The 144,179-nt window shown below is 38.0% G+C and overlaps 2 protein-coding genes and 1 long non-coding RNA gene across 6 annotated transcripts in view; 2 read left to right on the plus strand and 1 right to left on the minus strand.

Annotated features, from left to right (window-relative positions):
• Positions 1–10,425: 10,425 nt before the first annotated feature.
• On the plus strand, positions 10,426–79,000 carry LOC101398413 (guanylate-binding protein 1). Of its 4 annotated transcripts, none has more exons than XM_087447894.1 (11): positions 10,426–10,513; positions 69,154–69,362; positions 69,883–70,010; positions 71,212–71,321; positions 71,585–71,781; positions 72,148–72,390; positions 73,464–73,744; positions 74,759–74,971; positions 75,738–75,840; positions 76,132–76,313; positions 77,764–79,000. In XM_087447894.1, the coding sequence occupies exons 2-11, from the start codon at positions 69,173–69,175 to the stop codon at positions 77,881–77,883; spliced, it is 1,767 nt and encodes a 588-aa protein (XP_087304020.1). In that variant the 5' UTR covers positions 10,426–10,513; positions 69,154–69,172; the 3' UTR covers positions 77,884–79,000. The 4 variants fall into 4 exon arrangements, with proteins under 4 accessions (XP_087304020.1, XP_087304009.1, XP_004443859.1 ...); XM_087447883.1 differs by lacking the exon at positions 10,426–10,513 and adding an exon at positions 23,226–23,367 and having other exon boundaries at positions 77,764–78,999; XM_004443802.3 differs by lacking the exon at positions 10,426–10,513 and adding an exon at positions 65,714–65,868.
• On the minus strand, positions 63,994–72,384 carry LOC147918056 (uncharacterized). The gene is made up of 4 exons (XR_015556111.1): positions 72,246–72,384; positions 71,629–71,791; positions 71,318–71,393; positions 63,994–65,705 (listed from the first exon to the last, which is right to left on the minus strand). It is a non-coding gene; the product is annotated as an uncharacterized LOC147918056 (long non-coding RNA).
• Positions 79,001–127,874: 48,874 nt separating the features above from the next.
• Positions 127,875–144,179, plus strand: part of LOC101398663 (guanylate-binding protein 2-like) — a 17,511-nt gene continuing 1,206 nt past the window's right edge. Inside the window, exons 1-10 of the mRNA XM_087447941.1 lie at positions 127,875–127,964; positions 131,909–132,117; positions 132,640–132,767; positions 133,725–133,834; positions 136,288–136,484; positions 136,825–137,067; positions 139,469–139,749; positions 141,077–141,289; positions 143,376–143,478; positions 143,780–143,973. Coding sequence (XP_087304067.1) covers positions 131,928–132,117; positions 132,640–132,767; positions 133,725–133,834; positions 136,288–136,484; positions 136,825–137,067; positions 139,469–139,749; positions 141,077–141,289; positions 143,376–143,478; positions 143,780–143,973 — 1,659 coding nt within the window. The 5' untranslated portion in view covers positions 127,875–127,964; positions 131,909–131,927. The remainder of the gene's footprint in view (positions 127,965–131,908; positions 132,118–132,639; positions 132,768–133,724; positions 133,835–136,287; positions 136,485–136,824; positions 137,068–139,468; positions 139,750–141,076; positions 141,290–143,375; positions 143,479–143,779; positions 143,974–144,179) is intronic.

Genomic DNA, 144,179 nt, shown 5'->3' on the forward strand with positions numbered 1-144,179 from the left:
TTTGTGTACCTTGTGTCTTTGTAGTTTAAAAAATGCATTTAAATACATTAGCTAATTTACATTAAACAATTTGCTCATTGTGTTTGTTATAGATTAATCTTCATCCAATTCAACAGATATTTACCGCAAGGCTATTTTGTGCTGCACACTCAGCTAAGATAAAAACTGATAGTATCTCATTTACTTCTCAAAACAACCCACCAAAGAGGATCTATTAATTTACTGATAATACTATACACTTGTCATGAGAAAATTGTGATTTAGCGAGGTTATTCCCTTGCTCAGGTCATGTAAGTAGTTAATTATAGAGCTGGAAAATTTTGCCCTGAAAAATTTTGAACCACAAATATTTAACATATATTATAAAATTTAATTTTGATACTTTTGAACTTAATGTTCTGTTTACATATTCTTACAAAAATATAATGATATTATAGAAAACTATTTTAATAAAGCCAATCAAATGTCATGTGGGGGCAAAATCATCATCATTAGTAACTACTGAGCTAGAATAACTAAAACCATCTCTATTCAATCACATCTCAGTCTCAGGATAGGTGTTCCAGGGTCTAAGCTGCCATCAGGGCTAGAGAAAAGCATGGAAGGAGGGGCCTCTTAATAATGTCTAAGGAAGATGTTTTCTTTGCCTCAAAATATGTTTAAATTGCATGGCTCTTTGTGGAGAAGATGAAAGAAACATGATCTAATCCATCAGCTCATTCTTTAAATCCTGCTGGTCCTTGGTTTTTGTTGCTTTAACATTGGGTAAGAATATTTACCCAATTTTATTAAATTTTTTGAATAGTTCGAGGTGAGATATGTTGACTAATTTGAAGTTCTAAATATCTAGTTCAAAATATTTCCAAATCTAGAAGTTTCTTGTAATTCTCATTTTTATTTTTTTTTACTCAGGGTAATATTAAGAACTCAGAATGAAATCCAAAACTTGTACTAGAAATACAAAACAAATCCAAGTAAAGTGTCTAAACTTACTGCCTCTTGAACAACATGTCTATCTCATAAGGAAAGGAGTTTCTTTGGATTAATGATCATCAAAGCCAAAGATTACATGATAAGGTGATGATGATGATAATGATAAGGATGACGAGGGTGTCAGCAACAAAGAGATTAGTGACACAAACACATTCATGCTGTGATTTATGAGCATGGTAGGATGGATTTTCCCTGGTTTGACTTATAAGGTTAAAACGCCAGGATGCTGTGAACCAAACTCATGTGTAATCCTGAGTAACACCAAAACAAGCACTTTTAAACATGATTGCATTTAGCCGTTCGATAAATATGTATTGACCAGTGAACATGTCCTAGACACTGTGGAAGGCATCGAGGATTCTGTGCACATGCGTTTTTTCATTCAAAAATAAGATATTAACTAAATTGTCACACAAACAAAAGTAATATTGAATTTCTGATAAGCACTGAAAAAGAATAGTACAGGGTGCCAAGAGTAAGTGTGGAAAGGAGACCCAATTTAGCTTAATCAGTCAGGGACCCTCCCCTGAGGAAATGAGAGTAAGATGAATTTATAATAAGAGCACAATTAGGAAAGAAATAGAGAAGTGAGTTCCATGCAGATGATTTTGAGCGAAATTTCTTGTCGGGGAAGAGATTGCTGTTTGGTACCTGAATGATGGACCACGTAGTGAAGCAGGGATAGCTGAGGTTTAGAGAGGGGCAGGCAGGAGCCAGATGGTGTAGATCTTACAGAACACACATGGAGACTAGATGTTACACTAACTGCAATAAGAAGGTTTTAAGACATTGTGCAAAAAAATGACAGGACTTAATTTGTGGTTTTAAAATATTCACTGGGACTACTGCATGGAGAATGAACTGGAGATAGCCAAAAAGGATGATTCCTGGTCATGTCATCAGCTCTCACAATAGATCAACCTGAAGCTTCCTAAAATGACCAGTCTATTTGTAGAGAGATTTAAAATGCTAAGTGCTTATATACTTACTCCAGACAAACAACAAAGGAAGGTACTATAACTCTCAGATATAATGTTTCTCCTCTTACTCTTCAGATTGCATACATTTCCATTCATGATGCTTTTTTTGTCTTTTTCTTGTCATTCTAAACATTTTTAAGTTTCAGTTCAGTAGTGTTAAGAATAGTCACATTGTAAACAGATCTCCAGAACTTTTCTCATCTTGACACATTGAAACGCTATACCCGTTCAACAACGCCCCATTTCCGCCTCTCCCCAACCTCTGGTAACCACCATTCTACTTCCTTTTTCTATGACTTTGACTAGTCACTAGGTTTTAAAATGACCTCCTATAACGGTTTTCAGGCCAGAAAAACAATTTCTTAGGCCATCCAAATTCACTTGAAATGGTGATTCCCGTAGTCTAATTCAAATTGAAACTAAAAACAATGAACAACCATTTATATAATTGGGTCAATCATCGGAAATCAGTTGCATTTCAGTTTTAGAAAAATAAGAACTTGATTTTTTAAAGTTCTAAACTCATAGCAAACTGCATAAAAAGTGTTGAAGGACAACTAAACCACTGTCCCTGAAAGGGCCTTGGCAGACTCTCTCTAGACAACTCCTTCTTCCACCTGTGTTTCACGAGCTAGGAAAAAATTGATGGGATGTTGGGATGTGCAGCTACTGCCTGGCTCAGAACTTCCCCAAAGCCCCAGAGCCCTCAAGATGTCTGTTCAATTTCAGCTCCATGCCTCTGTCCACCTGTGGTACATTTTGCCCCAGGGTTTCCAAAACAAGGGTGTCTGGGCAGTGCTTGCAACACTCACCATTTTACATACAGCCTCCTTCTGTCTTGTAGCAGAATAACTCCTGAGATAATGTATTATATAAAAGGCAAAACAAAGGTTTATTATATTAACAATGGGTACCCACATTATTCATATAGAGGAAAATATGTATGTTTATAAAGATACTTTGAAATGCCTACTGGAGGAGACAGGGAAACTACCAGCTCATTATACTCAGCAGAAAGCTAAGCAATGAAAAATGACTGCTAACTTGCCTTGTTAGACCATTTATTTGCTCTTAAATGCAAGGTAGTGAATAGAGAAAAGAGAACAGGTAGAGGAGAGAGAAAATGGACTTACGTGGTTGAAAGAGGATGGGCTTCAGAGGGGTAGAAAGCTTGTCTTTCCCAAGAAAGCTGATGGGCAAAGAGATCTAAGGAAACAAAATCCCCCGCCACACATGTTTAGTAAAATCTGTACACATACACCTGGTTTTAGATAGTCTTGCATTTGGGAGTGGGAATCACAAGAGGAGCTATATCCAGCTAGCTATCTGATTCAATTACATCCGAAAACTGAGAGATCACCATCACTATGACTGCAAAAGTCAAGGGGGAAGGGATCAGAAAATCACCAAGCATGGTCTCAGCTAGCCATGGAAAATCACCCAAATATCACCGTAACTAATAGGAATCAGTCTTTGGTCTACATTGCCTTTTGGGAGGCCATGAAGTTTGAGATGGCATGTTTGAGTTAGAAAAGTGAGGTTTTGGTGTAATAGGTGTTCTTAGTAAAGTAAATCAGTCCATCATGATCTGGCCTGTAAAAGGAGCTCTGAAAGTGAATTCCCAGAAAAAGGAATGGATGTGTTTCCAGATATTCTTGGACCGATTTATGTCTTTTTACTTTGTTTCATGTATCGAGAGAGTGTCCTGCACTCTAATTTCTTGCATGAGTTTGAAACTGAGATATTCTCTGGATGATGAGCTAGAGATTATGTGTTATCAAAACTAGAAATAGTCTTGGAAAAACTGAGAAATTATAAACTGCCTAAGGTGTTTTAGTTGGGAGGTATAAATATTATATTCAGTCTAAGTAGATACACACAAACACACAAGAATACACACATACACATGAAGATCTCCAAGTAGAAAAATGAAGTGAAAAAAGCAGGTTAAAAACAGAAACATACATAAATGACAGTATTTTTCAGAACCAAAATAAAAGAGGATATCTAAAGAACGAAAAAGAGATTAAAAGATACTTCACTCCATGGGTCATTAAAACCACAATATATTACCAACACACATCTGCCAAGTGAAGAAAAGACAGACAATAACGTGGTTTGATGAGCTTGTGCAATACCTGGATTGCTCTCCCGGCCTGCTGGTAAAAATTGCACTCACAGTACCCTCAGAGAAATTATGCCCCAGATGCTCAGAGAGGCTCAATAACACACCCTTGGATTCATTTACTCTCGTTCCTTGTTTCATTCTTAGCTACATATTCTCCTGGCTGAATGTGAGGTCTTGCATGTGCAGAAACAAATCCCTGCGGAGATGTAAAACATGGGGAGTTTGAGTGCCTTCTGGAACCACACTGAGATCCATCAACAAAGGACGTTTACTGGCTCAAGGTGTTGCAGCTTAAACTCTGACCTGTCTTTGGCTGAGAGATAACTTATGATGACTCAAGTGACCTCTAGAAAGCTAATCCTAAAAACTAAAAGAATAAAAATTTAAAAGTATAACTGAGCAGAGAAATCAGCAGCCACACATGGCAAGGTCCTGAGACTGTACAGAATTAGTCCAGGCAAGTGATTAAACAAATTACAAAACCAGTTCAGGGTCCTCAAAAACTCCTGGAGGGAGGCATCAAAATCCACTGTTAGAACATTATTTTATTTCTAATGCCCTGTGTTCTTAAACAAATCATGGGGCATGCAAAGAAACAGGAAAGTTGACCTAGTCACTGGAAAAGAAGTTAATGGAAACTCTGTCTCATGGAGTCCAGGTGTTGAACTTAGCAGACAGTTCGAGGCAGTTATTATGAGTATTTTTAAAGAATTAAAGATAACTATATTTAAAGAACCAAAGTATGATGGAAATGACTCATGATATAAAAAATATTAATAATAAGATAGTTATCAAAAAAATAAAATGGAAATTCCGAAGTGGAAGATTACAAGAACTAGAATAAAAAATATAGTGTCGTGGCTCAACAACAGATTTGAGCCGGCAAAGGAAAGATCTGTGAACTTGAAGATAAACCAGCAGAGGTAATCCAATTCATGGAAAATAAAAGAACTAAGAATAATGGATAGAGCCTCAGAGAGCTGTGAGGCACCAGCAGGTGTGCCAGTTTAGGCATAATAGAAGTCACATCAGTAGATGAAATAGAAAAACTGGTAGAAAAGATATATGAAAAAATAATGACCAAAAACGTCCATAATTTGATTAAAAACATTAACCTATTTGTTCAAGAAACTCCATGAATTCCAAGAAGTATAATACAACAAAATGGGCACCTACATACATCATAGTCCATTTGTAGGTAGGCAAGATGGGGATAAAATAAAGCAAGCTCGTTATGTTGATATTTACTAAGGCCCGACTGCAGAGTTTCTGGAATCCTCCAACCTCCCTCACTCTTATATTTTCTCAGGCTCTAGTGGCTTGATTCTGGCCTGCCTTTTCTAAATATTTAAAAATACCATGAATTACTTTTACTTTCAGGTTCAGTTTTATGCTCCATTTCCTTAGAATGATTAACGCCTTCAGTTTATTTCTGGCTTCTATAAATTAGAAGCAGAGCAGTGAGAGGACAAAACAGAGCAAGGCGGAGTTGATGAGCAACTGGGAGCTCATTTTTGAACAGACCAGCAGTGCTGTGGAGCAGGTATGCACATTTATAAACTTTCTTTTACCTGCAAATTAGGTTTTGGCTTAAAACCTTTGATTTCTAAGATGAAAGTAGGATGAGAAAAGGAATTGCAGTAAGGCCACCATGAGGGCAGCAGCAAGTGGAGGGGAAAGAAAGCTGATGGAAAGGTTAGGGTCTTCTCCTGGCTCTTCACATGGGGAAGGAGGCATTTTTCTCTGTGACCTCAGCTTTCCTCATTGTTTCATGCATTACGAAGGTCTAATCAATAGTTCTGAAGTCTGGCTGCATCCTGAGATGCAGAGATCCTAAAATCCTGAGGTTTTAGGAAGTATGATGATTCCCTCTCCTTCTCCCATATGATTTAACTATTTGGCAGGCTGATGGGGGCATCCGTATTTCTTTGTTTTTTGTGGTGAGGAAGATTAGCCCTGAGCTAACGTCTGTTGCCAATCCTCCTCTTTTTGCTGAGGAAGATTGGCCCTGAGCTAATATCCATACCCATCTTCCTCTACTTTATATATGGGATCCCTGCCACAGCATGGCTTGGTAAGTAGTGTGTAGGTCCACGCCCAGGATCTGAACCTGTGGACCCTGGGCCACCAAAGCAGAGTGCGCGAACTTAACCACTATGCCACTAAGCCAGTCCCAACATCATCATTAGTATTTTTTAAAGACTTCCCAGGTGATTCTAATATGCATCCAGTTTTGAGCACCCTGGACTAGAAGGATTATCTCCCAAAGTTTTCTCGTCTACAAGGGCCTCAATGACTCAACTGAGGGCAGTTAGTATGCACTGATTTTTAACCATATCCCATGGACATATATGATAAAATGGTGACATGTGGGCTAAATATAAATTCAGGGTCCTCAACAAAATCTTCAAAAGTGCTTCTATGCTCATATTCAAAATGATTTTCAAAAGGTGAGGCTCAGATATCTTGAAAAGACCTCCCTGATCAAATATCCCCTTCACAGAAATGGTTATCTGTGGATACAGAGAACAAATATAGTGGTTTCACCAGCAATATATGGGGTTCCCTTATCCCACATCTTCGCCATAATTTGTTATCTCTTGTCTTTATGATAGTCATTCTAACAGGTGCAAGGTGATATCTCATTGTGGTTTTGATTTGCATTTCCCTGATGATTATTGATATTGAGCATCTTTTCATGTACCTGTTGACATTTGGATGTCTTCTTTGGAAAAATGTCTATTTAGTTCCTCTGCCCATTTTTTAATGGAATTGTTTGTTTTTTGTTATTGAGTTGTATGATTGTCTATTTTACTTTTAATATACTTTGCTGGGAAATTCTTTTTCCAAAATACATCAGAGCATGTGAGCTGAAGGAAGATATGTAACTTTATTGAGTGTAGTGACCTGGAGAACTATAGAAGAAAGAATTAATAGGAAGGAAACCAATAATTTAGTAGGAGGAGATGGGATTTATGAAGAGTTTCATACCGCATAGGGTTTCTTAGAAATCATTTTAGAATTGTAGTTTCTGATTTTGATTCTCATTGATCCCCTAAATTTTTTATCTCATTAAGGGCTGAAGATTATGGTGGTGACCTTTGTGGATGCCTTCACCAGTGGGATAGTTCCTTGTTTAGAGAACATGGTGACACCTCTGTCCTAGCGTGAGAATTAAGCAGTGCTGCAGAGTAAAGTTCTCACAGAAATGGTCTGGACACTGCCAAGCGTGGAACACAGGAAAGCCTCCATGGAATGCTCCTTCCAATATGACAAGCAGGAGTTAAAGAATGTGTACAGGGTAATTTGTCTTAATAGTTGATTCTTCATTTACTCCCTCTACATAGAGGCTGCCTTATCGGCCACAGAGTCTCTACTGTTTGTAGTAGAAGGACCCTAATTCTCCTGAGTAAGAGAGTTCTCAAGGACTGTATTGCTCTATTTTATCTCCCTCTCCTCCAAACTGAGGCACTTTATTGGGAAATTTATCTGATCTCTGAAGCAAAGTCAGTACAGACTCTCAGAGGGACACCTGGACTAAATATTTGCAAAGTTTCCCTATGTGCTTGGAATGCGCTTAAGTTGTTCTGAGCTTGTTGCTTTTCCTCTGCACTCTCTCCCATTCATAGTAACCCAAGTTTCTCTGGAAGATTCTCTTACCAGATAATTTTTTATCTTTATTTTACTTTTAGTCATATTACTGTTAATGATACCCTGTAGATGAAATCACAGGATACTACAGCTGAAAATTATATGCAAAGCCAAAACTTCACAAGGAAGGCCCAGGGAGTTAAGAAACTTACCAATAGTCTTAGAGAGACTATTTTTTTTTCTGAGATGGGAATAATTCAAGTTTCTTTCACAGTTTTACTGAGATATAACTCACACATCATAAATTTCATGCATTTAAAATGTACAAGTGATACAAATGTACAAATGTAAACATTCAATGATTTCCCATGGGAAAAGTAGTCTAGAAAATCTTCCTGGAAGAAGTGTGTGATGTAAATTTTGAAAGGTTTGTACATATTATCGAGGATGGCATGTGACTGGAGGAGAAGCAAGCACAAAAAAAACATGTGAAAAATACAAAAACATCTAAGGTTATGTGTTTGTAAAAGTGTACATTCTTCTGGCTGGTGACCCGTAGCATGGGTGGTGGGAATCCACACCGGCAGAGGATGCTGGAGGGGTAGTGAGGTAGGCAGGAGCTTGGAAAGTTTACTTGTTGGCAGTGGGAAGCAACTAGAGAATGTTAATTGGAACAGTTCATGTTTCAGAATATTTCAGTTGAAGTTCAGGTTTGACCTGCCTGATGTGTTTTGCCCCTTTGTGATCTCCAGTGCTTACTGCAGATGAAGAAGAAAGTATACGAATGCTACCTGAGGAAAAATTTGCTCCTCCGTGATGCAGAAGAGTCCTTACTAGGTATAGGGGAGGGCTCAGCTCACAGTGCGGTGGGTAGGTTCCTGCAATGCCCTCTGAGAGCTCTGACAGGGAGACCTTCCTGAAGCAAGGAGCTTCCTCCCTTTCTGTGAACACGCTCTGCTATGTCTGACAGTAACAAGCCAACTTGTGGTTGTGCATCCAGCATAGACAGTCAGGGCCTTTCCTATCACATTCTCAAACCTGCTGTTGATGTGTGGTCACCAGAAGAATTCAGACGTTTCCATTTGCTTTTTCAAGACAGTTTGTTCTCTGAGAAAGTGGAGGATTCGGGGACAGGGGTTGGAGTTCTCAGGCCTGACTGTTGTTCTCTTTCCTCTCTAAAATCTTCCTGCAGCAGCAGAGCATACCAAAAGAGAGAAAGCTGAGAGGGAAAAAGAGCTTCTTGAGCAGAGGTGTAAAGAGCTACAGCAAAAATTGGAGGATCAAGAAAGAAACTTCAATGGAATCCTAGCTCAACCAAGAGAGGAGATGAGAGAGAGAGATAGAGTTCACAGAGAGGAAATGAGAGACAAAGATAGAGTTCACAGAGAGGAGATGATAGAGAAAGATAGAGTTCACGGAGAGAATATGAAAGAGAGAGACAGGGTACATAGAGAGGAGATGATAGAGAAATATAGAGTTCACGGAGAGGATATGAAAGAGAAAGATAGAGTTCACAGAGAGGAGATGAGAGAGAAAGATAGAGTTCCAGAGAGGAGAAGAGAGATAAAGATAGAGTTCACAGAGAGGAGCAGAGAGAGTTGGGGAAGGATATTCAAGAGTTTGAGGTAAGTTTGGCCTTGGTCTGGGCAGTGACTGGAGAACAAAGCTCTGGAACCTCGGGAAAGGAGAGGTGAAAATGAAATCAAAGTCATAGAGAGAAGCAATGTCATTTACTGCATTTGATTCACTAGAAGCCCTGAGTTTTTAATGGCTGACATCGAGGCACTTGAATTCTGTCCACGGTGAGTTTCTGGAGAGTCCAGTAAGCCTTGATACCTCCAAGCATTTATAGAATGTAAATAACCTTCCCAGGATTTGTGCTGCTGTTTTGAGGGATGATCTCCTGGGGCCAGTATTAAGTGGGGTTCCCAGGTTTATTAAGTAAATGTTCTAACCAGGTATATCTAATGTAAGCAGCAACTGGTCGAATTTACCTCGATTACTGCCAATTATCCGGAATCCTACCAGCACCCAAAGACCCTAAGGTATATCCTTGCTGATCTAAAACTATAGGATATGCACAGACTTAGAAATGGAGGGGGCTGACAGCTTCTAATCTGGCTGCAGTTGTCTCAGGGTGAGGATAGCCCGCCTGAGTCAGCACACAGCATAGGAGGATTCTCTCTTCTCCCATCTGGAAGTGTTTATATCAGATTTCCAAATCAGCTTAGAAGTTCCCATTATTTCTAAGATATTGGTGAGGATTCTTGCCATTCAGATAGAAGGCTCTCTCCCAAATAGCATAGTTTTGGCTAGAATATCTTACAACAATTGTCCTTACGTCTGCTTAGCACCCTGGCAAAACACTAGTGATGGTTAAATATGAGTAAGGTTGTACTGTGCTTCCTCTCACTTTCTAAGCCTAACCAGGATATATTCCTACTGTGAATAATATCCCCTCATGATCTTATCAGAGAGAATACTTTCAAAAGGAAAACGTAGACAATTTTATAAATTGTTAATATAAAACCTTATTCTTGAAAGATTGGGATTTTAAAAAGCTTACCTTTAACTAATGCAAGCACACTTTTTTAGGCCAAAATAAGAATGTTGATGGAGAGGCAAAATACTCAAAATGATGGCACTTCAGAGACAGAGGAAGAAAATGACAATCAAAATTCTGAAAATGTTGGCACTTCAGAGATAGAGGAAGAAAATGACCAAGAAAATACTTCAGAGCCTTCACTGTGGTCTCAGATTAGGGCGGTTATAAATGATATGTGGTCACGACTTACTGAGATTTTCCATCAGCTGATGTCAGGTAATTTTTACAAGTTTTCATAACAGCTTTTTCATCTGGATTATTTTTAATGTGTGTATACACATTTTCTGTTTTTTGGCAAAATTTTAATATAAAAATATAAAAGTATCTACTATAGGGCATCAAGGCCTGGCAAACAAAAGATAGAATAAATGTGGCTGGAATTAATTTAATGGAAGTGGAAATAACTGATTAGAAGACAAAGAAAAGGTCAAATTTGTAATATTCTGAAAAAAAATTGTTACATACTTATCAGGAATGCTTCTGAAAGTCACATATGAATAACTATATAAATGAATATATATACTGTGTTCTTGTGTAGGAAGGGCCAATTCCCTATTCAAATCAATTCTCTTTTAGTCCACCTGTAAAGTTTGCGTGTTTTAAATTAAAATATCAAAAAGGATAATTATAAAATTTAAACGGAGCTGATCAAAAAAATTAAAAAGCCAAGACAATTTAGAAGTGGTACAATGAAATTTATACAACTGTTACCTGGCCCACCGACATCATAAGACACTGACCACAACCCTGCTCAGAACAAGCCTAACATATTATCTTTAGTTTTCAGGAAACCCTAAACTGCAGGAAGGAAAGACAGCTATGACCCGTGACTAGAACCAGTCAAGACCAGTTGGAGGTAGCATGGCAGTCTAACTTGACCTGAAGTAGACCCCGTAGCTGATTATACACTCATTAAAATACATTAACATGGTAAATGACACACCTACCCTGGCCATGACAGGAAACAACAGACCAAATAAGGAAATAAAAGAAGTGGCACCCTATTCTCCCAAAAAGGCTGCCCAGTTCCCTGAATAACTATGAATATTCCTCCCCTTCATTACCTTGAACACTTATAATAGCTACTTGATCACCCCAAGTGCTGAGAGGTTGATTTGTGAACCTGCTTCCCACTTCTCCATTCTTTGGCCATTGAATAAAGCTTGTGCTGTTGAACTCTCAGCTTTGGTCTCATTTCAAATTTGTGACACCAAACAGAGAAAGGACTCTGTAAGGAAGGGCAGGGGCTCTTCCTTGGGTTTCTTCCTGGTTGTTGGGGGAAAGCTCAATTGGTAACACAACTACAATAATTAGAACACTGTGTCACTGAGGCACAGATATAAAGACATAGCAACAGAACACACCAGGTAGTCTAAAAATAGAACCCGGTACACATCGGAATTAAGTGTATGTGAAAAGTGTTATTTCAGATCAATTGGAAACATGAACTGTATAATAACTGTTGTCAGATAACTGGACAGCTATATAGAATATAACAGATTAGATCTATTATAAACCTTGCACAAAGTAAACATTAGCTTGACCTTAACTTGAACATTAAAAAACTCCATAGAAACAGTAAATGTGAGATAATTATAAAATTATCTTGGAATATTGAATTTATTTTTAAATGACATAACCCAAAGACATAAAAATACTCACAAAACTATAAAAAATAAATGTGCTGTGGTAAAAATAGCATAAAAAAATTCAGAAGTAAAAAATGTTCTGAAAAAGATAACCTAATTTATGTCAGGGAAAAGAGGTAATTTATGCAAGTTATTTATTATAAAGAACCACAAATCAATAAAAACTTTAGTTTTTTAGCAAACTTTAAGTAGACAGCTTACAGTAAAGTAAGATATTCAAGTCACTCAAAATAAGAGAAATGAAATACAATGTTTCACCTCACATGCTATCAAATTGTGTTCTCATGTTTTTGAAAATGTACTTTTAGGGGTATACAAATTGTAAAAAATCTATTGAAAATCATGTCTAATACTTGTTAAATTTTATCGTATGTTAACTTTGGCCCAATAGGTTCAGTTTTAGGACACACACACACACACACACACACAAAGAGTCGCAGAAATAATGTATATACAAGATGTCCATTGCAGCATTGGTTATAATTTTAAAGATTGGAAATTACTTCTATGTCCATCTATATTGGTTTAGTAATATAAATTTTAGTGCACTCATATAATGGAATATTACATAGCCAGCAAATTGAGAGATGAAGCTCTATTTGTAATGATACAGAACAATTTACTGGATGTATTGTAATGTGGAAAAGATGAGGTGCAAACCAAAAGGAATAGTGAACTATTTCTGGAAAAAAATGCAGTGCTTATGTACATGTATGTATACTCTTAGATAATCTCTGGAGTAATGCATGAGAAACTAGCAACATTGGTTCCTTCTGGTGGAACCTAGGTTGCTGAGATCAGGAATGAGAGGAATACTTTATTTTGTATTAACTTTTATATGTGTGGAGATTTTATAGTGAGTATGTAATATTTGTTCAGAAGTATAAGAAAGAAGAAACAATGATGGTGGTTATGGTGATAATGATGATGATGAGAGGGAATTTTACATTCCTAGAAAAGCATCAGCCAGCTCAAAACAGAGGTCTAACAGTGAGGTCCAGATACTGGAGAAACAAAATTTATATCCTAATCTTGTTTATTATGGAGTTGATTTCTACTTCCTTAAATTCTCTGTAAAATAAGGTATAAAGTATCATGCGACCCTGAAAACCCAGATGGTGTATCTTTTGCTTTCCAACTGCAAATTAGAATTGTAAGGTGTTAGACATGCGGTGTATTTGCAATGTATTTTCTGTGTTTTTGGAATTCCCTGTCTCCTGACTGATGCTTGCCAATCACGCTTTTGTTATCATGAACTACCTCCAGTTGCACAAGCTCGACATGTTACCTCTTTATCCAAGGCATCTGAGAATAGTATTCAGACTTCTTCAAGCACCCCCTCTTACTGATCTTCACCTTTGTTTTGCTAACTGGTTTCTCCTTGAAGTCTTGGATTTCCTGAATCCCCTAAACTGGATGGGTTGGCTCTCCTTCATGTTCCCATTGTACTTACCACATGATTTTGAAAATTGAAATTACCAATTCACGTCTGTCCCCCCGATGATGTGTGCTACCAGGGACTGGTTTATCTTCATTCTTGTAATCTCAGCTCCTATTTCCATGCTCAGCACTTTTCAGTAATGGGAAAACATTGGTTGAGTGAATAAATAATCTTTGATCTCCCAATTCTCCACTTTTCTATCTCCTCATTATAACAGATGCTTCAAAAGACTCAAAATAAAGGGTGTAGTATTAAGATCCTAATACAAAAGGGGCAGAATGAAGTAGGACTGCAATTCCTAGAAAGTGGGGCTGCAAAGACATTCAGGCTAATTGAGGCTTGCCACAATGTTCATTTTTCCTGAGAGAAGGGCTGGATTCACCATGTATTCAGTTTGAGTTTCCTATGACAACTACTCCTGAACGATGTCACTCACTTTTGAGTTATAGGTCAATTGTGAGGTTTAAGTTTTAAAAGAAAATATCTTTATCATGCAAACCTCTCGTGTCCATCCTGGTCCTTCAGTCAGACAAGGGTCATTCTCCTGAGGTAAAATACTTTTTATCCAAAATTCAATTTCTTACTGAAATAATGTCCAGGGGATCATTGTCTGGGTATTATATCAACCTTTCTCTATTCCCTTGCCGAGAGGGCCTAGAGGTCTCAGTTCTGCTTCTTGAGAAGACTGTGAGGTCAGGATTCAGCCACCTGTTAGGTGTCCTCAACCAAAAGCTATTGAGATAATAGCTCCTGCAGCTACATCTTCACCACTGGTGACATGTAGAAGGCTGCACCCCCACTAGGTGTTCTTTGCAATGTCTGTTGTCTTTTTTTGTAGAAGGAAACAGGGTCCAGGGCCAAGCTCTCTTTCCCTGTGAAGTTGCTGTGACATATACCATCTTCACCCTTGGAGTCAGTCCTTGATAGGCAGGAGCCTCCTCTTAAGAGCAACTCGAGAGCTGTTTTTATCAGAAAAACCTGCAAGTATTAGGAAACCTGCAACACATATTTATTTAAAGCTTTTTTTCAGTGAAACAGGAGATGATTCTACCTAAGAAATAGATTTACAGGAAATAATGAAGAGGTCACTAGTTGGATAAATAATCACAGAGAAGATAGTAATGAGATTCCATAAAACTTCATCTCTTGAAGAGTTTGCTGAAGTTCATTTCTCACAATACATCTTTGCCAGCTCTTGTGTTCAAGTTCATCCCTTCTCCTTTGCTAGGCCTCCAGCACCCAGAATAAATGCCCAGCATATAGGAGGAACTTTATAAGTAATTATTAAATATAGGCAGAAATAAAAAATTTTCTCCTCTTCCCTCACTCATTTGAAGATGCGGGACTTACAGAACCATACTTGCACGTGATTTTCAGAGCTATGGAAGTTTAGTTTCTTTGGTCATTTCTTATGGAAAGAACCCTCTCCACTCTGTCAGTCTGCCTATAGCCTGCTTCTTTTTGCTCCCTTTTCACCTGAAAGGGTGAACTATAGAATTCCAAACTGAACTTATTCACAAAAGAATGGTCTCACCTCTGGAGGCCACAAGCTCTTCACAGAGTCAAAGACATCTGCAAAGACCCAGAACAGGGATTAAATTGAGATATCTGGAGGAAATATGGAGAATTGACAGGTCCATGTAAGAGGAACTCCTTGGCCCTCTCAGGGTCTGACTGAGAAACATAGAACAGATAAGCCAAAGAGAAAGCCCAAATTAGGTAATATTTTAAATCAAATATATCAATAAATACATTGAATGTAAATGAATGATATGCTTCACTTAAAAGGTAAAGATTTTCTTATTTAGTAACCAACTCTATGTTGTTTACAAAAAATAATACAAAATATAAGAATATAGAAATGTGAAAAAGTAATAGAATGTGAAAGATGTATTATGATATACTATATAAAGAAACGCATCCATAACCAACTTGATATTAAACAAGTAGGTTTTACACCAAAAGAAAAAAGAACCTAAAAACCAAAGACCATCACTTCATGATAATAGCCAGCTAAATTTATCAGGATAATATACAAAGTTAAAAACAATAGCTTGTAATAATATAGCCTCAAATGTATAACAAAACAGCATACAGAACTTTATGGAGAATAGACATGTCTACAATCATCATGAGAGATATTTTTTTTTCTTGCTGAGGAAGATTCGCCCTGAGCTAACATCTCTGTCAATCCTCCTCTATTTTGTACGTGGGTCGCGCCCACAGCATGGCTGACGAGTGGTATAGGTCCATGCCCAGGAACCGAACCCACAACCCAGGCCACTGAAGTGGATCACGCCAAACTTTAACCACCAGATCACGGTGCCAGCCCTCTTATCATGAGAGATTTTAACACATCTTTAAGTAATTCATAAAACATGCAGACAAAATACATCAATAAAGTTAGAAAATATTTGAGAAACAGCCTTAACAAATGTGGCCATTTGTATTAATATAGAGATCTGAATCCAAAAAAGTAGAAGACGCACTACCTCCAAGCACACTTGGAACTTTCACATAAAATTTACATGTGCTCAATCAGATAGGAGGTTTGAACAAATTGGAAAGAACCGATGCCCTGCAAAACATGTTCTCTGGGGACCGGCCTGGTGGCTTAACGGTTAAGTGTGCGGGCTCCGCTACTGGCGGCCCGGGTTCGGTCCCGGCGCACACCGACGCACCGCTTCTCTGGCCATGCTGAGGCCGCGTCCCACATACAGCAACTAGAAGGGTGTGCAACTATGACATACAACTATCTACTGGGGCTTTGGGGAGAAAAAGGGAAAAAAAAAAGGAGGAGGATTGGCAATAGATGTTAGCTCAGAGCTGGCCTTCCTCAGCAAAAAGAGGAGGATTAGCACGGATGTTAGCTCAGGGCTGATCTCCCTCACAAAAAAAAAACAAAAAAAACATGTTCTCTGAACACAACGCTATTAACCTGGGAATTATTAATTTAAAAAAAACAACTAAAAACCTCACATTTGAAAATTTAAAAATACATTTCTAAATAGTTCATAGATCAAAGACGTAGCAATGTTTGAAAGTAGGAATCATTTTCTTAGAACGATGATGAAAATGCCACATATAAAAACTGGGATGCTGCTAAAGCGGTCCTTTTAGAGAACGTTATAGCCTAAAAATCTATAGGTTAGGAAAGAAGAAAAGTTAAAATACAGCAAGCAGAGCATCTATCTCAGGAAATTAGAAAGAGAAAACAAAATAAATCAAATCTACTTGAGGAAATTAGACAATTGACAAAATGAATGAAATAAAAAAATATTTGGTAGAGAGGATAAACAATGCCAAAACATTCTTACTGGAAAAAACTAAGAAAACTAACAAAATCCTACCAAGTTTGATAAAGGAACATAGAAAAGGGGCAAATGTCCGATACCTATTCTAAAAAAAGAGATATCAAAAAAGTTGCTGCAGACATTTTATGCTTATTTATGAACCTATTTGGATTACTCACTGTTGGGGGATTTTTCTACTACCAATATTCTTTTTTATCTCATAAACCTGTGCACTTTTGATGTCTTGAAATTATATTTGCTTTCTTAATTCCTCATGTAGACATTTCCTTTCATCATTTGTGGTCTTGGCAGGTCTCCCTATCTGCTCTCTACTGACTTGACATGGGCATGTTGCAAGGATGTGTAACATTTTTTGTGTCTAGCTTTAGGTAGTGTTTTTTTTGTTTGTTTTTTTTTTTCATTTCATCAATTTGTTTTACTCCTTATATCTAGCTGAAATATTTTTTTTTTAATTTTTTGTTTATTGCAGTAAGATTGGTTTATAGCATTGTAAAAATTTCAGGTGTACATCATTGTACCTCCACTTCTGCATGGACTACATCATGTTCACCACCAAAATACTAATTACAACCCATCACCACACACATGTACCGAAATATCCCTTTCACCCTCCTCCCTCCCCCCTTCCCCTCTGGTAACCACCAATCCAATCTCTGTCCCTATGTGTTTGTTTATTGTTGTTATCTACTACTACTTAATGAAGGAAATCATACGGTATTTGACCTTCTCCCTCTGACTTATTTCACTTTGCATTATACCCTCAATGTCCATCCATGTTGTCACAAATGGCTGGATTTCGTCGTTTCTTATGGCTGAGTAGTATTCCATTGTGTATATATACCACAGCTTCTTTATCCATTCGTCCCTTGATGGGCACTTAGGTTGCTTCCAAGTCTTGGCTATCGTGAATAACGCTGCAATGAACACAGGGGTGCATGTACCTCTGCAAATTGGTGTTTTCAAGTTCTTTGGATAAATACCCAACAGTGGAATAGCTGGATCATATGGTAGTTCTATCGTTGATTTTTTGAGGAATCTCCATACTGTTTTCCATAGTGGCTGCACCAGTTTGCACTCCCACCAGCAGTGTATGAGAGTTCCCTTCTCTCCACATCCTCTCCAACACATGTTGTTTCCTGTCTTGTTAATTATAGCCATTCTGACGGGCGTGAGGTGATATCTCATTGTAGTTTTGATTTGCATTTCCCTGATAGTTAGTGATTTTGAACATCTTTTCATGTGTCTGTTGGCCATCTGTATATCTTCTTTGGAGAAATGTCTGTTCAGGTCTTTTGCCCATTTTTTAATTGGGTTGGTAGTTTTTTTGTTGTTGAGATGCATGAGTTCTTTATATATTTTGGAGATTAAGCCCTTATCAGATGTATGGTTTGCAAATATCTTCTCCCAATTATTAGGTTGTGTTTTCGTTTTGTTGATGGTTTCCTTTGCTGTGCAGAAGCTTTTTAGTTTGATGTAGTCCCATTTGTTTATTTTTTCTATTGTTTCTCTTGCTCGGTCAGATGTAGTGTTTGAAAAGATGTTGCTAAGACCGATGTCGAAGAGCGTACTGCCTATGTTTTCTTCTAGAAGTTTCACAGTTTCAGGTCTTACATTCAAGTCTTTAATCCATTTGGAGTTAATTTTTGTGTATGGTGTAAGGTAAGGATCTACTTTCATTTTTTTGCATATGGCTATCCAGTTTTCCCAACACCATTTGTTGAAGAGACTTTTTTTCCCCATTGTATGTTCTTGGCTCCTTTGTCAAAGATTAGCTGTCCATAGATGTGTGGGTTTATTTCTGGGCTTTCGATTCTATTCCATTGATCTGTGTGTCTGTTTTTGTGCCAGTACCATGCTGTTTTGGTTACTATAGCTTTGTAGTATATTTTGAAATCAGGGAGTGATTTCAGCTTTGTTCTTTTTTCTCAGGATTCCTTTAGCTATTTGGGGTCTTTTGTTGTTCCATATAAATTTTAGGATTCTTTGTTCTATTTCTGTGAAAAATGTTGTTGGAACTTTGATAGGGATTGCATTGAATCTATAGATGGCTTTAGGAAGTATGGACATCTTAACTATGTTAATTCTTCCAACCCAGGAGCACGGAATATCTTTCCATTTCTTTGTGTCTTCTTCAATTTCTTTCAGAAATGTTTTATAGTTTTCGGTGTACAGATCTTTCACCTCTTTGGTTAAGTTTATTCCTAGGTATTTTATTCTTTTTGTTGCAATTGTAAATGGGATGGTATTCTTAATTTCTCTTTCTGCTACTTTGTTGCTAGTGTACAGAAATGCAACTGATTTTTGTATGTTGATTTTGTATCCTGCAACTTTACCATATTCGTTTATTACTTCTAAAAGTTTTCTGGTGGATTCTTTAGGGTTTTCTATATATAAAATCATGTCATCTGCAAATAGTGAGAGTTTCACTTCTTCCTTTCCAATTTGGATCCCTTTTATTTCTTTCTCTTGCCTGATTGCTCTGGCTAGGACTTCCAGTACTATGTTAAATAGGAGTGGTGACAGTGGGCATCCTTGTCTGGTTCCTGTTCTTAGAGGGATAGCTTTCAGTTTTTCACCATTGAGGATGATATTAGCTGTGGGTTTCTCATATATGGTCTTTATTATGTTGAGGTACTTTCCTTCTATACCCATTTTATTCAGAGTTTTTATCATAAATGGATGCTGGATGTTGTCAAATGCTTTCTCTGCATCTATTGAGATAATCATGTGATTTTTGTTCTTCATTTTATTAATGTGGTGTATTACGTTGATTGATTTGCGAATGTTAAACCATCCCTGCATACCTGGAATAAATTCCACTTGATCATGGTGTATAATCTTTTTAACGTATTGTTGTATGCGATTTGCTAGTATTTTGTTGAGGATCTTGGCATCGATGTTCATCAGTGATATTGGCCTGTAATTTTCTTTTTTTGTGTTGTCCTTGTCTGGTTTTGGTATCAGGGTAATGTCAGCTTCGTAGAATGAGTTAGGGAGCTTCCCCCCCTCCTCAATTTTTTGGAAGAGTTTGAGAAGGATAGGTATTAAATCTTCTTTGAATGTTTGGTAGAATTCAACAGGGAAGCCGTCTGGTCCTGGACTTTTGTTTTTGGGGAGGTTTTTGATTACTGTTTCGATCTCCTTACTGGTGATTGGTCTATTCAAGTTCTCTGCTTCTTCTTGATCCAGTTTTGGAAGGTTGTATGATTCTAAGAATTTATCCATTTCTTCCAGATTGTCGAATTGGTTGGCATATAGTTTTTCATAGTATTCTCTTATAATCTTTTGTATTTCTGAGGTGTCTGTTGTAACCTCTCCTCTTTCATTTCTGATTTTACTTATTTGTGCCTTCTCTCTTTTTTTCTTGGTGAGTCTAGCTAGAGGTTTGTCTATTTTGTTGATCTTTTCAAAGAACCAGCTCTTGGTTTTATTAATTTTTTCTATTGTTTTTTTGGTCTCTATTTCATTTATTTCTGCTCTGATTTTTATTATTTCCCTTCTTCTACTGATTTTGGGCTTTGTTTGTTCTTCTTTTTCCAGTTCCTTTAGGTGCATTGTTAGATTGTTTATTCGAAATTTTTCTTGTTTGTTGAGATAGGCCTGTATCGCTATAAACTTCCCTCTTAGAACCGCTTTTGCTGTATCCCATAAATTCTGGCATGTCGTATTTTCATTTTCATTTGTCTCCAGGTATTTTTTGATTTCTTCTTTGATTTCTTTGTTAACCCAGTCGTTGTTCAGTAGCATTTTGTTTAAGCTCCACGTATTAGTGGCTTTTCTGATTTTCTTCCTATAGTTGATTTATAGTTTCATACCGTTGTGGTCAGAAAAGATGCTTGGTATTATTTCAATCTTCTTAAATTTATGGAGACTTGTTTTGTGGCCTAATATGTGATCAATCCTGGAGAATGTTCCATGTGCATTTGAAAAGAACGTGTATTCTTCGGTTTTTGGATGGAATGCTCTGTATATATCTACTAGGTCCATCTGTTCTAGTGTGTCGTTTAAGGCCAATGTTTCCTTATTGATCTTCTGTTTGGATGATCTATCCGTTGGTGTAAGTGGAGTGTTCAAGTCCCCTACTATTATTGTGTTACTGTCTATTTCTGTTTTTATGTCTGTTAATAATTGCTTTATATATTTAGGTGCACCTACATTGGGTGCGTAGATATTTACAAGTGTTATATCCTCTTGTTGGATTGTTCCCTTGATCATTACGTAATGCCCTTGTCTCTTTTTACAGTTTTTGTTTTAAAGTCTATTTTGTCTGATATGAGTACTGCTACCCCAGCTTTCTTTTCATTGCCATTTGCGTGGAGTATCTTTTTCCATCCCTTCACTTTCAGTTTGTGAGTGTCTTTAGGTCTGAAGTGTGTCTCTTGTATGCAGCATATATATGGGTCTTGTTTTTTTATCCAGTCAGCCACCCTATGCCTTTTAATTGGAGCATTTAGTCCATTGACATTTAAAGTAGCTATTGATAAGTATGTACTTAGTGCCATTTTTTAACTTTTTTTTTTTTTCTCAGTGTTTTAGTAGTCCTTCTCTCTTCCTTACTTCTTCTATACAGAATTGATGGTCACTTTAGTTTGACCTCTGTCTGAAAGCTGTACTCTTAACTCCCCTCCTCCCTCCTTTTATGTTTTTGATATCATATCTAACCTCTTTTTTGTGCATTTGTGTCCATTACGTTCTAATTGTGGAAATAGATAATTTTTCCTATTTGTGGTCTTCTCTTTTCCCCTTAAATCAGTCCCTTTAACATTTCTTGTAACACTGGTTTCTTGGTGACAAACTCCTTTAATTTTTGCTTATCTGGGAAAATTTTGATCTCTCCTTCCATTTTGAATGATAACCTTGCTGGGTAGAGTATTCTTGGCTGTAAGTTTTTTCCTTTTAGCACTTTAAATATATCGTGCCATTCTCTTCTAGCCTGTAAGGTTTCTTCTGAGAAGTCAGCTGATAGCCTTATGGGGTTTCCTTTGTATGTAACTTGACATTCTCGTGCGGCTTTTAGGATTCTCTCTTTATCTTTAATTCTGGACATTTTGATTATGATGTGTCTTGGTGTGGGCCTCTTTGGGTTTATCTTGTTTGGGGCTCTCTGTGCCTCCTGTACCTGGATGTCTGTTTCCTTCCTTAGGTTAGGGAAGTTTTCATCTATTATTTCTTGAAATAGATTCTCTGCCCCCTTGTCTCGCTCTTCTCCTTCCGGGACACCTATAACACGGATGTTAGTGCGCTTGATGTTGTCCCAGAGGTCCCTTAGACTGTCCTCACTCTTTTTAATTCTTTTCTCTTTTACCTGTTCACCTTGGGTAATTTCTTCTAGTCTTTCTTCCAGCTCACAGATCCGTTCTTCTGTATCCTCTACTCTGCTTTTGAGTCCCTCTAATGAATTTTTCATTTCCAGTATTGTATTCTTCATTTCTGATTGGTTCTTTTTTATATCTTCCATTTCTTTGTTGACATTCTCACTGAGTTCATCTATTCTTCTGCCCACATCAGTGAGCATCCTTAACACTCTTAGTTTGAACTCTCTGTTGGGTAGGTTGCTCATTTCTGTTTCACTTAGTTCCTTTTCTGGGGTTTTGTCCTGTTCCCTTACTTGGAATGTATTCTTTTGCCTCCTCATTTTGCCTCTTTCCCTGTGCTTGTGTCTACGTATTAGGTAGGTCAGCTACGTCTCCTGCTCTTGGATAGGTGACGTTATGTAAGTGCTGCCTTAGGAGGCTTCCAGTGTGCTTCCCTCAGTTCTCAATGTTCCAGGGGTGGCCCCTATGTGGGCTACGTGTGTCCTTCTATTGTGGCCTGTTAGCTCTCCCTATAGATGCCCAGGGAGGCTGAGTTATGCTCCCGGCCAGCTGTTGTAATGCTCAGCTGCTTGTAGTTGTTGTGGGCCCTTCAGTCTCTTTATCAGGTGTGGGGAGCCCCAGCACAGTTGGCTGTAAGTTCTAATACCACATTTGTGTTGCAGTATTTCTTTTAAGTGAGTAGGCCCCCAGTGTGGCAGGTTGTTAGGCTCAGGGCCTTAGAATTGCTGTAAACCTCTAGCCTATTAGGTCTCTTGTCAGCTCTCTGAGGATTGCAGCTGGGTGGGGCTGGCCTCAGGCACAGGAGCACCCAATTGTTTCAGGCTTTGGAAGGTGGGGCAAACCTCCTATGTGGGTCTTTGAGAAGCACAAGTCTTCTGCAGCTGACAAGCCCTGTTGCCCCCAGGTCCACACACACAGTCAACACAGTCCTGCCCCGTGTGAGCGCCCCGACCTCCCCAAGCGGACCCAGTCTCTCCATGGCGGGAGCCCCACACACTCCGCCACCACCCCACACTCTCCACCCGCTCCTTGTGCACACCCTGCCCCGCTCAAGTCAGCTCAGTTGCCAGGCTGCAGAGAATCCAGTCACCAATCTATGCAGGCTTAGATGTTGCCTGAGGGCTTGTTGTTGGGTGGGGCCAGTCTCTAGGGTGGGCTGCCTGCCCTGGCTGAGCTGGATTAAATCGGTGCTCTAGCGGGTGGAGCAGACCCTGGGCTAGCAGGTCTCAGGGAGAACTCCAATGGCGTCTGTGTCAGCACGCTCACACCAGGCCACAACAATGGCCGCCGCCAATGTCCCAGTCCCTGGAGAGGTCTCACCCCTCACCAAGATGCACTCAGGGCCTATTAGGTGAGTCTTTTGTCACCGAAGCACTGTGCACCTTTCTTTCTGGTGATTTTAGGATGCTTTCTGGAACGGGTGAGTTTGTGCGCGGGCCCTTTAAGAGCCAGTTTTAGTTTCTTTGTGAACCGGGTTTTCTGGGGGTGCTCCCCAATGCTTTAGTAGCAGGCAAAGTCAGATATTATGCCACTGGTGTCGATTGTGCTGGGTCCACAAAATGCCCACAGCGGGGGCGCTCCCCAGCTCAGGACCCCGTGCCTCCAGGGAGGGTGCGTACCTGTGAGCTGCTCCCGGTGGCCGTGAAGCTGACGGCTTGTGACGGCGGCGTTTTTCCTCTCCGGAAGGGAGTCTCTGCCTCTTCTACCCCAGTTAGGATTGTCCGTTGTTGCAGGAGTTCCTCTTATCCAGTTTTCAGTTCTGTCTCAGGGGTAATTTTTCCACGAGTAGTTGTAAATTGGCTGTGTCCACGGGAGGAGGTGAGTTCAGTCTGCCTACGCCGCCATCTTGACTCCGCCTCTCTCTAGGTAGTGTTTTGATGAAGGCTTCGAGGAGCTCTGATTAACTGCATATACTCTGAGTTTTAACACCCATTGAAATCATTAAATATTATGACTTATGCTTAACATTACTGATTTTAATCAGCTTGTGCATTAAAAAAATCAAGTATATTCACATTCTAGAGTTTTTCAACTGTGGTGTTATTCTTAGGAATAATCCAATGTAATAAGAGGCAAACGACTTTAGTTAAAAGAGTAATAGGCACTTAAAATATAATGTGATAAATTATTGAATGATTATTACTACATATAAATTCCAGAAATTCAGCATTTAGGACATTGTGAGACAGGCTGATAGACAAATTTTATCAAAATGTACCAGTGAAACTCCAGATTAGAATTGTTTCATTACTTTGGTTTCTCTGTCAATTTGTCATGAAGTTAGAGAAAAATATCCGACAGTTGTCAATTTATAAGGTGTTTTATTTCAACGCCTTTTTGTTAGTATTCATTGCCAGTAGTGCCTTCATCATTTACATAAGATGTATCACAATTGTGTAGTCTCTGAAATAGACATGAAGGACTAGTTTGGAATTCTTAAAACAGATGTGGAGCAATGAATGTAAAGTGACCTCACGCCTGCACATCTTTAATTAAGTATCTTTATGAGGAAGAAGGGACTGGTAATAATACAAATTTCTGTTAGCCAGTAATTCTTTACTGCACAGATAATTGCAGATTCAAGATCATAGAAAACAATTATGAACACAAACCATTGTACACACTTTGGGAGCTGTGATGTGAAACAATAACAAATATATATTTGTTCTTTGTTGTTGGCTTCTGGCACAGAACTTCTAAAACTCTTGTAATTTTCTGAGTATTTGGGATAAGAGGAGTGATTTTTGTTATTCGTAATAAGCCCCTTTCCACTATACCTGAGTTTATGCTAATGAGATGACTCCTAGAAGATGTAGGCTGGTTGCCAGGGGAACTAACCACTTGATTGGAGGGTCAGAACTTTAAGTCTCACCTCAACCCAGGGGTGGCCAGGTGCAAGAGGTTGCAGATTTATTTAATTACCAGTGGCCAAGGATTTAATCAATCATGCCTATGTAATGAAGTTTCCATAAAAGCCCTAAACAATGCCGTTTGGAGAGTTTCTGGGTTGGTGAACACATATTGATCTTGGGAGAGTGGTTGCTCTGAGATGGCATGAAGATCAGTGTTCCTTCCCCATCCTTTGCCCTCTGTAGCTCTTCTGGCTGTTCATTTGTATCTTTATAATAAACCAGTAAACATAAGTGAAGTGTTTCTCTGAGTTCTGTGAGCTGTTCTAGCAAATTATCACACCTGAGGATGGGGTCACGGGAACCTTTAGTTTGCAGTCAAGTCAGTCGTAAGTACCAGAGCCCTGGGACTTGGGATTTGTGTCTGAAGTGAGACTGAGCCCTTGACCTGTGGGGTCTGATGCTAACTCCAGGTAGACACTGTCAAATTGATTTGAATTGTAGGACACCCATTTGGTATCTGGAGAGTTGAAGAATTGGTTGATGGTGTGGAAAAGACCCACACATTTAGTGTCAGAAGTGTTCTGAGTGTAGAGAAACAGTTTCCTTTTAGGTACCAAATTAATTTTTGTGGAAAAATCTAAGCCATGTTAATGAATGTGTGGTTAAAGGACCAAGGGTGTGTTAGGAATGCCAATATCCTCTGCTTGCTTTGTCTGGTGGTAGATGAGTGTTAACCACAGTATTGTTTAAAAAAATGAAAACAAGACATTGAAATCTTGTTTGTTGTATCTATTCACCAATCAAATCAGGAAACAGAAATCATTAGAGCTCCTTGCCAAATGAAGACAAAGTTCTGGATTCTGTTTGGCAAAGTTCACATGACTGCCTTACCAGGGTCCTGCGAGGAAAGAAGAAAAACTATACTCCCTCCTCTAAGAAAAAGTGCATAATGTGATCATCTACATGGCAAGAATAAATAATGATCTTAGCTGGAATAACGTTTATTATTCATCTTGCCACATAACATGTACATAGATCTAAACAACAACAGCAACAGCAAAAGCTAAGCATCATCGGTTTTAGAGCAAATGAGGCAAAGCAAGGAAACAATCCAAAAGTACAGTTGAGAATATTAGGCATTTGTCTGCATCTTGCAAAATGTAAGTGTGTGAGTTCAACGACTTTAGAGCCAGAATGCACAGGAGCAGCATGCCTGTCTAGCATCATGTTTCTGAGGCAGTAAATAAACAACATTAATAAAAAGACAAAACACACACACACACAATATAATGAGACTTTTACTTCAGGTAGCTGTATAGTTATACATCCAAGTAACTTCCACCAGATCAAAATAGAAAACATTATTAATATCCCCTAAGCTTCTCTCATTCTGGTTAACCCAAAGTTAACCACAATTTTGACTTTTATCACCATAGAATAGATTCGCCTATTTCTATACTTCATATAACATAACTTCACGTGGTCTTTTCTGACAGACTTCTTTCATTCAATCTTATGGTTTTGACAGTCATCCTTGTTGCATGCATCAGAATTCCATTCTCTTTCATTGCTCTACAAAACATTTCTCATACTTGGCACTCTTGACATTTTGGGCTGGAGAATTCTTTGTCGTGGGAGCTGTCCTGTGTAGGATGTAACATCCTTTGTAGGATGTTTAGCAGCATCCCTGGCCTCTAACCACCTGATGCCAGCAGTACCTGCTCTGCTAACCAATGCAGTTGTGACAACCAAATATGTCTCCAGACATTGCCAAAAGTCACCTGGGGGCAAAATCACCACCGTTGGGCACTACTGAGCTGGAATAATTAAAACCACGTGTATTCAATCACATCCCACTCTCATAATAAGTGTTCCAGATACTAAGCAGTCACAGGGCCTGGAGAAAAGCATGTAAGGAGGGGCCACTTAACAATGTCTAAGGAAGATGTCTTCTTTGCCTCAAACATGTTTAAATCGCCTGACTCTCTGTGGAGATGATAAAGTAACATGATCCAACCTCTTGACTCATTCTGTAAATCCCCCTGGTCTTTGTTTTCTGCTTCTTTATTAATAGGTAAGAATGTCTACCCAATTTCATTAAATTTTTTGAATATTTTGAGGTGAGATATTTTGAATGCTTTGAGGTTCAAAATATCTAGTTCAAATTATTGCCAAATCCAGAAGTTTCTTATAATTCTCATTTTTGTTTTTTTATTCAGGATAATATTATGTAAGTAATTGAACTCTAAATGAAATCCAAAACTTTCACTAGGGATACAAAACAAATCTGACTAAAGCCTCTAAACTTACTGCCTCTTGTACAACATATTTATCTCATAAAGAAAGGAGTTTCTTTGGACTAATGATTCCTGAAAGTCAAAGATCACATGATGAGATGATGATGACGACAATGGTAAGGATGACAAGGATGCCAGCAACAAAGAGATTAGTAATACAAACTCAGATTCATGCAGTGATTTAGGAGCATGGTGGGATGGAGTTTCCCTGGTTGGACTTCTGAGGTCAGAAAGCCAAATTACTGTGAACAAAACTCATATGTGTTCCTGAGTAACACCAAAGCAAGCACTTTTAAATGTGATTGCATTTAGCCACACAATAAATATGTATTGACCACTGAACATTTCCTAGACAGTGCAGAAGGCATTAAAAATTCTGGGCAATAAAACAGCCATGGTCCCTGTGCTCATGCATTTTTTCGTTTAAAAATGAGACATTAACTAAATTGTCATACCAACAAATGTAGTATTTGAATTTCTGATAAGCATTGAAAAAGAAAAAGACTAGTATATGACGTCAAGAGTAAGTGTGGAAAGGAGACCCAATTTAGATTAATCAGTCAGTCATCCTCCCCTGAGGAAATGAGAGTAACATGAATTTACAATAAGAGCACAATTAGGAAAGAAATTAGAGAAGTGGGGTCCAGGGAGATGAAGATTTTGAGCCAAATTTCTTATCTTGGAAGAGATTGCTGTGTTTGGTACCTGAATGATGGTCCATGTAGTGAAGCAGGGGTAGCCCAGGTTTAGAGAGGGGCAGGTGGGAGCCAGATGGTGTAGATATTACAGAGCACACATGGAGACTGGACTTGACACTAACTGCCATAAGAAGCTTTTAAGAAATTATGCAAAAAAGTGACATAAATTAATCTGTGGTTTTAAAAAACTCAGTGTAACTACTGCATGAAGAATAAACTAGAAATATCCAAAAATGCTGGTTCCTGGCCTTGTCATCAGCCCTCACAATATATCAACACAGTTTCCTAAAATGAACGGTCAGTTTGTAGAAAGATTTAAATGCTAAGTGCTACATACTTCCTCCTGACAAACAACAAAGGAAAGTACTATAACTCTCAACTATAATGTTTCTCCTCTCACCCTCCAAATTGCACACACTTCTAGTCATTATGTTGTTTTTTTTCTTATCATTCTAAATATTTTTAATTTACAATTCAGTAGTGTTGAGAATACTCACATTGTATAACAGATCTCCAGAATCATTTTCATCTTCTGACACTGAAACTCCATACCCGTTAAACAACTCCCCATCTCCCCAACCACGGGTAACCCCCATTCTACTTTTTTTCCCTGTTAATTTGACTAGCAATTATGTTTTTTTCTTTTATACCTTTATCTCTTTATCTTTTTAAAAATTATTTCATGGGGTCATATTGGCTTACAACACTGCGTAAATTTCAGGTGTGAATCACTATGTTTCAGTTTCTGTATAGACTGCATCATGTTCACTGTCAGAAGTCCAGTTTTTATCAGTCATCATACATATGTGTCCCTTTACCCTTTTTGCCCTGCCCTCATCTCCTTCTCCTCTGATGACCACTAATCTATTCACCTTGTCTATGAGATCGATTGTTTATCTACCACTTATGAATGAAATTATATGGTACTTCTCTTTTTCTGTCTGACTTACTTCGCTCAGCATAATACCCTCCAGGTCCATCCATGCTGTTGTGAATGGCACAATTTTGTCTTTTTTATGGCTGAGTAGTATTCCATTATGTATATATACCACATCTTCTTTATCCATTCATCCGTTGATGGACACTTGGGTTGCTTCCACATATTGGCTGCTGTGAATAATGCTTTGATGAAAATAGGGGTGCATATATCTTTTTGAATTATTGATTTCATGTTCTTCGGATATATACCCAGTAGTGGAAAAGGTAGATCGTGTGGTATTTCTTTTTTTAAGTTTTTGAGAAATCTCCAGACTATTTTCCACAGTACTTGCACCAGTCTGCATTTCCACCAGCAATGTATGAGGGTTCCCTTTTCTCTTCATCCTCTGGAACACTTGTTATTTCTTGTCTTGTTAATTATAGCCATTCTGATGGATGTGAGGTGATATCTTGTTGTAGTTTTGATTTGCATTTCCCTAATAATTAGTGATGTTGGACATCTTTTCATGTGCTTGTTGGCCATCTGTATCTCTTCTTTGGAAAAGTTTCAGTTCATATCCGCTGACCACTTTTTGATCAAGTTGTTCATTTTTGTTGTTGAGTTGTATGAGTTATTTATATACTTTTGAAATTAACCCCTCGTCAGATATATGATTTGCAAATACCTTCTCCCAGTTGAGTTGTTTTTTTGTTTTGTTCATGGTTTCCTTGGTCTTGCAGAAGTTTTTTAGTTGATGTTGTCCCATTTGTTTATTTTTTCTTCTGTTTCCTTTGCCTGAGTAGACATGGTATTTGAAAAGATACTGCTAAGACCAATGTCAAAGAGCACACTGCCTATATTTTCTTCTAGGAGTTTTATGGTTTGAGATCTTACATTCAAGTCTTTAATCCATTCTGAGTTAATTTTTGTATATGGTGTAAGATAATGGTCTACTTTCATTCCTTTGCATGTGGCTGTCCAGTTTTCCCAACACCATTTACTGAAGAGACTTTCCTTTCTCCATTGTATATTCTTGCCTCCTTTGTTGAAACCTAATGCAGGAGCACCAAAGTATAGAAAGCAACTATTAACAGACCTAAAGTTAGAAATTGACAATAGCACAGTAATATTAGGGGACCTTAACACCCCACTTACATCAATGTAGAGATCATCCAGACAGAAAGTCCACATGGAAACAGTGGACTTAAATGAAACACTAGACCAGATGGACTTAATAGAAATATATAGAACATTCCATCCCAAAACAGCATGATACACATTATTCTCAAGTTCACATGGAGCATTCTCAAAGACAGACCATATGTTGGGAAACAATTCAAGAAGGTTGAAATCATTTCAAGCATCTTTTCCAATCACAACAGTATGAAACTAGATTTCAACTATAAGAAAAAAGCTGGGAAAGTCACAAATATGTGGAGACTAAACAATGCTACTGAACAACCATTGGATCAATAAAGAAATCAAAAGATAAATCAAAAAATATCTGGAGGGGAAGGCCCAGTGGTGTAGTGGTTAAGTTCACACGCTCTGCTTTGGCAGCCTGGGGTTTGCAGGTTCGGATCCCCAGCAAGGACCTACACACTGCTTGTCAAGCCATGCTGTGGTGGCATTCCATACACAGAATGGAGGAAGATGGGCACAGATGTTAGCTCAGGGTTAATCTTCCTCAGCAAAAAGAGGAAGATTGGCAATGGATGTTAGCTCATGGCCAATCTCCATGAGCAAAAAAAAAAAAAAATCTGGAGACAAATAAAAGTGAAAACACAACATATCAACTCTTATGGGATGCCACAAAATTAGTACTAAGAGGGAAATTTATAGCATTACAGGCCTACCTCAAAAAATAAGAGAAATCTCAAGTAAACAGTCTTACACTATACCTTAAAGAACTATAAAAAGAAGAAGAAATGAAGCCCAAGGTCAGTAGAAAGAAGGAAATAATAAAAATCAGAGCAAAATAAAATAGAGAGGAAACGGCAATAGAAAGGACCAAATAAAGTAAGAGTTGGTTCTTTGAGAAGTTAAACAAAATGGACAAACCTTTAGCCAGACTCACTAAGAAAAAAAGACAGAAGATGCACATAAAATCAGAAGTGAAAGTGGAGAAATTACAACAGACACCACAGAAATACAAAGGATTATAAGAGAATATTATGAAATGCTACATGCCAACAAATTGGATAACCTAGAAGAAATGAATAAATTCTTAGAATCATACAACTTCCCAAAACTGAATCAAGAAAAAATGGAGAATCTGAATAGATCTATCACAAGTAGATTGAAAGAGTAATCAAAAACCTCCTATAAAACAAAAGTCCAGGACCAGATGGTTTCTCTGGTGAATTCTAAGAAATATTCAAAGAAAATTTAATACCTATCTTTCTCAAACTATTCTGAAATATTGAAGAGGATGGAACACTTCCTAACTTATTCTACGAGGCCAGCATTAGCCTGATACCAAAACCAGACAAAGACAACACAAAAAAGGTAAATTACAGGCCAACATGATCAAGTGGAATTTATTCCAGAGATGCAGGGATGGTTCAACATCTACAAATCAATCAACGTGATACACCACATTAAAAAAATAAAGAATAAAAATCACATGATCATCTCAATAGATGCAGAGAAAGCATTCGACAATACGCAACATTCATTTATGATAAAAACTCTCAATGAAATGGGTATACCTCAACATAATAAATGCCATATATGACAGACCACAGCCAACATCATACTCAGGGGTGAAAAACTGAAAGCTATTCCTCTGAGAACAGGAAGAAGACAAGGATGCCCAGTCTCTCCACTCTTATTCAACATAGAACTGGAAATTTTAGCCAGAGCAATTAGGCCAGAAAAAGAAATAAAAATGGTCCAAATAGGAAAGGAAGAAGTAAAACTGTCACTACTTGCAGATGACATGATTCTGTATATAGAAAATCCTAAAGAATCCACCAAAAAACTATTAGAAATAATCAATGAATACAGTGAAGTTGCAGGTTACAAAATCAACATACAAAAATCAGTTGCATTTCTATACACTAATAATGCACTTGCAGAAAGAGAAATCAAGAATACAATCCCGTTTATAATCACAACAAAAAGAATAAAATACCTAGGAATAAATTTAACCAAGGAGGTGAAAGACCTGTACACTGAAAACTATAAGATATTATTGAAAGAAATTGAAGAAGACATAAAGAAATGGACAGATACTCCATGCTCATGGATTAGGAGAACAAACATAGTTAAAATATCCATATTACCTAAAGCAATCCTCAGATTCAATGCAATCCCAATCAGAATCCCTATGACTTTCTTCACGGAAATAGGATAAAGAATCCTAAAATTTATATGGAACAAAAGAAAGACCCTGAATAGTCAAAGCAATTCTGAGAAAAAAGAACAAAGCTGGAGGCATCACAATGCCTGACTTCAAAATATACTGCAAAGCTATAGTCATCAAAACAGCATGGTACGGGCAGAAAAACAGATCAATGGAACAGAATTGAAAGCCCAGAGATAAAACCATACATCTATTGACAGCCATTATGTTATAAACTGACCTGCTATAACAGTTTTCAAGCCAGAAAACCAATCGCTTGGGCCATCGAAGTTCACTTGAAATGGTGCTTCCCGTAGTTGGAATTCAGATGGAACTCAAAAACAATGAAGACTCTTTATATAATATGCTCAGTTATTGGAAAGCAGTTGCTTTTGAGTTCTAGAAAAATGAGAACATGATTTTTTAAAGCTCTAAACTCATAAGAGACTGCATAAATGTGTTCAAGGACAACTAAAAACTGTCCCTGAAAGGGCCTTTGCAGACTCTGTAGACACCTCCTTCTTCCACTGGGACCACCCGTGAGTTATGGGGTAGAAAAATTTGAGCGTAAGTGCGGCTACTACTTGGTTCAGAACTTCCTCAAGGTCCCAGAGCCCTGAAAATGTCTATTCAATTTCAGCTCCATGTCTCTGTCTACCTGTGGTACATTTTGTCCCAGACATTCCAAAGCAAGGGTGTCTGGGCATTACTTGCAACACTCACCATTTTACATACAGCCTCCTTCTGTCTTGCAGCAGAATAACTACTGGGATAATGTTTTACACATAAGGCAAAACAAAGATATTATATTTAAAAAGGTCCCCAAATTCTTTATATAAAGGAAATTGCGTATGTTTATAAAAATACTAATAGCTAAGTACTGAAAAATGACTGCCAACTTCCTTTGTTAGACCATTTTATTTGTTTCTAAATGCAAGATAGTGAATAGAAATAAGAGAATAGAACAGGTGGAGGAGAAAGAGAATGGACTCACCTGGTAGAAAGGAGATGGGCTTCAGAGGAGTAGAAATCTTGTCATTCCCAACAAAACTGATAGGCAAGGATATCTAAGGAAATAGATACCCCTTACCTCATGTGTTAGTAAAATCCATTGCATGTATACCTGCTTTTTGGATAGTTTTGCCTTTGGGAGTGGGAATTACAAGAGAAGCTACATCCAGCTATATCTCTGATTCAATTACATCTGAAAACTGAGAGATCACTATCACCATGACTGCAAAGTTTATGCCAGAAGGGATTAGAAAATGACCAAGCACGGTCTCTGGCAGCATGGAAATCCACTCAAATATCACTATAAATAATGGGAATCAGTCCTTGATCTACTTTCCCTTTTGGGAGGGCATGCAGTTGGAGATGGTATGTTTGAGTTAGAGAACTGAGGTTTTGGTGTAAAAGATGTTCTTACTAGATTGAATCAGTCCATGATGATTGCGCATATGAAAGAGAGCTCTGAAAGTGCATTGCCAGAGAAAGGAATGAATGGCCTTTCCAGAGATTTATGTTCTTTATTAAGTCTCATATGTGGAGACAGTGTCCTGCACACGAATTCCTTGCATGAGTTTGAAACTGAGATATTCTCTGGATGATGAGCTAAAGATGATGTGCTCCCAAAACTAGAATTAGTCTCAAAAAACTGAAAAATTGTAAACTGCCTAAGGTGTTCTAATTGGGATATATCAGTATTACATCCATTCTAAGTTGCTATTCAAGAATTCACACAAACACACAAAGATCTCCTAATAGAAAAATGAACAAGTGAAAAAAGAAAGTTAAAAACATATACTTACATAAATGACAGTATTTTTTAGAAGAAAAATAACAAAAGAGAATATCCAAAGAGCCAAAAACAGAGGAAATGATGCTTCATTACACGAGTCATTAAAACCACAACATACTACCACGTATCTGCCAAATGAAGAAAAAGCAGACAATAATGTGGTTTGATGAGCTTGTGCAGCGCCTGGAATGCTCTACCCTGCTGGTGCAAATATAAACTGGTGCAACCATGAGACTGTTGGACAGTGTCTGTCAAATCTACTGATGCTGAACATATGCAGTCACAGCAATCCATTCCTAGGTATATACACAAGATGAATGTGCAGATATGAACTAAAAGATACATACAAGAACGTCCATAACAGCCCTTCTCATAATAGCCAAAAAACTAGAAACTACTCAAATGTCTGTCAGTAGATGAGTGGATAAATAAATTATAGAATATTCTTACTATAGAATATTATGCAGCATAGAGAATAAACAATCTACAGCTAAAAAATATATATAGACTAATCTCACATGCATAATATTGAGTAAAAGACATCAGATATTACAGAGTATATACTTTATGAATTGAATTGTATCAAGAACCCAAGCAGGAGAGCGGTTACCTTGGTGTGGCCAGGGGAGAGATGGTAGAGATCAGAGGGATCATGTGGAGAGACATGTATGTGGCAACCCTAACAAGAGTCTTAGCAGAGCTCTTAGTGTTTCAGGACAAGGTCAAAGCTTATTTATCAGGTTACCTGCTATTTGAAAAGCTACTCCTGGGCTGCTGTTGGGTCTTAGTAGAGACACATCTCCTGATTCCTGTTTATCAAGTCACTACAGGAGCAGAGCTTTCCATCATGAGCTGAGAGCTATCAGACCTTCCAAATTTCAAATTTGTTTGGGGCAGCAGCAAGTGGTCTCCAGGACAAAACAAAGTTACGTGAGCCCAGACTCCCATATCACCAATCTGTGTTACACTTATGACTCTCCCTTACCTCAGATCTATGGTGTAATGAGGCATTCTCTGATATTAGTTGAAATTCACTCAAAGTACACTCAGTAAGATTGTGCCACAGATGCTCCGAGTGGCTCAATAACACATCCTTGATTTGTTTACTTTCATTCCTTGTTTCATTCTTAGCTACATGTTCTCCTGGCTGAATGTGAGGTCTTGCATGTGCAGAAACAAATCCCTGTGGAGTTTTAAAACACATGAAGTTTGAGTGCCTTCTGAAACTACACTCAGATCCATCAAAAAAAGGATGTTTACTGGCTCAAGGTGTTTCAGCTTAAACTCTGACCTTTCTTTGGCTGATAGATAACCTATGATGACTCCGGAGTGACCTCTGGAAAGTCGATCTTAAAAACTAAAAGAATAAAAATTTAAAAGTATAACTGAGCAGAGACATCAGCAGCCACACATAGCAAGGTCATCAGACTGCACAGAGTTAGTCCAAGAAAGTGACTAAACAAACAAACAAACTGCAAAACCAACAACAATCCCTGGAGGGAAGCAGCAAAATCCACAAGTACCACATTATATTATTTGTAACAGCATGTTTTCATAAAAAAATCATGAGGCATGCAAAGAAACAGGAAAGTTGATCTAATCACAGGAAAAGAAGTTAATGGAAGCTGTCTCTCGTGGGGCCCAGTGGTTGAACTTAGCAGACAAAGACTTCAAGGCAGCTATTATGAGTATGTTTAAAGAACCAAAGGTAACTATATTTAAATAATCAAAATATGATGAAAATTCTCATAAAAATATTAATAATAAGATAGAGGTTATCAAAAAGAACAAAATAGAAATTCTAGAGTGGAAGAGTAGAAGAACTGGAATGAAAAATAAGTGGCTGCAGGGCCTGGCCCCATGGCCTAGTGGTTAATTTCGGCATGCTCTGCTTGGCTGGCCCAAATTTTCAGGTTTGGATTCTAGGCATGGACCTATACTATTTGTCAAACATGCTGTGGCGGCAACCCACATATAAAATAGAGGAAGATTGGCACAGATGTTAGCTCAGGGCTAATCTTCTTCAAGCAAAAAAGAGGAAGATTGGCAACAGATGTTAGCTCAGGGGGAATCTTCTTCACCAAAATAATAATAATAATAATAATAATAATAAGTAGCTGCTTTGCTAGAGCAGGCTGAATGACCTGTAAAGGACACCTCTGCCCCTCTCTTAGCTAAGTGGTGCCCAAAGTGGGGTTCCAAGATGTTCCAGCAGATGGTCTGGCTTGGTTCATGGATGGATCTCCAAAACTCAAAGCTGATGGAATCCAGTCTATGCTGGGCTTATTGCCTTCTTTGGGAATATCTTCCCCTGTCCGGGGCTTGATGTGAGCTTCTTTGTCCTGCTGAAAGTGTGTGTGTCTTATGGCACCTGGCCAACCCCTCTGCTGTCTCTGTTCATGGATGGGAGGGAAGAGGGTCCTTCACCTGCAACACAGAGGGATATGTGTAGACCATCTCCCTGCATTAGCTGCAAAGACCTGCTGGCCATGGGAGACTGATGTTCACTATTGAAACTTGATCTTGCTCTGCCTCTTCTCTGCGTGAGTTGTTATCTTTCTTGAAGACCCCAACACCTGCAAACCATGAAGTGGGTTGACATTCTGGGACTGCTGCTTCTGGTGGTAGGCATTATTACGCTCTTTGCTATCCTTCATGCAGTGGAACTCCTCCCCCTCGTAACAGTGTAGTAGACAGGAACAGGTTTCATAGGTGTCACTTTCTTGACATTAATTTTATGTGTCAACTTGGCTAGGCTATGGTGCCCAGCTCTATGGTAAAACACTAGTCTCGATATCACTGTGAAGGTAGTTTGTAGGTGTGATTAACATTTAAACCAGTAGACTTTGGCTAAAGCAGATGATCCTCCACAATGCAGATGGACCCCAAACCATTAGTTGAAGATCTTAAAAGCAAAGACTGAGATTTCTTAAAGAAGAAGGTGTTCTTCTCAAGATTGCAATGTAGAAATTCTGCCCGAGTTTCCAATCTGCTGCCTTGTGGATTTTGAACTCAAGACTGTAATAACAACTCTTACCTGAATTTCCAGCATAAATGAACTTGCCAGCCCCTACAATTAATTCAATTCCTTAAAATAAACCTCTCTCTGCCTCTGTCTTTCTGTCCATCTATCTAATCTATCTAACCTCTCATTCTCTCTCTCTCTCTCTCTCTCTCTCTATATATATATATATGAATATATAGAACATCTAAAAACAAAATTAGCATAGTTGAATTTTAAAAATCAAATGATCAATTTCAAAGCAGGCTAGACTCAACTGTACAGAGATTTAATGATCTGGAATATGAATCAGGAGAAATGGTTTACAGTGCAGGAGAGGTTAGTTAATAGGATAAAACAAGAGGGTTCAAGTTATATTTAATTAGTGGATATAGGTGAGGAAACACAGAAATAGGCAGAAGCCATATTTGAAGATATAATGACCAAGAATTTTCCACAAACTATAAAATCATCCATCTGCAGATGCAAGAAACACATTGACTCAAAGTAGAAAAATAGTAAATTCGTACTTGGGTAAATCAGAGCAAAATTATAAAATATAAATATGAATGTCAAAAGGTGTTCACAGAAGAAAAACAAATTTCATAAAAAAGACAGATTGAAAGCTTCTCAGCAGCATCAATGGAAGTCAAATTATAGTGCAATGATATTTTCCAGGTACCTAGAAAAATGTGACCATCAACCTGAATGCATCCAAAAATAAAATAAATTTCAAGAATAAGTACAAAATTCCTATTTGGAGGAGAGGTGAAAAAAATAGAAGAAGAGATTCAGGGAGAAAATGGCCATTTACAGCTACGGAGAGAGGCCTAGAATGTATCCTTCCCTCACAGCCCTCAGAAGAAATCAACTCTACTGACCCCTTGATTTTGAACTTATACCCTGCAGGGCTGTGAGACACTAAATTTCTGTTATTTAAGTCACCCAGTCTGTGCTACTTTGATTATGGCAGGCCCAGGAAACTAATGCAGATTTTGGTACCTGGAAGTTGTAATAAATACATAAAAATGTGGAAGAAGCTTTGGAATTAGGTAATAGGTAGAGGATGTGAGAAGAGTTCTGCATGTGAGAAGAGTTTTGAGGTGCATGACAGAAAAATCCTATTGTCTTGAAGATACTACTGGTAGAAATATGGACATTAAAGGTGATGCTGGTGAGAGCTCAGAAAGAAAGAGAGCAGCTGTAGAGAAAGCTTTTATTGTCTTAGAGCTTATGTATATTGTCATGAACAAAATGTCACTAGAAAGACAGAAATGAGGAACATGTTATTGGAAACTGGAGGAAAGGTGATCCCTGTTATAAAGTGGCAAAGGATTTGGCCAAATTTTGTAGAAATTAGAACTTATACGTGATGACTTGGATATTTGCCTGAGGAGATTTCTAAGAAAAGTGCTGAAGGTGAAGCCTGTTTTGTCCTTGCTGCTTACAGTAAAATGCAAGAGGAGACAGACAAATTGAAGAAGGAACAGCTAAGCAAAAAGAAACTAGCACTTGATGATTTGGAAGATTCTCAGCCTATTCAGAGAGAATGCTCTGGAAACAGCGCGAAGGGTGTGACTGGACAACCATTTACTAGAGAGATCAAGTGTGTGGCTCATGGATCCATTCACCATCTCAGCAGGAGCCAGGAATAGAGACGCAGTTATCCAGGAGAGATCTGTGGAAGATTTTTTTTCTTTTCTGATGGCTTAGACCCCCAGGAAGTCAATAAGATACTGAGAATTTTACACTAGCAGAAACACTGACAGTCTGGACTTAACAGGACAGAGACAGGACAAAATGAATGGAGAACGCCTTGGAGGGCAGAGCCACAGATGTAGAAGTCAGTGGGGCTGCTACTGCCACCAGGAGCCCAGAGGACACAGGACCAAGGGACAGGGTCATCTTCTCCTTGGTCCCAGAAGTCAGGGCTGCCACCCTGATTGAAGGGGTGGGGCTGCTGCCCAGGTAGGCCTGGAGGACATGTCCACCATCCCAACTGGGCTGGAAGGACAGAACATAGAGCCAAAAGGGATTATTCTCAGGCCTTAAAATCTAATGGAATTTGTTGTTCTAGGTTTCTGACTTGCTTGGGACCCAAGATTCCTTCCTTCCTTCCAATTTCTCCCTTTTGGAATGAAAATGTCTATCCTACATCTCTCCCATCACTGTATATTGGAAGCAGGTAACCTGTCTGGTTTCCCACGTTCACAGTTGGAGAATTTCTCCCCAGGATAAATCATACCTGGAGTCTCACCCATACTTGATTTAGATGATAGTTAGATGATATTTTGGATTTAGAGTTCATGCTGGAATGGGTTAATAATTTGGGGGATGTTGGGATGGGATGAATATATTTTGCATGTGAGAAGGATATGAACTTTGGGGGGCCAGAAGGAGGAGTGTGGTACTTTGATATGGCAGCTCTAGTAAACCAGTAAGATGGGTAAGGATGTTTGCCCTATTTTATTAATTTTTTTCAATATTTTATCATGAGAGAATTTTCATGTTATCTGGTTCAAAATGTTGCCAGAATCAGAAGTCTCTTGTAATTCTCCTTTCTATTTTCTCTTCAGAATAATATTAAGTAAATAACTGATGTCAGAACAAAATCCAACACCATCACTAAAATTATAAAAGAAATCTAAGTAAAACCTCTAAGCTTCCTGCCTCTTATTTGTACAACATACTTATCTCACAGAGACAAGGGTTTCTTTGGGGCCATAGAACCATGAAGCCACACCTAACGTGATAAGATGATGATGGTGGTGATCATGACAGTGATGGTAACAAGTACAATAGCAACAAGAGCTCACATTCCAGAAATCATGTTGCAGCATTGTGGGATGGATTTCCTCTATTTTATTTTACCAGGTCAAACATCCAAGACACTGTGAGCCAAACTCAAATGTAGAGCTGACTGACACAAAGCATGCACTTTTAATCATGATGCCATTTAGTTATTCAATAAATGTGTATTGACCACTGATCATGTGCCGGACACTGTGGAAGGCATTACAGAAGGCAATGGGGACACCGTGGTTAGCAAAATAGCCATGGTCCCCATGCTCATGCATTTTTTTTAGTTTAGAAGCAAGACATTAACTTATTGTCATACCAACAAGTGTAATATTTCAATTTCTGATAAGCATTGTAAAGGACTAGTACAAGGTTCATGAGTAAGTGTAGAGGGGAGACCCAATTTAGATTAGTTGGTCAGAAATGCCTCCCTGAGAAAATGAGAGTTAAGATAGATTATTTATTTACTTTTGCTAAGGAAGATTAGTCTTAAGCTAACATGGGTGCCAATCTTCCTCTATTTTGTATAGGTCGCCACCACAGCATGGCTGCTGACAGGTGGTATAGGTCTGCACCCGGGAACCAAACACAGGCCACCAAAGCAGACCATACAGAACTTAACCACTAGGCCATGGGGCCAGCCCAAGATAGATTTTTAATAAGAGTAAAATTGAATCAGGAAAGAAATGAAAGAACTGAGTGCCAGGCAGAAGGAGAGTTAGTGCAAAACTCTTGATTGTGGAACAGCTTGGTGTATTTGGTCCTAAATGAAGGTCCATGTGGTAAAGCAGAGAGAGCCTGGGGTTGAGAGCGGCAGGCAGGAGCCAGATTAATAGGATCTTGCTAATTGTAATAAAAAGCTTTTCAGACTTTTTGACAGAAAAACAGCATAATTCAATTTGTATTTTTAAAATGTCACAGCCTATTGCATGGAGAATGAATTGGAGACTCAAAATTGGAGAATCAAAAATAATGATTATAAGTCATGATATCAGCCCTGGCAATAGTCCCACCTGCAGCTTCCTACATTGACCAGCCTGTTTGTAGAAAGATTTAAAAGAGCCGAATGTCATATACTTGCTCTTGAAAAGCAACAACAAAAGTGGCCTGTGCTGGAACTCTCCTTAGTCCCTCCAAATTGCATGCATTTCTAGAGATTATGTTTTAAAATGACCTAGCATAAAGGTTTTCCAGGCAGAAAAACAATCTTTGATCAATTCAAGGCTACTTGAAATGACATTTCCTGGTATATAATCCAAATTGAAACTGAAAGCAATTCTCCTCATTTTTAATACAGCTTCCTTCTCTCTTGCAGCAGTAAAGCTACTGGGATAACACATTATAAAAAGGTGAAACAAATGTGTATTATTGAACATCTCACCCTAAAATTCTTGATAGAAATGGAAATGTGCATTTTGTCAAAATTCATTGACATGCTTATTGGAGCAGAGGGAGAGAATACAAGGACGTAAGTCTCAGCAGAAACCTACGCAGTGAAAAACGACTTCTAAATTACTTTGTCAGAGTAATTTTGTTTGCTCCAAAAAGCAAGGTAGTGGATAGAGGAAAGCACATAGAACAGAGAAGAGGAGAGAGTGGAGCCATCAAGGCAGGAAGAAGACGATCTTCAGTGGAATGGAAGGCTTGTGTTCCCCTCAAAGTGCTGATGGGCAAAGCAGTCTTAGGAAAAGAGATGCCCCTTCCCACAGCTTCAAGGATATGTACTGCAATCACACATGCTGTTTGGATAACCTGCATTTGGGTGTGGGTTTATAGGAGATGCTATATCCAACTATATCTCAGATAAATCATCATCTCAAAACTGAGTGTTCACCTTCACGATGACTGCAAAAACCATGCTGCAAAGGATCAGACAATAACCAGCATGATCTCAGCTGGTCCTCAAAAACCACCCAAATGTCATATCATAGGAACGTAATAGACTCACTCTTTGATCTGATTTTCCCTTTGGGGGGTATATTAGTTAGGGTTCTCCAGAGAAACAGAACCAACAGGAGATATCGATTGATTGATCTATCTATCTACCTACCTACCTATCTATCTATCATCTATCTATCTATCTACCTATCTATCTACCTATCTATCTATCATCTATCTATCTATCTACCTATCTATCTATCTATCTATCTATCTATCTATCTATCTATCTATCTATCTCTAAAACAGGAACAGAAACAGAACCATTTATATATATATCTCCTATTTTATATATATAAATATATACATAAAACGAGAATTCAGCTCATGTAATTAGGGAGGCTGAGAAGTCCCACAATCTGCTGTCTGCATGCTGGAGACCAAGGAAAGTCAGTGGTGTAATTCAATTCAGTCCCAAGGCCTGAGAACCAGGGAAACCAATGGTATAAATCCTAGACCAAGGGCAAGAGAAGATATGTTCCAGCTCAACAGTGAGGCAGAAAAAAGGGATGAATTCCTCCTTCCACTGCCTTTTTTTCCCATGCAGGTCCTCAATGGATTGGATGATGCCCACCCACATTAGAGAGGGCAGTCCACTGAGTTTTCTGATTTAAATGCTAATCTCATCTAGAAACACCCTCCCAGACACATCCCCAAAATAACGTTAATCTGGGCACTCCATGGCCAGTCAAATTGACATATAAAATTAACCACCACAAGCCCACGCCTTGTCAACTTGACACCCATATGCATCTCCTTAAATCATACTTAGTCTCAAAATAAAGACAATAAAAAGGTCATAATTCCATATGACATGATGCAACTATACTGCATGCATCCAAAAACACACTAATCCCTTCCCCACAAGAGGAGGTAAAGTCCTTGAGTGATATTTACTCTTCTCCTTGATATCCCATAACTTAAATACTATACATGATATAAAATTAACAATACTTAAAACTATGATGTAAAATCAATACATCTTATGTTATATGATAAGAGAATAAGAGAGGAAAGAAAACAAAAATCTATACACACACACATAAACATATTCATAGCCAAATAACGAGGAAATACTCATGACAATTACAGTCTATGTTTCTGTAACAGGTCATGTAGTTATAGCTGGTATTTATAACTACCTTCTTCCACTACCCATTCCATTTTCTCTTTGCATTCAACAAGCACTTTGGCTGGTCATGGTTCTTTACCTGATGGGGTGACCCAAACCTTTATTCCTTAAGAGTCTGGGCCATTTATAGTCCTACCTGGATTGTGTTGTTATAGTTTTCCATTGACCTTAATCACAGGGTATGGTAATAGCAAGAGATGCCCTAAGAGATCCCCTGTATTCGGACATACTCTTCCTTATCTTCATTGTGGAGTAGTAGTCCAAATTTCCCTTGGTAGTCAGTATCAATCATCCCAGCCAACACTGTTGCTCCCTTCTTTGCCTGTTGATTCAGAGGCATAAGGAATCCAAAGTGGCCAGGTGGCAGTCTTACCTTCCAGTTCAATGGAATCAATGTTGTGTTTCCTAGTGGAAGCACTTCTCCCTCTGGAACTAAGACTTCTAGATGAGCAGAGCATAAAGTTGTGGGAACAGGAAGCAAAGATTTTGCTAATGGGTCACTAGGGGTAATAATGAATGGTGCCACTCCCATTTCCACCCCTTGATCCCTGGACTTGTGAATCTTGATTATAGTAGAAACAGCACCATATATTGGACACTGATTCAGAGCATATACAGTCTTCTGAAGAACCTTGCCCCAGCCCTGCAAGGTTTGTGGTCATCTGGCTGGCACTGTAATTGAGTTTTCAAAAGGTCATTCCACAGTTCTATCAAGTCAGCTGCTTCAGGATGGTGGGGAACTTGGTAAGATCAGTGAATTCAATGAGCATGGACCCCTTGCCAAAGTTCATTTGCTGTAAAGTGAGTTCCTTGATCAAAAGTAATGCTGTGTGGGGCCGGCCCCGTGGCTTAGCGGTTAAGTGTGCACGCTCCGCTGCTGGCGGCCCGAGTTCGGATCCCGGGCATGCACCGACGCACCACTTCTCTGGCCATGCTGAGGCCGCGTTCCACATACAGCAACTAGAAGGATGTGCAGCTATGACATACAACTATCTACTAGGGCTTTGGGGGGAAAATAAATAAATAAAATCTTTAAAAAAAAAAAAAAAAGTAATCCTGTGTGGAATACAAAGATGGTGGATAAGGCATTCTGTGTCCACAGATGGTAGTTTTGGCAGAAGCACTGCATGTAGAGAAGGCAAATCTGTATCAAGTGTCTACTCCAGTAAGAACAAAATGCTGCCTTTTCCATGTTGGAAGCAGTCCAATGTAATTAACCTTCCACCAAATAGCTGGCTGATCATCCCAGGAAATGGTGCCATATTGGGGGCTCAGTGTTGGTCTCTGATACCTGCTGGTTTGGCACTCAGTGGTGGCAGTAGCCAGATCAGCCTTGGTGAGTGGAAGTCCATGTTGCTTAGGCCATGTATAACCTCCATCCCTGCCACTATGGCCACTTTGTTCATGAGCCTGTTGAGTGATGACAGGGGTGGCTGTGGAAAGAGGCTGACTGGTATCCACAGAACAGGCCATCCTATTTACCCGATTATTAAAATCCTCCTCCGATGAAGTCACACTTTGCTGAAGATTCACATGGGATGCAAATATCTTCGTGTTTTTTGCCCATTCAGAGAGATCTATAGCCATACCTTTTCCTAAAATTTCTTTCTCACAAATTTTCCAATCATGTTCCTTCCAAGTCCCTGATCACTCAGCCAATGGTTATTGGCTATAGGCCATGAATCAATATATAATCACATGTCTGGCCATTTCTCCTTCCAAGCCAACTGGGCAACCAGGAGCACTGCTCAATATCAGCTGGCACTAAAAAAAATCAATTCTGGGTGGATTGTAGGTCAAAATATAAAAGAAAGAAACAATAAAATTTTTAGAAAATAACAAAGACCTTATTTTCCTGTCCTCCAGGTTGGGAAACAGGACACAGAATCCTAAACGTAAACTAAGAATTGATGACTTTACCTTAAAATTAAGAACTTACACACACACACAGAGCTCAAATTCAAAACATATAAAGCAATCTTCATATCAAGGGAAAAAAAGACAGACAACCTACTGGAAAAATAAGAAAGACTCTTGAATAGGCAGGATAAAAAAAGGATGTCCAGAAAAGCAATAGACGTGAAAAGGTCCTTAATCTCCCTAATTATCAAAGAAAAGCAAATTTAATCTGCAATTAAAACTGCACACTCACCAAGATGACTAAAATTTAAAATTCTGACATATCTAATGGATGGTGAGTAAATGGAACATTGGAAATATTATACATTGATGGTGAGAGTACAAATTGGGATAATCACATTGAAAATTATTCATGGGTATGTGAAGTGAAATATTTTTACTGCACTCAACAATTTGAAAGACTCTAAAAACATAATGTTGAGCAAAAGAAATCAAACATAAAACATCCTGTATAATTTAATTTATATAAAGATGAAAAACAGACAATAGCAATCTATGGTGTTAGAAATCAGATAAAAGTTTCTGAAGTAGTGATCTATTACTGCAGAACAAATTTCCCCAAAACTTAGTGGCTTGAAACAACAACAGTTATTTTCTCACAGACTCTGACTGTCAGCAATCCAGGTGTAGTTTAGCTGGGTCCTCTGCTTCAGGGTCTCTTCAGGCTGCACTCAAAGTGCCAACTGGGATTGCAATCATCTCAAGGCTTGACTGGGGCAGGATCCACTTCCGGACCTCACTCCTGTGGTTGTTGGCAGGATTAATCATCACGGATTATTTGACTAAAGGCTTCAACTCCTCACTAGCTGTTGCCTGGAGACCACACTCAATTCCTTGCCATGTGAGGAATTTTTTACCATGGCAACTTGTTCCATCAACGTGACCAAATCAAGAAGGCAAGAAAGAGAGAGAGAAATCATTCTTTTATAGCCTAGTCACAGAAGTAAAATCTCCTAACTTTTGCCATTTTCTTAGAAGTGATTCACTGGATTCAGCCCACACTCAGAGGGAGAGGATTGCGCAAGGGTATGAATACTAGGAATGGAATGATACTAGAATCACTGGGAGCTGTTTCAGAAGCTGTCTACCAGTTTTCTTGTGGGAGCAGTGAGAGAGTTGAAATTTCAAGGTGCTATGACTGAGCCTCTGGAAGTATTTGCAAAAATTTATTCCTTGACTTACATGATAGTACAAGGACATATCTACTTTTTGAAAATAATCTAATGTAAATGTACACTTTGATTACTTTTCTTTATGTATATGATTTTCCAATTAATTTTTTTAAAGTGAAAATTGCTGGGCCTGGAGTAGAGTCTGGGAGGATGTAAGTGAACATTATCATTGATTTTGAAGTCTAGAATTCCAGGAGAGTGGTGATATGGAGTTGGACTAGAAATGGTGAGATTTTTTCTGACTCTAGACATGTTTAAAATTTAGAGCTAACAGGACGTTGTTGGATCGAGTTTAAGGCTGGAGAGAAAAATAGCAATCAAGGATGGGTTCAAGGAATTATTATTTACTTATAGAGGAGGACTATGGGAAGATCAGGTTTTGGATCACAGGGAAATCAGGAGTTTTAGTTTGGATATGTTAAGCTTGAGATATTTATTGGGCACAGAGAAAGAGATGTCAAACAGGCAGTTAAATTCAAAAGCTTGAAGCTCAGGAATAAAGATGGAGCTGAAAATATAAATTTGGACATTATCTACATACATTTACCCTAGCCATAGGACTGGATTAAGAAAAACGAATCTCAGAACTGACAAGCTACACTATTTAGCAGATTAAAAAGTACAGAACATACAGAATCAGAAACTGAATAAAACTGCCAGTGAGATAAACAAAAACAAGGAGTGTATGACAGAGAAGCAGCCAGAAAAATAGAATGCTTCAGGAAGGAAGGGGCAATTATCTTTATCAAATATTGCTGAAACATAATTGATCATTTGATATGGTAACATGGAGGAGATCTTGAGGAGGACTGATTGTGGTGGATGCTTGAAATATTGATTATGGAGGAGATTTAGTTACCAGTAGCAAAATGTCCAGGCTGAAGTGATATGATTGAGATGACTTTGAATATGAGAAAGTCAAGGAACCGAGAGGTTGGAGTATTAGATGGTTGTCTACTGGATGCTAAAGGCCTCAAGATTAACAACTAGAGTAGTGGTAAAGTGGGGAAGGATGAGGTGCTAAAATCTTCAGTGAATGAAAGGATTGGGAGGTCCAGGACCCCTGCAATAAGAGGGAGTAATGAGTACTATAGCCTGATGACAGGTGCTTCAAAGACATTTGACATGTTTTGTTGTTCTTTGTTATTTTGTGTTTTTGTGTGTGTGTGTGTGGAGGGCAGGCCTGGGGGGCTAAAGAAAAAGGATAAATGGTCTGGAAGTCATAATGAGGAGCATTCAGTTCCAGCTCTGTCAAATTAAAAAAGTGTAAGAAAGGGGCTGGCCTGGTGGTGTAGTGGTTAAATTTGCACGCTCCGCTTCTGTGGCCCGTGGTTCTTGGGTTCGGATTCCAGGCGCAGACCTACACATCGCTTGTTTCATGCTGTGGCAGCGTCCCATATACAAAATAGAGGAGGATGGGCACAGATGTTAGCTTAGGGCTAATCTTCCTCAGCAAAAAGAGGAGGATTGGCAAAGTGGAAGAAAAACATAGAATCACCACTAGAGAGAGCTGCTGGTATACCACTTTTGTAAACCAACTGCCACTCATCAGCTTTAAGTTCTCTGTGACTTATTCCACAATCTTCTCAATAGATACATTAATACCCAATTCATAATGACCTATGAGGCTTAATTGAGATAGTGTATATAAAAGGCTTATCACATATCAAGCTCATCATGATCATTTAAAAATTGGTAACTATTAATTCTAAAAAATCGAAACATATTTCCAAAGCTTATTAAATATATGCTCCTTCTGGGAAAGTTTCCAGGACACAAAATTTGTAATAATGTATTATCATTTATGTTGTTATTAATATTTTACTTAATGTCTCTTTTAATATTTTATAGACATGTGTAAAGTGTCTATTCAAAGTCCTTACAGTAGAGATTTGCTTCTGTATAAAATAAAAATGATTTAAATAAAATAAAAATGGTTGTCCAAGCTATGGCTTTATAGACACCATATTCTAATGAAATCACTTCTCCATTTTTGTCCAATGCTCATACTGTGTGAACAGTGTAGGGGCACAGGACAGTGAATACTTTCAAAAATGTTGGAGTTATTCTTTATTAAAATTTTATCCTCATACAATTTTGGTGCATCAGTATGGATTCTGTCAGGAAAACAGCCACAACCAAGCAACACAGAGAGAATATTTTTCATGTAGTAATTATGTGAATATAAGACTAACACAAATGATGAAGCGAAACTGGGATGTGAAGGTCTGGAAGGGAGAAACTTGAAGGATTAAACAGTCACTAACCACTTCAGGCTGAAGTATAGATGAGGGCAGAAAACTGAAGCTTTAGAGAAGACTAAAGGTCTATGCCTGTCTTGCTGACTAAGTGGGACAAGAAAGGTCTGCTGAACCACCGCATGTGACCACCACTGTAAATGAGACCACAATGGTCCAAGAATAACGGCGTTTGCTCTACTTCCACCTTCCAAATCTCCTATGAGTTTCCCTCATTAACACACTCTAAGCTAGACACATAGAGGGAAGGGAAGTCTGCAAACTGTATTTCTCAGCCTTAGATTGGTGTGGTGGTACCAAGATGATAACAGACCATGTGTCACAGCTGGTTTGGGTGGCTTCTGAATTGAGTTCAATGACAAAATTTTCTCTTTACTATATAGAAAGAAAAAATGATACACTTATTATAGGAAATTGTAAGTCTAAACCTAGTTTAAAAACATTTTAGGGATGTACTGTTACTCTCACACAGGGGGAATTTTATTCTCTTCCTTAATTACCCTGCATCTCCTAGTCCCTTGATGTCAAGCAAAAGCAGGTCTCTTGGGTTGGGGCACACACCACATCCAGATTCCCTTGGTGTGAGATTGCACTGTGGAGGCCAAATTGAAGCCTATGAGGAGTAGTGGGGCTGTGAGCTGCAACTGTAAGAACAGGGAAGTCTGGGAATCAGAGAGACTATCGTGGTAATTGGGATATATTATGTTAAGATAAAGACAGGTTAAGAGACAGCAGCCCTCAACCAGTATTGGCATTTAATTATTACCAAAGAGATAGCAAAATGTCAAACGCTTTAGGTTGGAACACTTTGGACCAGTGGAACTTAATATTACCACTATGAATACCATAATAGAGGATGAAGCCAAGGATGGGAGGAGTCTAGGTCCCCAGTAATTGCACTGAGCAGAGGTCCTCACCCCTGCCAATTTGCACATGAGCCCAAATACATAAATCAGCCTTTTTTGTGTTAACCAACTGAGATTTGGGGGCTATTCATTATTGCCTTTAACCTACCTGGACTAATACACTGATATATAGAATGTGATTGATTTTTGTAAAGTGATATTTTTTTTCTTATTAGTTCTAATAACTTTTCAATCGAACTTTCTTAGATTTTCAAGGTGGAAGATTGTATTTCTTCTTTCCAAATACTCTTTTCCTTAGAGAAGACTGTGAAATCTTAAGGAAAACTTGATCAAATTGAATTCGAAAGAGTGGAAATGCTGTTAGTTTACTTTGAAATAGGCCTGCTAATAAGAAATTTTCTCTATTTAACTGAAATAAAATGATTTCTTTTTTTATACAAATTTTCTATATCAGGTTGTTGGAAAGTTTTTCCAAAGGCAACTTAAGCTTTTTATTAACTTTGGGTATAAGAAAGCTGGATTTGTTTGTTTATTTGTTTCCATTTATGGGAACTGGCTAACACTAATGAGCCCCATAAAAAGTGGTTAACAATTAATCATATGTTCTCCTATTTTATTAAAAAATGTTTAAGTATATGTAAAATAAAGTCACAAAAATAGGCACAAAAATATTGTGGGCCTATTACACTACTCTATGGACGGTGGGATTTAATTTGAATCATTATTTTTCCACATGGTTTCTATATTTTTAACAATGAGCTTGTGTTTATTTTATAATCAATAATTTTATAATTGAAAATCAATGAAGATACTTCATTTTGAAAAAGATAATCCATCTCATTTTAAAACATGTTACTGAGATACTGAATATTTCAGATATTGCATCTCAATTATTCATTTAATTATTGGAGAGATAGTTACTAAAGAATGACTACTTATATAGAACTGTGATTGTTATATTGAAAAACAGTTACTTAAAAGTGGGGGAAACTACAATAACCAGTGGAGTGAGACAAAAAGAAAAGAGCTGGCATGAGTAGACAAGAAAGAATGATTTAGCTTGATGAACAAGTCAATGGATTATGACAGGAGAAATCTGTATTCTGGGTAAGCAAAGGGCCAGTCCAACAGAGTAGATACTCTGTGCAGAGTAACAAAGAATCAAGACAGGACTACAGTGTCTGGGATGTCTTTTATAGCCATCAGAGCACTGAGCTCAGAACAAAATTCATCGTCAGGGCTCCAGTCCCTCAGTAGTGAGCTAGTGTGAAACAGGTGAAACAGGAGTTCAGGAATGAGATAGGAGTCAACTTGTGGATCTGGCAGCACTAAAATGTGTTGGTCTTCAGATGCTGAAGAATTTTCTACATCAAGTCAGTGTATACTTTGAGAACTAATGGTGGGCCTGAGAATGAGGGTGGGAGACCACTGAAAAAGCTAAAGGAAATTCAGTTTGTGAAGGCAACACTGTGAATTAGCAGAACAGAGCTTCCCAGGCAGACCACCCTATCCAATATCCTCTTCTGAAGATAAGGAGATTGAGACACTAAAGAGACCCTTTGCATTAAAAAAATCAATTTTAGCATTTGTGATATATTTCACAAATACATTATCAAGAGCTGCTTAAATTTTATCGTATTTTTACTGCTGTCCAAAATGACCACAAGCTTTTTAATTCCTCAACCAAAAAGTTCCATATCACAAACATTCTGTGTTCTTCATTATTAGAAAAAGTTTTTATTTTGCACATACATATGAATGGTATTTTTTCTCGATGTAGAATTCTAGGTCACCACATAGTGTTTTCTATAGTGTTACAGATGAGAAGGTTGATACCCTTTGCATTACAGGCAAACACTATTCCATTATAAAATTTTTATTTTCTTTATCCTTGGAATTCAGAAATTACTCCAGGATAGATCTGAAGATTTGTCTTTTCAGATAAAGAAAATTTCCTTATAATATTCTTGGATTATTTTTTAAATTGCTTTTGCTCCCACTCCTCCGTCTGGAACTCCTATAATGTACATAATGCACCTCCCGGACCCATTCTGTGGGTCTGTTTTTTTTTTTCATGGTGTCCCTTTGTTCTTTTGCTCTGCTTTGGAAGACAACCCTTTGATTTTATTTTCTTATTATTAATCAGTTTAGAACAGTATCCATTCTTATTATTCACTATCTCTTTTGATTTTATATCTCAATATTTGGATCTTTTCATTTTGAGACTATCTTCATGTCACAGGATAGTCCTTTATTCATGACAGCCTTCTAATTTAATCAGAGCAAAGATACATCTATTCTCACTGAGGATATGAATTAGAATTTCTTAAATTGCTGTTTTGCTCCCTATATTCTCTCTTTTTCAATTTTGTACATGTATTTTTTCTATATTGCTTAGCTTAGTCAAGCTCTTTTGAATTATTGATTTACCACATGTCTAAATATATTGATATGTTTGGTTGTTCTATCTTCTCATCATGTCATTGAAAATCCAGATCAGTGGTCCTTAATCAAGGAAGCACCACTGAATTAGCTTGGTTTAGGTGCCCATCATTGTACCAGTGAACTGTGGCCAGTGGGGAAATGATCTATGAGAGTTTGTAATTGAGTCAACTGTCCATCTCGAATTGGTATCAAATTTTATAAATATTATAGATACCACAGGTCATTTGCTCATTCATCTATTTATCCATTCATTTCATCAGTATTTATTAAGTACCCATTTTAGGCTATGTAGCATTTGAAGTGCTAGAGGTATAGCAGTGAACAAAACAGGTACAAAGACCAATCTCATGGAACATTCTAATGAAGAGAAATAGGAAAAAAATAAATAAATTAGTAAAATATCTCAGATGGTAAGTGCTAAGGAAAAAAAATGAGAGAGGAGAGATAGGAATTTAGGTTAGAGAAGAGAGATGTGCAAATTCAATTAGAGAGTTTAAGGAAGGTATTATAGACCACTGATGTTTGATCAAAGGTTTGAAAGAAGAGGGGGAATAGCCTGTTTATATCTGAAAGAAGAGCTTTGCATGTAAAAGGAACAGCATGTGCAAAATGTATTGAACTAGAATTACCTTTGGTGCATTGAAAGAGCAGCAAAGAGGCAGTAGCGTGCAAGTTTTATGAAGGAAGAGAGAGAGCAGTAGCTTTATTGAACCAATATAAAGACTTTGGTTTTTAAGAATTCTTTAAAGATTTCGCGAACTCATTGAGAAACTTTGAGCAATGGAATTACAGTATCTGACTTACATTGTAAAAAGTTCCACCCTGGATGCCGAAAGGGGGCAAGAGAGAAAGAGTGGAAGCAGAGAGGCCTATTGGAGTTTCCTGCAATAATTTCAAAGAGAGATAGTGGTGGCTTATACCAGGAAGATAACAGGAAAGGTACTGAAAAGTGGTCAGATTTTGGGTCTATTGTAAAGGTAGAGCTGTCACTTTCTATATACACGTCATTACATAAATAAGCACATTGATGTCCAATAAAGATATCAAAGTTGTTACCAGAAGTGAAAGAAATTGGAGGTAGAATAAAGAGAATAAGTAGGAAAAGACCATAATCCTAGTTTGGTAATCTTTATCTAATGTTGGCATTCTCAGATATCTAAGATAACAAATTCATGTTTTCTTAGCTTTACTTTCTCTAAAAGCAGAGTCTGAGATAAAGGCTTACTCACAGGTGCTTTAATTGGGAATATGATCCAGGGAGCAGGAATGAAAGACAGAGTGAAACAGGAAAGGAGGAAGGTTAATAAAAGAATGGATTATCAAGTTGGGCACTTTTTTGATAGAGCCATTCAATTCCCCTGGATCTTGGGGGATTGTTACAAAATGCATTTCAGAACTGTTCCTTCAAGAAGTTGAAAAAGGAAAGCATTTACCTATCAGCACCCATCTCTTATTGAGGAAGGAGGTCCCACAGGCGTTATCTTCTGGTTTGTGCAAGAATGAGTTCTAAGCTCGTTCTAATGAGAGATCCAGGCTGCAGCACCAGAAAAGCCTCAGGGCAGGAAATAAATGGGGCATAGGGTACTGGCCTGAGGCAAACTACTCACCAGCATGATGCTTGTCTTGGCCCAATAAGAGAACCTGGAGTATAAGGTGGAGCCATGGGAAGTTGGAAAATACATAGAAAAACTCATAACACAATCTTCAACTCATAACACCATGTGATCCATTTGCCCTTTTCATTAGATCAGTCAATTACAGAGTCTCCTTCTTCAAGGTGTTCTCAGCTGGAAACTGCAAGCATTTCATGAAGGAGGCTTAGTGGGAAAAGCTATCTCCTGCGTGCAGCAGCAGGTTTGGCGACCATAATCAATATTCTTCATCTTTCTCTTGTACCACTCATTCTAGACTTCCTTAACTCCCTGCCAGCACTTTGGAAGTTCTAAGTTGCTTGTGAAGTGAGCCAAACTTTCTCCCTAGGAAGTCTGAACCTTTGGTTACTTTGATTTTCTTGGCTGGTGGTTGCTATTGCCAGTGCAACAGCGACCATAGAAAAACCAACCAATGCTCTATGTTCCAAATACACTCCTTCTGTATATACATTATATGCAAGTAACTCTAGTTCTTCGTGGTAATCAGGGTAAATTTTTCTGGTTATATATTTCTGCTTAAAAACTTACTCCAAAACTTAGTGGTTTAAAACAACCAATATTTTATAACAGCCGATGATTTCATGATTATGTATGTCAGAAATTTGGGTCAGTCTTGGCTAGGTGACACTTCAGTTCCAAATAGTTTCAACTGAAGATACTAGTACTCAGTTGATAAATGCACTGATCTGGAGGGTTCAGGATGGCCTCACTCACATGTCTGTGGCATTGTCGGAGATGGTCAGAGGCCCGGGTTCATCTGGGAATGTCAACTCAAGTGCCTACGTTAGATTTTATCTCTCCAGTATGACAGTCTCAGGGTAATTGGACTTCTTACACGGCATATTAGTAATCCCAAAGAACATTGTGGGCGGGTTATTTTCCTTTTTCATGACTTTCCAAGCAATTAACAAGAGTCAGAAACTCTGACATTCTTGTGATTACCATAGACCTATACTGTTAGAAATCCCACAGCATAACACAAAGCTTTGTCTTCCACCTGCATCTCATCCCAATTCACCTACATGTTAGAGATTATCACCACCCCACTTAACACCACCAATAGATCCCTTATAGCTCTCACAACAGTAAGCGATCCAGTCCAAAATAACACCATAAGGGGTTGCTTGCTAGGATCTCTATTACCATTTGTTTTAGTCTGGGTTTTCCCAATTTCAGAGCCTGAGACACAGACCTGAGTGAAAAGAGTTGTCTTTAGAAAAATGATCCCAGGAGAGGATATAGGGATCAGGATAGAGGATCAGGGAAGTAAAAACAGGGAAGGAGGGAAGGTCAATGAAAGAATAAGTATTGTGTTGGTAATTGTACTGTGAGTAATTGCTATGTGATCTCACCAGAACTCTCTGAAACATCTTATGAAATGCATCTCAGCACATAACGCACAGAAAACAAAATGGGAGAGCATTTCACCATTGGCTCCATCCGTATAGATGCTAACTCCCTTATACTTCTGGGTTGTATGTGAAAGTGTGTCAAGTAAATTCTTGCTAGAGCCCCACACTGCAGAAACACAGAAGATGTGAAGCACCAGTCCCGATGAGAAGCCACCCAATGACACCTATACAAAGCTGGTGAAATGGTGACGATGGTAGAGGCTAGAGTAAGATATGAGGCCAATAGAATTTTGAAATCCTATATAAGAGATTTCCAATATATCTGAGGACTTCAACTTAGGGTATGAAAGTATATGGCTTTTCTAACTCCAATGCTTGCATTTTTCTATTTTTAAAAACTAAATTCAAAATGTATTGCTGCTGTACCTACGGATGGCCCCGAAAGACATTGGTGTGGAGAAATCTTTCCTGTGGACAGAGTTTCAAGCAACTAGGCTGTCAACTTTGTGTAAAGGAAGTGGCTTGAAGTAAGAATAAATGTAGAATCTTGAGCAGCAGTGAATGGTTTATCTGGTTTGCCACAGCTTAGAAGGAAAAATGACTGGATAATCAGAGATAAGGAGGTCTATTGATTAACCTACAGAATGGGCATATAAAATGTGTGGATCTTTATGTTAATACCTACCAGAAAGTATACACTTCATATAGATACAGAATAATCAGGTAGTTGGAATGACCGACCCAGTAGATTTCAGCTTCCTTCTCTCCTCAGCCATCCAGTGCTTTCACAGAGTATACTTGGTAACAAGGGTAGAGGTTTTGCATGAACCCCTCAGGCTGGAATCCATCTCTGCAAGCTAATCTCACTATATGTTAAATGTTTGACCTGAAGGCAACAGAGATCAATGCTGAGCCTTCACTATGGTACCATCCCACTGAGGACACCGACCAGCCACTCAATGACAAGGTGATCACACCAATTCTTTTGCACCCTGGGGGAGGCAGCAATTTTTCTTACTGGGATTGGTGTGAATTCTGGGCATGGGTTTGCCTTCCCTCCTTAGTGTGCTTTGGCCAGCACCTATTCAAGGTCCTATAGTGTCTGGTTTATTGTCATAGGATCCTACTAAACATCATCTTAGACAAATTTCTGACTTTACCATAAAGAAGTAAAACAATGCGAATGTAACCACAGGACCCACTAGTCTTTCCTTGTACATCATTGAGAAGCTGGCAGCTTAATAGAAAACTGGAATGGCCACTTAGAGACGTAGCCAAAACACATTGAGATGTTGGACATTGTCATTCAAGATGCAGTGTATAATTGGTGAGCTAATGGTCATTGTATAGTTCTGTGTCCTTAACAACTAGCTAGAATCAGGCCTGGAACCAAATGCTGGAAGTAGGAGTGCTCCGAACAACTCACTTAGGAATTTGTGCTCGACACTCCCCAACCTGAATCTTTGCTGGACTAGAGGGTCTGGGTCCCAGGTGAGGGGTTAATAGTATTTCTACCAGGGATCATAGTCAAGTTCCACTAAATCTAAAAATATAGCTTCCACCTGGTCATTTTGTGATATTCACATTAGTAGATCAGCCAGAAGGCAATCAAAGAGATTGCTCTACTGGCAGGCTTAAATAACCATGATTTTCATGACAAGATAGTATAAAATGGAAGCTGGATAGAGTAGGTCTGGAACTCAAAGGATTCACTGAGATACTCTTGGTGCTTCCATGGCCTGTTAGAATGCACTGGCAGCAACTACAGCCTAATTGGAGCACAGTAACAGGAGTTCAGTTTTCTCAGGAATGAAGATGTGTGTTTCTAGAAAAGCAACCTAGACCAGCAGAACTGCTGGCTAAATATGAGGAAAATCTAGAATGGGTAGTAGAGAGGGAGATCTCAAATATCAACTATGACCATGAAATCAGTTCTTAGACTTTCCTATGGTGTGTATTTTTTTTTAAAGAAATCATGTCTGGCCACCAAATTGAAGAAGCAATGATGGAAGAGAGTCAACTTTACATAAGATATGAGGGATCTGAACAGTGCAAGAGATAGCTTTACAGACGCTGTGGGTGCTCCACACATATCCCCTTGTTCCTTACCATTTCTGCATATGCCCAATGGAACCTTATTATATAACTGAGACTCTCTGTCTGAAGGTTTGTTCTTAACCTACATGTGGGTCAGGTCAAAAGTGCTGGGGGTTATAGTCACAGGAGCGGTTCCCATTCAGTAATGGAAGGAAGTTGGAAGAAAAGTACTTCAGGTTTCTTACTCATCGCAGGGAGATCTTGGAAGTAGGTTTTACATTGTTTCCTAGAGTTACCTCGGTAGATTAGAGCTCCTGGTCCCAAAAACGGACTTGGCAAAATATGTTCTCATTTACTGACTTCATTTCCTTCCAGTTTTCACTTTCCCACTCTCCCACCATGCTCTTTAGGATCAACTTCCAAATAAATCCCTTACTCTCAGATCCTTGTCTCAGGAACTGCTTCTCTCAGGAAACACAGCCTAAGAGCCCCTTCATTCATTATAAAATAGAGATAAAATTAACTATATTACAGTATTATAGACAGGATACATTGAAATATTTAAAGTGCCCAGATCCTAGAATTTTATTAATAAAAAGGAATGATTATGATGATTCATTCAGCAAATACAGAAGTAGTATAATGAAGCGATTCAGAGTATTTGGTTTGAATCTTAAGATCCATTTATTTGTAGTTTTGTGATTTGGGACAACTTACTAAATCTCTTGGTGCCCCAGCTCTTGTAAAATTGGGAGAAAATATTGTTGTGAGAGTTAAAATAAGGTAATCAATATAAAATAATGAGTATTGTGCAGGGAGCATGACAGATATTTAATATCCTTGTTTTCATTCATTGTATATTAAGTGCCAAAAACTTTGTCTTTTCCTGTGGGTTTTTAAGTTATCAGCTACTGAACCTACTGTAGAAGCAATAAACTTTGTCCTTTGTGAGTGCATCTAGTATTTCAGGAAATTAGACCTCAAAAAATATGAGGCTTCTTCCTGCCCTGCTTCCAAACTTCAGATAAATATCATTATATTTCATGCTGGGTAAAATACCATATACTTTGAAAATTTGGAAGCCATTTCAAGATGATGACGTAGGAAGCTCCTGAACTTACCTCCTCCATGAACAAAATGAATCTACAGCTACATATGGAACAATTCCCTCTGAAAGAGATACAGAAACTAGCTGAGTGACTCCTACATACCAGGCAAACAAGAATAAACCACATCAAAATGGGTAGGAGAGGCTGAGACACAATCTCACCATAAACCCCACCCCCAGTGTGGTGACCACAATCGGGAGGGAACTCACAACTCTTAGCTTCTCCCTGAGAAGTGAAGGGTATGGATCCCACATCTACCACCCCAAGTTTTAAGACTTCCATCTGAGAGATGGGTCCCCAAAACATCTAGCTTTGAAAGCAAAGGAGGCTTGTGTCCATGAGACGCACCAAGCTGTGGCAAACTTAGAGACAGTTCTTTAAGGGATCAGGCAGACATACAGAGTCTAAACCCCAGAGCGCAGGTGGAAGCGGCAAACTGAAATGTGCCCAGTCTTTCCATGAAAGAGGCCTATTTGATCTTCTTAAAATCTTTGGCCCGAGGGGCAGATTTCTAAGTTAAAAGAGATCTAGGGGCCAATGGCAATACTCTCCAGAGATGGCGGAAGTCAGTGAGCATAATCTTTCAGCTCTCTCCCTGCCTCACTCCAGGTCACTGGTATCTCTCAGAAAGGAGTTTGTGCACATCTGGTGCCCCAATTTTCACAGCTGCTGCCCAGACAACACCCCTTGATCACCTGGTTCTGGTGGCCAGCAGGGCTTATGCTTGCATGTCACACAGGACTATGACAAATAAAGAAACAGTTCTTAACTGGCTACCCCCAGGGCTCAGTGCAAAGGCAGTGGACAGAAATGCCCAGTCTTTCTCTGGTAAAGGCCTATTTACTTATTTTAAAAGCTTCAGCTTGAGCTAACACAGCACACATCTAGGGGCCGACTACAATCCTCTCCAGAGACCACAGAAGCCAGTAGGCATCGTCTTCATGCTCTCCCTCTACTCTGCGCCAGGTCGCCAGTGTCACTGAGAAAAGAGCTTGTGTACAAGTCTGGTACCCCAGCTTTTGTGGTTGCCACCCAGAGGACACATCCCTTGATAGCCTGGCTCTGGTGGGCAGTGCGGCTTGTGTTCATGGGTTCCATGAGATGGTAGCAAACAAAGACAGTTCTTAACTGGCTATCCTCTCAGGGCTTAGCACAGAGGGAGCAGAGGGACAGAAATGCCCATCTCCCAGTCTTCCCCTGAAGGAGGTATACTTTAATACTTTAAAAGCTGCTGCCTAAGGGCCCAGCTTCCATACAGCTTGCATCTAGGTGATGACTGAGATCCTAGTCTTTGGGACATTGACAGGTCTTGGCACACCCTCAACTACTGAAAGCCACTAAGAACAAAGAAGCCTGCTTGACCAATCACAAAGCTTGAGAGACAACCAAGAGCTAGAGCGGGGTTTGAACAATAATGTTCGTCTCCAACATGAGACCACTCCTTCAAGACTGGGAGAGGTGGCTGTTTTATCTAATGCATAGAAACCAACACAGAATGTCAAGAAAACTGAAGCAACACATGAATATGTTCCAAATAAAAGAATAAGATAAAATCTCAGAAAAAGGCTTTAATGAAATGGAGATAAGTATTTATCTGATAAAGAGTTCAAAATAATTGTCACACAGATGCTCACCAAGGTGAGGAGAACAATGAATTAACAAAGTGAGAATTTCAACAAAGAGACAGAAAATATAAGAAAATGCCAAACAGAAATTACAGAGCTCAAGGGCCGGCCCCATGGCTTAGCGGTTAAGTGCTCGTGCTCCGCTGCTGGCGGCCCAGGTTCGGATCCGTGGCGTGCACCGACGCACCGCTTCTCCAGCCATGCTGAGGCCGAGTCCCACATACAGCAACTAGAAGGATGTGCAACTATGACATACAACTATCTACTGGGGTTTTGGGGGGGAAAATAAATAAATAAAGTTAAAAAAAAAAAGACTAAAACAAAAAAAAGAAATTACAGAGCTCAAGAATGCAATAACTGAACTGAAAATTCAAAGGAGTGGAATTCATCCAATCAGAGGAGCAAAAAGAAAAAAGAATGAAAAAGTGTGAAGATAGCTTTAAGGACTTATGGGACAACATCAAGAGGATCAATATTTACATTTATGGGTCCCAGAAGGAGAAAAAAGAGAGAAAGGGCAGAAAATTTATTTGAAGAAATAATGACTGAAAACTTCCCTAACCTGGAGAAGGAAACAGACATCTACATCCAGGAAGCCCAGAGTATTTCAAATAAGAGGACTTCAAGGAGACCCACACCAAGAATGATTATAATTAAACTGACAAAAGTTAAAGACAAGGAGAGACTCCTAAAAGCAGTAAGAGAAATATAACTTGTTACATACAAGGGAACCCCCAAAAGACCATCAGCAGATTTTTCAGCAGAAACCTTGCAGGCCAGAAGGGAGTGGCATAATATATTTAGAGCACTGAAAGAAAAAAAAAACTGCCAAGCAAGATTACTATACCTGGCAAAGTTGTCCTTCAGAACTAAAGGAGAGATAAAAAATTTTCCACACAAGCAAAAGCTGAAGGAGTTCATCACCATCAGACTGGACTTACAAGAAGTTAAGGGACTATTAAAGGGACTTCTTCAAGCTGAAACAAAAGGATGCTAATTAGAAACAAGAAAACATATGGAAGTATAAATCTCACTAGTAATTATATAAATTCAAAATACTCTAATGTTGTAATGCTAGTGGGTTAATGACTTATAAATCTAGTATGAAGATTAAAAAACAAAAGTAGTAAAAATATCTACAACTAAAGTAATTTGTTAATGGTTACACAAGATAAACAGATGAAAAATTTGACATCAAAAACATAAAATGTAAGGAGGGAGAGTAAAAATGTAGACCTTTAAAATGCATTCAAACTTAAGATATGAGCCCAAAATAGACTATTAAAATGCTAATGTTTATGTAAGCCTCATGGAATCCACAAAGCAAAAACCTATAGTAGATATACAAAAGATAAAGAGAAAGCAATCTAAACATACCACTACAGGAAATCATCAAATCACAAGAAAAAGAGCAAGAGAACAAGAAAAGAAAAAGGAATTACAAAACAGCCAGAAAAAAATTAACAAAATGGCAATAAGTCCATGCCTATCAATAATTACTTTAAATGTAAATGGACTAAATTCTCCAATCAAAAGGCATAGAATGGCTGAATGGATAAAAACAAGACCCAACTATAGGCTGCCTACAAGAGATGCACTTCAGCTTTAAGGACACACACAGACAGAAGGTAAAAGGATGAGGAAAGATACTCCATGGAAATGGAAACCAAAATGAAGCAGGGGTAGCTATACTTACATCAGACAAAATAGATTTTAAGACAAAGACTGTAAAAAAAGACAAGGAAAGTCATTATATAATGATAAAGGGGTAAATCCAATAACAGGATATAACATTTTTAATTATTTATGCACCCAACCTAGAAGCACCTAAATATAAAGTAAATATGAACAGACCTAAGGGGAGAAAAAGACAGCAATACAATAATAGTAAAGGACTTGAATATCTCACTTTCGTCAATGGATTGATCATCCAGACAGAAATCAATAAGGAGACATTGGACTTAAATGACATGTTAGACCAGATAGACTTAAGAGACATTTACAGAACACTCCACCCAAAAGCATTCTTCTCAAGTGCACATGGAACATTCTCCAGGATAGATCATATTTTAGGCCACAAAACTAGTGCTAATAGACATAAGAAGACTGAAATCATATCAAGCATTTTTTCTGACCAGAATGGTATGAAACTAGAAATCAGTTACGAGAGGAAAACTGGAAAATTTACAAATATGCGGAGATTAAACACCTGCCACTGAACAACCAATGAGTCATAGAAGGAATCGAAAAAACATCTTGAGACAAATGAAATGGAAATACAACAAACCAAAGCTTAGGGGATGCAGCAAAGCAGTTCTAAGAGGAATGTTCATAGCAATAAATGCCTATGTTAAGAAAAAAGAAAGATCTCAAGTAAACAAACTATTTACACCTCTCAGAACTAGAAAAAGAAGAACAAACTAAGCCCAAAGTTAATAGAAGGAAGGAAATAACAAAGATCAGAGTGGAAATAAATGAAATAGAGACTCAAAAAACAATAGAAAAAAATCAATGAAACTACAAGCTGGTTTTTTGGAAAGGTAAACAAAATTGACAAACCTTTAGCTAGACTCACTAAGAGAAACAGCACAAGGACACAAAAAAATAAAATCAGAAATGAAAGAAGAAATGATACAACTGATACTACAGAAATACACAGGCTCAGAAGAAACTACTATCAGCAATTATATGCTAACAAATTGGACAACCTAGAACACAGGGATAAATTCCTAGAAATATATAACCTACCAAGATGAATTATGAAAAAATAGAAAATCTGAACAGATCAATTACTTGGAAGGAGATTGAATCAGTAAAGAAAATCTCCCAACAAACAAAAGTCCAGAACCAGATGTCTTCACTGATGAATTCTACCAAACATTTGAAAAAGAATTAATACCAATCCTTCTCAAACTTTTCCAAAATTAAAAGAAGAGGAAACAATTCTAAACTCATTTTACAAGGCTAGTATTACCCTGATACCAAACCAGACAAGGACACGACAAGAAAAGAAACTTAGAGGCCAAAATCTTTGATGAACATAGATGTAAAAATGCTCGACAAAATATTACTATCCAAATTCAACAATACATTAAAAGGATCATTCACCATTATCAACTGGGATTTATTTCTGGGATGCTAGGATGGTTCAATGTCTTCAAATCAATCAATGTGATACACCACATTAACAAAATGAAAGATAAACATCATATAATCATCTTAATAGACACAGAAAAAGCATTTGACAAAATTCAACATCCATTTATGATAAAACTCTCAACAAAGTGGGTACAGAAGAAACATACCCACTCAACATAATAAAGGCCATATATGACAAGCCCACAGCTAACATCATACTCAGTTGTGAAAAACTGAAAGCTTTTCCTCTAAGATCAGGAATAAGACATGAATGCCCACTCTAGCCACTTTTATTAAACATAGTAGTGGAAGTCCTAGCCAGAGCAATTAGGCAAGAAAAAGAAATAAAATGTATCCAAATCAGAAAGGAAGAAGTAAAACTGTGTCTATTTTTAGGTGGCATATTATATATAGAAAATCCTTGAAGACTCCAGCAAAAAACTGTTAGAACTAAGGAACGAGTTCAGTAAAGTGGCAGGACACAAAATCAATATACAAAAATCAGTTGTATTTCTATACACTAATAATGAACTATCAGAAAGAGGAATTAAGAAAACAATCCCATTTACAATTGCATTAAAAAGAATAAAATACTTAGGAATAGGTTTAACCAAGGGGGTGAAATGCCTATAAACTGAAAACTATAAGATACTGTTGAAAAAAATTGAAGAACATACAACAGATGGAAAAATATTTCCTGCTCATGGATTGGAAGAATTAATATTGTTAAAGTGTCCATACTACTCAAAGCAATCTACAGATTCAATGCAGTCCTTATTAAAATTCCAATGACATTTTTCATGGAAATAGAATAAACAATCTTAAAATTTCTATGGAACCACAGAAGACCCCAAATGGCCAAAGTAATCTTGAGAAAGAAGAACAAAGCTGGAGGCATTATTTTTCCTGATTTCAAACTAATTACAAAGCTATAGAATCAAAACAGTATGGTATTGTCATAAAGACAGACACATAGATCAATGGAACAAAATAGATAGCCCAGAAATAAATTCATATGAATATGGTCAATTAATTTATGACAAAGGAGCCAAGAATATACAATGGGGAAAGGATAGTCTTCTCAATAAATGGTGTTGGGAAAGCTATACAGCCACATGCAAAAGAATGAAACCGGACCACCATCTTACACCATACACAAAAATCAACCCAAAATGGATTACAGACTTGAACATAAGATACGAAATCATAAAACTCCTAGAAGGAAACATGGGGAGTAAGGTTCTAGACATCAGTCTTGCTGATGATTTTTTGGATTTGACACAAAAAGCAAAGGCTACAAAAGCAAAAATAAACAAGTGAGACTATATCAAACTAAAAGCTTCTGTACAGCAAAGGAAACCATCAACAAAGTGAAAAGGCAACCTGCTGAATGGGAAAAAAATATTTGCAAATTGTATATCTGATAAGGGGTTAATATCCAAAATACATAAAGAACTCATATATCTCAATAGACAAAAAATCCAATTAAAAAGAGACAGATGATCTGAATAGACATTTTTCCAAAGAAGTTATACAAACAGCCAACAGGTACACTTAAAGATATTCAACATCATAAATCATTAAGGAAATGCAAATCAAAACCACAATGAGATATTACCTCACACCAGTCAGAATGGCTCTTATCAAAAGATAAGAAATAACAAGTCTTGGCAAGGATGTGGAGAAAAGGGAACTCTTGTGCACTGTTGGCGGGAATATCAATTGGTGCAGCCACTATGGAAAACAGTATGGAGGTTCCTCAAAAAATTAAAAACAGAACTACCATATGATTCAGCAATTCCACCTGTGGGTATTTATCTAAAGAAAATGAAAATACTATCTTTAAAATATATCTGTACCCCTATGCATTATTTATAATAGCCAAGACATGTTAATAACCTAAGATCCACTGATAGATGAATGGATAAATAATTTGTGGTATATATACACAATGGAATATTACTCAGCCATAAAAAAGAAAATGCTGCCATTTACAACAATATGTATGGATCTTAAGGGCATTATGCTTAGTGAAATAAGTCAGACAGAGAAAGACGAATATCATATAATTTCACTTATATGTGGAATCTAAAAAAGAAAAAGAAAATCAAACAAAAAACCAAAATCATACTCATAGACAACAGATTGGTGGGCGCCAGGGGTGGGGGTGGGGGATGGGTGAAAATGTGTGAAGGTGGTCAAAAGGTACAAACTTCTAGTTATAAGATAAATAAATCCAAGGGATGTAACTATTGTTAATAGTATTGTATTGCATATTTGCAAGTTGCTGTGAGAGTGGATCTTAAAAGTCCTCATCACAAGAAAAAAAAAAATGTGTAACTATGTGTGATGATAGATGTTAACTAAACTAACTGTGGTAATCACTTCACAGTACACACGATACATAGATGAAATCATTACGTTCTACACCTAAAACTAATACAACGTTATATGTCAATTATCTCTCAATAATACAGAGAAATTTCTATTATTAATATCTTGGGTGGTTGATAGTTGTAGATAGAGCTAAGTCATGAAACTCTGGAAAACATGGTCCAAGCCCGCTAGACAATGGTTGAAAATAGGGAAGAAAAACCAAATAAATATTTACATGGTTTGGGAGGATGGGATTTGGGATGTGGGGTGGGGGAGGCAGTAGATTGCATTTATCTAGACTGAAATCTCCTCATAGGGATTATGGTGCTTTTGGTTCTTTCTTGCTTGCTTCTTTTTAAACACTGCACTATGGTAAGTATTCAAAGTGTTTGGTTTGAATATTTGCCTAACTAATAAAAGATGCAGTTACAAAAACCCGTTGACCATTTATGACTGATCATTTTTTAAGTTCTTTAAAATTTTTCAGCATTTGGTTTATCTATTTAGGAAGTTATTTGTTTTTTGTGTCGAAGTTATACAACATTTTATTCTGCGTCAAACTCAAGTTTTATCGGAGAAAATTCTATCAAAACCCCTAAATGCTAAGCACAAGAGATGACTTGAATTTCATAGGATGGCTGCTTGCTTAAAAACAAACAAACAAAAATGGTATATTCACATAATTCAGACATACTTGAGAGTTGTATTCACTGTAACTGTGGACTTAGTATGGTTTCTCACAGGCCCGAGGACAGTTTGGAACAGAAAAAAAATGTTACAAACAATCTTAAAGTTCAGTTTGACTAACAACATGCAGTTTCAGAGAAATCAGGCCAAATACATCCAGCCAACGCTCAGGAAATTCCCTGTAGAGCCGTTTGCAGTTTCAGTTTTCTGTAGTGAAGTTTTGAAAACCTCTTCCACTTTCGGTTTGTGTTTCATTTCTAATCCTCCACCCTCTGGGAGAGAGAAAAGGAATACACCCAGGATGAGTAAGGAAGAAACACGTCAGAAGGGAACACAGCTAAAGTAAGGGGCAGAGGTGGAACTCGCATCAAGTTCTCATCCACGCAGCTTTCTTACCAGCTCTAAAAGATCTCTGCCACTGGTTTTATAGTTAAGGTAAGATTGGGGCAAGGGTGGAGAAAGATTTGCAAATGTCAGGATGCTTTCAAAAACAGTCTATCCGTGATAGGATGCAGCTGAGCCTGATGTAGAATATCAGACCTCGTTAAAAAGTAAATTGTGGTGTTGTCAGATGGGCAGCAGAATTCATTAAGCACCAGCGACATTTGCTTACTGCTGAATTAGACACAAGCATGTGTGGAGACTAAACTGAGAGTTTGAAATGTCTTAACACTGTTTTCCTTCCTTTGCCACCCTGTGATCTATAGGGATCATAAGTGCCACCTAAGTTACCTTTCTCTTTGATAAAACCTGATTAAGTTAGTTTAAACTGCAGCCTGGGGGCTGGCCCCGTGGCTTATTGGTTGAGTGTGCGCGCTCAGCTACTGGCGGCCCGGGTTCGGATCCCGGGTGCGCACCCACCCACCGCTTGTCTGGCCATGCTGAGGCGGCGTCCCACATACAGCAACTAGAAGGATGTGCAGCTATGACATACAACTATCTACTGGGGCTTTGGGGAGGAAAAGGGGGAAAAACAAGGAGGAGGATTGGCAATAGATGTTAGTTCAGAGCCGGTCTTCCTCAGCAAAAAGAGGAGGATTGGCATGGATGTTAGCTCAGGGCTGATCTTCTTCACACATACACACACAAAAAATTAAACTACAACCTGAAAATTTTAAGAACTATGACTGTATTATTTTCTTGAGAAAGAGCAACGAATGAGATGCAATGTAAATAACGTGCTTACATTGTTAAGGGCAAAAAAAGAAAAAAGTTGAAACCTAGAATGAACAATGACAAGGTTTCATGAAAACAGCTATATAGTTTTTTTTTTTTTTTTGTGAGGAAGATCAGCCCTGAGCTAATATCGGTGCTAATCCTCCTCTTTTGCTGAGGAAGACGGGCTCTGAGCTAACATCTATTGCCAATCCTCCTCCTTTTTTTTTCCCCAAAGCCCCAGTAGATAGTTGTGTGTCATAGTCGCACATCCTTCTAGTTGCTGTATGTGGGACGCGGCCTCAGCATGGCCAGAGAAGCGGTGTGTCTGTGCACCCCCAGGATCCGAACCCGCGCCACCAGTAGTGCAGCGTGCGCACTTAACCGCTAAGCCACAGGGCCGGCCCAAAACAGCTATATAGTTTTAGTCATAGTTTTGTACTTTGTTTGAAGATGGATTTCTTTCTTTAGAAATAGCCCTGAGTTAATTAGTTTTTGATTGCTTGGCACCTCCTCATTCCTTAAAGCCTGTTGTGTTGGATTCTGTTTCTACTAGTCTATTGCCTCTGCTACTGAGAATCACTTAATTCAACAGTTGCCCAACTTGACCCCTCAATATTGTCCAGCAACTTTGTTTACTCCCTGGAATTCTCTCCTTTGAATTTCTTATCACGGCACATGCTTCATGCATTTCCTTCTTGTTTGATTTCCATTGATTTCCTTAAGAAGAACCTTCTCTTCTTCCTCCAAACTCAAACCAAAAACATCACAAAACAAAACAAAAGCAAAAAACAACAACAAAAATAACACAAGACCCAACTAGAATTGTATGGCTGAAAACAGATTTTTTTTCTAGAGACCCCATCACTAGCACTTCTGACTCTTTTCTCCTATATTTCTTGGCATTTTCCTTGTCTACATCTTTTTTTCCTCTGCTGTAGCTCTCCCTCTCTTTTTTAAACTAGCGTTTATACTGATGTAAATAAATATTTATTTACTTCCATTTTCTCGAAAACAGGCGTAGAGTGTTGAGCGAAATGCCGAGGTCATACAGATAGCCAGTTGCAGGGCTGAGATTGGAAATCAGATCTACCTGACTTCAAAGCCTAAATGTATATCTGTGTTTGTGTTTTGATGTGTTCTTGCATTGTTTTTATTTACAAAAATTTATGGGGCTCTAACAGTTGGGGCGAATGCATCTCAGTGCAAACGTCACAGGCTGAGTTATGAATGGCAGAGCAGCAGTTACAGATGGGGCTCAAATACACTGAATCTGCAAAGGTGTTTTGGAGATTGGGCTCTCCTAAAAGCACTAAAGATGTTACCCAGATAACATTTGGGGACAATGTGTAAAATAAAGTTGGCCTTCCAAATCCATGGGTTCTGAGTCCGAGGATTCAACCAACTGCACAAGCTGAACGTGCAGATACCGAGGGCTGACTAAGGGCGGTGAGGATCTGTGGATTTTGGTATGCTCTGGGGTCCTGGAACCAACCCTCAGCAGATATCGAGGGATGACTATACTTTTGTTAATACAGATACACAGCTCTAATGTCATTCGTTAGGAGGTATGAAAATTCAGGCAAATAAGTTCGCTCTCCCATGAGTGACATTTCAAAGCACAAGAGCTTGTAAGCCCCCAATAACTGCAAATAGATTTGGGTTGTGTATCTTCTGTTTTTCAAGTTAATTGTTGTAGATATCACTGCCAGGTCTCCATATCTTTCTAATCTAAAAATGATTATGACCTCTGCTATATACAAATCAGTCAACCAGAACTCTACAAATATAAAGTGCCAATATTGCATTAGAAGTGGATTAGACTAAAAAGAGACTTGGCGTTTGAGTCTGTAAAATCACCTGGAATCCCCTCTCTCTGGATCTGGCTTGGACCGGGCATTTCCTGGCTCCCATGCCCTGGTGCTATGCCATTTGCAATGGATCTCCTATTATCTGCTCCCAAGCAGTTTCTGTTTTTATTTTTGGTCACCTGGATGATCTCCAGGGTATTGGCTATGAGTAAGGGGGGAGAAAGGGTTTTTACAATTTAAAAAAAGGAGTTTTTATAGCTGGCTGGTAAGGGAATCCAGACCTTTTCATTGTAAGATTTCAGTGAAAGAACAAGTCAAGCAGATGGTGGATTTTTTGCTAGCCCTCAATTAGAGAAAAGCAAGTTAATATGGAGTAAAAGCAATAAGTGTAAAATAATTAATAGCAGTCATAAAGATTCAATTTGGGGATTTAGGAAGGTAAAAACTAAGAAACATATGTAAGCCAAAAACCAATGGAGAAGAGTCAGATTTAAACCAGCACTCAGGAAATGGTTTTCTATATGGCCACCAAATATTTAAGAACCAGTGGGGTATCTTACAGTAGACCCCTGAAGGGCTTAGGACTTATTTTACTATGACTCTCTTCACTATCGTTTTGTTTTGTTTTGTTTTTTACTTTCTTCAGAAACTTAGGTCATGCTAAGGAGTAGTATGTATCCAGGTTCAGGAAGCAAAATGACTTTCTCTGCTTGAAGACTGGAAATTCCAGTCCATCCCATCTCTTCTCTTGCAGACAAGGTCACACCCTGGACATGGCCTCAGAGATCCGCATGCCAGAACCCCTGTGCCTCATTGAGAACACTAAAGGGCGACTAGTGGCTAATCCGAAAGCTCTGAAGATCCTGTCTGCCATTTCACAGCCTATTGTGGTGGTGGCTATCGTGGGCCTCTACCGCACAGGCAAGTCCTACCTGATGAACAAGCTGGCTGGGAAGAAAAAGGGTGAGTGGCACCAGCAAAGCTCTGCCGAGTCCCCTCTGTGCACTCGCACTGCTGACATTGAGTATGGCGATGCTAATAGACAAAGTTGGAAGATGGGGAGGAATATTGAAAGCTAATGTTTGGGCCACAGCTAGCTAATTATCTTCTGGGAGATAAAGAGCAGAGGTCTGTGCCTGACATGTCATCTCTTTTTTATTTTCTTAGTATCTTTTTGGAAAAAGCATAATATTTTCCAATCATAAGGAGTAAGACTTCAGTGAAATAATTTATATATACATATAATTAAAAATATTCAAATTTTAGTAGCATGATGTTACTATTAAAAAAAACATCAAACTTCCAACTTACAGTACTTGATATTCTCATTTTCCCCATTCCTCTATTGTAATTCAGATCGATACTGGTTATACTTTCTGCCGTCTCTTCATCTTGCTTTCCTTAAACCCTAGCTCAATTGTCAAGAAAGTCTCCAATTTCCAGATGCCCTGCTCTATTGCAACCTCTCCACTCCCCCTTGCAGGCTTCTCTATTGGATCCACAGTGCAGTCTCACACCAAGGGAATCTGGATGTGGTGTGTGCCTCATCCCAAGAAGTCAAACCACACTCTAGTCCTTCTTGACACCGAGGGACTCGGAGATGTAGAGAAGGTCAGGAACAAGGATTCCTTTTTTGATTAACCTCCCCACCTCTGAACATTCTTTACACAGGGAAATTTGTTTTTCATGGTAATTCCATTTGACCAGCGTATATCTTTTTTTTTTTTCCCCTGTCTATTTTTATTAGTCAAGGTTTGGAAACTTGAAGTGAGAAAAATATATTTAAAAGCTAGATCATAATTGGCAGACCGCACTTATGTGGAACTAGGCTACACGTTTGATTGATGTGTAGTTAACCAAAATGCAGAAAGATGGTGCAAATAAAATTACTGTTACAAGTCTGATGCTGCAGAGAATAGTGATTAGCAGTAGGCTCTGGGTCAAAGAAACTTGCATTCAAATCAGGGTTCTGGCACTGGAAGTTCTCTGACTTTGACAAGCAAGAGTAAATCTCCCCAGATCTTTTCTTTTCCCTTTGGTCTTATCTAGCTAATCGTTTGAACAGTAGATATACAGGCTTTTTCCACTTCTATGCTGGTAAATGTTTAACAATCAGTCTACGGGTCAGGGTAACACCTTGATTTGTAGCACTTGCCCATTTTCTAAACACTCCCATCACAGCTGATCCCAAGCTACCAAAGTGACCTCACTAAACTCAGGGTTCAGAATAGATGTACACAATCAGCTCTTGTGAGCTGGTATGAGCTGGCTCTAGCACACCAAAGGATCTTTCCCTTGAACTTCCATTTTGTTTTATGTTGTCATTTTGCTTTTGATTTGTCACCAGTTCAAAATGGGCAACCTCAATTTGTGCTCTAGTTTCCTCATCTGTGACATGGAGATAGTAGTTATAAAACTTTCTCATAGCATTGTTTTGAGTTTAGATAAGATCAGTAATGTGAACTGACCTGTGTATAATAACTACTCGATTAAATGGGCAGATATAAAACAAAGGCCACGTTTGTTTTACACAATTGAAATTTTTGATTTTAAGTATTCTGGTTACCCCACTAACTTTGACTATCCATTTTGCAAATACCTAAATAGTTATAAGAGGGACTGGTGAGTTAACAACACATAGTTCCATATAAAATTATCAGTGCTAATGACAGAACTATTCTATTTAAAGTTCATGTTTCTCACAATCATTTTTGTTTGTCTTCTTTAACATTTGTAAGTCAGGAGCCTATTTTTAATGACTGCTTATCTGAGAATGCCATGACAAATGACTTAAGTGTGTCCTGACTTCTAGGGTGACAAGATGAATGATACCCAGATCTTTGCACTGGCAATACTACTGAGCAGTACCTTTGTATATAATACCATGAACAAAATTGACCAGAGGGCTATCGACCTACTGCAGTATCCTTTTGTGGTCCAGGGTGGCACCAAAGCCAGAGAGAACTCCTCTATTCCTCAGCTGTGTTTATGAGTCTGTGAATCAAACACAAAAATAAAAACATGATAAACATTACAAGTACAAGAAAAAAAAGTCCTTATATTTACTGATGAAATGAGGAATTGGTTATAACCCAAAGGGAACATAAAGGTATAGGGAGGCATGGAATTAAATATGGGCTTAGATGCAGTCCTATTTCCACCAGTTTTCCTTAACTGCATCTCAGCTATGCGACAGAACTGTCAAATCTGCTCAGGACAATATCCTCACCTGATCTTGGTGGGATTGAAGATGCAGCTGACTTTGTGAGCTTCTGTCCAGATTTGGTGTGGACTCTGAGAGATTTCTACCTAGCCTTGGAAGCAGATGGGCAACTCATCACAACAGATGAATACCTGGAGAATTCACTGAGGCAAAAGCAAGGTAACAGGCCCTTCAGTTTTGGAAAGAGGGAGAAAAGTAACACAAGAAATTATCTCGTGTGTTGGTGGTTAAATTTATAGTTTCCTATATTTATTCATCTGGCTAAAGTACCAAATAAATAATTAATACTATTAATTTAAAGTGAATTAATAGATTCAATATTAAATTGTATTACTCCCCTGTTCTTGGAGTAAATTACTTTTCCTTTTTCCTTTCTCTGATTGGTTACCTTTTAACTTTTTGCTTAGGGTTTGTGAAGATATATTGAAATAAATACCATCGGGTGGAAAGCACAATTATTCATGGGAAATAGATTAAAATGAATGTTAATCCTATACTAAATAAATCCAATTTTTCTTTCCCTAGGCACCGATCCAAGTGTCCAAAATTTCAATTTGCCCCGGCAGTGTATACAGAAATTCTTTCCAACAAAGAAATGTTTTATTTTTGACTTGCCCACTCACCGGAAGAAGCTTGCCCATCTTGAGACACTACGTAATGATGAGCTGGATCCTGACTTCGTGCAACAAGTGGCAGAATTCTGTTCATACATCTTCAAGCATTCCAAGACTAAAACTCTTTCCGGAGGCATTAAGGTCAATGGACCTCGTGAGTACCTTGTTAAAGATTTTCCTTCAATTTACCATAAAGAATAGGGCACTGTTCTAAGTTTCTCCTTCCAATGTCAATGTTGAAAATACATAGTCAGTTACTACCAAGAAAATCATATGTATCATATTTATTAAATTCCAGTGGATATTAAAAATATTTCTACTGCTTTTTTAGTAATGCCTCCAAAGTAGGATAAAACAGGAATATAACCTGAAGAAAAGGTCAAGTTAAAGAATTTCTACCCATAAGTGGCCCATTGTTGAATTAGACTAACCCACATGGGTTGGCAGCATTTGTTCCACTAGTACAGTGAATACTTATTATGTGTCACAATTTTTGATAGGCACAAGATAGGGAAGACAATACATTCTCTGTAGAAATGGAGTTTACTTGATACAAATATTAAACAGACAGAAGCCCAAGTTGTTTAGAATCCTAAAAGAAATCTAAGCAGATTTCTTGGTCCAGGTTTTCCTAAAGAATCTATGTCTCAGAACTCTGTAAATTATTGCTACACTCTAGAGGGAAGTTGAGTGCAAACAAAAGTTGCGAAGGACGAGGAAGACTGACAGGAAAGTTCCAACAAGCGGGAAAGGCCACCTGGTCTAATTTGCTCACTTTTGCTTTTTCAGAGGAGGAGGGTAACACTCTTACCAGCTTAACATACTGAAGGGAAGAGAAGAGGGAATTCTGAAGGGAATAGAAACCCGAGGAAGAGGGAAAGAAGGAGAAGAATGAGGAGGCAAAAGGCCTATAGCATTCTAATCAAATGAATATGCATAACTCTATATAACCATTTCCTCATTTCTCAATGGGAAAAGGATAAAATGTGGATGATCACATAGATCATGAGATTTCCCCTTTGAATATTTCTTTTCCCAAAGAAAGAAAGGTCTGGTTTCTTGGTCACACAATTTCCCCAGGGAACTTATTTGGGTCACTTGAACAGTGTGCAGAATGCTGGAAAAGTTCAGGCAATGCATTGTTACAGTAACATTCTCAGAATCGCCAAGTTAAGAACATGCCCTATTTCTCTGCAAATAATACAAGCATCTCTTTCCCCTGTGAAGGACTAGAGAGCTTGGTGCTGACCTATGTCAGTGCCATCAACAGTGGGGCTCTGCCCTGCATGGAGAACTCAGTCTTGGCCTTGGCCCAGATTAAGAACTCAGCAGCAGTGCAAAAGGCCATGGCTCATTATGACCAGCAGATGAGCCAGAAGGTGCAGCTGCCCACGGAAACCCTCCAGGAGCTGCTAGACCTGCACAGGGCCAGTGAGAAAGAAGCCATCAAAGTCTTCATGAAGAACTCTTTCAAGGATGTGGACCAAAGTTTTCAGAAAAAATTAGAGGTAATTAATTTTGTTTTGCTCTAGTTCATGGGGCTTACAGGCAATAAAAGGCAAAGTATTCTTCCTTTTTTTTTTTTTGCAAGGGAAGTTTCGCCTTAAACTGTCATCTGTTGCCAATCTTCCTCCTCTTTTCTTCCTCCCCCCACCCCCTCAAAGCTCCAGTACATAGTTGTGTATAGTTGTAAGTTCTTCTGGCTACTGACAGATGAGTGGTGTGGTTCCACACCTGGGAACCGGGCCAGGCCACTGAAGTGCAATGTGCTGAACTTTAACCGCTAAGCCATCAGATCTGGCTCAAAGTACTCTCATGAAAGGCAAAAGGACTTAATTAAGAAAAGCAATTTTTACCAGACTGGAAAATAATGACTATCACTTATGTGACGAAGCTTTCACTGTTATTTGAAAACAAACAAACTAACATGTGACTACTCTGAGACCTATAAATTCTGAAACTTACACACACAACTCACCTTACCATGTTACACCCACGGACTAATTTTTCAAAAGTGCTCTTGTTCCTTAAAAAATTGTATTCATGAAGTATTAATAAACTTTCCTTTTTTATTAATCAAGCATACGGAAGTGCCAAGTGGATTTACAAAAAGATTATGTCTTCATTTTAAAAGCATGCACTCATATCATTCTAGCCAATTATTCCATTTCACCTACTTATTGGAAATCCCAGGGCCAGTATAATACTGAAACCAAGAATGGTTGTAAAACGATAGGTTGCATTTAATATTAGGGTATGAGGCTAGAGACCTGTAGTCTGAAGATCACATCTAAAGCAGAAATAGTAAGAGAAAGAGGTTTCAGGAGATTTGAAACACAAAAATAAGGTCGTTTTTCTACAGTGTATCATCCTTGGAACTTTTCTAGGTTTGTTTGAAAGGATATAGTCTTACTTGTAGTCCTGTAGTTTCTAGAAAAAATATAGAGATTCTTTTTGAGAATCATTTCTAGAGATACTGAAGTGTTGCTATCATCTTTTCCATCGGCCTTGTCCCTTTGAAGACTCTGCTAGAAGCAAAACAGGATGATTTTTGTAAACAGAACTTGGAGGCATCATCGGATCGTTGCTCAGCTTTACTTCGGGATATTTTCGGTCCCCTAGAAAAAGCTGTGAAGCGGGGAGTTTATTCAAAGCCAGGGGGGCATCATCTCTTCATTAAGAAGACAGAAGAGCTGAAGGCAATGTACTATCGGGAGCCCGGGAAAGGAATTCAGGTATCCCTACTTTATGTATTAATTCTGGGAAATTGTTGTGAGGCTTCTTTCGAAAACCATTGAAGAAAGGAAGAAAGTATTTATATTCCAATGATAGCTGTGGAATTAAATTGAACTGTCACCATAATCACCAGACTTTTATTGCAACCATTGACGTTCACTGTAACAAAGGGACTTTTTTGGTTACATAGGACTGAATCTCAATAATTGAAAATAACTTAAGAAAAAATGGTAATTCATTGGCTTACATAAACTAAAAGCAAAACGTTTAAATTTAGTGACAAGTATAGCTACATTCAGGAATTTAAATGTCATCCATTTCCCCCCTTTCTTCTTTCTTTCCAACACCACTTCCGTTTTCTGTTCTGTTTTCCTCACTGTTGGCTTCATTCTCAGGCAGGCTCAGCCCACATAGCAGCAAAGATGACACCAACAGCTCCAAGCTTAACTAGTTCTTTCTGCCCTCAATCTCAGGGGAGAGACAGCATCTCTCCCAGCTTCCATATCAGTATTTAAACACCCAATTTGCAGTATTTTCCCACGTGTACCCAAATCCTTTGCATCTAGTGGCCCTGGGTGCTCTGATTGGCCAGCCCAGAGCTTGTGCCCACCTCGGTGACAGACGAGGCTTGACTGAAGTTCCACTAAGTGCAGGCTGTGCACTTCCAGGGAGGAAAAGATGCTGGGAAGAAAAAGAAATAAAGAGGTTTACAACATTCCTAATCACCATTTCCTACTTCTAACTGCGTGTTTTGGGGGTTTCTAGGCTGAGGAAGCTCTGCAGAAATATTTACAATCCAAGGAGACTGTGAGTAATACCATCCTAGAGACAGACCTGGCTCTCACAATGAAGGAAATAGAGATGGAAGGTGAGAAGGAAATGGAAGAGAAGCAAGATAGAAATTGCTGCACATTTTAAATTAACTTAGCTTGGTTCACCTGGGATCACTAAACTAGAGCAAGAATGGCAAAGATTATTCTTAGCTCCTCAGGATGTATCTGAGTAGGGCATGTACTCTCAGCTGCAATACCCTTACCTGGAAGGGAAAAATGGCCCCCCGGGAACTTTCTCTATGAAGTAACAGCAACAAAGGAGAGTGGGAGGCAGAAGGAAGGGGCACTTAAATCCTAAAGAGGTTTGTCATTTTCTTCTTTCTCAGTGGCACTTGTGAAGGCAGAGGCTGCAAAGGCTCAAGCACAGAGGTTGGAGGCAATTCAAAGGAGGAACCAACGAATGATGGAGGAGAGGGAGAGACTCCATCAGGAACAAGTGAGACAAATGGAGATGAACAGAGCATACCAGCTGGCAGAGTATCGGAGGGCCCAGGAACGTCGGCTCCAGGTATGCATCAATTATTTCATCTCAGGATTGTAATCATATCTCCCCTCTCTATGCTGATGAGAGCATGAAGCAGTGATAAAGGGGGAGAGGCAGCATACTACTGTGGCTCAGGGCAAGGGCTCTGGAGTCAGACAGCCCGGGTAAGCATCCCAGCTCCACCTCTTACTAAATACGTGGTTTGGGCAAGTTATCTATCTCCTCTATGCCTTAGTTTCCACTTGTGGAAAACGGAGATGGTAATAATACCTATTTTGTAGGGCTATTTTGATAATTAAGTGAGTCAATACTTGTGTGTAGAAACTACAAATAGCTTGGCACAGAATAAATGCTGCAATTTGTTAAATAAAATCCAAGGACATGTCTAACCCACAGTAATTAGTCTTTTTTGTTCTCTTGTTAATTGCTCTAAGCAGTCTTTTCCTTTGGTCATAGATTACCTTGTTAAATTAATTTTATAATGCTGTGTCTATGCTCCTGTCCTTGCCTTAATTGTCGCTGGTTCTGAAGGCCTTTAACTTGCAGAGTTTGTTTCATCCAGTCCTTTATTATTATCATCACTCAATAAGCAGTAGTTCCTATTTACCAAGCACTGTACAAAGCACTTTGCATGTGCTTTCTCTCATCTAATCTGTTCACTGAGATGCAAAACCATTATGTTCCCATTTTTCTGATTAGAAAAATTAGGTTCCAAAGAGATAACTAAATGCCAATATCACACAGGCTGGCAAGTTATCAAAACTACCTTTCCAGTGAGTGGGATCTGCAATGTTTTTATTTCTGCAAATCTGGGATGAAATTCTTATGTGAGCACCCCTATGAGACAGAGGGCACCCTAGCCCTTCTCCAGGGTGGTTAGTCTACTTGTAGGTCCCAGTTTTCCAGGTACTGCTTCAAGACATTATTGAGATTACAGCCATGCACTGAAGGGCAGGATGCTCAACCTGAGGTTCCTGATCTCCTCACTTTTTCCTTCTACTTCTGCCCCATAACTGTGGAGATCTGGAACAAACTCCCTTATCTAAGGCTCAGACTCCTCACCTGATCGTGGCTGTCACCCAGACATCCAGTTGTTTTATTAGCCTCTCATAGAACTAGATTTGACATTTCTCTGTGTATAAATGAGAACTGAAATCAAGAAGTGATTCAAATTGCCCAAGAAGGAAGGGGGAAGGGGCCTCAGGATGTAATTCTTGGGACAGAAATATGTCAGGGATTGAAAAATGATGATGATTCTACAGCTAGAGAAAGAGATATGGGAGAATTATACAAGTAGGAAGCCACAAATGAGAGAAAAAATGGACATGAACAGAAAGGAGGAATTCAGGGAATGTCTTTTGTTACTGATTGATTAAAATAAATAAGGAAAAGTCAATGATTTGAGCTGTTTTTAGCCCAGTGATCTGGACATTACTTTTCGCTAAGCTCTCTGGTTTTATTTATCACACTTTAGGAAGAGGCTGAAAAGCTCACGCAGAAATACCAAGCTGAAAGCAAAAGACTTCACAGTGAGGTCCAGCATCTCCAGAGGAATGTTACCCCACCAGATGATGACGCATGTATCTTACTCTAAAGAGCTAAACATCAGAACTTCCTTTTCTTGTTCACTTTCACTGAAGACAAAAAGGAACAAGAAACTATAGAACTTGGGACAATCACCATTTAAATAAAGTTCATAATAATTATATTGAACTTTTGTACTGAGTTATAAAGTCATGATGTTCATAATTGATAAATGTGCATTTCAATAGTTCAATAGCTTAAATGATGATCACTTCCTTAAAGGGATTATGAATTGTATAAGAAGGGATATTTTAACACTGCCTCTATTTGGGAGTGATAATGGGCTGGTTCTATCAGGAGAAACTTTCTCTTGTACCCCAATGCCACCCCTCTAATTTTTCATATTTGTCTCAGGGGGGATTTGACGTGACCTAGGGGGCATTATGGGCTAAGTCAAGTGGAACTTGACCAAAGTCTTGAACTCAGGTGGGCATCACTCCTGTCAAGTAGTCATGTGCTGGATGCCATCAGAAGGAGGCACTAATGGTAAGGACCACTAACCTAGTTTCTTAGTGAGGATAATGGATGGTTCTCAACTGGGCGGAGGCTGCTCAGTGTATGGGCAGTGATGTGATTCCTGGTCATGGTCAGTAGACACTCTGCTTAGAGAGATTCCAAGCTGTAAGCAAATAACATTGTAACAAAATAGAGGTGCTCCAGAAGATGGAAGGAACTACCAGCACGGAAGTGTGTCATAGGCTGAAGGGCTAAAGAAGCCTTTTCCTTCTTGTTACCCTCACCAAGGGCATAAATTAAATAGGACATTTTATATCATGAATCAGTTTATATTGGACTTAATACTTGTGTGTTGTGTCTTTATAATCCTATAAATAAATGGTATAAGGAATGCTACATAATGTGCCAAAAAATCTGATAGGGTTCATTTAATTTATACTTGCTTACAGTGCTAAAGTTAAATGATCTTAATTCTTTGCAATAATATATGAAAGCCTACCAATTTTTCTCAAAAACTATGGATTATATAAATAAATTTGTTTGTACATATTTTTAATCATAAATAACCATAATTTTTTTTTAAAGTAACTCTACTACTTTGTTTCTATTTTCTCCAATAGTTAAAAGTCTGCATTTCCCTAAGGAGATTGAGAATTACTCTTAAGAATTACTTTAAGACTAGAAATAAAACACTTTTTTATTTGTTTTTTGTTTGTTTTATCTCCAGTAAAATAGATTTTAAAAAATACAGAAACGTTACACAGAGTTCTATTTTGTTTCCCTTAAATTGCTTACTTATTTATATAAGGAATTTCCCATTTGGGTTATATTATAGGAACTTGAACTTTTTTAGTTGCTCAAAATATGATTTACTTATTTACAGAAGAAAAGCAGATAAATTTTAATGTCTGTCCTCTTTTCTGTTCCTTGGAGACTTTTACCATGTGGAACTTCCCATATCAGATAGGGTCTAGTGCTGCTCAGCTATACTTCGAGACTTGAACTGAACCTCAGAAGATATCAAAGACCACAGCATATTTGGCTGAGCATTTTCCTAACAATACTCTATTATTGCCTTCGCAAGCTGTACAATTCATGAGGATAAAATAAAGTACATTTTAATATCCAAGGACATGTCATGGTTCAAAAGAACAACTCCATCTTCAAATTAAATATTGATTTTATTACTACCTTTCTTATAGAGATTAAAAAAAAATAAATAAAACAACTTGAGACTAAGCAAAATTAAGTCACTTATCTAAGGTTCCAAGCTTGGTACTGTTAGCTTAGACCATATTACAAAGCATCTGATTTCCAGTCCAATACTTTTTCTACTATAGCTTCAGGAAAAAAATAAAGGCTTTCTCCTCTCTTTTAGAACTTACATGTTGCTTTCACCAGTGGTCCACAAACATTCTTCCCCACCAGCATACCTGGCTCCCACTCACCCCCAAACATTCTGATCTCATATGACAGAGGTGCTCACTGAGTATAAAATGACAAGAAAAGTCACTTCAAGGTGAACACCGATAGTTTCCTGAAGCTACCAAGAACTAGACTACATTTTCGGACCTTTATAGTGCTTCTTTTGTGAGGTCAACTGATTAAGTTTTAAATGCAATGAAAAGGCAATGAAAGGCAAGACACTCCCCTAGAGCCTCCATAAGGATGGCAGCCCAGCTAACACCTTGATTTTAGCCCTGGGAGACTTCTGACTTCCAGAACTATAAGATAATTATGTTGTTTTAAGTCACTGTTTGTACTAATTTGTTACAGCAGCAACAGGAAACTAATATATTTATTAATTATATAATAATATTATATCTTTATTAATTAACATTATCAACAGTTATTAATACTAGCTAATATTTATTCAGGATTTATTATGTGCCAGTTATGAGCACTTTAATAATTCATTTACTGCTCATAAAAACATTGATTATTATTTTATTAAAATTATTATTAACAATATTATTAATATAATTTGTTACCATTATTATTATTAAAGTTGTTATTATCTTCTTTGTGAAGTTGAGGAAATTACGGCATTAGAATTAAGTAAATTGTCTAAGGGCAATGCCACAGATGGCATTTTGACTCTAGACTCCCACACGCATCATCTTGTGATACTCTCTTTTGAGTCTTAGGAAAACATAGAAATATTGAATAATATGTTAAAGATTAGGAATGAAGGCTACAACAATTAAAATAGAAAGCACAGTTCCAAAACAGTTTAAAAGGATTTAACACACAAAAAAACCAGACAAAGAAATCCCCAAAAAGAAGTGGAGAAAGTATGGTATTGATTCTTGAATAAACTGATCATCTACAGAACAGAAAGCTAAAAAAAAAAAAGACTGTATGGGAGTTATGTAGGTTAAAGATGGACTTCTTAATAGGTTGAGACAAATGGATGGCCATTTGGAAAAAAATCAAATTGGATCCAGACCGCACACAATACAGTAGAAAAACCTAAATTGATTTAAAAAATTAAAAATATAAAAATATAAAAATTCATTTGAAGAACCAAATGTATGTAGCTAATCTCCCAAATATATAAAGAGACCTTGAGAGGAAAAAGACAAAGGATATGAACAAACAATTCACAGAAAAAAAAAAAATAGCATATAAAGCTATGAAAAGATACTCTACTTTAATCATAGTAAGAAAAATGCAATTGAAAGTACATTGAGAAATCATTTCTAGTCTATCAGCTTGGCAAAAGTTCACAAGTTTGACCGTATATTCTACAGGCAAGATTACAGAGTGGTGGACACTGTTTTACATTGCTGATGGAAATGAAAATTGTTTCAATATCCAAAAAGGGGAATCTTACAGTTTCTATCCAAATTATAAATTCTTCTGGGTATCCATTCTACAACAATTCTGCACTTGTATGATCTGTGTATATACAAAGTCATTTCCTAAAGGCAATGTTTGGAATAGAAATGAGAATCAACCCAAATATCCATCTATAAGTAACTGCACAAAGAAACCATAGAATAGTAGACATTTGAATAAAGAATAAGAAAGCTCTCTGTATATTAATATGGAAAGAGCTCCAGGACATATTATTACATATAAAAACCAGTTGCAGTATATATAGTGGGTAGTTTGCTACCTTTTAAGTTAGAAATAGGGATGGAAATATTTTATATTTGTGAGTAAAAATGTCTGTATATAAACACATGTTTTTATTGCTGGTATTAGCATAAAAAACACTGGAAAGATAAACAAAATGTAATTAAGATGATTACCTATAGGGTGAACATAGACAGGGACAGCAGTGAGAATTCTCAATGTTATCTTCTAACCATTTTGATTTGGAAACTTGGACATATTACTCTGATGGGTCTGAAGACGCCCCAGTCATGTCTCCTGCTACAGGGATCATAACTTGCTACTGGCTCTGGCTGCTGTGCTTGGAATCTTGCATGACCTTTCTACAGAGGCCACACTTCTCACGGGCTATTCTCACCTCAGCCGCTGACTGGGCTGTACTGGAAGGTCCCAAAGGCTTCATGCACAGAGCTGGTACCTTGAGGCTCCCCCTCACACCATTTCTGTCTGTGGCTAACGTGGGCCTCTGAACAGCATGGCACTCTCAGGTGGCTGACTTCCAAGACAGAGCATTCCAAGCAGCGAAAGCAGAAGCAAAAGATGTCTTAAGACCCAGTCTTGTACTCAACACCACTTCTGCTGCATTCTATTGATCAGGATAGGTTACAGGGACAGCCCAGATCCAAGTCCAGGAGAAATGGAATCTACCTCTCTACGCAAGGAGTGACAACAAATTTGCAGCCATTTTTAATGCATCACTGATGCATCTACAGAGAAAAGATGGTGATTGATCTCAGCATTTAAAAATTAAGTAAGACCGAAGCCAATCTGCTCTTTGGAATATTGAATGTATATAGAGACAATTGCACTGTTGAGAGACTTCTTATTTCTCAGACTCACAAACTACTGTAAAGACTGGTTCAAAGAACCAAGGAATCAGAGGTTACTCCTTAGCTCCTGCTAATATTTACTTTTGAATTTTTATTATTTTAATTAAGGCAAAACCCCAAATTATATAAGCTTCACGATATCAAAATCCAGATACACCTTAGAATAAGCAGAGAGAAAATTGAGAAGAATATGCAACAAAATCATGGTGATTATCTCTGGACTGTAATATTAGAGGTTTTATATATGCACAGACATATATATATTTGTATTGTTATGAAAAAAGTATTCATGTTAACTACAAGAGTACTTTTTAAAAAGGTGTGGAGAGAGGAAAGGAAAAAAAAAGAGTAAGTAAAAATTACAGAAAAAAAAAAAGCAAACAAACTCATTCAAACAACAAACAGAAAAACCACTAACATCTTTCCTGACAAAGTACCTCTAAGAGACAGGCTGCTGAAATATTCTCAATCTACTGTTACTTGGCTCATATTTACGCCTGCCGCTCTGTATTTATTGTGCAGCCAAGGAAATGTGAAAGCCAACTGTGAAAGAGAGATGGGTCTGAGTTTCCAAAGCCAGGTGTAGAGAAACCGATAGGACTTGCCACCGAGAGGACTTGGTAAAAAACAGTTGAAACCTCAACGGTTAAAGACAAAAATAGCGTGTCTCCTTCGATTTCGGTTCTTCTCACCTCTATTACCGGTTGGCTGTAATATCCGCCTTGCTTTTCAGCTTCTGAAGAGAACAGTCGATATCCGGAGGAGCCAGACGCAGCAGGAGCGCGCAAGGCGCCAGCGAGGGCAGCTGAGAACTTGTCCCCTGACTGCAGCGTCCGAGCCACATAAATTCGCTCCTAAACTTTACCTTCCATGCACATTTCCATTAACTAACAACAACAATTGCCCAAGCGCACACTCCACAATGACAGGCGCAGACTCCACACCAGCGGGTAGGGAAGGCAGCGGGAAGGCAGCACGGGCGCCCGATGGTGTGTGGCTTGCGGGCGCTTTGCTCTGGGCAGCTCAGCGTGTCCGCTCGGACCCGAGGCGGTTGCAAGTTTACAGCGCGGGCACCGCGTCCTCGGGATGCGCTGCTCCTCCTCCGGCATCCACCCAGGGCTGCACAAAAAGCTTTGCATGGAAGGAGTGCATCCTACTCTCATTTGCAGAAAGAGGGCTTAAGTCCTTTCTAGGACTGAGGGACCAAAATCCAGCCCTTTTGCATAAGTGTTCGACGGGGTCGCTTCTTCTCACCACCCGCTCCCTTCTTCAGACATTTCCTGACTGCCTCCTGCCGGGCATTGGAGAAACAGAGGAAAGATAGTCCTTACCTTGCAGACAGTTTAAATCTCGGAGACTTGTTTCTTGCTTATTTTCGTATTAACTATATTTAATTCCATAGATTCTACAAAGCTGTATTATATGGAATAATTCAATCTCGTTTACACTCACCAACTGTTAAAAAATAACTGTAAAGTTTACTTCTGTTTGCTTATCACACACTTTTTAAATGCATGGTCCATGCACAAACTACATTAGCATTACCTCTGGTACGTGTTGCAAATACGAATTTGGGGCATTTTTAATCGTCACTCTAGATGACTCTTATGGACAGTAACTTTTGGAAACTGTTGATTGTCTACTCAATCTAATAGAATTATCTCATTCTACTTGTTTAATTTGGAATTAAAATCTTCTTTGCTTGGATATCTCAGTCCTCCTTTACAGTTAAAAAAAAAAAAAAAGCAAGCAAACAAAAATTCCCAAACCCACACCTTTGTGAGTTCATCCACTCTTCCTCAAAGCTTTTTGAAATATTAACTCTAAGGAAAGAACTCTTCAGTTTCTCCTGCTATAACACACCAGGAAAAGATTCATGTTTTACTCCATACTGCCCCCCAACAGCTAAAGTAAAATAAGATTTATTGTACAGAGGAAGTCTGTTAAACCAATAGACATTTTTTTTCTGACAAAAAGATTTTCAGTTAACCTAGATTTCTTGGTATTTTACAGCTTACAGGACTTATTGACACATATGAACTCATGGCCGCACTTGCTCATTGGAGAAATAGTATATTAATCCTGGAAAATTAAAAATAATTTATTAAGAAACTATTTGTTATTAACCTGTACTCTAATGAATTAAGAAGGAATAATTGTTCCACCATAATATTGATAAGAACATTGAGGCTTCTAGAGGCGAGATCCTTTTTCATGCTCTCATAGGCAACAAGTGATTTGAACCTAAGGTTTGAACCCTGACAGCCTGCTTCCAGAATCTGAGCCGTGACAGCCCTAGACGGCTCTGGGTTCCTCTTACCTGACTGATCCTCCGTCGGTGCCCTTCTAGTCAGCCTTTCCTGATGGTCCTCTCCTGCCTCCTCTTCCTCCTCACCAGATGTGCCCTCCCCTTACCTCTTCCTTCTTCTCTCAAGACCACTCTTCCATCCAGCGCCCACAGATTCACTAAATATGTCCTCATTAAGATCATAGATCACCTTCATTTTGTCTTTTTCTCAGAATACTCTCCATATGAACTCAACCCCCAATACTCTCTATCCCCATTTCCTGCTTATTTTCTCCAGAGCACTTCCCATCACCTAACATACATATATTTTTGGCTTTTTTTGTTTTGCTTATTACCCATCTTCCCCTACTAGAATAGAACTCCATGAGGCAGGAATTTATATTCATTTTGTTGAATCCTGGACACTGAGCGTCTAGAACAGTGCCTAGCACAAAGCAAGTATTCAGGGTGTGCTTGTTGACTTAATGCATAATGGCAAACCTAATGGTATATTTGATCCTTCTCTTACATGAACTCCCTGAATGTATTTAATATTATTTAGTCACTACCTCCTTCTTGATACCCACTCCTCCTAGGCTTCTGAGGCATGTTCTCCTTGAACTCCTAGGACCTTCTCTGACTAGTCCTCAGTCTCCCTTGTCCTATTCTGTCTGTAGTTACGTCCAAAATGTTAGTCTTCTCAGAGCTCCATAATTAGTCTTTTGCTTTTCTCATTCTATTATTTATGCATCCTCTGGGCAAGGTGTTATGAACACATTCTTGCACTTTCAATGCATATACTATAGTCTTACAGATATACAATGAAAGTATGTCTAACTTTCCAGGCAGAACTTTCTCCTGAGCTGCACATCAGTTCAAGGTAGCAATGTTTATTTAGTGTCTTGAATGAACTGAGAATTGACTTCACATAGCTGAGCAAGATAGAAATAGCCCCTGCCCCCCTCAGCTTACTGTCAGGAGATACAAATGAGCATGATGAACCATGGGTAAATGCTTTTCTAGCAGGAGATACTTGAATTCAGGGGTTACACAATTCCATTGGAATGTTCCGTGAGTATACAAGAAACTAAACACGCTCAGAAAAAATTCAACATCCACTGAAAACATAATGCTATGATTATTTTTGTTACTTTTTGACATCTACTTAGTTATTCAAGTCAAAAACCTACAAGTTATTTACGTGTTAATCCTTTAAATCATTCGATATGCTGTTTCTTTTCAATTTTAACTCTCTACCTTCATCATCTTTACCAACTTGCCTCTTTTAGAAACTTTTCTTGGCTAAGTCTTTCTTCAGTGATATTAGATTATCTTTCTTTTTACTTAGACACTATCCTGTGCATATATCTATCATGCTGCTTTCTCTGCTCATGGTACAATAAATGATATATTGTCTATCTTCTCCAATACAATATAACTTCTAGCGATATTTGTCATTTCTGTGGCAAAGACTGCTATTTATCTTCCAGTTCTCTTATTCTCTTATTGTAAAAGAACACCTGATTTTTACCAGGGAAAATGTAACACAGGTTGCATTTACAATTAAAAATTAGAATTTCTAATTTAACTAGAATTAGAAATTACAATAGAGAGACTAAATGCCCTGGCCATTTAGTCCGGCCAGATAGTCTTTACAGATAGTCTGGCCATGAGATGTAATTCTAGTCAATGGATGTAAGCAGAAGTTATTATGCATAATCAGTCATCCAGAAAATGTTCTTAAAGGGAGGGGACATAGCCTCTTTCTTCCATTTTTTCTTCTGCTGAATAGAAGGTACATGTGATGGTAAACCATCTTTGACCATGAGGTGGCATGTTAAAGGATAGCTGAGTAGGATAAGAAAGAAACCAGTGCTTTTGTTGACTTTATGAAGCAGAACCATGGCTTTTCGACTCTTATAAGAGAGGGAAATAAAACTTTAGACTGCCCAAAGCGAGCTAAGGGGGTGCATAGTGTCTATGAGCAGGCTGCACAGGTCAGGGTAGATATAGACCTGGAATAGGGCGAGTCTTTGGCAACGCCAGGTCACAGGAGCTGACTTTTAGGGGTACAAGGCATCTGCCTAATTCCAAACACTAACCTACACAGCTGCACATATCCCCACTAAAGGCAGAGCGGGAGGAATCTGGACTGCCTTGCCAGGCCAAGGGCTGGGTGGGCTGGACCAGGTATCCTCCAATAAGAGACACTTGAGAACCTTGGTTCCTAGAGAAGCCCAGGACACCATTAGGCAACAGGTCCACATGGGGACTGACTAAACCAGTTTAAAGCTGCTGCCTTTAGAAGGTACTGTGTCAATTTTCAGGGAGCCCACCCCTCCACCCTGGAGGCTATGCAGGTGGTTGGGGACAGCCCGTGCTTCACAGGCCTGTAGGGCCCCGGCTCCCCAGGGCCAGCTGATGGAGTGCTTACTGTGCATGCGTGGGCTACAAAGGTTAGGGTAGCCAGGGATCTGGCACAGGGCAAGCATTGGAGAGTCTGGGTCACAGGAACAAGCTCTTAGGGGAACAAGATGTCTACCTAATCTCAAGCCCTACCAGCTATTGGGGCTCAGAGCTGCCCCCCCTAAGATATTCCATAGTGGCATATTGATTATTTTAAATTAAAGTTACTTGAGAAACAGCTGGTGCAAAAAAAGGCTCTTCGACCCTTTTTTTGTCTCCCCCTGAAAGCAGAAAATAAATCTCCAACGTGAAAATTTACCCTCCCTGCACCAGGAGGTAGAAAGACATCCTTATTGCTGGAGGGAGGAAATTCAGAGCCGAGAAGGCTGTGTGAACAAACTTTGCTTAGATTCTTCACTAATTAAACACCCAAAATTAAGTTTCTTTACCTTGTCAATTCCTCATCAATTTATTGTGTCTTTGTCTAAAAGGTATAAAAGCTGCCTGCCTTAGTCACTTCTTAGGTCCCCTTTCAATGAGACCTCCATATGTACAAATTAAATTTGTTGTTATTTTTTCTTCTCTTAATTTGTCTTGTGTCAATTTAATTATTATAACAGCCAAAAGAATTCAAGAGGGGTAGGGGAGAAATTTCTTCCTCCCCAATGCTACCCATTGGAGAATATTCCCTCTGAAGCCCGGGTTACAGGAGCATTCTCTTGGGGGTAAAAACATCTGTCTAATTCCAAGCTCTAACCTACACAATGCAAATATTCCCCCTGAAGGTAGAGCTAGTGGAATCTGGATGGTTCTGCCTGGGTGGAACAGGAACAGGACAGACTAACCCAGGTAACCTTCAGTAAGAGACACCCGGGAGCATTGACTCTGGGAGAAGCCCCAGACCCCATCAGGTAGCAAGTGCAAATGGGAACTGACTGTTTCCAGTTCAAAGTGGTTGCCTCAGAATGATTTTGGAGGGTTGGGCTTCCTCCACCCTGGAGGCCATGCTGGTGGTTGGGGACTGGCCCAGCTCGAGAGGCCTGGAGGTCCCAGCTGCCTAAAACCGGCTGACTGGGAGTACACTGTGTATGTGTGGGCCGCACAGGTCAGGGTAGCCAAGGACCGGGAACAGGGCAAGCGTTGGGAGAACCTGGGTCACAGGAGTGGGCTCTTAGGGGTACAAGGCATTTACCTAATTCCAAGCCCTAACCTACACAGATGTGCATATTCCCTCTGAAGGCAGAGCTGTAGGAACCTGGACTGCCTTTCCAGGGCAAGGCCAAGTGGGCTAGCCCAGGTTCCCTCCAATAAGAGACATCCTGATTCCTGGAGAAGTTTGGGACCCCACAGGCAGCAAGTCCACATGGGGACTGTCACCAGTTTAAAGCTGCTACCTTAGAATGATTTTTGGGGAGTGCACTCCCTCCACCCTGGAGGCTAGGAGGATGACTGGAGTCTGTAGCTCCATAGGCATGGAGGGCCCTGGCTGCCCAGGCCAGCTGACAAGGTGAATACTGGACATGCACAGGCCATGCAGGTCTTGTTAGCCAGAGACCTGACACAGGGCAAGTGTCCGTAGAGGCCAGGTCACAGGAGCAAGCTCTTGGGGGAACAATGTGTTTGCCTAATCACAAGCCTTACCTATCGAATGAGGAATATTCCCCCTGAAGGCAGACCCAGAGATTACTAAAATGCCTTTCCAAAGAGGGGCTAAGGTATCCTCCAATAAGAGACATCTGGGAGACCTGGTTGCTGGAGACGCCTGGGACCCCATCAGGCAGCACGTGCAAATGAGAACTGACTGTCGCCCATTTGCTGCCACCTCAGGGTGATTTTTGGAGGGTGGACTTCCTCCCCTCTGGGGGCTATGCAGGTGGTTGGGGCCAGGCTGTAGCTCCACAGGCCTGGATGGCCCAAGCTGCCCAAGGCCTGCTGAATGGGTGCATGTGTAATATACATTCGTGTGCATCACAGGTCAGGGTAGCCAGGGACTTGGATTAGGGCAAGAGTCAGGTCACAGGAGCAGGATCTTGGAGGACAAGGCATTTACCCAATTCCAAGCCCTAGCCTACACAAAAGCACATTCCTCCTGAATGTGGAGCTGAAGGATACTAGACTGCCTTCCCAGAGATGGGTGGGGCAGGCTTTCTGGAGTATTCCTAAAGAGACACCTGGGACCATGGTTGCAAGAGAAGTTAGTACCTGATCAAGCAGCCAGTCCAAATGGGGTATGACTGTAGCCTCAGGCCCACTAAAGGGGTATTTGCTCTGCATACAGGTGAGGCACAGTTCAGGGTTGCTTGGGATCTGGGGCAGGGCAAATTTCAAGAGACACTGGGTCACAGGAGCAAGATCTTAGGGGAGCAAAGCATCTGACTAATTATAAGCCCTAGCCTACCCAATGGGGAATATTCTCCTTGAAGTCAAAGTGCAAGGTTACTCCACTCCCTTGCCAGGGAGTCTTGTGGGCTGGCTGTGGTATCCTCCAAAAAGAGACACCTGGGAGCCTTCATAGAAATATTATCATGTGATTGGGTAATGCCAACCTGGGTAACCTCCATTTCTTAAAGTCAACTTTTACTGTATAATATAACCTAATGGGATTAAAATCCAAGAAATTTCCAAGGACTATGCAAGGTATATACTCTAGGGAAGAATATTTTCAGGGACTTTTAAATTCTGCTTACCAGAGACACATTCACTGAAAGTCCATCTTTTAGGGATTTTTTTGACTATACAACTAGTGACAAAAAAAATTTAGTTCATATTGATGTAGTGTCAGAAAAATATCTGGATTGTAACTGTCAAGAGCAAGGGAGATTTTTCACTTCTATATTCATACACTCAAATCATCACTCAAAGAATTCACGAAGGGTTCTAAACTCTGTTCAGAGTGCACTTGAGCCATTACTGGGTGAGTCCTTGTTTTCTATGAATACTTTATTATTCATAGAAACTCAAATTCTCTGAGGAAACTCTACCTTCAGCCACAATCCAACTCTCTATTGCTCATTGTTGGTGGTTGTGTCACTGTTAATCATAATACCACCAAAAGTACCCTGACATTCATGTCTTCTTACCTCATTATTTTACAGATGATGAGTTTTGCCCCAAGGGAGTCAAGGGATATTTCATAGGTAACCCAGAAAATTTGTCAGAAGTGGGACTAAAACAAGTTTCTAGACACCCTACCCATTCCATATCCCAGTTTACTCTGAGGCCACCAGACTATTTCTTCCAAGAGGATCAACATTTGAACATCTCTGGTAACAGCTTCTTTTTATTGGATTTCTCTATATGTCTCTAGCAGGATACTATAGAGAAAAAGAAGGAAGATTTCTTGCTGCAGAGTGAAGAGGCATCTATTGAATATTGCCAGGCAAACTTTAGGCAGCTTTCAGAGCCTCTGATGGAGAGTTTTTCAAGAGGAACTTTCTCTGTTCCTGGAGAACACAATCTCTTCTTAGAGGCCAAAAAAGGTTGAACTTGACTATAAGCTAATGCCCAGGAAAGGAGTTAAGATGGGGAATAAGGAAGGGGGGTGGGGGATAAATGAGTGGAGTCAGATGGTCTTTGTTGCTCCGTCTGAAGATCTAAGACCACAGTACCAGTTGTGGAGAGAAAGCAGAAAAAAGTCATATCTTGACATTTTTATCTTTTTATAGCCACAGTTAGATATTCTTGAAGAGACCAGAAATATTTCTTTTTAAAGAAAGAATTTAGAATAATGAATCCTGGTAAAAGAGATTTCTTTCTTGTACTAACTTTTTCTAAACACAGGGAATACGATATTAAAGACACAACTTCTGATTGCAAAGTGGTTATGATCTGATCTAAGTTACAGACAGTTATATTAGTTGATTGAGTCCAATATGATTTGAGTTATCACACTGGCAGACAGATGATGATGATTATGATGATGATGAAGAAGAACAAGAAGGAGGAGGAAGAGAAGGAAGAGGAGGAGGGGGGGGAGAAGAAAACAGTTAATACATATTGAGCACATCCTTTTTATACCAGGCATAGTCTAAGGTGCTTTTGATGGATTACCAATGTAATCTTAGAATAATATTATGAATTAGGTACTACTGGCATCCACAGTATAGAGTTGAGAAATGTGATGCACAGAGAAGATAATTTATTCAAGGTCACACATCCTGTACATGGTGTAGCTATAGGACAGCTCAGAGTATTCGACAGCCATTCCAAACTGGGAGGGCAGCTTAGGAAATGTTTGGGGAAGAACAGATGTGAGGTACAAGGTGAAGTATTATTTGATGTTATTCTGGTTGAGAAAGGGTAGATGAGCATCCCGGTAGAAGAAAAAAGAAGGTGCAAATACAGTCATGTTCTGCATAGTGGCCTTTCAGTCAGTGACAGACCACATATACAACTGTGGTCCCATGAGATCAGTACCACATAGTCCAGGTGTGTAGTAGGCTGTACTATCTAGGTTTGTGTAAGTATACTCTGTGATTTTCGCACAACAAAATTCCCTAATGATACATTTGTCAGAATTTGTCCCCAATGTTAAGTGACACATGACTGTATAGGAAAACAGCAGAGGTTAGGGCTTGTAGAAATGCACATAAATCTGATTCGCTATAAACTGGATTGGTGGTGGGAGGCATCACTTGGAGAGGAGGCTGGAAAGCTAGGAAAAAAATCTGTGATGGAGGATTTTCAGGTCCCACAACAGAGCTTGGAATGTATATTACAGGCAGGGAAATAAAGGAACCAATGCAAGATCTTAAGATGGATGCAAAATTTATGAAGTCAGATTTGGCATTTTAATGTCCCTAGCAAGAGACTACATCTTTCCTGCCTGACATGTCTTTGCTCCTTGTTCCTCAGGTGAATGAGGTCCTCCAGTGCTTCCCGCAGTCACTTGCTGCAATAGACGAATCCATCCTAGAGTCAGACAAAGCCCTCAAAGGCCGTAGCAGGTACGGGGTCAGGGCTTGGCTCACAGCGGGGTGGGTAGTTTCCTGTAGTGCCCTCTGACAGATTCAAGTGGAAGATCTTCCTGTAACAAGGAGCTTCACTTCCTTCTGTGGAACACACTCTGCTTTATCTGAAAATAACAAGTGGAGTTGTGGTTGGATGTCCAGCCAGACGGGCCCTGCCTTCCCCATCACATTCTGATACGTGCTTTTGATGGTGTGCACACCTAGTGGATTCAGAGACTTCACAACCAGTCTTAATTCAGTTTCTCTTATCTCAGGACAGCAGAGCACAGCCTCAGCAGAGCCTGACCCAGCCCCAACTCCTCCCCACTCTCAGATGGTGCTGAAGGAATCATAGGAAGGTATAAACCGTGGATATTCCCGCTATTCAAGTTCAATCATATGGAAATACTGGACACACTCATCAAAGAGCACTCTAAGGTGGTAGAGAAATAGACAGAGTGCTTAGTTGCTGTAGTTTTAAATACAAAACCTTGACTCTTGATAAGTAAGGCTTTTCAAAAGTGGACATTTTCTCTTTTATAGGTCCCAGAAGAATGATTAGCGAAGGAGTTAAAAAGAAATCTGAGGAGCTGCATGCAGAGATACACTGACTAAAAAGGAGATTGAAACAACTGAAAAAAAGAAGTTGTTATTGATTTCAAACTTCATTGATGTGGCTGGCAGTCTTCTAACTGTTTCACTACCTGGTGCTGCTAAGCTCTTTAGTCTTGGGATGAAAATTTTCAGCTCACCAATAAAATAGACTTATATTTCCTGGCATGGATATTATAAAATGAGGCATCTTTTGTTGTAATAGCATGATACTGTGGCTCATTTTTGAAGTAGGTGTGTCATGCTACTTTCGTTTAACAAAAGTTCAAAAAAATGATTACCAAAAAATATTAGCACAAGTTGTTATTATTAATATTTTGGTTAATTGTTCTCTTGATATTTCGTACACATTTGTAAAAAATCTATTCAGGATGAGAGGATATACAAAGATATTATTGCAGAGTTTTCTTCTTTATAAAATAATAATGTTCTAAATAATAGTTACTAGAACCACGGATTTATAGGCACCATAATCTAGTAAATGACTTACCCGTTTTTGTCAGTGTAGAGGCACAAGGCAATGAGCACTTTAAAAAATGTTGTAATCATCCTCTATTGGAATTTTATCCTCATACGATGTTGGTGCATGGGTATGGATTCAGGAAAATAAGCCGTCACAAGGCATTGCAGAATGAATATTTTTCAGGTGAGAATTAATGAACATAGGACTAACATAAATGATTCAGGGGAGTCGGGGTGTGAAGGCCTGTTTAGGGGAAACTTGGTGGGATAGAGAGTCACTAAGCACTCCAGCCTGAAGCATTTGTGCAGATAGAAAAGCTGGAGCTTGTGTGCAAGTCCAAAAACCTGGGCCCATCTGACCGCTACCGTGAGACTGGAGAGATCTGTTGAACAGCTGCAACTGATCAACACTATGAATGAAGCCACAATTGCCCTAGAATAACAGCATTGGCTCTATTTCTGCCTTCCAAATAGCCTTTGAAATTTGAATCTAGAATATATAAAGAACTCTTACCACTCATAATAAAAAATAATAAATTAGCAAATAATAAAATGGCAAATAACCCAAAGAAAATATGAGCAAAGGATCTGAATAGCCATTTCTCCAAAGAAGAAGATATACACATGGCCTACAAGCATATGAGGTGTTCCACATCATTAACCATTAGGAAGATGTAAATTAAAACCACAATGCAATACCACTTCTCACCCATTAGGATGGCAATAATAAAAAAGATAGTAACATGTGTCGATGAGGACATGGAGAAATTGTGACCCTCATACATTGCTAATGAGAATGTAAAAAAAGATTGATAAATTCAACTACCTAGCAAAAGACATTCTTCATAGAAAATCAGAAGTGAAGCAAAATACAAATGGCAAGATGAAGAATATATTTTAATATATATCACTAAAAATGATATGATTTCTTTAATCCATAAAGATCCCTTTAAAGCAGTGATAAAAAGAACTCTGTCCAAAAGAATGGCAAATATATTAGAAGAAATTAAATATATTCAACCTCATTAATGATAAGAGATATGCAAAATAAAGCTATGGGGCTCCTGTTTCATCTCTAAGATTAGCAACGAAAAACACATTTGATGGGATACTGAGTCGGCAAGGATTTGGAGAAACAATAAATCGCTCATATCCTCTGAGTGCAAATTTGGAATAATTATATATCAAGGTGTTAAATGCACATATCTTTGATCTAGCAAGTTCAAATTTAGGAATTTATCTTATAGATTTAATTGTCCATGTGCCAATTGTCATATATATTGGATATATGTTGTAGCATTGGTTATGGCAAAAAATTCAAAACAATTGTCTCTCTGATCGGTACTGGTAGTAAAAATCATGGGACATTTGTATGAAGGAATAGTCTACAGTCACTAAAATGAAAGGGAAAACTCTATTTGTACTAATATGAGAAAATCTCCAGATTTATCATAAAGTGAAAAAAGGAAGATGCACAAAGTATGTATAGCTACTACCAGCAAATTTACAATATAACAAATTTACACGTTATTTTATCTATCTCAGGAAAAATACAGAATACACTAGTAACTATAGCCAAAACTCAGGGTGGAGCTGGGTGGTTGAGGTGAGGCATGAGAGGATAATAACTTTACACCATACATTCTCTTCTCTGTCTCTCACATTTTGTATGGTATGTATATTTACATATTCAAAAATAAACAAAATTACTACAATTAAAAGTGAAATAATAATACATGGAAAGGGAACATTTAATGACAGGATGAAAATGTTTATAATCTTTGAAATAGCATACCTCAATGCAGTAGGAGGAGTCTGCTTATTACCACAGGGAACTGGAAAGTGCAAGCTGTGCATCCTAATCTTGTTTTCAATTATGACCTTTCAATAAAGATTTAATATTCTAGTCTCTAACTTCTTTTGATACAAAGCCACTTCAGAAGTTTGCTGGAACGGCCTCTAAGGTCCAGCCCCACAATTATAAAGCGGGTGAATTAGAAGGAACATTTTTCTTCAGGATCAACTCAGTTTTTCTGGAATTCATTTCTAGCTGCCTTGTGCTTTAGAATAAGGTATAGCTGGAATGAACTACTTGTGATTCTGCAAGCTGGGTGTGTTATCCTTTTTTTTTTTTTTTTTTTTAAGCTTCAGTGCATGGTTGTGTATCCTAGTTGTTACATGTTGTCTTTTGATTCTGAGCCATTGTATACAGCCTACAGACTTCTTAAAACAACTTTGCTTCTTACCACATTCTTTGTAATTGCTAGCCTCTGTTCTTCCTTAAGGTCTCCTATTCCTGACTTCCTGAGACTAGATGAGGTATTCCTTGTCTGTGCTGCCACTGTACTTTATTGTCACTCCTACCATGGCATTTTTTATATAATTGTGAAAATTGAAATGACTTATTTACAGCCTTCTTCCCTGCTGTCTCTTGATCTCAGGCACTCAGTCTTCGTCATCATATCTTTAGCTCCTAGCCCAGAGCCCACTACGTAAATGCCAGGTGTTAAAAAAATGTTGGTGGAATAAATACAGGAGCTGCCATCCGTTAGGGCCGCAATTTACCATGTTCTCACTATATTAGCTGCTGTGTATAGTCTCAAAAGAAAGGACACAGTTTTAGGAACTAGTGCAGAAGGGACTCCCTGAGACAGAAAATATATGCATGCTCATCTGAACTTGCTGCACTGTTCTCTCTGAGGGACTGAATACTCCATGTGCTCTGTGTTCCTCAAACTCCTTCCCCTGACAATTACCCAGGAATGAAGTCACCTCTTTTGGCTCAGAGGGCAATTACGACATTTAAATAGTTTTTAAAAAATGCCAGAATACTGCAAACCTCTCCTTCCACCATAGTTCTTTTATCAGTTCAGGCTACTTCTGCTGAAATAAAATCATGCTTTTTATATCAATATCTCACTGATATAAATATCCCCCTGAATCAATATCTCACTGAACATGATACCCACAGGCTGACAGAGAGGTGGAATGTGCACAGTGTCCATAGGGCCATCAGACAGCAACACTGTGATCAGTCTTCATTTCCTCTAAAGTCGGAAGGGCACGGCTCTGTTTTCTTAAGGATTATGAATCAGTACTTAGTCACCTTCTAGTTTTCCCAACCAAAGCCGCTGGAGTGAGAAGTACAGTAGCTGAGTCAGTCCCTAGCAACCCATTGGTATTACTCAAAGGAATGCTTCTCATTCTGTACCTATGGATGTTCTGGTAAAGAGGATGAGGGAGCAGGGATAAACCCTGCTTTCCATCAAATCTCCCCAACACACAAAACCAACACTCCCAACACACACTAGCTTCTGTGTAATTGAGCTGCCTTCCTTCAGGACATACTTTTATCAAGTAACAACTTAAGTATTAGGAAACATACTAGCTGCAATTAATGACAGCCATGGGGGCAATAGGAATGAGAGTAGTCAACAAGGCAATCTCTACAGGAAATGATAGCAGTTTAGAGATCAAGAAAGGATCAAGAGTGAGGTAAAGGACAATAAAACAGAGTAAAAGGAATCGTCACCATTTTGATGTTCAGTCGTTAAGTTGTCTCTTGTAATAAATTTTATAAATACCCAAAGATAAGGCTCCTGGTAGAGGTCTCTCACATAATAGTAAATTAATAAATAATTATTGAATGATTGAAGTAATCAAAAAACTATTTCAAGCATTTCTTGGACAATTTTCCAGGAAGACAAGTTCAAAATCATTCTTGCACACAATGTTTTGATAAAGCAAGATGTCAGCTGCTTGGTCATTCCTACATTACTTTCTCTATTTCCTCAAACTTAGTCTATAGCCTGCCTCACTGGTGCTACATTCTCACCTGTTAAGTTGGGCGGGAATAGCCCTCTTATTTCTTAAGAAAATTCTTCAGTGTTGGCTGCTGGAGTAGAAATTCAAAGAAAAATAGAGCAGATCTCTCTACAGGAATGTAGGAAATAGATTAAGAAAGCTCAGGAAAGCTGGTAACTGTGTCAGTGGTCTCCTCTGGCCTATCTAGTGTCTGAGTGTGCAACAGCAGGTGGGACATACAAGCACAGGGAGATTTTATTACATTTTGCCTGACACGAATACAAACAATTTGTGTGATGAAAACAGGATCCACTCTGAGAGTAATGCCCACAAAATGGCAGACTAGAAAGCTCCAAGCCCTTGTTCCCCCATAGAGACATTAAAAAATGATGATAATAAATTGGCTAAAATCATCTGATAGGACCTCTATAAAACAGTTAAAGGACCACAATAAACAAGTGAATTCCCACACAAGAAAAAGCCCCATTCAAAGCAGTAGGAAAATCCATGGTTCTTTTGTTTGCCTTTCTTCCATCCCCTCCTTGGTGTGATATTGTTTTGGTCTGGAGGAGGCAGCAGCTCAGTTTCCAACTCCCTCCCTTGAATTGGCCGGAGCAGAGTAGACTTATTTACAATATTCTATCCTGTCTGGGGCTGCCTGAAGGATCAGTCCTTGTTTCGCCAAGCTCTAATCTCAAGCAGGGGGAAGGTGGTATAACTTGGATCTCAGGTAGGAGAAGAGGAAGGTACTCTAGTATTTCAGGGGGCACTTGAAGGACTAATCTCTGTTTTGTCCAACTTGGATCTTAGGCAGGGGAAGCAGTGGACACTGCTCAGGAAAGCTGTGGGGAGACTGACCTGCAGATGCCTGAGGCAAAAGATACAAGTAGAGACATGCAATAGGCTATTAAAAGCCCTAAGGGGAGACTCTTTGGGATACTAAAACATTTAAAAGCTATTATGTATACAGGGAAATTGAAAAAGCCAACCACAAGCCCAGGCAAGATATATGCTCAGAAAAGACTAGAGAAGACCTTAAACTTTCTCCTCAAGATGACCAGAGGTTCAGTACAAACGGGTAGCTAATTAGTGAAGGACTTTCCTGGCATAGAACCAGTTTGCAAATACTAAGAGAGGTGGCTGTTTTTTCAAACGCCCAATTTTCAACCAAATACCACAAGGCATACAAAAAAATAAAAAACAAACAGGAAAATATGGCCCATTCAAAGAAAGAACATAAAGTGGCAGGAACCATCCCTGAAGAAACACATGCATTGGACTTACTAGACAAAGAATTTTTTTTTTTTTTTACCCCCAAAGCCCCAGCAGATAGTTGTATGTCATAGTTGCACATCCTTCTAGTTGCTATATGTGGGACGCAGCCTCAGCATGGCCAGAGAAGCGGTACGTCGGTGCGCGTCCGGGATCTGAACCCGGGCCACCAGCAGTGGAGTGCGTGCACTTAACCACTAAGCCACAGGGCCGGCCCTAGACAAAGACTTTAAAACACACATTTTAAATATGCCAAAGAGCTAAAGGAAAGACAGGCAAAGAACTAAAGGAAATCAGGAAAATTATATATGAAAAAATTTGAGAATATCTAGAAAGAGATAGAAATTAGAGAAAGAATGAAACAGAAATTCTGGAGTTTAAAAATATAATAGGGGCCTAGTGGTTAAGTTCAGCGTGCTCCACTTCAGCGGCCAGGGTTTGGTTCCCAGTGTGGACCTACACCACTTATTGGTGGTCATGCTGTGGCAACAACCCACATACAAAATAGAGGAAGATTGGCATCGATGTTAGTTCAGGGCAAATCTTCCTCAGCAAAAAATAAATAAATAAATAAATAAATATATATTTATTTTATATATATTTATATAAAATATATATATATAAAATATATATTTATTTATTTTATATATATTTATATAAATATATATATTTATTTTATATATATTTATATAAAATATATATATATATTTATTTTATATATATTTATATAAAATATATATATATTTATCTATATATACACACACACATATATAACCAAATTGAAAAATTTTCTAAAAAGATTCAGCCTTGGACTTGAGCAGGCAGAAGAAAGAATCAGTGAACTTGAAGATATGATATTTACAATTATTGAATCTGGGGAGCAGAAAGAAAAAAGAATACAGAAAAGTGAACACAGCCTAAGAGATTTATAGGACACCATTCAGAAGAGCAATATATGCATATGGGAATCCCAGAGGAGAGAGAGAAAAGGGCAGGCAAAATTTCAAGAAATAACAGCTGAAATTTACCAAATTTGAGGAAAGACATGAAGTTAAAATCCAAGAACCTCAACAAAGTCCGGAAAGGATGAACTCAAAAAGACGCACACGAGGACACATTATAATCATATGGTCAAAAACAGACAAAGAAAAAATTTTCAAAGAAGCAAGAGTAAAATAACTCATCGTATACAGAGATCTTCAATAAGATTATCAGTTGATATCTGAGCAGAAACAAACTTCTGCTTTGGAAGACATAAAAAAGTGGGAAGAGATATTTAAGGTGTTTCCCCTCAAAAAATTGTCCACTAAGAATTCTATATCCAGAAAAACTGTACTTCAAAAACAAGTGAGAAGTTAACAATTCTCAAATAAACAAAAGCTGAGGGAGTTCATTACAACTAGAACTGCCTGACATGAAATGCCAAAGGGAGACTTTAAAGTTGAAACAAAAGGACACTAAATAGTAACTCAAAGACATATAAAGCTATGAAGATCCACAGTAAAAGTAAATAAATGGGTAGACATAAATACTACTATTATTGTAATTTTGATTTGTAACTCCACTTTTGTGTTCTACAGGATTTAAAATACAAATGCATAAAAAATAATTATAAAACTAAGTTAATGGGCGCACAATATATAAAGGTATAATTTGTGACATCAGTAACAAAAGGAGGGAACAGAGCTGTAAAGCAATACAGTGTTTGAATGCAATTGAAGTTAAATTGGTATCAATTCAAAATGTATTGTTATAACTTTAAGACATTGTATACACAGGCATATATCATTTTATTGTGCTTCGCAGATATTGTGTTTTTTACAAGACCCTCCACCAGCACAAAGATTATGACTCACTAAAGGCTCACATGATGGTTACCTTTTTATTAGCAATAAAATATTTTTTAATTAAAGTATGTACACTGTTTTTTTAGACATAATGCTATTGCACACAATAAACTACAGTACAGTGTAAATATAACTTTTATATCCACTGGGAAACCAAAAAACTCATGTGACTCACTTTATTGCAATATTCACTTTATTGTGGTGATCTGGAACTGAATCCACAACATGTTCACGGTATACCTGTATATATATATCCTCTTGGCAACAACAAAAAATATCTGTAAAATATACACAAAAGGAAATGAGAAAGAAATACAAACGTGTCACTATAAAAAACATCAACTAAATACAAAGAATAACAGTAATGGAAGAAATGAGGGACAAAAAAAAGCTATATAACACAGAGAAAACTAATAACAAAAATGCCAATGTACGTCCTTCACTGTTAGTAATTACTTTAAATGCAAGTGAATTAAGGCATTGATTAGAAAAATGAATAAAAAATAATCCAATTATATGCTGTCTGCAAGAGACTCAGTTTAGATCTAAGGACACACCTAGATTGAAAATGAAGGATGGAAAAAGATATTCCATGCAAACAGTAATCAAAAGAGAGCTGAGGTGGCTGTACTAATATCAGACAAAATAAACTTGAAGTCAAAAACTGCTACAAGAGACAAAGAAGGACATTATATAATGATAAAGGGTCCATTCACCAAGAATTATAAACATATGAGCAGGAAACATCAGTGCTCCAAAATATGTGAAGCAAACATTGACAGAATTGAAAGGAGAAATAGACAGCTCTACAAAAATCATAGCAGGTTTCCACACTCCACATTTAATAATTCATAGAACAACCACACAGAAGATCGGTAAGAAAATACAAGACTTGAACAACACCAAAGACCAATTGGACTTAAAATATACAGAACACTCCACTCAACAACAGCAGAATACACATTTTTTCCACTGCATATGGAACATTCTCCAAGATAAACCTTATGTTAGGACTCAAAGCAAATCTTAAAACATTTTAAAAGATTGACATCATAAAAGTATCTCCTCTGATCACAATAAAATGAAACAAGAAATTAACCATTCAAAGGAAATTGGAAAATCCATAAATGTTTAGAAATTAAACATACTCTTAAACAACCGATGGATTAAATGGGAAACAACAAGGGAAATTAGAAAATAACTTGTGACAAATGAAAAAAAAAAAAAAACAACAACATACCAAAACTTATGGGATGCAGAGAAAGCAGTGCTATGAGAGAAATTTACAGCTGTAAATACATTAAAAAACAAAAAAAGCTCTCAAATCAACCACCTACTTTTACAACTTAAGGAACTAGAAAAAGAAGAATAAACTAAACTGAAAGCTAGCAGAAGGAAGGAAATTATAAAAATTAAAGCAGAGATAAATAGATTAGCGAATAGAAAAACAATAGAGAAAACTAACAAAACCAAGACATACTTCTTGGAAAGATTAACAAATTGATAAACCTCAGCTAGATTGACCAGGAAAAAAAGATAGAAGACTCAAAGAAATAAAACCCAAAAATAAAGTGGGGAATTTACTACTGATTCTGCAGAAATAAAAAAGATTATAAGAGGATACTATGAATAATTGAACACCAACATTGGAAAATCTAGATGAAATGGACAAATTCCGAGAAACATGAAACATATCGAGACTAAATCATGAAGAAATAGAAAATCTAAGCAGATATAAAAATAATAAAGAGATAGAATCAGTAATTAAAAACCTTTCAACCAAGAAAAGCCCTGGAGCAAGATGACTTATTGTTAAATTCTACAAAACATTTAAAGATGAATTAACGCTAACCTTCTCAAACTCTTCCAAAATTTGAAGAGGAGGGAATCACATCCAAACTCATTTTATGAGGCCAGAATTACCTTGATATTTAACCAGACAAAGACACGACACAAAAATTACAGACCAACAACCCTTATGAATATTGAGGCAAGAATCTTCAAAAAGTATTAGCAAAGAGAATTCAGTAGCATATTTAAAGGTTTATGTAACATGACCACATGAGATTTATTCCTGGATCCAAGGATGGTTAAGAGATGAACATCAACCAATGTAGTTTATGACATTAACAGAATGAAGGAAAAAAAATACGGTAGTCTCAGTTGATACAGAAAAAGCATTTGACAAAATTCAACACCCTTTCATGTTAAAAACCCTCAACAAGGTAGGAATGGAAGAAAACTACCTCCACAAGACAAAGGCCATAAAATAAAAACCCTCAGCTAACACCATACTTAATGGTGAAAGGTTGGAAGCTTTTCTCCTAAGATGGGGAACGAGACATGGATGCACACTTTCACCACTTCTATTCAACATGGTGCTGGCAGTCCTGGCCAGAACAATTAGCAAGAAAAACAAATAAAAGTCTTCCAAATTGGAAAGGAAGAAATAAAATTATCTCTGTTTGCAGTAGGCATGATTTTTTTCCAGCTTTATTGAGATATTATTGACATATACCATGTGTAAATTTAAGGTATATGATGTGATGATTAAATACATGTGTATTTTGCAAAATTATTACCACAATAAGGTTAGTTAACACCTCCATTCCTTCATATAATTACTCTTTTGTGTGTGTATGGTGATAACATTTAAGTTCTACTCTCTTAGCAATCTTCAAGTATATAATACAGTTTTGTTAATGATAGTCAATATGCTATACATTAGACCCCCAGATCTTATTTACCTTATAGCTGGGAGTTTGTCCCCTTTGACCAACATTTCCCCATTTCCCCTACTCCCCAGTCCCTGGCAACCACCATTATACTCTCTATTTCTTAGACTTCAACTTTTTTAGATTTGACATATAAATGAGAACATACAGCGTTCGTTTTTCTCTGACTTATTTCATTTAGCATAATGCCTTCAATGTCCATCTATGTTGTCATAAATGGCAATATTTCCCTCTTTCTTCAATGTCCATCTATGTTGTCATAAATGGCAATATTTCCCTTTTTCTCCTGGCTGAATAATATTTCATTATATCTTGTTTATCCATTTACCCATTGATGGACAATTAGGTTATTTCTACATTTTGGTTATTGTGGAAGAAGCAGGATTGCTGAATCATATGGTAGTTCTATTATTGATTTTTTTGAGGCATTGCCACGTTTTCCATGGTGGCTGTACCAATTTATGCTCCCAACAACAGTGCAAAAGGATTCCTTTTCCCCCACAGCTTCACCAACACTTTTTGTTTATTGTCTTTTTGATAATAGCAATTCTAACAGATGTGAGGTGATATCTCATTGTGGATTTTATTTGTGTTTTCCTGATAATTAGTGATTTTGAGCATCTTTTCACGTACCTGTTAGCCATTTGTATGTCTTCTTTAAAAAAATGTCTGCTCAAGTCTTTTGCCCATTTTTTAATCAGATTGTCTTTTTGCTATTGAGTTGTATGAGTTCCTTATACATTTTGGATATAAACTCCTTACCAGTAGATGGTTTGCAAATATTTTCTCCCATTCCATAGGTTACCTTTTTATTTTGCTGATCCTTCTTTTGCTGTGCAGAAGCTTTTTAGTTTGATATAGTCTCATTTGTTTATTTTTGCTTTTGTTGCTTGAGCTTTTGCTGTCATATCCAAAAAATCTTTACCAAGACTAATGTCAAGGAGCTTTATTCCTATGTTTCGTTCTAGTAGTTTTACAGTTTTGGGTCTTACATATAACTCTTTAATCCATTTTGAGTTAATTTTGCAAGTAGTGTAAGATAGGTGTCTAATTTCATTCTTCTGGTTATCCAGTTTTCCCAACATCATTTATTGAAGAGACTATCCTTTCCCCATTACATCTTCTTTATTCCCTTGTTAAATATTAGTTGATCATACATGAGTGGGTTTATTTCTGGGCTTTCCATTCTGTTCCACTGGTCTGTGTGTCTATTTTTTGATAGTATTATACTGTTTTGATTACGATAGCTTGGTAAAAAAGTTTGAAATCAGAAAGTGTGAGGCTTCCTGCTTTATACTTCTTTCTCAGGATTGCTTTGGTTATTTGGGGTCTTTTCTGGTTCCATACAGATTTTAGGACAGTTTTTTTCTATTTTTGTGAAAAATGTGATTGAAATTTTGATAGGGATTTCATTGAGTCCATAGATAGCTTTGTGTAGTATGGATATTTGAACAACATTGATTCTTCTGATCCACGAACACAGGATATTTTTCCATTTATTTGTGTCTTCTTCAATATCTTTCATCAATATCTTATAATTTTCAGTATATGTATCTTTCACCTCCTTGGATAAATTTATTTCTAAGTATTTTTTATGCTGTTGTAAATGATATTTTTTTCTTTATTTCTTTTTCAGATAGTTCATAGCATATAGAAATGCAAGCAATTTTTTGTATGTTGATTTTTTATCCTGTAAGTTTACCGAATTAATTTATTAGTTCTAACAGTTTTCATGGAATTTAAGGTTTTCTACATATAGGATCATGTTATCTGCAAATAGAGACAGTTTTACTTCTTCTTTTCTGATATGGAGGACTTTTATTTCTTTTTCTTATCTGATTGCTTTGGCTAGGACTTCCAGTATTACGTTGAATAGGAGAGATGAGAGTGGGCACCCTTGTTTTATTCCAGATCTTAGCAGGAAAGCTTTCAACCTTCCACCATTTAGTATAATGTTTGCTGCGTGTTTGTCATATATGTCTTTTATTATGTTGAGGTATGCTTATTCTATACCCAATTTTTTGAGAGTTTTTAGCATAAATGGATACTGATTTTTGTCAAATGCTTTTTCTGCATCTATTGAGATGATCAAATGATTTTTATCTTTCATTTTATTAATGTGACATATCACATTTATTGATTTTCATATGTTGAACTATCCTTGCATGCCAGGGACAAATCCCACTTAATCATAGTGTATGATCCTTCTAAAGAACTTTTACATTTGGTTTGCTAGTATTTTATTCAGAATTTTTGCATCTATATTCATCAGGGATATTGGCCTGTAATTTTCTCTTCTTTTAGTGTACTTACCTGTTTTGGTATTAGGATAATGCTGGCCTCATAAAATGAGTTTAGAATGTTCTCTTCTCTAAAATTTTTTGGAAAAGTTTGAAAAGGATTGGTCTTAATTCTTCTTTAAATATTTGGTAGAATTTACCAGTGAAACCATTTAGTCCTGGGATTTTCATTGTTGGGAGGTTTCTGATTATTGATATTATCTCTTCAATTGTTATTGGTGACAGGACCTTATAGTATAAAATCCTAAAGATTCTACACTAAAACAAAAAAGGCCCAAACTGTTGGAACTAATCAACAAATTCAGCAAAGTTGCTGCATACACAATCAACAGACAAATATCAGTGCACTTCTATACAGTAACATTGAACAATCTAAACAGGAAATTAAGGAAACCATTTCATCTCCAACAGCAGCAAAAAGAATAAAATAATTTGGAATAAACATAACCTAGCAGATGAAAGACTTGTATACTGAAAACTACAAAATATTGCTGAAAGAAATTAAAGGAAACCCAAATACATGGAAAGGTATCCTGTGTACATGGATTGGAAGACTTAATATTGTTAAGATGTCAATACTATGCAAAGTGATCTACAGTTTCAGTGCATTCCCTCTCAAAATCCCAATGACATTTCTTGCAGAAATAGGAACACTAATCTATCTAAAAATTCATATGAAGTCCCAATGGACTCTGAATAGCCAAAATAATCTTGAAAAAGAAGAACAAAGTCAGAGAATACATGCAAACTGATTTCAAAACTTTCAACAGAGCTGTAGTATTCAAAAGAATGTCACACTGGTATAAAGAGAGAGATAAACCTTTGGAACAGAGTAGAGAACTTGCAAGAAATAAACTCTTCCGTATATGGTCAAATAATTTTTGACAAATGTTCCAAGGCTATTTAATGGGAAAAGGACAATCTTTTCCACAAATGGTGCTGGGAAAACTGGACAGTCACATGCAAAAGAATCTATTTGGACCCTTACTTTACATCATTTAGAAAAATTAACTCCAAATTTATAAAAGACCTAGATGTAAGAGCTAAAACTGCAAAACTCCTTGAAGAAAACATAGGTGAAAATCTTTATAACATTGGAATTTGCAATTATTCCTTGGATATGACAAGAATAGCACAGGTAATAAAACATAAACAAATTGGACTTCATCAAAATTAAAAACTTTTGTGCTTCAAAGGACACTATCAACAGAGTAAAACAGCAATCCACACAATGGGAGGAAATATTTTCACATCATATATCTGATAAAGGATTAACATCCAGAATATATAAAGAACCCCTTCCCCTTAACAACAACAGCAACAAAAACAAGTTAAAAATGGGTACATGACTTGAACAGACATTTCTCCAAGAAGATATATGAATAGTGAATATACACACATGAAAAGATGCTCAATATCACTAGTCATTAGGGTAATGCAAATCAAGACCACAATGAGATACCATTTTACACCTACTAGGATGGGTATAATAAAAAATGGAAAATAGCAACTGTTTGCCAGGATATGGAGAAAAGAGAACAACTCGTTCATTGCTGGTGGGAATCTAAAGTGGTGTAGCTGCTGTGGAATACAGTTTGGTAGTTCCTCAAAAAGTTAAATGTAGAACTAATACATGAACCAGGTGTACAGTCCATTCCTAGGTGTATATCTAAGAGAATTGAGAGGTTACCAGGGGCTGGGAGGAGATGGGATGAGCAGTTATTGTTTAATCAGTACAGAGTGTATGTTGGGGATGATGAACGGGTTTTGGGTATAGATAGTGGTGATGGGTACACAACACTGTGAATATATTTAAAGCTATTGAACTGTATACTTACAAATAGTTAAAATGATAAAGATTATGTTCTTTATATTTTACCTAAATAAAAAAAAATCTTGACTTTACTTGAATATTTTCGTGTCCATATAAATTTTAGAATCACCTTGTTCCCCTGAAACAATACTTTGGGTTCACATTAGGATTACACTGAATCCACTAAAAAAAATTTTCAAGGGGGCCAGCCCTGTGTTGTAGTGTTTAAGTTTGGCGCACTCCGCTTTGGCAGCCAGAGTTTGCAGGTTTGGATCCTGGGCGCAGACATACACCACTCGTCAGCCATGCTATGGTGGCGACCTGCATACAAAATAGAGGAATATTGGCACAGATGTTAGCTCAGGGCTAATCTTCCTCAAGCAAAAAAAAAAAAAAGAAGAAGAAGAGGAAGGTTGACAACAGTTGTTAGCTCAGGGTGAATATTCCTCAGGAAAAACAAAAAATCTTTTCAAGTGAATAGGTCTCTCACTGAGGCTTGCAATTGATCAACTTGGTAAATCTCACCATTTATTTAATATCTGTAAATTACTTTTATATTTTTAAGGAATTCTTGTTCAATTTTGTTAGAATTATTCATGTTATATATTTTATATGCTCATGTAAATGACTTTTAACTTCTTGATATTAGTAAGTAAAAATACAACTGATATATCCACACATATCTCACAGATTCTTTTCATTTTTAGTTTTTCAGTAGATCTTCAACTTTTATGTATAAAATCACATAATCCGTAAATAATTATGGTTTTCTATCATTCCTTCTATTTTTATACTTTTTTCCTGCTTTTGCCTACTTACTGCAATGGTTAGAACATCTATACAGTAAGTAATAAGAGGAGGCATCTTTGTCTCCTAATTACAAAAGAATTTCACCTCTAACTATATTTTCTGTTATTTATGTGTGAATTCATCATTGCATTATGGGAGTTTCCTTTTATGCCTATTTTGATGGATTTTATAACACAAAGAATGTTAAAATTTCTCAACTACTCTTGTATGTCTATTAAGATGATCATATGACTTACTTCCCTTTAATCATATCCTTTTAATGTAAGTTTTCAAATTGTTTAATCAATGTTACATTATGGGGATAAACAAAGCTAGATCGTGATATTTTGTCATTGCCAAATATAACAGAATTTTGTTTGCTAATATATGGTTTAGAATTTTTGCCTCTTTACTTATAATTGTTATAAGCATTTATTTTTTTGTATATAACTGAGGTCATATTTGATACTAAGGATTTCCAGGTCTCAAATAATGAGTTGGATAATGTATCTTATTTTTGGTGCACTAGAAGAATTTGTATAAAACTGAAACTATTGTGAAATGTATGTTTGTAGAAATCACAGTTGAAATATCTAAGCCTTGAGGTTTCATTGTAGAAAAAATTCTCACTGATTCAATTTCCTTAATAGATGTTAGAAGTTGCTGGTTCCCAGGGACAGGAAGCACAAATTTCTCAAGGATGTCACTGTGAGTAATGGTGAGTGAGTCCTCTCATCCTTCCACTTCACTTCCCCAAAATCTAGGTATTAACCTCTGGAGACACAGCACCTTATAAAGGCTTTAGGTTTAAGGTGTGTACTGATCAGTGCACAGACGCTTAGAAATTCAGATATTGTGTTAGATCCTGTTTTCTTCTCTAGGGTAGCTTGTAGGGATAACACATGCCCCCAAATATTAAAATCCTTCCACTTTCATTGTGTGAACTCTCTGATACCAAAAAAAAGGTAAAAAGGAAATATGAAGTCAGAGGAATAATGATTTCCCCTTTATAAATGGGACTCCAAGAGACTTTTGAATGCACACTGTCTGTTTAACAGTGAGACCTGACACTTAAGTCACAAATTTAGCAATTCCTCAACTTAAAATAGACCATCCCTGGGACCGGCCCCACGGCCGAGTTGTTCAAGTTCCACACGCTCTGCTTCAACGGCCCAGGTTCACAGTCTCGGATCCTGGGTGCTGACCTACTCCACTCATCAGCCATGCTGTGGAGGCATCCCACATACAAAATAGAGGAATATTGGCACAGATGTTAGCTCAGGGCTAGTCCTCCTCAAGGGAAAAGAGGAGGATTGGCAGCAGATGTTAGCTCAGGGCAAATCTTACTCACAAAAAAAAAAAAAATATATAGACCACCCCTGACAAGTGTTGGAAATGTATAAAGGGCTACACTTGAGGTAGGGGCCAAGTGCACTTTTGTGTGCCTTCACCACCCCAAAACAGAAGCCATGGGCTATGGAGGGGACATACCAGCTGACTCTTGTTAAGATGTTCTCTAGATTGGGTTTCTGGAAGAAGGTGAGGGTTTTTTCACATCAGTACATTTGCAGGTCATTCGAACCTGTGCTCTAGGGGAGTCAGAGTGATCTGAGTTTGGGCAGGGTCCTCCTGGAAAAATAATGGGCAAGGGTCTGGGGATCTACCTGTGGTCACCATCAGAGATGTAACACAAGGCTAAATCTTACCTCATGTAAGGATAGATGAGGGAAGAGAGGCACCATGGCCTGAAAATCTATGACAAAGGGGCACAGGGACTCTCTTAGCAGCTTGAAATACTTGTTTACTTGTGTAAACTCATAAATATGTTATGCTAGCATTCCACTGTTCAAGTCTTACTGGAGGCTCTTTCTTCCCTAAATATCCATCCTGCAAATTACAGTCTTCCATAATTTCAGTTTTCCCTTTGAGCCCTAGATTCTAGGTTCAATAAGACTGAATTGAAGGTGTATTTTCTCTCTAGTGATGCAGCTTTCACTCCAGCTTGCAGGTAAGGTGACATACTTATCACAGCCAAACCCACCAAGTAAGTTCCATCGCCTTACATTTTATGTAATTCTGAATTTATGTTTTTTTATCCCATGTTTTTCAAAGCTTAGCAAATCCAAAGTTGTTTTGGTTTTGGATGTTTTTACTGTTATGTCACAGTGGCTAAACTCTCCAGTTCTAGAATTCTCTAAGTCTATGAATTATGTTCCTAAAAGGCCATTATTTTTTTACACACTCAATTCTTCAGCTGAATAATTGCACTCACCATATTTCTGAACTGAACCTGGGTCATGTCTGCGTTTCTCTGGAAGGGCTGGTACATTTTCATATTTGTGGTTTTTCACCAAACTTTGTGTAGCAGGGTGATAAAATGAGACTCTTCCTGTCTGAGAATTTCCACTGTACTCCAAAGCTGAGTGCACTAGGTGCCAAATAAACACAATTTCTGAAACAACATGCTATACTATCTTTTTTGGAGTTAAATTAATAGAACATGAAAAAAGTCATTTCTATTAAATCAAGTCTCATTAATTTCCATCAGTTTAGGAAATTATTTTAACAATTCTTCCTTTACCAATATTATACTCTTGTTACTTAGACTTAGACAATATAATGTAAAAAATTATTTTTCCTTGCAGCATTTACAAACAATGGAAGCTGGAAGAAAGACTCCAAATTTAATTTTTCATTGCTAAATAATAATAAAAAGTCTTGCTATATGTCCAAAAAGAACTAACCAGCCTTAGATTCATCATCTCTAGAGTCACATCTTTATAGCCTCATAAATAAAATGAGAAACAACAACAACAAAAGAGATATAGAAAGGGAGGATTTCTTTGGCCCAATTGGTGAGGAAGGACTCTTTTTATTCAGGCTATAGTAATATGCCCACCCTTCTCCTACATCACTGTCTGTGTCTCAGATAGTACAGGGCCACTATACTTAGCCCATCTTGGGTTCGACTCTCAAAATGGCCAAGTTTAATTTCAGGATTCATAGAAAAAATCTTTCTCTGATATTGTTGCATAGACTTTTACAGTAATAGTAGACATGTCAGTTCTAAATACTATAAGATTCTATTATCAAAATAACCTCATGACAACCTAACTAGACATTACATTTTTCTGGCTGCTCTTACAGCTAGCAGTGGTCACGTGATTTTGTTTACACATGAGATATGAACAGAAGTGTAGGTGTGTCACTTGAGGGTCTGGGCCATAAAATTTTGCTCCTGTACTCCGCCAGTCCTTCTTTTCCCTCCTACTGGATGGTATTCAGCAGCAGCCAAGCTTTGACCTTGCAGATGAATACAATTACTTAGTGGATACAGAACAACAGAAGGAATCTGGATCCCTGAATGACCTTGTGGAGCAGTGCTACCACACAAGCCTGTAGTGGTAGGACTGTAACATGTCTTCTAAGCCATAGCAACAACGTCTGAAGTGATCTCTATCTCCAGTGTCCTCACTTTATTCTTTCTCCTCCTGCCATCACTGTGGAACTCAAGTACTGTTCTGAGCATGCCTAATAACCTTCAAAGACTCTGTCTTTGAAATAAATTCCATGACCCAGTTCCCCACCGATCTTTCAACTTCATCCTCAATGAGCTTATGGCTATAGTTGACTCTGGTTGATTCCTAGTATTTGCTCACTACCATTGTATATTTGCTCTTTCCCTTCCTTTCATCTAAAACACACTTCCAATTTCTCTTTGCTGTAATGTGAGTCATCCTTCCAGATCCAGCAGTAATGGCACCTCCTCTGTGAAGCCATCTAAAATCCTTCTGAATAGAATTAATTGTTTATTTTGTAGATAATCAAGCACTTTATTTGTAATATTAACACCCATCTCTTCTCATTCAATGGTAAAATATTTGTGTTCAAGGTAGAGATTAGCCAAGAATGAGGGCTTCTCTTTGTTCATCTTTAAATATACAGAAGCAATGGAAAGGCTAATTTTGAAGGCCTTGGAGGTATATAATAATGACAAAGAGGCAAAATGTAAAGCAATAGCTTTTGACAGCAGAGCTTGATTGGGCTGATGACAAAGTCACAAATTTGAAAATTCCTTAATCTTAAGTGAACTATCCTCGAAAACGTTTGATGACATGTATAAGAGGTACTTTCAAAAGTAGAGATTAACAACTATTTACTTATATACATATTCACTATCTTGAATCAGATATCACAGACAATGAAGGGAGGCCAAACCAGCTAACAGTTGTTTTAATTTCACAGATTGGATACTTGGGCCACAAGTGAAGATGCTCTTTCTAATTAATCTCACTCTAAGACACTGAATCAGTTCTTGGAGAAATAGCATCAGGACAAGCTGAGGAATGGCCAAGAAACTAGGGTCTGTAGTCACCATCAAAAATGTGGCAAGAAACAAATTATACTCAATTGGGGGTGGAATAGAGGAAAGGTCACAGTCAGCTGATCCTGTGTGGAGGGAAATGAACAGGGGGACATCAGGGCCATTCAGGGAGTGACATTAGAGATCCTTTTGTCTTTTCTACATTCACAAATACTTAATGCTAGCATCCAGAACCCAGGTCATAGAGAAAGCTTCTATCCTTTTGAAACTAGTCCTATGAATATAAAAATCTCCTAAATTTTAATTTCTGTCCATCTCCCCAGGGTCAGGAACACTAACTGCTAAACTAAGGGCAGCCATTCTTTTTACTGGCTTAGCCTACCCTCTGATTATGAACAAGATGACGTATTTATTATAGCCAATTCACCAAGCTGCTTCACTGAGTCAAATTTGTGCAGTAAGAATTGCTTCTTCCTTTTTTATGTATCTCCCTAGTCCCAACAATACTCAAAGTATTTGTTTTGCTCTGTTTAGCTTCATGTCACAATAGCTACTGTCTCTTGCTCTCATTCAGGAATACTGTAAGGCTATAAATGTTGACTCTAAAAGTATTTATTCCTTTATCCCCAGATTTATGTCAGCTAAAAAATTGCACCAAACATATTATTGACCTGAAACTGCTTAAAGTTTGCTTTTCCAGGAACCCCATGTGGATCAAGATATTATCAGTTTTGTGCTCCTTCTCCTTACATTTCAGGATGTTAAATGGGACTCTTCCTATTTGGTAATGTCCACTAAGGTCCCCAAAACTGAGAATACTATGTGCCAAGTCCAAAACAAGGTACCACACCAGCTTTTACAGAGTTAGATTAAACTCAAGACAGTAAACTAAAGAAGAAAAATCATATGATCATATAAATAAATGAAGAAAAAGCATTTGAAAAAAAATCCAACTGTCACACATGATAAAACCTCTTACTAACTAGGAATAGTGGGTGCTTCCTCAACTTGATAAAGAATATCTACAAAAAACCTACAGCTAACATCGTACTTAATGGTGAGAAACTAGATGCTTTCCCACTGAGATTAGGAACAAGGCAAGGATGTCTGCTCTCACCACTTCTATTCAACATTATACTAGAAGTCCTAGCTAATGAAATAAGACAGGAAAAGGAAATAAAAGGTATATAGATTGGGAAGGAAGAAATATAACTATCTCTCTTTGCAGCTGACATGATTATCTCCATGGAAAACTTCAAAGAATCAACAAAAAAACCCTGGCACTAATAAGTGATCATAGCAAGGTTGCAGGACACAAGGTTTATACATAAAAATCAATTTCCTGCGTATATATCAGCAATGAACAATTGAGATTTGAAATTAGAAGCACAATACCATTTACATTAGCACCCCCCAAAAATGAAATACTTAGATTATAAATCTGAAAAAATATGTATAATATCTAGATGAAGAAAACAATGACTCTGATAAAAGAGAACAAGGAAGGTCTAAACAAATGGAGAGATATTCCATGCCATGGATGGGAGGACTCAATATTGTTAAGATGTCAGTTCCATAGATTTAATACAATCCTAATTAAAATCTCAGCAAGTTATTTTGCGGATATTGACAAATTGATTCTAAAGTTCATATGGAGAGGCAAAAGACCCAGAATAAACAACAAATATTGAAGGAGAAGAGCAAAGTCAGAAACTGAAACTACCTGATGCCAAGATTTTCTATAAAGCTATAGTAATCAAGACTATGTGGCATTAGTGAAAGAACAGACAAATAGATCAATGAAATAGAATAGAGGGCCCAGGAATAGACCCACACAAATATGGGGCTAAGGCAATTCCATGGATAAAGGGTTATCTTTTCAACAGATGGTGCTGGAACAACTGGACACCCACATACCAAAAAAAAAAAAAATTGAATCAAGACACAGATCTTACAATTTTCACAAAAAAGAACTCAAAATGAATCATAGACATAAATGTAAAACAAAACTATAAAACTCCTAGAAGATAACATAGAGGAAAATCTATGTGACCTTAGGTTTGGTGATGACTTTGTAAATACATCACCAAAAATCACAATCCATGAAAGAAAAAATTGATAAATTAGACTTCATTAAAATTTAAAACTTCTGATCTTCAAAAGACACCATTCAGAGAATGAAATGATAAGCCACATACTAGGAGAAAATATTTGCAAAAAACTTATCTGATAAAGGACTGGTATCCAAAGTATACAAAGAACTCATAAAACTCAGAAATAAGAAAACAATCCAATTTAAAAATGGGCAAAAGATCTGAACAAACACTTCACCAAAGAGATATACAGATGTCAAATAAGCATATGAAAAGATGCTCCACATCATATGTCATTAGGGAATTGCAAATTAAAACCACAATAAGATACCACTACATACCTAGTAAAATGGCTAAAATTCAAAACACTGATAACACCAAATACTGGTGAAAATGTGGAGTGATAATAACTCTCATTCATTGCCGGTGGGAATGAAAAATGGTACAGCCATTTTAGAAGACAGTTTTGCAGTTTGTCTCAAGCTAAACATTCTTACCGTCCAGTCCAGCAATCACACTCTTAGTTATTTACCCAAATAAATTGAAAACTTATATCCACACAAAAACGTGCACACAGATGTTCAAAGCAGCTTTATGCATAATTGTCAAAACTTAGAAGCAATCAAGATGATCTTCAGTAGGCAAATGGATAAACAATTTGTGGTACATCCAGTCAATAGAATGCGATTCATTGCTAAAAAGAAATGGGCTATCAAGGCATGAAAAGACATTGACAAACTTAAATGCATTTTTCTGACTGAAAGAAACCCATCTGAAAGCCCATACTGTCATCCAACTTTGTGGCATTCTGCAAAAGGCGAAACTATAGGACAGTAAAATATCAGCAGTTGCTAGGGGTTCAGAAGGAGGGGGAGAGGGATGAACGGGTGGAGCACAGGAGATCCTTAGGGAAATGAAACTACTCTGTATGATACTGTAATGGTCATTATGTATTTGTCAAAACCCATGGAATATACAACGCAAAGAGTGAATTCTAATATACTATGGAATTTAGTTAATAATAGTCTATCAGTATTGACTCGTCACTTATAACAAATGTACCGCAGTAATGTAAAACGTTAATAATTGGGGAAACTGGAGGATGGAGTAGAGTTAAGGGATATATGGAAACTCTACTTTTTGCTCATTTTTCTGTAAACCTAAAACTGATCTAAAAAAATAAAGTATCTTAACTTAAAATAATGTGTAGGGCATCAAAGAAGGTTACTGCAATTCAATCAAGTTGACTTTTATTACACTCTATTACTTTAGGAAGACATTTTGATTACAATTCTTCTCTTACCAATGTACACTTCTGTAATAAGACTTATTGAATATCATGCTTAAAAATCATACTTCCCACCACAATTACAAACCATGGAGCTGGAAGGAAGTCTTCTATTGATTTTTCCTTCTTCTGTTTTATCTTGAGATTCACATGCTTGCATCCTCATGATCAGAAAGGAAAAGAAATAGGATTCTCTGGACAGAGGACATGCTCTGATTACTCTGACTTGAGTCATTTGTTTATTCCTCCTCCTAAATAAATCTCTGTTGCTGGGAAGACTGGGGGATCTGTGATAATCCCAGCTTGGGTTAAACGCCCTTCCCTTGCATCATCACCATAATCCAGGGAAACAAGATCAAGACAGCAGATGGAAACTTGCGTTCAGAACACAGTTTTTAATGAGAGAGGAGTTTTGTTTCCTAATTGCATGGTGAGGAGAGTTAGCCCACTTGGCCAATGAAAAGACTCTAAGGAGCTGACTGGCCATTACAATTTGAGTTCACTCTCATTCTTAAAAAATAGCAAAGGCATGATTATTATATACCAGGTACTTTCAGGATTTAACTCATTAATTCTCATAACATTGCAAGATTGACACTATTATTACTCCCATTTCATAGGTGAGAAAACTAATACAGAAGAAGTTAGGCAAATTGGTCAAAGAGACACTGAAAGCAGTTATGTGATTTGAAAACAAGCTCCTTTGTGCCAAACCTATGCTATTATGAACCATAGTGCACTATTCCTCTACTGTCAACATCTCCACTGAATCATCTATTTTACAAGTTATAGCAGACTCCTGGTTTCTCCTTCCTCCTCCAAAATCTGTTTTGCCCTTTTATACGAGGTTCAAGAGAGTTGCAGCCTGATCAAAGAAAAAGATATAACCATGAGGTAATGCTTTGACAGGTTTGCCTGTGGGGAAAGTCCCTCACAGCAGGAATCTGTGTGTCACTATTCAGAAGAGGGGGAGGGCCAGGGAACTCCTGGAGGAGAGGGGAATCAGAGAGGAAGCTTATGTGTCTAGGCGATCATGATGTCACTTAACAAGTGCTCAGCAGCACAGATTGGGGTCTCTTTGTCAGAGAACTCTGAAGTGTAGCGGTGGCTTGGTGTCTTTATGACCCAGGGTTTATCTATTGCTAGCAGATGTTGGGCAGAGTTTCATGGGGTATGCAATGCAGACAGGATGTAAATGGCTAAAAATCTACTTATTAGAGCTACATTTAAAACAGCTAGATGTGTAAAACTTGAGTTTGGTGCCAGCCAACTTTTGAGCTAATAGGTCTCAGTCTGCAGTGAAGAAATAACCTAAAGGCCGATACACAGAAGCCGTTTATATAGCACTCTGTTTCTGAATGCATGGTCATTCAGGCAGAGAAGTATCCAGATACGTGTAATGAAAAGCGGCTCCACAAGCTTAGAAAATGTGGACTATACTATGAAATAATATTCTGAATTTTTAAGTTATAGGACCATGGCTTCTTTTTCAAGGAGAACTTTGGGATCTCTTTTTAAAGCAGTATAGACATTACTCATATTAATACCAAAGACAATCAAAAAGAATATGTATTTTAAATTTCCTGTAGAAAACCAAAGAGAGACAGAGTGAGAAAAAGAAATCTCTTTACTGAAATATTGAGAGTCCAGGGAACTATTCCTTCATTTTGGGAGGGAATACAAAGGGGCCATTTAAGAAAAAGTTATGCATTTATTATATCTAAGATTTCAAGCCACAGTCATTTCTAGCTATAAGGCTCTTTGTTATGTACTCAGACAATAGTTAAACCTTAACTCCTGAGGAGCTCCACCTATGTCAATCCAGTGACATTTGAAACATGAAGTGAATTCAGCCATATGTTTCTGCCTTTCCCTGTTAAGAAAGCTAACTTTAGAGGCAGATTTGGTCAATTCCCACAATCACTACAATTTAGAGAGCAAAAGCTTCACATCCCAATTCCATCTTCATATCCTTCTATCTTATAGTGCCTTTCTTCAAAGAGAGCTTAATAACTGAACCCGCATTCACAACCAGAATTTGATACTGTGTACACCTGCTTAGAATAATCTCCACTCTTCACTTCCCTTGTACTCAACTTTTTCCATCTGTTCTCAGCTTACACGTAACCTCCAAGGAGAAACTATTTTAAGTATCTACAATCTGTGCCCCAGAGACGCCAAAGGTCATATCAAGATATGAATGTGACCTGTCTGGGAACAGACATATGTATACATGCAGTGGAGGAGAAAAAGTTGTTGTATGGCATGGAGTCATTCTGTGGAAACTTCTCCTAATGAACAGACACATAAAATTTTGAGAGGATTTGTTGGTTTTCTTTGCTCACCTATATTTTCTAATTATTGTGTAAAAACACTGATTACCTAGCAAATTGGAAACTTTAAAACAAAGGACAAATAGTTGCACAATAACGTGAATGTAAATAACACTACAGAACTCTATACTTAAAATGGTTAAGGTGGTAAATTTATGTTCTATATTTTCTGTCATAATTTTTTTAAAAAAGAGCAAGGAAAAAACATTGCATGCTTTTCTCTCACTATGGTGCTATCCAAGAAATACATCCTAAGGAATACATTCTTGAAGTAATTAAAGCTCACTACTGACTTACCACACGTGCCAAGGACCATTAAGTCAATGTTTAGAATTACTTAAAGAAACGTTCGTGTGAAATCCTTCCGAGATTGGAGTTGGAGAGGAAGTAGGGAAGCAGACATTTTTGGATTCCTGAGGAATATGTGGACATTGCAAATATCCTTCTCTCACACACATTCTTCATTCCACTGATGTGAGCATATTTGTCCTAAGTAGGTAAGAATACCAGTAATTGCTTTTACTTTTGATTTTGCTATCTTCCTCAAGTTTACTGAGTGGATGACTCTAATATCCACCTTTAGTCATGTTTCAAGAAGAGTATTGTGCCCCAATTGACTTTGCTGAGCAGAGCCTCAATACCAATTATGGATTAATTACTTTTAGACTTTTCAGACTTGTATTGTGAGAGTTAAAAATGAAAACAAGAAAACATGCAAACAAAAAGCAACTTTCATCTTCTTAATGCAATAATTTACTTGGGTTTTTCTATTATTAACAAGTGAAGCTAACTCTAGTTGTTATTGTTACTAAGGCACTTTAAAAGCAGAGACCATATCTTATTCAACTCTGTATCCCCAGAAAAGAAAAGAAAGAAGAGAAATAATGGCAGTCACAACCTAATTCCTATGACCAAGCATGGCACAAGGAAGGGTCAACAAGAATGGCATTATTGTATACACAACAGCCATGCTTCATTCAAAGATATGTTCCCCACTCCCTGCAATCAGAGGTTTTCCAGAAATCCTTTTGGTTGGCATCTAGTCAGGATTTCCTCCTTGTCAATAGACAGCACCACATTTACTAGTACACAGAAAAGTTACTCCATCCACCTCTGACTGACTTCACGTGTACACTCCCCATGAAATTGGGGGAACCTGGCAAGGCAAAGAAAGTGGGAATGAGAAATAGGTCACAGAGCATGATCATGATGATGCGGGAAGCTGTACCTGGATTGTGGGGAGAGGCAGGAAGTTTTCTTAGCTTTTACTGCAATAATATTGCATAACACAACACTAAAAATGTGAATGGTTTGTAAAAACAAATATTTATTGTTCATGTTACTCAAAGTGGCTATAGAAGTTATCCTCCATGTTTAGGTTTAAGACTGTTTCTTGTGTCCTTTTCATTTGTGAAAGCAATTGAAAAAACCAGTTCCTTTCTGGGGTCTGCTGTCCTCATTGTGGAGTACAAATGGGGCTAAGCAGGGCTGGCGGGGACCTGTAATATCTTTTAAAATCTCTGCTCAGGAATGACACACTGTCCCTTTCGCCCTCATTTAATTTGCAGAGAAAGTCACATGGTCAAGCTCATAATAAATAGAGTGGAGTAGAAAGAGTGAATATATGTTGAATAATGAAATCTACTACACGGAGGACCAGACCTAGCCAGCACTAGTCATGGTTAATGACATACGCATGCAGTTAGTAGCAACTCATTACATGTTTTAGCTGATCAGGGAACCTGTTAACTGGCTAGTCTGGGTATATCTTTGTTTATGTCAAACGAATAGTAATGTCTCTAGACTAAAGACAAGTATATCGTACTTCTTTCTTTAACATCATTCAAGATGGACAGTAAAATACTAGAAGACAAGAGCAAAGGGATGGAGATCAACCGATCTGGCTTTATGGTAAGGATACCTACTAGCAAAGATTGAGTTGAGAGGCTAATAGAATCACTGGGAACATGTGCAGTTTGGACTGAATGTACCAATAATGTAGTGATTCTAATGACATTTACCATAGGGTGTATCATGCTAATGATCTCGATAAGGTGCACTGAGACCTGACCTGAGGAAGGGCTCTGCCTTTTTAAAAACTGTAGTCTCATTCCTTGAAGGAGAAGAGACAGTGGCTAACCTAGAAGAGCATTACACAGATGCAAATCCGTCCATACTGGGATGGAGAGTTTCCCTCATCAATAGGTAATATAAATTAAGGAAATAATTTCTCTTATTATTGGGAATCGAAACTATTTCCAGCAAGCTGTACTCTCTACACGCAAGAGGAAGTGTTTTTAACCATGCCTAGATCTGCTGCGGTAGAAATACCACAAACTAAGAAAAACAAGTCTTGGGCCGGCCCCGTGGCTTAGCGGTTAAGTGCGCGCGCTCCGCTGCTGGCGGCCCGGGTTCGGATCCCGGGCGAGCACCGACACACCGCTTCTCCGGCCATGCTGAGGCCGCGTCCCACATACAGCAACTAGAATGGATGTGCAACTATGACATACAACTATCTACTGGGGCCTTGGGGGAAAAATAAATAAATAAAATCTTTAAAAAAAAAAAAAGAAAAACAAGTCTTTATGCAAGTCTAAACATTGAAGTACTGGTGTGCACAAAGCCCCCAACCCAGGAGCTCAGGCAGAATGCCCAATTGGCTGTAACGGTGAGAACTTTTCCAAACATATATGGGAACGGGAATAATATGTCACAGCAAGACAAATGCAACTATTTCTTTATAATTTAAGTGAACTTAGTTCTTGAGGCTTCATTGCCCTTGGTGGTAGAGAACTTTCCACTACAAGCTAATTTTATTCAAGTTGGCTGAGAAAGGATTCTCTTTATTTAGATTTGTATCGTATGCCCAACTTTCCTCCTAAATTAATCTTTGTGGTTCAAGAAGTCTCGGGCCACTATTCTTAGCCCAATTGCGTTCAGTACTTAAAGCTGCCAAGTTTAATTTCAGAATTTTAAAATCATTCTCTGCTATTGTTGCAAAGCCTTTTAGAGGTAGAACAAACCTCTCAGCTCTAAATATTGTACGATTCTATTGTACAAGATGAGCTAACGGCAAACCAGCCGGAGATTATATTTTTGTAGCTGCTCTGCAGCTAAGTGTGGCCTTGTGATTAAGTGTGAACATGGAATAGGAGCCCAAGTACGTGTGTGTCACTGTGGAACTGAGCCTGTACTCTGCCAGTCTCTCTTTTCCCTTTATATTACCTGGATCACAGATTTGGCAGTAGTCAAGTTCTGACCCTGCAGATGAGCAAAATGTCTTAGTAGGTACAGAACACCAAGCTGGAAGGAACCTGAATCCCTGAAAAACCCTGTGCAAAAATGCTTCCACATAAACCTTGAGTGTTAGAACTGTATTATGTCTTATACACCATGGCAATAGCCTCCTAATTGATCTCTATCTCCAGTATCCCCACTTTATTCTCTCTCTCTTCCTGCCATCAGAGAGGTGGTTCTCAAGTACAGCTCTGGGCATGACTAATAACCTTCAAGACTACCTGCCTGTGGAAGAAAGCCCATGACCTAGGTCCCAACTGATCTTTCAAGCTCTTTCTCCATGAGCTGTTGCACTGGCTACAGTGGATTCTGGTGACCCCTAGTCTTCACTCTCCACCACCATATATTTGCTTATTCCCTTCCTTGGATGACATGTACCAGTAAAATATATCCCCACGTGTTGCAGGAAAACCATAGCATTTCCCAATTTTAATACTACCAAATAAAGACTATTTAAAAAACTAATCATGTAATTTCACTATGATATCTTAAAAGAAGACTATATTTTAACACAAAACTAGGAAGGACAGGATATAAACTCATATTAAGAGACAAATTTTAAAGTAAATTACCACAAGGGTAAAATAATAAGGTTTCTTATTTGCCCACCAGGATACAATGTTGGATTCCGCAAGTAAAGCAAATGACCCCAGTTTCTATCCAAAACAAGGAGACCAGTACAATCCCTCACTCCAAGCCGCCTTTCTTAAATGAGATACCTTAATATAATAACTCAGCTGTACACAGCTGAACACTAATGTATGACAAACTATGTCCATTGTCATTGCTTATTAAATGCTTGCCTAACAAATAAATGACTAATGGATTGTGATATTCAATACCTAGAAGAACACGTTTTGTGAATAAATGATTTTCTTTTTTAAAAGGAAATTACTTTCTTGTTGTGTATATGTTTTTCTACAATTATAAGGTAATTCATCGTCATTAAAAGAATTTACAATACTCAGAAAAGTATAAAAATAAAAAATAATCTCTAATCCCATCAATTAGTGAGAAATAATGTTAATGTTGTAGTATATATGCTTCTAGGTTTTTCTATATTAATTACTGATTTATAAGTTTTTCATAAATAGAATAATTTTATACATACCATATATTATTCCCAACAAATATGTCCCAACTTATCTATGGATAATAACTTTAGTTCATTTGGAAAGGGGTTTGGTGGGTAAGCAGTAAATTCAGTTGTTTCATATAGGTGGTGAACTAAAAGTTTTACCAACAAAGAATATCCTCTCCATAACAATGTAGAAAAGAAGGAAACTATTTTATTATTGAGTAAACATAACCAGGCACATGTACATAGGTGGATTGCAAGTGACTAGAAAGTCAGGATGAAATTTCACACTATTTATATATCCAAATAGATAAGATGCTTTTGCACTGTTTTTAGCCAGTATATAACATGTTTCCTTGGATTAATGGTATCCTGTTTTCCCATGAAAGGACTTAAAAGCACAATTTGCTATTATATTCTGAACTTTCTATACCTTCCTTGATGTAGTTCAGCCTATGCTTACTTGGAAAGTGAGGTAGCCATTGTGTGGTTAATTGCCCTCTTCTGAAAGAATAATGAAACTCATCTCCTGAGAAGAAATGGTTACAGCCAGGATAGAAGCTAGGTTAAGCTCTCAAGGTGTCAGGGAGCCTGGAGCTCTGGCTTTCCGGGTGTTCACGTTGCAAAACAGATGGAGCCCAGAAACTTGGAGACATCTCTGGGTTGTAAAGCTGTCAATGGTTTTAGTTAGTCCCTGGAGAGTTTTATTGACATTCAGTTTAGAGAAAAGACACTGCCTCATTGTCTCCAAAGAAAAACTCTAAAAAGGATGGGGAAATGAGTTTTTGTCAGCTTACAAGCAGGAGAAATTTATCTTTCTTTATCCTTGCATTATACACAATTCACACGAAGATTCAGTTGTTCCTGGGATTATTGGTTGGTTCCCTGACATAAACAGTAGACTTTATCGGTCAGAGGTAGCAGCAGCTGATTTCTCAGCATTAAGCCTCTTTCAAAGCAACCCTACCCTATTTTCACTTTCACTCTCACTCTTATTAACAGGAAATAAAGTTTCAAATTTTGTCCTGAAATTGACACCAGAATTTCACATTCATGAAAAAGATAGGGATGAACTGTAGACCTCATCATTTGTAACATATTAATCAGACAGATAAAGTTAGAGAAGGCAAGAAGAGACACAGGCAGAATTGGTGCATTCTTGCCCAATTTCTCTCAGATTAGAGTTGAATATAATCCCAAACTCTATTGATATACTGGTTATTTTAGGATCTGAGCCTATTTTCCTGAAAGTCTAAGTGAGAATCTTAAGTTTGGATCAGGCCTTAAATTTTCCAATTATTTCACAAAGGAGTCCAGATATTATCAGATGATTGTGGCATTGAAGAAGCAGTGCAGAGCATGCTCATTTTGTTTTTCTTTGTTTTGGGGAGAACACATTTATAGTTATAGGGCCCAACTGGCTTTTTTATTAGTGTAAAGACTTCTCCCAGAAGATTTCTTAAAAATTTATACACACACACACACACACACACACACACATGCACACACACACACATATATATATAATACAGGAAGAGAAAATTGATCAGCTCAAAAGTATGGAGTAGGAGAAATATCACAAAATGAACGCAACCACCCTGTTAATTTTGCGTTACGAGTACACCAAAAGTTTTCCTGTGCCCCCGTCTAATCAATAACCCCTCCCTCTAGATCTAAGATAATTAGTCTCTGACTTTTAACATCAGAGATTAGATTTGCTTGTTTGTGAACTTCACAGAAATGGAATCAAGCAGTACGTATTCTATTGTGCACAGCTCCTTTCACTCAACATTACAACTGGGAAATTCATCTACATTATTGGGTATAAGTGTAGAATGGTCATTTTCATTGCATTAGACATTCCGTTGTACAAACATACCACAATTTACTTATCCATTTTACTGTTGATTTACATTTGGGTTATTTTCTGTTTGGAAATATTATAAATACTGCTGAAATGACCATTCTACATATGTCTCTTACATGCACGCGCATATATTTCTGATAGTAATGTACTTAGGAGTGAAATGACCAAGTCATAGAGTACTTATGTTAAACTTTAGCACATAATGCCAGTTTTACCAAGTGGTTGACTCCATTTTCTATTGCTGCGTAACAAACACTCCAATCCTATTGGCTTAAAACAACAATTATTTTATTTCTCACAATTCTGTGAGTTAGATGGATTTTTTTGGCTGGACTTACCCGGCTTCACTCATGTGGCTGTATGCTACTGGTGAATAGCTGGAGATGGAGGACATAAGCTAGAGACGTGGACTCACCCACATCTAGGGCCTTGGTGGGGATGGCCGGAAGACTGGGACCTCTCTCTTTACATGGGACTTTCGTCATTCAGTGGTCTAGTCTAATCTTCTTTACGGAGAGACTGTACTCCAAAAGGGCAGGTCTCCACGCGGTAGTACTTCTTAACCCTGTGTCATGTATGCTGATGTATTATGGGCAAGTCACATGGCCAAACCGTAGTTAAGTGGAAAGGACTACACAAGGGCGTAAATACCAGGAGGCATAATTCTTTTGGCGCCATCAATATCAATATCAAAGTCTACCCTAGTAGTTGCACTAATTTACTCAGGAGCTACATTTGAGAGTTCTAGTTGCTCCACATCTTGGTCCACATTTGGAATTATTGGTATTGTTAATTTAAGCCATTTTGGCACATGTGCACTACAATATCGTAGCAATGTTAACTTGCATTTGACTTATGATTCACGATACTAGACCCTTTTCTAATGTTTATGATCATTTGAATATCTTCTTTCGGAAGTGGCTAAGTCTCTCATCATTTTTCTATTGAGTACTTGTCTTTGTAGAAGTTATTTATATATTCTGTATATGGATCATTTATCATTTATATGTCTTCTCACATATGTGGCTCGCCTTTTTCCTCTATTAATAGTGTCTTTTGATAAACAAAATATCTTCATTTTAATATCATAAAATTTGTCAATCATTGTAATTATGTTTAGTACCCTTTGTGTCCTAAAAAATCTTTTTCTATCCTCAAATACTTGAAAATATTCTTCCATATTATTTTCTAGAGGCTTTGTTGTTTTGCCTTTTATACTTAATTCTATAATCCTCCTGAAATTGCTTTTTGTGTATGGCATGAGGTAAGAGTCATTTTATTGTTTCACCTTATGGATATCCAGTTGACCTGGGACCATTTATTTCAAAGATCATCATTTCTGCCTGCAACAATTTAAAATTATCCCTGGCTGGCCTTCCTGCTCCTAGATTTGGGCATAATGCTGAATTTAACTGTAAGTCTGGGATAATATTTTAAATGGGCATCCACCATAGCTTTAGCATTACAATTTGTTCAGTCCACATTCACCCTTCTTATTCCCACTGATTTTAATCTTCCGTTTAGTAGTTTAGATGTAACTCTCTCTTCAACTATAGAGTAGTTTCCATTTAAAGATTATTTTTATTCATAGTTATATAATATTGTATTTATTTGTATTTATATTTCCAGATGGAAACACAGAGATGGAGAATGGAATAAAGATATAGCTACGTGTGGGCCGGCCCCATGGCCTAGCGGTTAAGTGCGCGTGCTCCACTGCTGGCGGCCCAGGTTCGGATCCTGGGTGCGCACCAACGCACTGCTTCTCCGGCCATGCTGAGGCCGCGCCCCACATACGGCAACTAGAAGGATGTGCAACTATGACATACAACTATCTACTGGGGCTTTGGGGGAGAAAAAGGAGGAAGATTGGCAATAGATGTTAGCGCAGAGCCGGTCTTCCTCAGCAAAAAGAGGAGGATTAGCATGGATGTTAGCTCAGGGCTGATCTTCCTCACAAAAAAAAAAAAAAAAAGATGTAGCTACTTGAAAATTTAAAATTATATGTGTCTTGTATTATATTTCTACTGTACAGTGCTGGTCTAAATGCTTCAGAGAATACCAACAATGTTTGATAGGATAAAAAAAGTAAAACCAAATTCTATGCTGTAGAAAAATAAAAGAAGAGAAAAAATGTATTATATGAATACTAACCAAAAGAAAGCTGGAGTTCCTATATTGATATCAGACAAAATAGACTTTCAAGCCAAAAGGATTACTAGAGATAAAGATAGTCATTTCACAATGATAGATGCTTCAATGTGTCCAAAATATATAAAATATTTAAATATATATATCTCCAATAATATGGCTTCAAATTTATATAAAGCAAAAACTGAGAAAGAGAGGAGAAATCCACAATCATCGCTGGAGATTTTACCACAGTTTTCTCAGTAATTGCTACAACAAGAAAACAAAAAAACAATAAAACTAAAAAAAGTTCCTAGCAACAAAAATGATCTAGTGAATATCTAGGTCACACTTCGCACTTCACACAATATCTAGGTGAATATCACACTTCACCCAACAATTGCAGGGTATATAATCCCTTAAAGTGCACAAGGAACATTTTTAACAACTGACTATATAATAAAATAAATAAAATAAGTCTTAGTCAAAAGATGGAATCAAACAGAGTATGTTCTCTGATGAGATAAAATAATGTTGGAAATCAAGGTAATTAGAAAATCTACCATGAGTTTGAAAATTAAGGGTTATATTTCTAAATAACCCGTAGTTCAAGTAGGAAATCACAATAGAAATAGAAAATCTTTTGAACTAAATGAAAATGAAAATACTATGTTTTGAAATGTGCAGGAAGCAATTAAAGCAATATTTACTTGCTTTAATTGTGATAAATGCATATATTAGAAAAAAAGATAAGAAATTAACATAATAAGCAACCATCTCTACTTTTCTCTCTCTCTCTCTCTTTCTCTCTCTCATTGTCTCTCTCTCTCTCTCTCACACACACACACACACCCTTCCTCTCCCTTTCTTCTCTCTTTTTCTCTCTCTTCTTTTAGAGACAGTGTGGAGTAGAGAAATATGCGGTTTTGATCAAAAGGATTTTAAAGTTTGAGTCTCGCTTAGTGATTTGCTAGTTTGTGCAGCTCAGTGGATTCAGGTGGCATATTTCTTATCCTCTCTCTGACTCTTTTTCCTCCTTGGACAATGGGGATAATAATTACCCCATATCAGAAAGCATTATTATGAGTCTTAAACTAGATACGTAAAGAGCTTGTCCCAGAAAGAAATCAATAAACAGGAAACATTATTATTATTCTTGTTCACTCAGACACAGAGGTATGAAGTGAAGTGGTTGATTGCATGGGTTCTAGAGCAAGACTTTTGGGTCACATCTTAGTAGCTTGTGATTTTAGCAAGTAATTAAAATCTCTCTGTAACGTTGTGATAAAAGTATTTGTAATAAGATAAGATAATCTAAAAAAAATAGAAGCTATCATCATTATTATTTATTACTTTCTAAGTGCTAAGTGCCAGTACCTGGGTTAGGTACTGAAAATTCAAAAATGTGTAAGACAAGGTCATTCCCTCAGAGAACTGAGTCCTCACTAACCAAACATGAGTAACCAAGTCCATGGTGAATAAGTCTAATATTCCAGGCAATTGAACCTGGAAAATTATTATATGAGATTTTCTCATCCTTATGCTCTTCAAACTGGCCCACAAACACGAAATAAATAGTGTTATTTTAATTGATCCAGTGGACCTTTTATTTTTATTGCAAGCAGTCTTTAAGTCATCTTCTAATAATAAAATTGGAAGACTCTAGTTGAGAAATCATGTCAAACCCTCTCACTAGCACAGCTCTCAGCCTTTCCTTTGCTAAGTGACGCCCTTGGACTCAGTGCTTTCAGTTTTGTTTTCGTCTATTTCTTCGAAGAGGTTTCCAGTTAGTTTTGATTTCTAATCACTGGGTCTCCAAAGAAAATCTAGAAAGTTTCAGGACATTCGAGAGGTAAAGTAAAAGCCCAAGTTGCCAGTGAGAGAGAAAAGAAAGAGAAACCAGCACAGTCAAACTCAGACAAAAAGGGAAGAGGATAAGCACTTCTAACTTGCTCGTCGAAGCTGCTTTCTGCTCAACTCTGAAGGATCTCTGCTTTGGGTAAGATTGAGGCAGGGTGGGAAGGGATTTATAAGGGTCAGTTAATTTTCACTAAAATGACCATCCCCAGACAGGCTGCAGCTGTGCCTGATCTGGCACACATGTTCAGATGAAATTCTGAAGTTATCAGGCAGCAGGGTGCCCCGTAAGTGCCCCCTGCTCCAGCTCTGTGCTGAATAGTTTCCAGCAGAGGTGGAATCTAAAGCAAGAGTCCGGAATGTTTTAAGATTGTTATTTCTATCTTGACACTTTCTTAAATTACCTTTATCTTTGATAAACCCTGCTTAACAAAGCTCATACTCCATCTCTTTATTGCAAACTTTTAGAGTGCTAGGTAAATAGAAGTGAGGCAACTTGGGGTCTGCAAAAAGAGGCAACAAGTTATTGTAATTTGGAAGTTTATAAAATCTTGATGCAGCCACTTTTTCTGAGTCAGTCATTAATTGATTCACATTTTATAGTGTTACGCCTCTTGTTATAAAATGGGACAATTATTCGCTTGCCAGCAGTCCCTGTGAACCATTGTTGTAGGAGGAAACGGGTCCTGATCATAGAAAAAACAAAAAGGCTCTTTTGGTTTGCCATCTTCCCCTGAAGAAATGGGAAGCCAGACAGGAGGCATATAAGCCCTCAGTAAGAGCAAGTCGGAAGTAATCAACTATAGTGGAAGCAAACCACTATTTCTTATAGGATAAGAATGAAAAATCGTATGCCTCTGGTCTGTATTTATTTGTATCTCAAAAACACGTGTTTTGTCATGATCACTTCAAGTTACAAGGATTGAGACATTGAAGTTAAAAACATAAAGTTAAGGCGTTGCTAAAGGGAGACTTTTCACTCCTTTTAACTTGACAAAATTATCAGTCCCTGGTTAAAGAGGCCATGCCTAAAATTGTGTGAATAAAAAGTCTAAATAGAGCAGAGTTCAGAGAAAAAAGAAGCTTTGATTTATAAGATAATGTTTCATAATTGTAGCTTTATTACCTGAAATAAGTGAAAGCAATATGCAAGCTGATATATATGGAGACAGTAAAGAATCAATTTTAAAACACAGGGAGGTCAAAATCTGGTAACATAATTTAGGAAAAAATCAACAGAGCAAGAGTCAGATTTGAGCTATCAGTCTTGTGTGAAAAACAAATGAATGCAGATGCAGAGCAAGGATTAAGAACCAGCAGGTGGGTCAACAGGATGGGTGGTGATAGCTGGGGAACTTCCTGCACAGTGAGAGGAGCAAGCCACTGGGGAACCTGAGTTCCTCAGTCTGACCCAGACTCTGCCCAGGAACAAACTTGGGGGAAACCAGTTTCAAGGCTGGGTGAGGATGGTGTTTGTGTTTCAAGGTACATAGATATGTTTGACACAACATTCTCCAGAGGAAGTTTGCCTATTGCTACGTACCTGAGCTCGTTGAGCTCAGCTTTGCTCATTCCAAAGATCTAAATGCAAAGGTGAAAAGCTTCAAAAAGAAATTTGGTAATAAGGTCAGAAGATGTGAGACACAAAGAAAAATCTCCATTTTCTGGAAAATGAGATACAAGATGAGCTGGTGGGAATGCAATCTGGTACACCCTTCTGGAAAGGCAATATACAACAAAAGTATATGCTCTTATCTTTTGATCCAGCAATCCCACTTCTAGGAATCTATCCTGAAAAAACAGCTGCACCAATATGTAAAGAAATATGCACAATGTTAGCAGGGTTATTCATTGCAGCATAGTTTGTAATTGAAAAAAAATTGGAAGCAATCTAAATGTCCATGCATAGGAAAATAGTTGAATAAACTAGAATATATGCACATAATGGAGTAGGCATCTGTCAAAAAGAATAAGCTTTCTATGAACTGATATGGAGTGATTTCCATATAGCTATACCATATGATCTTTCATGTTAGAAAGTGTAAGAAAATATACATATATCTGCTCATTTGTGAAAAGGATATCTAGGAAATATAAACCAGAATCTAGCAAGACTGGGTACTTATAGAGGATAGGTGATAATGGAGTAGTAAAAATAGAAAGGTGGAATGAGAATGGAGTGGTCAAATGGAGAAGTGACATTTCTTTGAGCATACCTTTTTGGTAAGGGCTCACTCTTCAACACATGCAATGTTTCACATACACACAAAATAAATACATACTTAAAATCAACCAAGATTTGGGGGAGACCAAAATGAAACAAACAGTAACAAGCGAACCTAATTATATTGCAAATGAATAATGTAACCACACTGGAGAGGCTGAGAAAGGAAAGAACTAAGCAATGTTGGAATACAGTGTTCTGAACGAATAGAAAGTCTAAAGACAGAAAGACCTGTACACTAATATTGTACTCCAGTGAGTAAATTTATCATAGAGTATGGATTAGAAATTTTGCAAATACTTTATGTGTATACTGGGATTGAGCAAATAAGTAAATTTGTTATAGATAATGAGAGCCAGGCCTCTCATAGTCAGAGCAAGGAGTTTAAATAAATAAAGGGGAAAGCTCGAATAAACTCTGTTGTGTTGGATTGGAATTGGAAATATCAATAGGAAATCAAGGTTATATACAGAAGTGGATAGAGAAAGATATAAATGTAGATGTCTCCTAATTTTGTCTCCTGAGGGGGCCTAGGAGGAATGCTTACACCTAGTGCCATATCTTGGCATCTAAGTACTATTACCCAAAGAAAAGAATCAAGGCTTCTGAGAGAAATGGTTGACTCTAGAGCTAAATCAGGAAAAATACAAGATGGACCTGGAATACCTTGTGGTGCCAGAAAGGAAGGAGGTGCTCAGAATATGATGGGAAATGCCAAAAGATCCAGGAGCCAGCCGGAAGGAGGTCTTAGTAAACAAATCCAGGACAAATTAAGCAACAAAATAAACAATGATAATAAAGTATTAAACCTCATAGAATGAAATAAATATCTATGAGTCTATACCAATACAACTAAATAATTAAAAGAGTAAATAAATAAATGGAGAAGGGATAGCTCTTACTTACTTGCTCACAGTAGAACTTGAATTAACAAATGTTGAAGGAATGGTGAAAATACAAAATCACCTACAGGCAAACACCACAGTAATCATTGTTACAAGCAAGAATCATCATCAGTGGATGCTAAAATTAGCCTTAAAAATGATATGAAATTATGATGAGAATTATGTTTGCATAGTCTCAAAAAACTCCCCAAATGGTACTTTTTAATTACGAAGAGATAAACAGTAACTTTACAGTGGAGAACTATGGCAGACACCCCCTGAGCTAAGGGATCAAAGTTAACATCACAGCACCAGAGTAAGTGCATCACGAAACCCTTGACACAATGCACTGAGACTGGCAGAGCATCACTTCTACGGCATTCTTGCCAAAAATGCATAACCTCAATCTAATCATGAGGAACCACAAGAAAAACCCAAATTGAGGTATATTCTGCAAAATTACAGGCCAGTGCTCTTCTAAAATGTCTAGATCTTGAAAGACAAAATAAAAATGAGGAACTATCAATGATGAAAGACTAAGGAAACATAATGACTAAAGGCAACGAGGGATCCTGGATTGCATTGTGGATCAGAAAAGGATATTAATGAGAAAACTGGTGAAATGCGAAAAAGGTGTGCAGATTAGCTAACAGTATTGAATCAATGTTAAAATCCTGTTTCAATAATTGTTCTATGGTTATACAAGATATTAACATTAGGGAAAGCTGGGTATATATGGAAACTCTTCATATCCATTGTGCAACTTTTCTGTAAGTCTAAACTATTTCTAAGTAAAGTTTTTTTTAAAGAGAACCAATGGAATAGTCTATAGAACAGCCACAAAGGAGTCACAGGACTTTTTGAAATGTACAGGGAACAAAGTTTAAGGACAGAAAACAAAGTATTAGTCTATACTGTAAAGTTCTCTCTCAGCTAACTCACTAGAAATTGCTTTTCATTCCATCTCCTTCCTTGCAGATAAGGCAACACCCTGGACATGGCCTCAGAGATCCACATGCCAGAACCCCTGTGCCTCATTGAGAACACTAACGGGCGACTAGTGGCTAATCAGGAAGCTCTGAAGATCCTCTCTGCCATTTCACAGCCTGTTGTGGTGGTGGCTATCGTGGGCCTCTACCGCACAGGCAAGTCCTACCTGATGAACAAGCTGGCTGGGAAGAAAAAGGGTGAGTGGCACCAGCAAAGCTCTGCCGAGTCCCCTCTGTCCACGAACACTACCAACACCGAGTACAGTGATGCGAGGAGAGAAAGTTGGAGATGGCGAGGAGTATTGAAACCTAACTTTCAATGCACTGATGGGCTCCTTACATTTACTCTGCTCTGGAAGATAGGAGTCAACTCACTCTTCCCACTTTGCTTTCATTTCCCCTTTTAAAGTATAAATGTGTCTTTCTGGAAAGAATAAGGTAGTAATAAAGAAAATTAATACACATAATAATAAACTAGAAAATACTTATTAAAATGTTTATGTATTAACATCAAGCTTATAATGATCTTTAAGATAAAATCAATATCTCAGTTTGTATTGGATATTCTAATTTCCCTATTTTTCTGGTTGTAGTTAAGATTGATACTGATCGTGGTTTCATTTATCTCTTTTAACTTTGATTTTGTTAACTTTTATCTCAATTTCCTGATCCACCTGATATTAAAACTCCACGTCCTCTTATCCCCACTCCCCCTTTCAGGCTTCTCCCTGGGGTCCACGGTGCAGTCTCACACGAAGGGAATCTGGATGTGGTGTGTGCCTCATCCCAAGAAGCCAAACCACACTCTAGTTCTGCTTGACACCGAGGGCCTGGGGGATGTAGAGAAGGTAAAAAAGAAATCTTTTAAATCCTACTTATATCATATCAGTAGCCCTCCTTGCACTATCCCTCCCCACCTTGATTTATGCTTCAAACTTATCATATTAATGTGTTACTCTTTTCATTTACTTGTAGTGGTCAAGGTTTGACTTTGGGTCTAATTTGAAGCCAACCAAAGGGAGCCTTATGTGAGGAAAGTAAGCATAAAGTGTGAGAGTAACAGGTTAATTAAAGAGCTGTTGCCTGCCTTCAATGCTGAAGCCCACCTGGCCACACATATAAGCATTGAGAGTGGACAGTAAGGCCAAATGATAGGTTGTGCAACCCGCAAAACAATGGCCTATGATATTTTTAGTCATTTTTCTTTAATATTGTAGGAAAATGTTTTGGTGAGGCTGCTAAAGGTGACTCTCCACCTCATTAGACATTTTACAAACACGTCAGACTTTTCACAATGGGAACCCAGAGAGATGGTAAAAGTGACCTTACACAAAGTTGCACGAAGCAAGTAAGAAAAGCAAAGTATGAGATCTGATGACAACATCTTTGTTCATAAAGGATCATACATTATTATTCTTAAAGGTACTAGACTTAGAAAACTCTTATTAAGGGGCATATTTTAACTACTGTCTGAAAAGTTCCTTACCATGACATGTCATGGGAACGGAATAGGATCAGAATCTAAGTTCGGGAGATCTGTTTGAATTTTATTACTTGATCATAATAGCTACTACTAAGTGCTTATGTGCTTTACACTCTCATGTATATTTATACACAATGCCTTATTTAAATTTCACGACACCAGGAATTTAAAGTTCATAAATTCATCGTACAGATGGAAAACATTTGCCTCGAGAAGTTTCTACAGTTAAATAGAGACAGAGCTGAGTTCAGACTTTGTCCATCTGAATTGAAATCACGTGTTCTTAGTCACTCTTCTATATGGCTTTTACAACGACTTTTAGGGAGACAACCAGAATGATTCCTGGATCTTTGCCCTGGCTGTCCTCCTGAGCAGCACCTTTGTATACAACAGTATGGGAACCATCAACCAGCAGGCCATGGACCAACTGCAGTATCCTTTTTGTGGGCCAGAACAACATTAAATCTAGAAAATAACACCATCATATTTTTACGTGGTACAGCTGTGGGCAACTGCAGAAGAATTCAAATGTCCCCTCCTTAACTAATCCCATTATGCTCAACGTCTCAGTTTACTTCAACCACCCCCAGAAGTCCAAGCCTTTCTGGTCACACATTATCTTTAGGCACTTAGCTGTACAAGGCTCTGCACATTCTCTATCTGACTTAATCTCCATTGCGAAACCCTCAACATCCTCTAGAACTCATGCTCTTATTCAGCAAATCTCTATATCCTTACCATCTTCTCTAAATATTTCCTTCTAACTGTGTTCCGTCTATACTCTGCGGACCTTGTTTCCCCTATAGACATCTCAAGTGGTCTTAAGTGGTAATTTTTTTTCTCCCATAGCTTGCATATCATAGGTCCCAAAAAAGTGAGATAACCTCTTTGTTCCCTATAAGAGTTTCCAGATACCTTCTCATTCTTCTCTTATTAAAAAGAGAAGCTTTGGGCCAGCCCTGATGGCCTAGTGGTTAAAAATTTGGCGCACCACTCCACCCATCAGTCAGTTGCCATGCTGTGGCAGCCCCTCGCACAGAGGAAGCAGAATTACTTACAACTAGGATATACAACCATGAACTGGAGCTTTGGGGAGGAAAATAAATGAGGCAGATTTGAAACAGATGTTAGCTCAGGGTGAATCTTTCCTCGCAGAAAAGAAAGAGAAGCTTCTTTGAAGCACATACACTGAGACTATGCTATCCTTTGCTTGCAGTCATCTGCCAACTTCCCTAAAAACACACCATTAACTTGTTAAAAATTTTAGCTCCTAGTTCACTGTATTCTTAGCGACTTTAACAACCAAAAGAAATTCATCTAATATCTGGTGTCTCAGTTCCATCACATCTTCATATCTTTATCCTCCACTCTCCTATATGACCCAGTTTTGATCATTACCCAACAACTTCAACATTTCTATAAATTTAGCTTCAAGCCTGAATTAGCTGTGGTCAACATTGCCTACATGATCCTGTGTCAGATGGTTAGTTTTCATATTATTTGACCCCTCCATAGCATTGTATGAAGTTAATCTCTACCTCTTGTCTAAAACACTGGGTTCTTTTGGTGTCTAGAATACCACAGTTTTCTGAATATTAAACATTCCTCATTGGCTATTCTTTTCCTGTTTACTTTCTTGCATCTTCTTTCTCTTCTTGGCTTCTAAACATTATAATTCTTTAATTCTTAGACATCTATTTTCCTTAGATTTTCAGTCCCTAGGCAATCTCATCCAGCAATCTTATCCAGTAGCACCTGTGTGTCAATTGCCGTAGCATTTGTGTATGCAATCATGACCACTGCTATCAGGTGCAAACTTGTATATCTAGCCACTTACATGTCTCCATTTAGATGTGTAAGAGACATCTCAAATTTAACATGTAAAATGACAGAACTCTTAATTTTCCTGTCCAAAAGTACTCCTTCACCATCGTGATAAACTTCCAAAGCATTCACACAGGTTTTTGGATCAAAAACTTAGGATTCATCCTGGATAATTCCTTTCTTCATATTCTAGAAACTATTAGTCGGCAAGTCCTGTCAGCTCCACTGTCAAAGGTACTTACCCAGACTGACCAATTCTCACCACTTCCTCTAGTCTAAGCTTCCGTCTTCTCTCATCTGGGTTACCTCCTTAACTACCTAACCCTTCTCTCTGCTTACACTCTTGCCTCTCACAGACGCAACACCAGCCAGAATAATGCTTTAAAAACAAGCATCAGGTCATATCTCGTCTCAGATCAAAGCCTTCCCATTCAATTTAGGTTAAAATTCAAACTCTTTCTATGGCTTACAGAGCTTACATTGTCTGGACCCCATCCATTCTAGGACTTCTGCCCCAGCCACACTGGCCTTCTTGCTATATGTTAGACACACTCAGTGATTTCCTATCTAAGGGTTTGCAAGGGCCATTTCCTCTGCCTGGAATGTTCCTCCGTTGGATTTGTGCATGGCTGGCTCCTACAATTCATTCAGATCAGTGCTCAGCAATCACCTCAGAGAGAATTCACCTGAACAACCACATAAACCAGCACCACATGCAGAGACACAGTTATTCTCTAATCTTTAGCTTGGTTCACTGTTCTTCAAGACAATTATTATTGATATATCATATTTTATTACATTTTTGTTTGCTTGTTTATCGTCTGTCTCCCTCAATAGAATGTAAGCTCTATGATGGTAGCATTGTCACATTCATTGCAATATTCTTAGTCTCTAGGACAGGGCCTGGTTCAAATAAGTGCTTAATAAATGTTTGTGGAATGAATGAATGAATGCATGCATGAGCTAATTAAGAAAAAAGTTATCTTAAATAAGCATTCAGAGAAAATACAGCATAAAAAGTTCTACTTCTTTTCTGCAGTTTTCCTATGTTTGCATTTCAGCTATGTGACAGAGCTGACAGATCGAATCAAGGCAAAGTCCTCACCTGGTAACAGTGAGGTTGAAGACTCAGCTGACTTTGTCAGCTTCTTTCCAACCTTTGTGTGGACTCTCAGAGATTTCTCCCTGGAGCTAGAAGCAAATGGACAACCCATCACTGCTGATGAGTACCTGGAGCTGTCACTGAAGCTAAAGCCAGGTTACTGGGACTGATAGTTGGGTAACATAAAAAGAGAAAACAATATCAGAATGACTATTTATGTGTAGGTGCTTAAAATTAAAATTTCATAATGTGTTACCCTGGCTGGTCTGTTAGAGGAAATGAAAACATTCCTTGGCTGAATCAATCAGCTCTAATTTTGCTACCTCTTTCTTCTTGGAGAAAGAAATTTAATTTCTCTACCCCTTTAATTTTTTAATTTCTGATCCATTATTAGTAAATTTTTATCTCTTTACACAGGGTTTGTGCAAATTTGAAGGGTCATATATTTGAGGTAGTTAGTCTGAAGTTGTACTACCTCTAGGTTTCATTCCTCTAGGTAAGGATGAAAAAAGTAAAAGCTTTAATGAACCTCGGTTGTGCATCCGAAAGTTCTTCCCAAAGAAGAAGTGCTTCATCTTTGACCGTCCTGCTCAGAGGAAGTACCTTGTCCAACTGGAGCAGCTACAGGAGAAAGATCTGAACCCCGAATTCAGAGAACAAGTTGCAGACTTCTGCTCCTACATCCTCGACCATTCCACGCCCAAGACTCTCTCGGGCGGTATCACCGTCAATGGACCTCGTAAGTTCCTCTCACTCCCTGCTTCTTACCTGGACTTTGCTTTTGCCCATTGTAGAGAACAAAAAGGGACACATAAGGGTTACTTCTGACAAAAACATAATCTAATGATGCCAAAGAAAACACACCACAAGGATCACATTGTGAACTTTACATGGGAATGAAAACTATTATCTATATCATCTAATATTAATACAAGCAAGATGAATAAAGAAAAAGAAGCAGAATCCAATTCCAGTGTAGTAACCTTCTCCATCAACTTCTCGGCTGCCTAATTATGTTCTGTCCTTCCAGGAGACCTATATAGATTGACTAAGTCATGAAAAGGTAAATACTCCATGTATGTGAGGCATTGCCACTAACCCTAGCACAATTCTCTTCTTCATCTGTTCAGAAATATTTGTGTTGATTAGGAATGCCTGCAATGCACTAAACATGGGGTGTAGTGGGAGATAAAAATATTTTATTTCTATCCTCATTCCAGCACAACAGGAGCAAAAGATATTTAATTTTTTTAAATCATAATGATAAATAGTGACAAGAACAATAAATCAAAATAATAGACTGCTATGAGAGAGTAAGGAGTGTAAGCATGTGGGAGATAATTTAGATTCAAATGAAAAGAATATTTGTCTCTGACAGTGACATGTAAGATGATAATTAAAAATGAGTAGAAGGTAACCAGAAGACCAGTCAGAAAAGTTTTGCAGACAGAGATAATATCATGTGAGAAGGCCTGAGACAAGAAAGAACTCTGCAAATTCAGGAAAGTAAAAAACAGTGTGATTTGAACAAGAGTACAGTGAATAAGAGTGGTGTCATGATTGGAGAGTATGCAGGGGGCAGTACTTGAAGGACTGGTAGGAGTTTAGAGTTTAAGCTCAATGGGAGGATCTTGAAGAATTTTAGGCAGAGAGGTAAAGTTATCTAATTTAAAAAGAAACTTTACAAAGTTATCTAATTTATATATATTTAACATATATACTAAAACTATCCTTCTGAGTATTTTGTAGATAATATGTTGGAGGGATGTAAAGGAGGCAATGAGAAGATGAATGATATATGCAATATTTTAATAATAAATGGGGATTATGTCAGGCTAAGATTATGGCAATGGAGATGGTCCAAATGGAGAAATGCACACGTTTTGAATGTCAAATCCATAAAACTTGATAATGGAGAGAATATGGAGGTGTGGAGGAAATTAGAAGGAAGTGTCAAGCCTGACTCCAGGGTTCTGAACTTAAGAAACTGCTTGAGGGCCGGCTCCGTGGCTTGGCGGTTAAGTGCGCGCGCTCTGATGCTGGCGGCCTGGGTTCGGATCCCGGGCGCGCCCCAAGGCACCACTTCTCCGTCCAACCCGAGGCTGAGTCCCACGTACAGCAACTAGAAGGATGTGAACCTATGACATACAACTATCTACTGGGGCTTTGGGGGGAAAAAATGAATAAATAAAATCTTTAAAAAAAAAAAAAAAAGAAAAGAAACTGCTTGAATGGATGTTATTTGAGAGGAATGAGAGGAATGTCTCAGGGAAGAATAGTTTTTCAGAGTAGATAAAGTTGTTTGGATTTAGATTCTTTACTATTAATTTTCCTTTCATGTATTCAGGAATGGATATCGTGTTGATATTTCAATATACAAATCTAAGGCTTAAAAATCAAGTCAAAGCAGAAACAAAATCTACAACTATCCATATAAATGGTACTAAAAATTATAGAAAGAGAAGAGAAGGCCCAGGATTGAGTCCCAGAGCACTGCTAGTTGTAGGGTGACCAACCACTCCAGTTTTCCCAAGGTTGAGATTTCCTGGGATGTGAGATTTTCAGTTTTCAGGATAAACCTAGATGAGTTGGTAACACTTCATGTAGCTCTGATGAGAGAGTATCTAGGAAGACCCATTTATCTAGGCCAGACACAGGACTAGTGGCCTGCACCACACACACACACACACACACACACACACACACACACTCACAAGCTAAGTTTTCTCCTTGACCGTTTTCATGAATTAGAAGTGAGGAAGGAGGGGAAAAGAAGGCAGAAAAAAAGAGAGAGATTAGAAGGCTAAGAAAAGATCAAGACCTAGTATTTTGGTCCCACAATATCCTTATTATGATCTATTCCTTTCAACATCTTCCTTTTGGGCGAGGGAAGGAAGAGGAAAGAGAAGCTTTAAACACTTCTGAACCTAGAGGTTAACAAAATATTCCATCACTTTTCTCCTTCAGAGAATCCTTAAAACTATTGTTTGTGACACTTGAAAAGCATACAAAATATTCTAGCAGTTGATTCCAAATAATAAAATAATTTAATTTACATTCTCAGGACTAAACAGAATATGGTTTATTCCTCTCTCTCACCAACAGATATTCACTATTTTTTTTTTAATTCCCTTTGGTAGGTCTGGAGAACCTGGTGCTGACCTACGTCAATGCCATCAGCAGTGGGGATCTGCCCTGCATGGAGAACGCGGTCCTGACCTTGGCCCAGATAGAGAACTCGGCCGCAGTGCAAAAGGCCATGGCCCACTATGACCAGCAGATGAGCCAGAAGGTGCAGCTGCCCACGGAAACCCTCCAGGAGCTGCTGGACCTGCATAGGGCCAGTGAGAAAGAGGCCATCGAAGTCTTCATGAAAATGTCTTTCAAGGATGTGGACCAAAAGTTCCAGAAAGAATTAGGGGTATATTTGCTGTTCTAGTTTGTGGGAGGCAGAAAAATCCGGGCCTTCCTTGATTTGAGTGGCTCTTCCTAGACCCAAGGATATAGCACTTAGTTATGTGTACTTGTTTGCAATCATTGCTAAAAGAATAGAACACTCCTAGCCTTAGGCCTGTGGACTATGGTACCATAACTGACTACGTTTATTTTCCTCCTCTGGATGCCATATTTTAAACAAATAGGTAAATTGTAAAACTCCATTTATATCAGATTATTTTAATTTATTTTCTCTTTTAAAGTTAATCAAAGACACAGTGCTTTCGTATTCCCTGCTAATAATCTGGGAGAATTTCATTCTTTTTGAAAACCCTAAAAATGCACAATTAAATTGTGTTTAATATAAGGCAACAGTAAAACATTAAGAAAGTCAAGAAACAAAAACCAATCGTGAGAATGCTGTTTGAAAATGTTTTCAAGTCTGAGTCCTTCCAAATTAAGGAAGGATTGTTGCATGGCAAATAGTCAGTTGACAAGTGACAATCCCTACCCTGGCCTGCAAGGCAGGAGTTTACAAATTACATCTTGATGCGTTCAGAGGTTCTGATGAAACTAGATAGTCAAGTTCAGCAGATAATGGACATCCTTCTAGACTAAAAAAAAAAAAGCTTGATAAATGAGTTTTCTTGAATGATTCAATGTAGGTAAATATGCTGTTCTATTAGACTTTCTCAGTAGTGAACATACCTGGGGTACGATCTTCATAACATTCATTAGCCTTAAACTGAGAAAATATACAAGAATATTCTCATTTTAAAGAATGCACCAATAATCATTGACCCTTTACTGAGCACTTATGGAAAAATCACTGGGCTTAATACTTTACATCACCGCATATAATCCTGACATGAAATCTATGAGATGGATATAATTTCCCCTGTTTTGCCAACAAGGAAACCACAATTCACAAAGGTCAAGTGTCACAAAGCCACAAACTGGTGGAATCAGGAACTCCACACAGGCCTGCCTTACTTTGACGTTTGTGCTCCTGAAACTATCACGAAATTAGAGACTTGAAAAGAGAAGTTTCATATGGAGCAGTGTCTGTGCTTTGGGATTCATTCTCTGAAGCAGGAAAAGAGCTTCAGATCATCACAAACATAGACGTAGATATATTTTTTTAAATCAACACTCTTCTTAGGAATATTCTAGAATCTCACAGCAAGGTGAAGGGTGTGGCCCTGTTTATATGCCACAGTCTCTGCAGGAGAAGCATTTCTTAGTAATCTGTGTCTAATTAATAGCCTCCTCATGGCTTACTGTACCATCTGTGCTCTTTTCTCACTTCACAGGCCTGGTTAGAAGCAAAGCGAGATGACTTTTGTAAGCAGAACATGAAAGTGTCATCAGATTATTGCCTGGGCTTACTTAAGGATATTTTCGGTCCTCTAGAAGAAGAAGTGAAGCAGGGGGCATTTTCTAAACCAGGAGGTTATCGTCGCTTTATTCAGAAGAAACAGGAGCTGAAGAATAAGTACTACCAGGTGCCCAGGAAGGGGATACAGGTAACTGCCTACTGAGCACCATTTCTGGGACTTGCTGAGATGACTCTTTCAAACTACAGTGGGAACAAGCAAAATATGTTTGGTACATAGTGCCTCTGCCTTTCTTTCATCCATTCACTGATTTATTCCATGAGAGAGGCAACCATGGGATGAAGAGCAGATTCCTCCTTGGAGGCACAGATGAAGTCCTCAAAAATGTTTGTAGAATTCATTCATTAATTTAGTCACCCAATCATCCAGCAATTATCTATTCAGCCCTAACTATATGCCAGGTCTTGTCAAGTTTCTGGTGTTAAGGCAACTAAAAAACAAGTTCTATCAAACTATTTACCAGCAATAAACAAATGACAGCTTACAGACAAAAATAATAATAATAACAACAGTTAACACTTACGTAGAGCTTATCACATTTCAGGAAATGAATGGGCTTAAGTCATTCAGTTCTCACAACAAGCCTATGAAGTATACATCCTCATCTTATATCCTCATCTTATAAATAAGAAAATTTAGACACAGAGAAGTAAAAGAACTCACCTAAGAACATACAGATAAAGAGTGGTACAGCCGGAATACAAATCCACACAGCAGACTCTGTGCTCTTCACTATTAGGTTCTATCTGGTAATGTAAGTTAGAAGTATGTTTGGGTATATATTATTTAAAAAAAAGCAAAAAAGAAATGAGAATGGCGGAAAAAAGAACAAATGTTTCTTTCTTTCTTGTTTACAAGAGTGAGGAAGATGAAGTCCAGGTTGCTATGACAACTCCACAACCATCTCAGTCCCAGGCCCCTTCCTTTTTCTCCTGCAGCACCTTAGCACAAGGCCTCCATCTTCAAGGTCAATTTATGGTCTAAGATGGGTGCTGGAGTTTCACTCCTTAGTTCTACATTACAGGTGGAAAGAAAAGGGAAAAACAGAAGGATGAAAGGTCTCTGGGTCAACTCTTTTTAAGATGATTTGCACAGAGTACCATATAACACCTCTGCTTAAGTGGTATTGGCCAGAATTTCATCATATGGGCATTTCAGCTACCAGGGATGTTCAATAAAAAATGCAACATTTTATAATGGCCCACAATGTGCCCAGTGGGGAAACAATTCAGAGTTCTGGTGCTAAGAACAAAGGGGAGAACAACATTAGGATGACTCTAGCAGTCACTATCACAGCAACAACAAGTGCCCAAAAGAAAAAGAGGGTAGAGAAGAGCAAAGAAATGTACTATTTTGAATGTATGTTTTTAAAGAAGTCCTCTCTGATGAGGTGATGCTTCAGTAGAATCTTCAAAGATGTTAGGGAGTGAGCCAAACAGGCATCTAGGGGAAGAAAATTTAAAACAATGGAAAATTCCAGAAGAATTAATGATTTCTGTTCTAGGAATAGCAAGAAATATGGCAGAAGGGCAGTGAGCAAATGAAAAGGTGGCAGGAGATGAGGTCAGAGAGGTGGTCAGAGGCCAGAGGCCAAACAAGGTAGTACCTTAGAGACACTGAGCAAGGTATGAACTTTACTTGGAAAGCGTTGGAAAATCAGCAGAGGGTTTTGAACATAAGAGTGATGTGATCTTTCTTAAAAGGAGATAGCATAATAATAGCTGCTCTGAGGAGAGTGGACTGTAGGGAAGCAAGAGTGGAAGCAGGGAGACCAATTATGAAGCTAATGCAGTGGTCCAGGCAGAAATGGCGATTTCTACGACCAGGGCTTTCGGGAGGAGCAGGTGACAAGCGATGGGTTCTGGTTGGTTTTACTTTGAAGCTAGAGCAAACACGATTAGCTGATGATTTATTTGGGATGTGTGAGGAAAAAAAATATCAAGGGTGACTGTAGAGGCTTTTTTAGAAGATCAGAGTTGCTAATTACAATACTAAACTTGGGGTGATTGGGAATGAAACAGGTTTGAGGGGAGGATGCAGAGTGGGGTTTTAGGCCAGTTTAGTTTGAAATGCTGTATAAATTCTAAAATGATTATTACATGGGCGGTAAAATTAAATTGAATGAACAGATGTATTGCTGGGTTTTGCTTTAACCCATAGGCTCCATTTGCTTTAACCCGCAGTTTCCTAATTCTAACTTCCTCTGCATCACTAGGCAGAAGAGACACTGAAGAATTACTTGGAGTCCAAGGAGGATGTGGCTGACGCAATTCTACAGACTGATCAGTCACTCTCAGAAAAGGAAAAAGAGATTGAAGGTAAGAATAGCTGAAAACACACTAGATAGTTGGAAAGCCCTAGAAATGTTAATGTTAGCCATATTGTCCATATGGAATTATCATTGGAGAGCAAAAAATAGCAAATATAGTTCGTAGTTCCAGGGGATTTTTTCCTTAATTGGTATTTATGATCATCTGTCTTCTGGTTACTCAGTGCAAAAACTATAAGATGTTTTCCCAAAGAAATAGGAATAAAACAAACATAGAAAAAAAGGTGAAAGGTAAAATAAAGCTATAAAAATTTAATCCACATATTTGTCTGCTTATTTTTCTTCCTCAGTGGAACGTATAAAGGCTGAATCTGCAGAAGCTGCAAAGAAACTGTTGGAGGAAATGCAAAAGAAGAATGAGCAGATGATGGAAGAGAAAGAAAAGAGTTATCAGGAACATCTGAAACAATTGACTGAGAAGATGGAGAGCGATCGGGCCCAGTTGATGGCAGAGCAAGAGAGGACTCTTGCTCTCAAACTTCAGGTATTCGATTGTGTCATCTCCACTTTATCTTCCACTGTGCTGACTCAAAAACACTGCTTGGAAGTTAAGAGCGTTACATCAGATTAAAGACTTTTCTGGCCCAAACACTAGTAGACATTTCAGTATCTTACAGCTTCTGCCCCTGACAATTTCTGGTTACTAAAGGCTATTTATTTGCAGGATAGAATCTCATAGAATCCTGCATT

Source organism: Ceratotherium simum, chromosome 2 (genome assembly GCF_057802395.1).
Source record: "Ceratotherium simum simum isolate JZ-2026a chromosome 2, ASM5780239v1, whole genome shotgun sequence".
Lineage (NCBI taxonomy): Eukaryota > Metazoa > Chordata > Mammalia > Perissodactyla > Rhinocerotidae > Ceratotherium > Ceratotherium simum.

Excerpts from the sequence above, each read along its gene's own strand:
- LOC101398413 (XM_087447883.1), top strand. The coding sequence starts at position 23,258 with ATGGCGTCTGTGTCAGCACGCTCACACCAGGCCACAACAATGGCCGCC. Across the intron at positions 23,368-69,153 it reads ATGCACTCAGGGCCTATTAG|ACAAGGTCACACCCTGGACA; the intron begins GTGAGTCTTTTG and ends CTTCTCTTGCAG. Across the intron at positions 72,391-73,463 it reads CATTAAGGTCAATGGACCTC|GACTAGAGAGCTTGGTGCTG; the intron begins GTGAGTACCTTG and ends TCCCCTGTGAAG.